The following is a 121,896-nucleotide window of genomic DNA, read 5'->3' as shown; positions in this document are numbered from 1 at the left end:
TTTTTCCTTTGGTGGTACAGCCTGAGACATGCACAAGCCTTCTGCATTATTGTTTTGCTTTTCCCTCCATTGTACCGAACTCGTACCGAACCATGATGTCTGAACCGAACCGTGACTACTGTGTACCGTTCCACCCCGAGTGTATTGTGCGGTAGTGGCAGAGGTTAGTTAACTTGTCACAACAAGCGAGGAAGGTTAACATGGAGCAGCTAAATCTCAAATTTGGGGAATAGGGAATCACCTGAAAAAAAGAGAGAAAAAAACACTGCACAGAGAGTCTGCTTGCAAAGATAACGTGACAAGCTTGACTTTTTGGAGATGGCAAGATCTGTGGTATTTTACTGAACAGATAAATTGCCATATGTAGCTTTCTAACAGAGTTTATTGTAAAACATTATCTATTGTGAAGGGTCATTTCATTAGGGGTTGTTGTAGCGCAGGAAGTACCGGGTCTATTAATGGGTAGGGGAGAGTGGGGTGAGTTGTGCCAGTTTTTACTCAAAGTGACTTTAAAGTGAGGCCATGGCAGTAATGCCTTCAACTTAAGGATGTACATATATTTCAGGATGTGGTGCATCCCTGAGAACACTAACTTTGGATCTGAAATAAATTGTTTCAGAAATATAGCTCTTGGGAAAAAAGTGGTCTCATGGCACAACTTGCCCCTGGTGCGGGGGAAGTTGTGCCTTTGGGGGAATACATTGGGGGTAAATTGTGCCAGTGATTTCTGAAGTAAAACAGAACATTTTAATGTTATGAACCGTAATGCTATATGAAAGCAAGATAAATTCAATACAAAATTACTCATTTAAGGTTTATTTAGATATTGTCACCCTGGAATACCATAGCATGCGTTTTTCCTACTATGGTCAATTGCATAGGGATTTTGTATTGAACATAACTCTGGATCACAGTGTCATAGAGACAAGGGGGCGGGCTCATTTTACTCAGACGACCAATCAGTCTCTTAGGATCATTGTGAAGCTATCAAGCTACGCCCTAGCAACCATTTAGAGCACCATAGCAACACAATATATGATATTTGTGAATCATTTCAGGCAAAAAGGCTTTGGCAATAGATGCCTGTTGACATAGCGCTGTCAATTATGTAACATATAAGAATAAAGTGACTAGGCTAATTTCTAAACATCTTATTGTGACATAGGCCACTTAAAAACGGAATAATACTTCTCTTTAATAACATAGTGCAAACTCAAAACTGAAATCAGTGTTAGCTAAATTAAACAAATAGCAGGCAGGCCTGAGTCAAACAATGATGAGGCATGCCCATCTCCTCACTTCTCAAAATTATCCCGTGCGTATGTAGGTCTAGGTGGTCTGGATCTGGCACAACTTAACCCAGGACCTTTGGCACAAATCACCCCGGACCCACAAGTTTGAAAAACTAGCATGATCCAGCAGTTAAGAGCTAACATCATGCTAACTGTATAGACTCATTTTGTAGCCTACTAAAGCACTAAAACATGTGTGAAATGTTTTCAAACTTGTCTATAATTGTTCAGACACTACAATCAAAAAACCTAAATCATAGAAATTTTACTTTGAAAGGGAAAAAACAGTTTTTTGCACTAAAATGTGCTTAACTCTCATGCCATGTGTCTCTCTTCTTTGGAGGACGAGTAAAAGTGATTGCTTTTCAAAATTATGTGGTCACATGACCAATTTCTTCTATGGTTTTCCAGAAACAAGGGTGGAACTACTTCCCCCCCCTGGCACAAATCACCCCACTCTCCCCTAAAGCTACAGCAACATCTTCAGATGCTTTTCATCTAAACTGGTTATGTCTCTTAAACCTAGTAGTGAATGTTTTATGATCAGTAGTATAATCTGTTTTTTAGTTATGAGAGAGAACCATATTCATCCGCAGTCACAAAGCCAAAGCACCACCAAAACAATGTTCTTCCGCAAAATGCATGCTGTTTAGTTTTGTTTGGGGCCAAAAGTTACATTGTATTGTTACATATTACCTAATAAATAATAGAGTAAAAAAAAGAAAAAAGGAGGGATTAATTGAGAGAAATAAAGTCATATTTGTGAGATATGAGGGTATACCTACCTAGACCTACTATTATAGAAATGAGCTTCCACAGGTTTGGAACTATTCCTTTAAAACAAATACATTAATAGGCTTGATCCGTGAAAACAAAGCTTCTATTCAAAGAGGACAAAAAACATTTATTGCGAATACATTTAATGAAATGTGTAGTCCATGTTACAAAACTATTTTAACAAAAACAGGATAAATTCAATGTTTGTTTGTTTTTTTTAAAGTATTTTTGCACACAAGCATCAAATGAACTCCTCTATAGGAAACCGTACATAAATACTTTCCCAAAACTATGTGATCTGATTACTAGGATTTGTGCTGTTTTAAACTGGCTAACCGTCTATCCCACACACTTGGCCCACTGTTAATTAGTTACCTGTATCCCTTGAAATAAAAGAAAATGCTAGCATGCTAAGCGTGTGTTTCCTCCACCCAACACCAGGCTGGGTTGAGAGATTGTGCATGAGAATGCAATGGGCACCAGAGACATTGTATAAAACCAACACGCGGTCCAAGGGTGCTTCATTTCAGCTACAATCACGTTCGTCCAGGTCCAGGAAGCCTTTGACATTGTAATAAAAAAAAGGTTTGTAAAAAATGTGTAGTCAAATGGCAATTTCTTAATAGAAAAAAAACGTTTTATGCAGTTCGGATGCCAGCCAACCCTAGATGCCAGAATGTTCAAGTGAACGTGCTTTCACCATGAAGATGACCTGGATCTCCATCACCGAATAAATAGTTCATCCTTTTTTAGCAGCTACATTTCCAGTTCAGCATAAGAAAGTTTAATAGAATGAATTGTTAAACGAAAATGATAAAAATGAACGTTGTACATAAATAACACTGAACAAAAATACCATAAGGAGGTTTGATTTTCCTAATAATGAATAAAACATTCAAATTATTAAAAAAATTGCAGTAGAAAAATAAAAACGATAAATTCCACATTCACAACAGACTAAATAGAAATAAAATCAACAACAAAAATAACACTGATATATTTTGCTTTACCTCCAAGAGCATATTTAAAACCGTGAGGAAAAAAAAAAACAGAAAAATGTCTGTTTGCAGTGAGGTATTCGCTTCCGATCTACCAAGGTTACTGAAAGAACTTGAGCCCTGCCACAAGGAAGAACTTTTCCAGGAAAATCTCAGAGTCCAGGACGGCGATGTGGGCTGCCCGGCCAATCAGGGAGTTGGCGGTGTTGGGCAGAGCATGGATGACATCGTAACGCACCAGGTTACAGTCTTTGTTCTGAAGCACAGGGAGCAGAAGGTTCTCGATCATCTCGGCATACACTGGACCTGATCACACAAGATGGAGAGTTCAAAAGTTGTTAAGGTTTTTAAAATAATTTTGAAAGAAATCCTTTAAGCTCAACAAGCCTTCATTTATTTGATAAAAAAAAAAATACAGTAAAACAGATTTTTTTTTTGTGAAATACAGTAAAAATAAATATTGTGAAATATTAATAAAAATGAAAATAACTTTTCTATTTTAATATATTTTTAAAATGTAATTTATATCTGTGAGGTCAAAGCTGAATTTTCAGCATCATTACTCCAGTCTGCAGTGTCACATGATCAGAAATCATAATAATATGCTGATTTGGAGCTCAGAAAACATTTATTATTATCTACGATGAAAACAGTTGTGCTGTGGAAACTGTGATGCATTTCAGGATTATTTGATAAAAAGAACAGCATTCTTTGAAATAGAAATCAATCATTCAATTTTAGCACAAAATGTACACGAACATTTTTCTATATGTCAAATAACATGCATGCATATTCATGCATATAATGCAAAAAAGTTACATTTTAAATAAAGGTCACTTTTGACCAATTTGATGCGTCATTGCTGAATGAAAGTATTTTTCTTAAAAAAAGAAAAGAAAAAATACATGTCTTACTGACCCTAAAATTGGTTGAATGGCAGTCAAATTAATACTGGACAATAAATTATGTAAAAATATATATTTTTTGGATATATATTTTTGGAACAGTTTCTTTAATTCTCACCGGTCTGTTTGTCCTTTAAGGCTGTTTTGCACATCTCGATTCGGGCAGAGTGATAAGGGACGTAACGGTCCTGAAGGGACCCCACCAACACCACGTTCTTAAAAAACTGAAGACCTGAAACAGAGTTTAAAAGGATTGGATATGGAGAAATCCAAACTAACATTGGCTTTGTGAAACCAGAATGACATGACACTCACCTGCTTTCTTGCTTAGCTTATAGAGAAAGGTCTGGCGTGGGTCCGAGTGGTCACGACAGGTCAGCTGCAGCAGAGAGCCAGATTTCTTCCACTTCTGCATAAACCACAACCCTGACACAGAGGAAAAATTATAGTGGTTCCTTAATACATACTTAACGTAGAGTGGCTCATAAATTACTGTCTTCAGAAATCTGCTGAGTTTATGACCGTAAGTTACCGGTATTGACGAGGGCCGAGCTGTTGTACAGCGTGCCGAGATGAGGTCCAGACAGAGACAGAAACGTGTGCAGTCTGCTAAGATAACACTTAAACCTGGGCCGCGTCAGCACAGAGCGCACGATCAGATTTCCCAGAGAGTGACCAACAAAACTGAGAAGGACAATACAGTGATTCTGTTACCCTAAGGCTGGATGCGTTTTAGTTCAGAGTTTAAAAATATGAGCTTGTCTAAGCAATCAACAAGGTCAAATTAATGTGCAAAATGGCACACTTGGATTGACCTCCATGTCTGTTAAAACCCACAAGTCATTTTATAGTGCAAAATCATGCTCAAGTGCGCCCCCTATGAGGCCAGAATGTACACATGATGCACATTGATTCAGGACAGGGCCAGGGTCAAAAACTCAGGTCTTTAAAAATTGGCCCTGAGGTGAATTTTTTAGTCTAGTGTTTTGAAATAAAAATATTTAAATGACTCGGTGTGAATACTTTAAATAAATACTTTACATGCTAAAAATGCCCTCAAAAAGGTATAAAGAAAGCCTTGTAAATCAATCAATATGGCTCCTTAATAATAATAAAAAAATGTTACACTGGACAAAGTCATTGATTTTTTTTTACGAAACTAGGGAAAGGGAAAAAAAATCTTGATGTTTAAATCATGCTTGTAGATCTTTAAAAATACTGTGATTTTCTCATATCTGAGTTTAACTTTCTTGTATATTTGCGTTTGAGGTTCTTACCTTATCTTGGAAACTGTGAGGTTGTAGATTTGTATGTACTGCACTATTTCATCCAAAAGTCTGTCTGTCATTGACTCAAAATCTGCAAATGTGTCATTCTTGAATAAAAACACAAGAAAATTAAGGTTAAAGTTTCAAAACATCAAATTTTAACACTGTTTCTAATGTTCAATTTCTTTTCCAAGCCAACTGAAGTTTTTCTTGTTTAAAAGCATGTCTAGTGATTTTACATGTACTTTATACTTTTAAAAAGTATGTATTAAAAGTAAATCTTTATGAACTTCATTAATTCTCTAAACTGCCCATCATACCCAGTGCTTGTTTATGGGACATTTTACCTGATTGCGCTCTGACATTAGGAAATCTATACGAGCACCAGGTAAACCAAGCTCCAGATAAGTCTTCACTAGACGCAGATCTGCACTGTTACCTAAAGAAAAGGTTTATAAATCAATGTGAATCTGTTAATGTGGACTTATTCAATTGAAAGAAACAGAAGAGTGTGACTGCTTACCATCCAGGCCATGTACACACACTATGAGGTGTATGCCCTCATCACAGTTTTCATCTTCATCCATGCTGAAATATGGCACAGTGGACGCCAGATCTGCCACATCACTGTACATGAACCCTGGCAACTTTAGTTGCTTCAACTCCTCTTTTGCTTGGACAAACCTAAAGATTCACACACAGGTATTAGCTCATGCATCTGCAATCCACAGTTTCTATGTATTATGCATAAAAAACATGAACTCCTTGCTTTAAATGCTTCTGCTTTTAATGTACTTCCAAAAAATATCTTGGATTTCCAGAATCCAAACTTAATGTGAAACAGCTTTTGATTTCGACAGCAGTTGATTTCTCAAATTTGCCATTACTGTTGTAATTTATATTGATTTGCATTAAATTACTGCAACATTTTATAAAGGCAGTTACAAGAGGTTAGTCAGGTTACCTAGAAGAGTAGCCTAAAACACTGTCAAAAATAGCTATATGGCTACTGGTCAACATTAATATTAATACAATACACCTAGTGTGACCTAGATTACATCTGTCAGGAAAAAAAAAAGTTTTAGAGGCGGATCAAGTCATTGAATTTTGATGAAAGATTATTAAGACAAAGATCTTTTGTAATCAAAAATTACATTAATACATTTATTCAGCAAGGATGTATTAAATTAATCAAAAGGCAGTAAAGACATTTCTAATGTTACAAAGGGTTTTCTTTTTTTAAATGCTGAGTTTTTAAAAACTTGGAAGAAAAAAAATTCACACAAAAAAAATAAAATAATTACAACCGTTTTCAACATTAATAATAAGAAATGCTTCTTGACCACCGATTCAACATATTATTATGATTTCTGAAGGACCATGTGACACTAAAGACTGGAAATTCAGTCATCACGGGAATACATCACATTATAAAATATATTAAAATAGAAAACTGAGAATAAGAGATTTATTTAAAAATCTTTTTTTTTTTTATCAGCCACAAATTTTTGAAAACTGATGAATCATGCATAAAAAAAGAGAATCATGTTTAAAGAAAGCAAACACGGCAATCCATGTTTTCTTTTGTTCCTTGTGCATGGCAAACTGCAAAAATAAAGTGGAAGGGAAAAAAGAAAACTCACGCTGTCATCTGAGCAGAAGGGGCACTCTTGTACCAGCACATGTCGTTGCTGGTTGGAGCTGGTCCAGGAGGCCGTGTCTGCAGGCCGGCTGAGGGAATGTATGTTTCCTGGAGCTGTTCCAAACCCAGGTGATCATAAAAAAGGGTTTTTCCCTCTGCTCCCCCATCTTCACACCTCCCTTCCTCCCCTGGGAGTCCATTAACATAAACCAGCCCGTCTGTCTCCTCATAGTAACCGTTCTCAATCATTTCACTTTCCTGCTCCTCCTCCTCCTCCTCTTCATCATTAGCATTGGGGCAAGTCTGAATCCCCAGCGTCACGGCTGCAGTCTCCAATGGGCTGATCTCAGATATATCAGTGCTTGAGCGAGAGCCGAAGTAGTTCTCCACAAAGCCTTTCTTCACCAGGTCCGTGCTGCTAGTGACTGATGTACTGGACTGGACGGCCGTCTGAGGCTCACTACATGTTTCTGGCCCCAGACCTACACCACTTGGAAATTCTGTCTCGGTGGATCCCGTTGGCCTGTCAGGAGCAGAAGTTTCACAGCAGGACTGGAGAGCAGAGTTCTCATCGTGAGTCACAGGCCCATCTCCATGACTGATGGAGGGTTTTTGTTGAGCCAAAACTCTAGGGCTCGATTGCTGGAGGCTGTGAGATTCTCCTGAAAAGATGAGACTCTGTTCCTGCACCAGGATGCTGGACTTCCTGCTAGTGTCCTCTGTCTCCACCTCATCATCCGAGGGGAGGGAGTTAATGGAGGTAAGGGAAGACTGGACTCCACTGATGCCGCTGGTGCTCTCTGGATTGAGGCCCTCCAACGCGGTGGTTCCTCTGGAGGCAGGGCTGAGCGGAGGTGGTCTCTGGTGGGTGCTCTGTGGAATAAGCTCTGTAGGTGTCTCGAGGCCAGAAGCAGCAAAAGGAGAAGGGGAAAACGGTGCTAGCTGTGTCACAGAGCTGGGCTCACTCTCGATTCCGGAGTCTGAGAGCCTGGAGGAGGCTTGAGGAACACAATCACTCCTCAGTGCAGCTCCACAAGCTCCGACGAACGTGGCGCCATCCCCAGATCGACTCTTGAACTCAGAGAAATCGGTCTGTGTGATCTCTGGAACATCCCTCCTGGCGGTTGGATCTGAGTGGTGCGGTAAGAGAATGGTGACCTTATCACCCTGGTAGGGGTCCTTGTCGCTTGGTTTAACATCAATATGTCTGAGCCCAGCAGGTGGATGTGTCAAATCAACTCTGGCAGCTGCACTCTGTGCGGCTTCTGCTCCAGTACCTGCCTGGGGCCTAGCCTGCATTTGCAAACTCGAAAGATTGGAAAAGCTGTCGCTCTGGACACTGACGTTACCTTGAATGTCGCTTGTGGTGCAGTCTTTAGCACAATGCGTGCTGGCGGTTTCATTTTGGAGGATGCATTTGCCTATATCATCTAGATCGTCTTTCGGATTGCACTGAGCATCAACTTCTTTGGACTTGGTGGTCGGTTCCCCACGAGGAACCTTCAAGTTCTTGTAGCCTGTGAGGACCACAGAGTCTTTCGAGGTCTGCCTGATCAGCTTTTTTGAATTTTCAGTCTTGGCATTCTTCTTCAGCTTGATGGATTTGGCTTTGGATTTGAGGGGAGGCTCATTTTGTTCAGGCCAAGCGGTGGTGAGGGCAGCTTGCTGCTTATCTGGGCATGGACCAAGGGCTCCCAATCCACTAGCAATGCAGTCTTTTGAGTTGGACCTTTCTGCTTTAGTGGACATAGAGCCACTTCTGGTGTTGTGGAGACCAAGCCATGGACCATCACGATCTTCAGGGTAATAACAATATAGTAAGTATAGTAGACTTTGGCAGATATATTAATCCAAAATGACTACAGTACATATAATACAGGGACTGTTCCACTGGTGCAATTTGAGATTAAGGACATAATGCTGATAATCCCTGAAATGCCCCATGAAGGTTCTGAAACTTTAAGCTTTTCATTACCAAATATATCTTTAACCACTATGCCACACCCAGTGTATTCTGAAGAAATCATGAACTAACATAAAATGGATTTGAAATAAAGGTCTCATCCTTTTTACCCTTCGTTTATACCCTTTAGTTCAGGGGTCTATTCCTGCTCATGGACACATGTGGTATTAATAACTTAGGTGAAGCACCTTTCTCACTTGTAGAAAGCATTTTATTGTAAAGATGTGCAAGATGAGTCATTAATAATTTCAATACATTTTCCCAGAAGACATTTTTAAATTAAAAGCCACAAAACTCCAACATTCATTTCAAAATGTGCCTTTTCCCTTTAAAAGCAAAATCATTTTTGTGCATTGTGTTTTTTTCTTACGGGCTGATGGCTAAAATGATAATTGAAGATTATCATGTAATCGATCAAGGATTAAACATGCCATTAAACATGCCATTAAACATACCTTCAGTAATGGATTCCAAATATCTGTCCTCAAAGATGATTGGTAAAGAGTTCACATCCCCATCCAGATCAGCACATTCAACAGGAAGAGGGGGTAAGGACAGGAAGTAGGAAGAGTTCTTAATAGCTGTGGTCATCTGTTGGTGACTGTGAGCACTGTTGAATAAAGAAGTTCATTTGAATTATCATGAGAACTGACATGTACTCTTCATGCTAAATAACTACATTACAGTAATGATATTTTAAGACATACTGCAGTTCCTGGTAGGCCAGCGCACTCTGTCTTGGGTGTTCAAGACAAAAGAAAGCTTCTGCAAATCTTTGCACCTAAAAATTATAAATACAAGATAAGTAAAGCCAAAAATACACTCTGCACAGACACTTCTTACAATGCAACAACAATTTCATGCATCTTCGTGTCATAAAATGTGTCAGAATATAATGCAAATGCAATGCATAAATATGCAAGTATGCAAATATAATATGCATATGGTAAAAGTAATCTCAGAGCTCACCCGTAGTGTGTGGTGCTCCTGGGCCAACAGCGCAGAGACGCGCTCATTCAGTGACACCACTTCCAGAAAATTCCCCCACAATGCCATAAGCAGAGAGCACAGCTGTGCCAAATTCATGTTCACCAGTTCAGCCAACTCATCTGGGCTCTCTGCCCTCTGCTGCAAGAATCCATACACAAATATATATATAAAAAAAGGAGTGCAGTAAACCATCATGAGGCACCAGTCAAGCCAAAGGGATGTATGATTGAACTTAATACAAGTAGGGATGCACCGATAAGAAAATTTTGGACGATACGATAATTATTTATATTTGAAAGACGCTAAATGATATATTGGCCAATAAATCTAAATCAATTTTTATATAATTTTTGAGAGCCTGATTACAAAAACAAAAGTCACACCATTAAAAGTCATGTCCCAAGCACACAATTATAATGTTCACATTATTTTATGTAGCCTATATGACTTGCACTTCACATGTACTTAACTGTATTTTCCTTTTTTGAAGGGATTCCAAACATATTTCAAGCAATTCAAAACCATCATGGTGAACAGTGCACATCTGAAGCGTCTCAGCTGAAGGAAATTATTTATTATTTATTGGATTTAATACAGTGCTATGCATAAGTTTAGACACCCATGCTAAAGTTGACTAAAAAGACTAATAAAAATATCATCTTTTGGAAATTGAACTTAATGCTTTAATTAAAAACATTAGGAAAAATCCAACCTTTAAGGACACCAATTTTCTTTGTGAATGAATAATGTATCGTAAATAAATAAATCTTCTTCCTTAAAATACAGGGTGCATAAGTCTGGACACCCTTATGTTAAATTCCCATAGAGGCAGGCAGATTTTTATTTTTAAAGGCCAGTTACTTCATGGATCCAGGATACTATGCATCCTGATAAAGTTCCCTTGGCCTTTGGAATTAAAATAGCCCCACATCATCACATAGCCTTCACCATACCTAGAGATTGGCATGGTTTTATTTCAGTTAGCCTAATAGCTGGTTTGATTTGCATTGAGAGATGATCTTATGGGAAGTACTCCATGCCAATCTCTAGGTATGGTGAAGGCTATGTGATGATGTGGGGCTATTTTAATATATATATATATATTGAAAGTCTTAACCTATGATACTGACCTCGCTTGATAATCATGACATACCTTGACTTGTTCACAAAGCTCATTAAGTCGGACCTCCACATCAAGTTTTTCTAAAATAAAAGAAAAGACAGCCGAGTGAAAATGTTGTTTCTACAGCAGCAGTATGGAGTGAATGAGAGACAAGGGTCTGTCTGAAGAGCCTGTGATTGGCAGCACATGAGAGGGAGCTAGAGGAACAACAGCACAGGAAGTAGGAGTCAGAGGACAGAGAATACCAGCAATGTTCAAGCATTTAGACTGATCCAAAGTCAGCCTGAAATCTGAGATACTGCTAAAGGAAAAACTAACTAAGCTGAGCTAAGAACTCCCTCACTGAAGGACACTCGTCATTGACAAATGTCCAAGTTAGGGGGAACAGAAGAAAGAAATAGAGCTAAAAAAAAGACACAAATGAAAGGCAAGAGGCGTGTGGAGCTGAGGTTCGGTTTTGGAGGGACATACCTATGTAGACGTGCCTTTGGTCTCGAGGATAAGGTCTTCTGAGAACTCGTTCATAAAGGACCTGCATGCTGGGCTTGGCTAGTGGTGGGATTGCACATATAGGCACGTTTAAAACTTTCACTCGCCCCTTTTGCTGTTTGAGTTTAAAATGAACCCTTAAATACATGCAAGTTCAGTCACTAGATACATTCAGTCAGGAGCAGCCGAGGGTGAGTAGTTTAGCTTTGAGTGAGTGAGTGATTGAGTGAGAGTTTACAGTGAAAGTTCTGTAATTTGTATTAAAGACAAAAACGGCAAAAATGGGAGATAAAAGGATCTGCTTGCTGATACATACATAAAGAGGGCAGAGTCACAATTGAGGGACAAAGGCTTATTAGAAACACTCTAACAATATGCTGGTAAATAAGACATTAAAAGGTAAATATCCAGAACAGCAGCTCTTCTTTAGTCTCTAAGAAGTGAGTGGATGCATTAGAATAAGTGAGTGAGTATTCAGTGATGGGCTCTGATGAGATTTAAAATAAAAATTAATATGTGAAGGAAAATAATACAATGCATATAAAACAAAAACATAAAATATATAGACAGTAGGGGTAGACAATAAGCAAAAAATATGTGTTAAAAAAACTTTAGCATATAAAAGTTTAAATATAATCACATATAATTAAACAAAATTAAACTGTAGCATATAAAAGTTGAAATATAATAAATATAATCACATATAATTAAACAAAATTTAATACAACACAATATACAAATATTATGGAGCAATGATTCCAAAACTCGTGAATTAGTCCCGGGGTCAACAAGCTTCTCTGAAGGTACTTCCAAGGGTTCCGTGGAGAAAATGATATATGACGCTAGATATTTTTTTTTTTTAACTTCATTCAAATACATGTACAAATTTACCAGACAAATTTCTTCTGGTGTTCTGTTCCAATGTTCAGGTCAGTAATATTTTTCAATGCTCACCAAGGCTGCATTTATTTGATCAAAAATAAAGTAAAAACAATAATACTGAGAAATATTATTAAAAAGTTGAAATAACTTTTCTATATTAATACATTTTTAAAAATGTAATTTATTCCTGTGATTATAGAAGCTTATTTCCACCATGGAATAAAACAATTAAAAGATAATTGCACTTTTTTCTAGCAATTGTCATTTTTTCCAAGTTTACATCTCACAATTCTGACTTCTTTTTTCAGAATTGTGAGATATAAACTTGCAATTGTGAGTTATAATGTCCAAGACTGACTTTTTTTTCTCTCAGCAATTCTGAATGTATAACTCGCAATTGCGAGTTTATATAACGCAATTCTGAAAGTCAAAATTGTGAGATAAAAAGATGCAATTAATAAGTAGCGGAAACAAGCTTCCATCCTGTGATAACCAAAGCTGAATTTTCAGCATCATTACTCCAGTCTTAAGTGTCACATGATCCTTCAGAAATCATTCTAAATATGCTGATTTGCTGCTCAAGAAAAATTACTTATTGTTATTATTGCTGAAAACAGTTCCACGTAACAGTGCTGCTTAATATTTTTGTGTAAATCATGAAAAAGTATTTAACAAAAAGTTCAAATAAAACAGTATTTATTCAAAATATAATTTTTTGTAACAATGTAAGTCTTTACTGTCACTTTTGATCAATTTAATGCATCCTAGCTGAATAAAGTGAATACATTTTTGGACGGTAGTGTATATTGCTCACGCACATACACATACTGAAGCTCAGCGGTTAAACTGGGTTTAGTAATGAAAGCTTGGTTAAAATAACACCATTCTGAAATATTTAAGCAAAACATGTCAATTAGTTACCAAAATGCCTTATACAGGGTCAATGATTGAAGTGCAGTGTAAAAATTTTGTAAAATATATCATTTCAGTCTTCCAACTCAGGTTGGAAACCAGAATTTCATTCTTTCAGTTCTGATGGGACTACATACCTAGCTCCAATCGCTGGGATGCGGGCAGATTCTTGGTCAGGGAAGTTAAATAACAGAACAGGCCCTGATACGCCTGCAGCAAGCTGGCACACATGTTCTGGTGCAGGCTGAAGGCATGCTGTAGGCACTGATCCGATACCAGGAAGGTTTTGCCCTGCAAACCATAAAAGAGAGCTTTATGCATCACTGAACGTTGTATGAAAAGAAGAAGCATTAAGAGTTTTTGCACTGTGCTCAAAGCCAGCTCCCCTTAGATTCAATCTATTACATTTGAGATGGGTTTTCTATTCAATGAAGGAATAAAGTTTTAGTGAACTCTAGAGCTCACTATGGTCTGACAGGCATAGCTTAATGTGCAGCTTAATGTGACTAGGGTCTCAAGAGATTTGTTGTAATGTAGAAATCACATCATCTCATTAACTGCACAGCAACAACTCAAGCCTTTTAGTTACATAATGATGTCTATTTATGGACAGCCTTGAAGCTCTCACTGATATCATGAGAAAATCACTGCGTCTGTTCTTTGCTTTCTAAATGCAACGTCAGCAAAGTGTTTTTGGGTGCTTTCACACCCGTCTCATTTAGTTTGGTTCGGTGTGGTGTGAAAAGGAACCAAAACTGCTGAAAAATGCTACGATAGGGGCTTTCGCACCAGAACTAACCACCAGGCTGGTTCCCCGAGAACTAATGGTTCCCATTGGAACCTTTTCCCGATGCATTCGCACCGCCAGTAGGAACTGAAGTGACGTAAGCTTTATTTTGAGAACGCCAGAGTCTGAGCAAACAAACAGTGCTTGCATTCTCCGTGTTCATTAGGTTATGATCTGACCAACAGTCAACAGTTAACTATTATATAAAAGTAGACAGTATATGAAAAGTTATAAGCGTATGTCGTGTGGTTGATATTCAGTGTTGCTAGCTGAGCAGAAATACATAATCATGTTTCGCTTGGTTGCACTGGATTTTCTCCTTAGCGTAAAGGTTAAGAGGCCCATCTATCACTGTTTTCCATGTTCGTAGAGTTAGTTTCTGTTAGTTTAGTTTTTTTAAATGGTGGGTGCTGGTGTTTCACATGCGTTTGGCCAATCCGCGAACACAAACGTTCCTATAGTGCTGGTTTAGACCCTACTCTGAAGTAGGAGCTAAATTAGTTCCTCCAAAAGAGTTTTTAGAACTAAAATCGGTCCTAGTTCCTGCGGTGCGAACACGCCAATAGTTCTAGGAACTATGAAAAGGTTCCTCCGGAGCGAAAGCCCCTAATGTATAATTTTTTGCCCTTGGCCCGGACCAAATGAACCGAACTACAGATGTGAGAGCACCCTTTGACTAATTGTATTAAAACGAAAGACACTGCACTCATTTGAAAAAAAAAAGAAAAAAAAAAGGTTGATTCAGGTGATATTTGTGTGTGTGTCTTACATCTGGTGACAGCTGCTTGACGTAGGTGGTGCCGAACACCACAGATTCCAGTGGTGGGATGAGAGAGTCTTTGCTCTGTGCCGGTGCGTTACGATTCAGCCAGGTGCTTTTAACAGGTCGTGGGAAACTGAGGGGACAATCAAATTCAGCACACACATTTCTACTGATTTTAAAATAAAGGCACAATATTCAAAACGTGCACCTTTTGAAAGTATGTTTTGTCAATGAAAAGATGTTTTGTTTAAATAAATGAAAAATACTTCTGACAAATACACTCCAGTTCAAAAGTGTGTGGTCGGTAAGATGTTTTAATGTTTTTTAAAAAGAAGTCTCTTCTGCTCATCAAGGCTGTATTTATTTGATCAAAAACACACCAAAAACAGTAATATTGTGAAATATTATTACAAATTAAAATATTTTATTCAACATTTTTTTAGTTTTCCATTTCACTATAATGTAATTTATTCCTGTGACGTAAAGCTGAATTTACAGCATCATTACTAAAGTCTTCAGTGTCTGATTTCTGAAGGATCATCTTTCTAATATGCTGATTTGGTGCTCAAAAAATATTTCTTATAATTATCGTCAAAAACAGCTGTGCTGCTTAATATTTTTGTCAAAACTGATAATTCAGGATTCTTTAACGAATAGAAAGTAATTTTTAGGGCTGTGAAAATAACACGTTAATTTCGATTAATTAATCTGAGAAAAAATAACGCGTTAAAAAAAATAACGCAGATTAATCCATTCCGTATTGACCTTTGAACCTGGAGCCGTTCTAGCCACCATTCGACTGTAAAATGAAGGAGGGAGACGAGAACGCGCTGGCGCTGCCTGGATCATTGATTGGAACATTTACTTATAAAAAAAACAGCCGGCATTTCAACGTTGATTCACCGGTGAACGTAAGGGACCAAGGTCGAATCAATGTTGGATTATGTTTCGATTGTGCAAAACGAATCAATGTTGAAATCGTGACGTTGTTTCACTGTTGATGTCGTGACGTTGTTTCATTGTTGATTTCGTGATGTTGTTTCACTGTATCTTCTTTCAATATGGGTGAATAAAGATTGTATGTCGATGTTGAACCAATGTTGAATTATGCTTCTGTTTTTCAACACATGCTCAAGATTGTAAAACAAGTTTTATTCTGAAAAAACAAAAGTCTAAAAATACTTTCTAAAACAGATGAAAAACATCTCAAACTTTAAATTGCAGCATTTTCGAAGTAATGTTAAAAACCTGTAGAAGCAAGTGTAAATAATGTTTATAATTTAATGTTTAATATTAAATGTATAATTTAATAATGTTCAATAATTTAATAATGTTCAATTGTATTGTATTGATTATTTGCTAGGCACAATTATTTCAATGCTCACCCTTTGAACATTTGAACATTATTTCAATAATATGTTCAACAATTATTAATAATAATGTTCAATTATTTGAACAGTGAAAATAATAATAAGAGTTTTTGAACTTTAATGTCACTAATGCTGATTATTCATTGATTCATTTGAATTGAAATATTTAATACTTTCACAGCAAAAATTATGTATGCGATTAATTTAGATTAATTAATCACAGAGTATAATTAATTAGATTAAAATGTGTAATTGATTGACAGCCCTAATTTATATGCAATTAAAATTCTAGTCTTTACTGTCAGTTTTAATCAATTGAATTAGTCCTTGCTGAATAAACATTTAAAAAAAAAAAATTATATTATAATTATATTATATTATATTATATATGGTAGTGTATGTTTTAAATTATATTATACTGTGATCTGTAGGTCCAGTTCTCCGTGTACTGCTGACCTGATTAGAGGTTGATGCAGGGCCACCAGTGATGCGTGGATAGTGGCAGAGATGACAGACAGGTGGAAGTAGTCAAACATGACATTGACATGCTGGTGGATGCCTCTATGGAGGCTAAAGTGCAAACGCAGCGTTCGACTGCTGATGCTCTGGAGAGAACTAGGGTCCTCGGGCCTAAACACAGACAAAAACAAACACGTTTATATGTGAAACAATTGTCCAACCCAAAATATAGGCAACAGTAAAATCTGAAAATAGTTCAGTTATTTGTCTACATACGAGTAGTCGCCATCGGTGAAAAACAGGTCCAAAGACAGCTGAAAGTCCATTTCATTTAAGGACTCTTCCACCTGCAGGGGAAAATACACCATCACCATCATCACTAGTGATGCATACAGAGGTAGATTTTATCACAGAACTCATTGTGTGACTGTTGTTTGAGTCATTAGAGTCCCTCACCTTCTTTGCATCTAGCAGCATCATCACTTTGAATACGAGGACGTCGTTGACTACAATCTCCTCATTTTTGTAAAGGATCTGAAAGGTTTTGCTGCAGCCCACATCATCTTGAACTGTTGCTGGGAAAGCCAGATCTGAACCTGAGAGAAAACGCACATTAGAAGGACTTTACAAAGCTCAGATAGATGTGCTACTCTTCGAAATTGAACCTATAAAAAAACATACCAAACAATCTGTTGACTTAACAGAAATAAGCTGGTATTTTTTACAGTTCTGTCGTCTGAAACTCTGCTTTCTGCTTTGTGTACAAGCAAATATGCCGAGACAAAGTGAACCAATACAAGTTTGACATCAATGGTGCCAACATCAAAATTCATTAACCGTTCGTTACAAGATGCGCAAACACTATCGATGTCAACCTACAGTACACATGCTTTTCAGACACAAAGCTAAAATAATTAATAAAATAAAAAATTTCCAAATCATACATACTGCCCTGATACTTCTATGAGGAGAGGATGTGGATGGAGTAAAAAATAAATAGGCCTAAATAAAATAAAAATAATAAAAAAAGATGATGCTTCATCACATTTCACCACAGGGTAAAAGACATTACACACTCCAACAGACACAGAGCATGTGCTCTGAGCTAAATGTTGATGTAATATTAAAGGGGTCATGAACTGCATTATTTTATCATATTGGGGTGCACTTATAATGTTAGTATGATTTTTACATAAAAAATGGTCATAATTTAGAAATAAATTTAGGCATTTTTCCTACCCAGATTTTAGCCTCTGATTTGAACTCTGTTTGAAAAGCCGTGTCTGCTGTGAGACTTCAGTGTAAACGCCCACTGCTGTGATTGGCTAACATCTTTGGATATGAAATAAGTATTACATGTGGAACTCTCTCAAAAACTTTAGCACGTTTTTACTATTACAGCTCTTAAGGTTAACTAATCATGAAAAGTGTTGATTATAGCATTATATTTAGATTGTGGCATGAAAGGTTGCAGTGATGAGCATTTATCTCATCATTACAACTCGATTTCTGCACGATAACGAATTGACCTATGGCTAAGCCACGCCCCCAAACGCGATGAGCCAATCACAGTGCGCATAGCTAACCCAATACACTCGGACATTCTCTGCTTCCACGTCCATTGAAATGCATTGCAGTTAGTCATTTTTCATTCGTTTTTATCTGTTTTTTCTTGTCATTTTAAGTTTAAAATGGTCAAACGGTGTGCATGGGGTACATTCAACTCCAACACTAGGTATCCTGAGAGGCTGGGCAACGGTGTGTATTTTTTACCCTTTCCCAAGCCACATCTCAACCGAGATAAGTGTCTGCTCTGGATTAATTTATGCGGTAACTTAGACCACATCACCAACTAAACGTGGATAAATTAAACAAGGATGTCTACATCTGTTCTAAGGTAAGTCAACAACGTATTTGAACGTTATCTTTAACATCTCTAAAGTAACGTTAGCCTAGCTTCTAGCTGCGTTGCAGTTTGACAAGAGTACAGTTTGACAAAAGCACAATGTTGTGTTTTACACAAATATAAGTAGGCTAAACACTTTGCAGTTTTAATGATGTCCTGTATGAACAAAATGGAGTAAGTTATGTTTTTATGTTTCCACTGTTCGATCGCGATCGCGCCCGCGCCTCTCTCTCTCTGACACACACACATATTCCAGCATTGCAATCTTGACATCGCAGCCTGTTCATTATGCTGCGTTCACACCAAACGCGAATAGAGCGTCAAATTCGCGCGTATAAAGCGAGCGTTTGAAGCGAAATAGCACCAAACTATAACGTTTACACCCTGACCTGTAACGTTAAATCTTTGGAGCTGAAGCTTTTCATCGACCTTCTCAAAATAAAATGATTAATATAACCCTCCAATGCATAGTTAAGGCCCTTTTGGTGACTTTGAGATGATATATAATCTTTCTGTCTCCAAAAATCATCAATTGCCTCCTGTGAAATGTCTCTAACTGTGACAGCTGCCATAGCGCCTGTTACCGAATGTTGACTGTTTGTCCGAGTGAGGGGGCGTGGCTTAGCCATAGGTCAATTCTTTCATCATAACTAACACACTGTAAATAAGAGATTAATTGATTATGTAACCAAAGACTAATGATAAAACGGACTTTGTTAAAATGGGAGTTTTGGCAAGAGTCCAGAACTCAGTCACTGATAAACTCGAGATGTTTGATTGACAGCTCCAGCGATTGTAAAGGAAGCGTTCTTTGATCGCTTTATATGTATAATTTAATGACAGTTTAAATAACAGATTATTTTAATCCTACTAAGAGAAACAATGTGAAGTTGACCGTTTAGTCTGGTTTGATTTACTGATACATAGACAAAGAACATCTGACTGTACATGAATCATTACCTATCAGAAATCACTGATCACGATCAGGCATTAGAATTAACACTTACATGTTGTCACATTACTGTATGACTGTCCATATCGTAAAAGTCTGTTTGCAAAGCCTGCGCCGAAATTGCGACTGATTTGCCGAAGAATTCAGAGTTTGATGTACCAAATACAATTAAAATAATGCTCAACTGAGACATTCATATTGTTGAAAATAAATAACCACATTCCTAGCATTAATATCCTTTGGAAGTTAATGTTATTTTTAGTCCAGTGATCCTGTATCGCTCTCCTCTCCTCGTCATCTATTTAACATGCCAGTAAGCAAGGGCCAAAGTTGCAATGATGAAGTAGGAGTTGATTTTCTTCTGCAGAGGCGGTCTTTTCACCTATAAGCACATTCCACAGTGAGTCGTTCTCTGGGCTCAGTTTCAATAAAAGCTGTTTTTGGACTAATAAAGGAAGCTTTCAGTTCTGAAACTTGCAGGATATTTTTATAGTATGATGACCTCTTATATGTCAAAAGCTCAGGGAAAATTTGATTTCTCAGTTCATGACCCCTTTAAGAGAGCCGAAGGCTACAGCTTTAAGAACTATAGCCGCTTTCCGACCGGAGGAACCTTTTCACAGTTCCTAGAACTATTGGCTGAAGTACCCGGATGTCATCATGTTCGCACCGCAGGAACTAGGAACGATTTTAGTTCTAGGAACTCCATTTGAAGGAACTAATTTAGGTCCTACTTCAGAGTAGGGTCTAAACCAGCACTATAGGAACTACCCGTGACGTTAGTGTACGCTGATTGACCAAACGCACGCGGAACACCAGCACCTGCCATTTTTAAAACAGCTATAATGTAAACACACAGATTATAGCCTATATATTTACTCCATAAACTAACTATACAAACATGGAAAACAGTGATAGATGGGTCTCTAAACCTTTATGCTGAAGAGAAAATCCAACGCAACTTTGAGGGGACCAAGCCAAACATGATTATGTTTATCTGCCCAGCTAGCAACACTGGACATCAACCACACGGCATAGGCTAATAACCTTTTTTTCATATACTGTCTACTTTCTATAACAGTTCTATCTAATAACATATTAAACAGTACTGTTAGACAGATCGCTAACTAATAAACACAGAGAATGCGAGCATTGTTTGCTCTGGCGTTCTCAGCGCCGCCAAAATAAAGGTCCGTCGCGCCGTCAAAATAAAAGTCACCGTGCTTGCGTCACTCCCTTACCCCTTCTACCAGTTCCTATGGCCACTTGGCCAGTGCGAACGCAAACAGCAAAACCGAGTTTGGGGGAGAGTAGTTCTTAGAACTGTTTAGAAGTGGACAGTTCCTAGAACTAAGTTCCTGTAACTACTTGGTCGGAAAGTGGCTTATGTTAGAAAGGGAAAGTTAGACGTTTAACCCTTATAAGTGAAGATAAGCTGCATTCCTATGCAAAATACTGCCTGAAGAAATCCCTGGAGGTATTGAAGCATTTCGGTAGCAAATTTTAATTTTAATTATTGATTATGTAATATGCAAAATGGCAATGCAATATGTAAAATGGCAATGTATTTTCATATTTAAATTTACATTTTCCCTCCCATGTGTGTAACATTTGGGGAAAAATTATCATTTAAATTCAATAATATAATTTTCGTTTGCTGTTTCCTACTCTAGTTTTCATATGTAATTTAAACATATTGCTTTATAAGTCGCAAGATTCAAATGAAACAAATATCTAAAATATATCTAACTGATTAGATATGTTTAACAAGTTACAAAATACAGTCTGTTCTACTGGCAAAACAGGATGAGGTCTAAGGGATCATCAATCCAGAAACATTCAATACAACTTAAACTACATTATAAAACAGCTAGCATCATAGTTTTAAGCCCAATGAAATGTTCTTTAAATAGTCATTTAAAATTTAGTGAACATTTTATGAAGGTTAAACACAGACTTCCATTTGTTAAAAAATAAAATGTGGCATCTCACTTATGATTATCTACCATCAACCATACCACCATCGACTGCACTGAATGAGTCATGTTTATTTGAGGTGTATGAGGGTTTTTTTACCTATGGGATGCAGCAGACTGGCTTCCACCCTCTGCGGGATCCGTGGCGGCACCTTCACGCCAGCTCGGATCTGATAGAACCTGTCAATCCAGAAAAAAAAAAAAACAGTTTTCATTAAGTATTCGAGAAAAGCAAATAAAATCAAATAACTGATTGAAACAACGTTATACCATATACCACAGTTTATACACAACCAGAGAAGTTCAGAAAGCTCAGGCAAAGAAAGTTTGTTTGTTTTTTAAAAGAAATTAATACTTTTATTCAGCAAGGATGCATTAAATGAATCAAAAGTGATAGTACAGACATGTATAATGTTACAACAATTTCTATTTAAAAAAATTCTGTTTTTTTTAGGGTTCATTCATACACAGTTTTTACCAATAAATTTCCATGACTTTTCCATGACTTTTGAGGCAAATATTCATGATCTACTGTTCCAAGTCTATGTATAATAAGAATTAGGGATGCACCGATTACAATTTTCTAGGCCGATTCCGATTTCCGATTTTTCATTGAGTTTGACCTGCCAATACCGATTTTAGCCGATTCCGATTTCATTTTTTCTAACCACTTTACAACACACACAAATATTTATGTGGGAAATACATACATACATATACATATACATATACATATATATATATAGCCTTGCAGTATAAAGATATTTCTATAATTTCTGGCTAGTTTACTTTATTTATTTTTACAATCATAACCATACTTGCAACCAAAACTGAATAGTGCAAACAAGTTTAAATGGATAAATCTTCTACAAATATTTTTGAGTCTACGTTTTCTTTTCTGACATACTGGAGTTCTTGTTAAAACACACTAGACATACTTATTCTGTGCATTTTGAGCACTTTTTGTGTAAAATAATTTTTAGTTTGTCCATCAAAAGTGTGCTTTCACTTTAATTGAGCGTGAACAGCGCTGCAAAAATAGACCCGCGCTTCACAGCTGCTCCTGCTTGACGCTCACGCGCTGCTCCTGCTGCCGGTGTGAATGCACTCACTGATTAACATGCACAACGGAAAAAAAACACGCTGCTCACGCGCCGCTGACATTTGCGATGTGAAACGTCTGTAATTCACGAGGTTTCCTACATGTGCGTTCCGTGTGCAGGTGTGATGCTGATGTTGCGCGATGTTAATCATGCGGCGCCCGAGTGCATTTGAACGGCATAAAATCGGCATATGTCCGACTGACCGGCCGGTCGCCGGTCATGGCCGATCACGTGAAAATCGGCCAATTCCGGTCAGCAGCCGATCGGTGCATCTCTAATAAGAATAAAAATCCATGCACAGCTGTGACTGTGCAAAGAACATAACGTCACGTGACTGAATGGCAAGTATTTGTTTCAACAAAATTATCAAACATACATTCTATTATACAGATATTTGTGAAACATGATTTTTCCTGGAAATTGCAAATTAACATTTTTTTCTAGGTTATGATAATACGAACCCTCTTTTTTTGTACTTTCTATTCATTCAAGAATCTTGAAAACAATGTATCATGGTTTCCATAAAAGTTTTCAACATTGATGATAATAAGTAAAGTTTCTAAAGCACCAAATCAGCATATTAGAGTGATTTCTGAAGGATCATGTGACACTGAAGACTGTTGAAAAATGAATTATATTTTAAAATATATTCAAATACAAAATCAGTTATTTGAAATTGTAATAACATTTCACAATAATAGGCTACATGAAAAATGCAGTTTAAAAACCATTAATACAACAAAGCCTCTTGAAAATGGATCATTTCCGTTTCTTTTTCAATTAAATCAGTCAGCTTTTTTTTAATGTGGTTCTTAAAAAAGAAGAAGCCACTGTGACCGTCAAAGAGAAGACTCATGCCCTCACAGTTCCTCATTTCTACTCAGAGCTCGACTAAATAAACCAGATCAGAAAGCTTCAGCACATGTCTGTATCCAGATCCACACAGCTGTTTATATCCTGTGCCCCATCCTCCCATGCATTTGAAATGAAAGAGGAAGCTCAGGCAACCAAAATAGAGCTGCAATTATCCTGACGAGAATATCATGACATCAAAAGCAGGAGGAGATAGGAGGTAAGAATACAAAGGGCTGGCCAGAATACAGATCTGGGAACAGGAACAAACAACTAGTCCCCTTACAGGAGCTGAAGAGTAGAATGAGGGTTGCGTTAAGCTTCCTGTCGCACAGCTGAGCAAACCTGATGGCTCTCTGTTTTTAGTTAGACCCACGGCGACAATGTCAGCAGATGTGGAATGTTAGCCTGAGGTTGCAAACTGCTGTGCTGACACCAAACAACCCTATTAGCACTGCCGATAACACAGGGTTTCTTCCTTTTCATTTGAAAAGAGTCCCTTTAGATGTTTACACTGCGACATAAAAAGAGTGCAGTTACGACAAGTGTTGGGGAAGTCACTTTTAAAAGGAATGCATTACAATATTGCGTTACTCCCTAAAAAAAGTTATTAATTGCATTACTTAATTACTTTTTATGGAAAGTAATGCATTATGTTACTTTTGCATTACTTTTTCTCATCTGGGCTGGGCATGTTTGTGCTTTAATACTTTTTTTTTCTATTTTTAGCAAATGTAAAAAGGCCCTTTCACGCAAAAAGTGAAATGAATAAGACTCAAGCTGAAGGAAATTCAACTGTAGTGTAATTTCCCTTAATATGGGGACAGTATAGGTGTCAGTTAATAAATTGGAGAACAAAGTAACTTGTGTTACTTATTTGAAAAATTTACTGAAATTTTAAATTTGAAGGTAATCCGTTACTTTACTAGTCATTTGAAAAAAGTAATCTGATTACGTAACTCGCTTTACTTGTAATGTGTTACCCGACACTGCTTACAACATCAGTTCAACAACATATTTTTAGAACAAATTTCTTTTTTTGGATTTCCAATTTTTTACATTGGATATCTAGCAAAAATAACTTTATATGCTAGTAACTGCCATACTCATCATCATACTCATACCTCGCACCCCTAGTTATATCTGACTGGTTTTGAAATGTGGGCCGCACTTGTAACTTAACCCTTACCTGTTCTAAATAAAACTATGGCTTTTCATAGAGCACAATGAGCTCTTGAGATTAGGATCTTGTGCGCTGAAATACTCACGTATTGAAATACATACTTAGGATAATACTAGGTATGGAGTGTTCAGAAAAGATCTGTACTGAATTTGGGTCATTTCAGGTTGAGTCAAGTCACCTTTATTTATATAGTACTTTCTACAATACAAATAGTTTCAAAGCAGCTTTACAGTGTTACCAGGAAAATTATGCACTTCAGCTGTTGTTCAGCTGAAGTCAGTTCAGTGTTGATTCAGTTCTGTTGTAAAGATCATCAATTATTAAAAAAGTTGATTTCATCTATGAAGCAGTTCTGCAAAAAGTAATGTCATCGTCCAGCTCTGATCAGTTCTCAGTCAGATCAATAATATTGTTGACACATAGATCGAAACTTGGGCAAACTGCAGTTAACCTCAACTGTATTCTGAGATTATCTGCCAATTAAAATTTAATTCACACATTAAATATGTAAATGCATTCAGCTTGTCTATATCCATGATCTACATTATTCATTAGTGGGGTTTGCGCATCATGTATCGGATTAATCAGCTCTTTCTTTAAGAAACCTTTTATGAAAGTCTTGAACCAAAACAAGTTTTAAAGTACTTAAAGTACTTAATTCACCCAAAAATGAAAACAAATATGAACAGATTGAATTTAGGCTTTTTATTCACATATTAACATTGATCAGCGAACATAAACAGAAGCTCTATCGAACCTGCTTGAAGCGCAGGAACAAACCTCATTGGTCCTTGCTGAAGCTCAAAAGTGCTGCTTAACACGAGAAATGAACCTCACTGGTTTTCGCACATCAAGCAAGTGTGCTTGAGCTTCCGTTTAGCACAACTGATGTGTGAGTTGATGAAAGTTTGTGAATACAAGCCTAAATTCACTCTGTTCATTATATAAAGCAATTGTGTCAAAAAGCAAAAACTTTGACTAAACTGCTTGATTCAATATGGATTAGTTTTTGGATCTCTTGAACTTTTTGAAGCGTCAAAGGGGGTAGTTGTGTGGACTGTCAATGGAGAGTACAGAAAGCTCTCAGATTTCATTAAAATATCTTAATTTGTGTTTCGAAGATGATCGAAAGTCTTATGGGTTTGGGATGACAGGAGGGTGAGTAAATGATGACAATTTTCATTTTTGGGTTGAACTAACCCTTTAAGGTGCGGTCACATTTCTGTGAAATTTTGCAGGCTAAAAAGGTCCATTGTCACTAGTGTAGCGATGCATGAAGCACTGCTCGCATAGAAGTCACTTTCAATCTTAGCGAAATCTGCCTGTTCAAGCAGAAACTCAAACTCGCATCAAGTGAAGCTCCCAATTGCATGGATTCTTATTAAATGTAATTGTTTGCAGAGCAACGGTAAATGTGACAACACATTTACACTGCAATTTAAACCGTATAATAATGCAGTTATTAATCAGGTTACCAGCCAACTGCCGAGTAACTCTGTAGTATTTACCAACTAATGGAGAACCAATCAGCAACATGAAACACAACTGTACAAGCAGACACTTGTGACGTGCCTGAACAGAAATAATTGTGAGGAGACTCCTAAATTATGAATTCTAAGAAAAGCTGGTGCACATTTAGACAGAGAAGCCGAGACTCGCGCCGGCAAGCAACGGCAGGAATAACAGAGACTGTCTAGTACTGTATGAAAGCATTGCACGTTGTTATTATCAGTAAAGATGATCTCATATGGAATGTCTAAATGCAGATAGTTGCAGGCTGCAAGTGGTAAGTTTTAGCAATGTGCTCAGCAATTACATTTTAAATTCTTTTAATTCTATTCAATGTCAAGAACAAACCAGGGTTTCCCAATTAGGCTCAAAATTGAGACCAACTCGTAGTCAAAAAAGCGCTATACACATACATTTAACTTGACAAACGGCAAGAATTTCAGAACAGGAACCTGAGAAACCCAATAGGGATGCATATTGTTCACACTTTTGATTATCATTCAGTTTTGTCTTCCGCCCAACGATCACATCTTAATATAAATACATGCTGTTGTTCCTCATCATTTGTCTATATAAACTAGACAAACTTTCTAAAGTAAAAAATCCATCTTGATGGAGAGCAGGTGCCTGATAAAGCACTATCATACCAAAGGTATCCTGTGTAATCCATTCCTATTTCTTTGTTGTTTTAGTCATGGCTGCCATCCAAGATCATCTTTGAAAATATTTTATCTGTGTGTGCTACCCAACCTGGAATGACACATTCTACAGAATAAGATCTTTAGCGGAACGTGTTCTTACCCTCTTTGGAAGAGATCCACATTATAGAACTTGTGGAGCTCCACAGAGAACTCCACCGTGGCCTGGACCTCCGTCATGCTGGATTCAGGGCTGGAGGACGGCCTGTCTCAAACGATCTGCAGCAAAACTGTGCAGATACAGAACATATAAACAAATTCATCAGTTGTGTCATCAATAGTGGGAGGACCGGAAAATAAGTTGGAACAAATTTCTACACTGAAATTTAACCAGAAAATACATTAAATATGTATTATATTATATGTGAGTGCACACACTAACAGAATAGCCTATTCAGTATCTAGCTTTGTGTGAGGAGCAGATCAAAATATACACTATTGTTAAAACATTTGGGGTTGGTAAGATTTTTAAGTTTTTTTTGTTTTGTTTTTTTTACAAGATGAATTTGATTTTAAAACTTATTTTATTCCTGTGATGGAAAAGCTGAATTTTCAGCATCATTTCTCCAGTCTTCAATGACACGATCATTCAGAAATCATTCTAATATGCTGATATGGTGCTTATTGTTCTCATTATTATTAATGTTGAAAAAAGTCGTGCCGCTTATATTTGTGGACACTGATACATTTTCAGGATTCTTTGATAAATAGAAAGAAAAAAAAAACAGGATTTATTTAAAATATAAATATTTTGTACTATTATGTCTTATCTGTCACTTCTGATCAATTTAATGCGTCCTCCTTACAAAATAAAAGTTAATTTCTTTAAAAAAAAATCTTACTAACCCCAGAGTTTTACAGTACTGCAAGTACACTGATAATCTTCCCCTTCGCTGAAAAACACAGAAATAAAAGCATACAGGTTTGAATCAACATTAGGGTGAGTAAATAATGACAGAATTTTATTTCTGATATCACTCACTTGCACTCGAAATGGAACGGAATCTAAAAGTAGTTTGAAAAACTCTAGAAGTCGACTAAAAGTCAAAAAGTTCCAAAAAGAACCCTCATGCACTTTCACATGCAAACAAAATGCCCTTCCACTTCACCAAGCAACTCTGACCCAAGTTCATGAAACGAGTTTGTCTACCTCCTGACATTTAAACTCCACAAATATAGCAGAGACATTCACGTCTGCAAGCATGCATGAATTAACATACAAGACAGTGTATTCTCAGCGCTCTTCACCTTAATATCTTTAAGCACTGGCCTGTGCTTGTTCTGAATTACCAGAGAATGCCTTCACACACCCCACAGGCTTTCAGAATGATTCACCCTTATTTGCAAGTCACAGTTACAGTACTGAGGTGTGATGCAAGATCCTGACAAGTCCAGCACACTTCAGAGGATTCGATGCAAATAACTCCGCTATTGCTGGCTAGACTCCTGGGGGGGGGGGGGGGGGGGGGGGGGGTCTCTGGAGGATTTCATGTCCTTTGTGGCATTATCAGGGACTTTAGCTTTCATTAATACAGATTAGCTACCTTAAATGAAAGGTGAACTGCAGTCGCCCGATCACATGCAAACCACAAAGTCAAATCAGATCAACCACAGCAAGATTTTCCTTCCAAACATGTGTTAAGCTGGTGATAAGAGCACAAGAGCCCTGTCCCACTGTCTCAGCGCTGCGTACGCAGATACGAACAGAAAACAGGCCATATTTGTGTAAGCACTGCCACTTTCCTTCCTTTGAGCTGTGCTTGTGAAAATTGAGTTACGATATTACTTATTGCTCTACTTCTTGGCATATGTTCATATTTTTGTGTTTTCTGCTTTCTTCCACTCTCTCTCTCTCAGACATCTATAGAGCAAAAGAGTCAAGATAAGAAGTAAAAATCCTATTCAGTTCTGTAGCTATTTAGTGATAACATATTTGAAATGTTGAGACATGCCTATCAGCTCAGTCATGTTTCTGTACGAGCCAGAAGTCTGTTATTTCAACTTAAAAATCAAATTCCCAATTAAATACTACATTACCTACAATTCTGAAGATCCACAATTCATAGGAATAATTTATGTACACACTGCCTTGTACCTTCTTCTGACTTTTAGCCTATGTGCTTCAAAACAAAATAAGACTTTTTTTCTAATCTTGATTTATTAAAAAACCTAATGGTTTATTTTAAGACTTAGAAGTCCTATAAATACTTATGGAGAAAATAATGGGGGAAATATTTTACATTGAAAATTGAGTGATTTGGGTCTATGCATGTAACGTTAACGTTACGTGTGTGTGCGTGTAAAAGATCATATAATATTATCTATGTAAATGACTCACCCGTCCTGACTCGGTTCAGTATCTTCTCTCTTCATGTTAACTGATCAACACAATCCTATATAAAAACACATATAAAACGTATTTAAACCTAACTAATAAGTTAAATGTTTCACGTTTCTAAAATACAACGTTCAAATAAGCATGTGATTGCATTTGATAATTTAACTACACATTATCAATTTAATTTGATTTTCAGTAATATGGTTAACAATTTCTCAAATACTAAAGATTTAAACATGATTTGTTGAACAGCTTTTGTTTTTAATTCCTGTAGGGCAGTTAACAGTTAACGTTAGCTCTAGCGTTAGCCTGTTTTGCTTGTCAAATGACCAGCTTTCACAAACATCACACTATTTGCGTAAGTTAACGGACACGTTGTCAAACCTACAAGCTCAAATGCAACAAACAGTAATAGTTTATAAAATATCTGGCTGCTATGTAATTGAAAACCACGTACATGTATCCGCTTCGGGAATTTGGGCCTCAATCCGCGGGCTGGATTTCAGAGCGATCCCGCCTCGACGCTCCGATCACTACGCTGCTTAATTCCTCTGCATGTCGATTAAAATTCTGTTATGTCCCGTCCTCACAGCAAAGACTTAAAAGTCCAGATCGGTCGGATTGGATGAAAAATGAATCACATCTCCGTATGGTGTGCAGTGAGAGTCGTAGATCGTAAATATTGTCTAAACTTGCTGTAAGAGTGAGTTTTAAGGGAGGCGCTCACAACAAGCCGGTACAACGCCGGTCACTATCAAAGGCGTTAATATATGATTCCTGCCCTTATTATTTGTTGAAGACGTTGCTTCCTTATTAGAAAATATGTCCAATAAAATATATTATATGATATATTATGCTATTTTGTTTGCAAAACAAAACTTCAAAACAGGCTCTTAATCCCAATGAGAAATAAAGTAATTTTATATAAAAAATAAATAAATGAAAAATGCTGGTCTTTCGTCCTTGGTGGGTCTGTTAGCTGATTTTAAAGTGGTTTTGGGCACATTTCAGCAGACCAGGCTGGAAGACATTAAACCAGTTAAGACTAGCAAACCAACTCGATTGTGGCTGGTTTAAGTTCTTTTTTTTTCCAGATGAGATATCTAAATATCAAGTTCAACTGGACCAGACTGAAGACATTAGGTGTTATAAACAATCTAATACACACACATATAGTCTATTAATCTATAATATAACTCACTAATATTTAAAGGCTCTTCAAAGGTAATATTATGTGTGTTCCTTGTTTGTGTAGTAAAGGTGGCGTTTTAATCTGTGGACGTTTAGGCTATGTCAATTATAGTGTTTGTGATTCATGTGTTCAAATAAACCTCCCTCAAACAGACATCATCCACTCATGTATCTCAGATGTATCACAGTTACATTTTAATAGCATAAATCTACTGTTATGTCATATTGGAAAGTAGATTAGTACTGTATGTGGACAAACATCATTCAAAGCAAATATAGTCTTGGGGATGAATTTTCACAGTAGTTCCTCTGGTATTCAAATGACTTAAGAGCTGGTTTATCTGGTTTTAATTTACCATTGTGCAGATATTCATTGTCACATCCCTATCCTTCTAGCAGTATAAAGATCAAATTCACATGATTAAAGATACTAGGATAATCTAAATTAGCAGTTGGTTGAAAATACCATAATTAGGAGTAAGAAATTATTTTATTTGTCTGTTGTGTCCTTACAAACTTTTCATTTACATGTAGATTTGGACATTTAGCAGATTTCACTAACTATCCTACATAAAAGAAGCAAGCCAATGAAGAATAATAACTGTCCAAAAAAAGAAAAGGCATAAGTTCTTGAAGGAGCCTGTGGGTATACGCCATACGTGTTGCCATGTGACTCTCTCTCTCTCTCTCTCTCTCTCTCTCTCTCTCTCTCTCTCTCTGGTTAATGCAATATGAACTATAAGCACATCTAAGACGGTTTACTATGTAATTCTGGAACAGCACAAATAATTGTGTTCATACTTTATAATTTTATTGTTTGTAATGACTCTTGATGAATTCTTTAATTTGACTGGAAGAATAAAGCACTAAACTTGCATTCAGTTATGCATTAAAAAAATGTCCTTTGGATGCAAGTTCAAAATTAATATTTAATTTTTTTGTAGTCATAAATTATTGAACAGATCTCCTCTTCAGTTATCAATTATGTATATATACAGTATACATACATACATACATACAGACATACACACACATGTCAGTATATATTTTCATATTTACTTTAAGTATTGCCAGTGCATCAGTGGAGTGTTTCTTACCAGATGAAGATACAACTCTAGATTAGATAAGAAGATATATATAACACAACCAGTCTTATTTGTTCCTCTGCAGGAGAATTGTAAGACTGGACCAACACAGGAAATTTTCCATCCTCATCTGAGACATCTGTGACTTTGTATTCACAGTGGATGTTACCAAGGGAACTGCTGTGTTTTAAAGCAAGTGATTGAGAAGTGTTTTCCAGACACTTGTCTCCAAGTGTTATTTTCTGACTTGCAAGTGGCACAAAAAAAGATTAAATTATTGATGAATGAGGTTCTACAAAAAATGTGCATTTGAAAAATATAAAATTTGTCATTGCATCTGTAGATTTTGGCATAATATGCCGAAATGAGCCTTAATGAAACAACAACTCTGGGAATATAAAACTAATCTGATGAGTCCCAGTCATTAGATTAATCAATGTATTATAAAAGTCCAAGAAGTGACACTTTACCTGTTTTTTGGTCATTAAAGGAACTAAAGGAGCAGCTCCCTCCTCCAGGACTAATGAGCAGCAGCATCATGTTTTTGGGTTGTCAGCTGTTCCTCACCTCACTGGTCAGCTGCAGATCATGTTCAGTTGGTTTGGTGAGATCAGGGTGGGCTTCTCAGATCAGAGGCCTCCTGCATGAGACGAACATCTGTGGGAATCAGGAAAAATGATCTGGAGGTAATGCAGATATTCTTTGTTTTTTTTCCCCTTTATTATCTCATTTTCTTTATTGGGTATTTCAACATTTTTTTTCATGTAATGTTTCATTTTATGCATACTATATACACACATTATACATACAATCTCAATTAACAAACAACTCAACTTTTATTTCTAGGGAAGTTTGTCTCTACTTGTTGTGTAATGTGATCAAACAATGCATCTCCACTGGTCTTCATGCACACGGTAAGTGCCTTTAATGATTTAGTAATATCAGTGATTTCTTGTTTTTGGATCAAATAAGAATTCAGACTTGAAAACAATAAAATGCTGGAACTCAAAGGGGAGCGCAGCTTTTCAAACACGGTGTGATTGTGTTGTTCACACAGTCAACACAGATTTCCCACAAGCAATGTGTGTTCATCAAACACAGGGAGGAGGAGTCAAGAAATAAAAGGAAAGAATGGGTGAAGCAATAAAAGATGCGGGAAAAGGGTTTTACTTGATATTTAACAATGATGTCATTTTCTTCAAAGTCATGCCATTTTCCAGCATGAGCCACCTTCAGACAGACCAAAGTGTGTGTCCTCAGACTAAAGATGGGAATGGCTTATTTCCAGGTAAACATCTCAAAAACAGCACATACATTTGGAATAAATGTGCTATTCTTTAACTTCAGTCTCTTTGATATCCCATAGGATTTTACATAATGACTCAGTTCAACATTGCTGAAATGGCCAGGAGAGGGATGGTGAGGAAGGTGCCTGGAACGACATCTCAACATGTAGCATATAAGATTGGCCCCGAGTTCAACTTCAGGATTAACACCAGGTACACACCTCTGACAGTGAGAAAACTACAGGCTATTCTACCTGAATGAAGACCAAAGATGCTTTAGTGCTCTAAATAAACTATATTGGGATCTTCAGCATATTCAATATGGCGAGAGCTATATTTGAACATGTCTGTTTTATAAGAAAGGGCAAGTAAATATTGCAAAAGGTTGGATTAATTTATGAACTTAGAACAACTTCCGGTTGTGTTATATTTTTTTTTGTTGTAGACTCCGTCTAAGTTGTACAATATTGCCGGTTACTATTTTAGCTCCACCGATGAAAAAAGTCAATCAAAATAATCAACCTAATCAACACAATGGCCTTCCTCAATTAATCAGTGTTGTTGAACGAATCAATTGAGCAAATTACTCAAGACAGGTTTTATACTGTATATGTGAATGAATGAGTTACCATACTAATCTTACTATTTCTGCCATGGTACAAGTCACATTTACACTTATTTATATAGCGCTTTATACAAAAATTCTTGAGCCTATTCTTGAGCTAAACGTTGTTAAAGCACAAACGACACCTATTTACAATCACAGTAACCTAGACAACAAGCTACAACCCAATTATCATCAAAACAAGCTTTTATAATATAGGCTAAATATGGATCTCTATGAGCAGGTGGCTGAGAGACAAGTTCAAAGGGACCGTCTGCAAAGTGCAATATAACCCCAAAACGACTACAGCATCAACTCATAGTCAAAAATAGTCATTGACTTCAATGTTACAAACTGTAGTGCCACCCAATTCAGTTTACACATCAATGGTGACCCACTGGTCATACTACACTGCTTTTGCACATTTTATATTATGAAAAATATTCAATAACTTCACTGTAACACACCAAATTTAGTTCACACATCACCGCTCTAATGTTGGTTATAGGCCTACAACACTTAGTTTGGGAAGTAATTGCACATAAAATATAAGTAGGCCTATTCTTTACACAAATTATATTGGTACTGTATGCAGCTTTTGCATTATATTTGCTTACTGAATTTGATGGCATCACTGTATAACAGTGTGAAGTTATTTATAATATATTTTCTAAAAAGGGTGAAGTTATTGATTTTATTTCATAATAAATAATTATAAAAATTATGCATTTTTTTAAAATCAAACTATGTAGTATAACCAGCAGGAGAGCAGTGATGTGTGAACTGAATTTGGTGACAGTACAGTGTGATCACAGTGAAGCTATTGAATATGTTCAATAATATAAAATGTGCAGAAGGTTTTGGGGATTTGCACTTTACAGACGGCCCCTTATTTGGACTTGTCTCTCATTCGTCTGGTTAGAGACAAATTAATATTATAAAGCTCGTTTTGATGATAATTGGGTTGTAGCTCGTTGTCTAGGTTACTGTGATTGTAAATAGGTGTCAATGTCACAACAGGCGTTTGTGCTTTAAGAACGTTTAGCTCAAGAATAGGGACGTTCGAATAGCCTATGTGAATATTGCCCGCTTCACTGAACTCCTTGAGTTAAGCACTGACCGCATCTTTATAGTTGAGTCCAAGTTCAAACACTATGAAACGCTCCATTAACGTACGGAGCTCTGAAACACTGCCAGCGGGACATTAAACAGGAAGTGTCTGTCCGAGCTCAAAACAGGTTTTGCGTGGGAACGCAAATATCTTTGCGAGGGAACGCAAAAGTTTTGCGAGGGAACGCAAAGTTTCTCGGGGGAACGCAAAAGTTTTGCGAGGGAACGCAAAAGATTTGAAAAAAAAAATTCTCCCAACCTACATTTTTTTCCACCACCACGTCCCTTTAGGGGCTCCGTAGATGTCATCATCCAACTGGGTAGTTGACAAATGGCCAAGAAAAAGTACTTTTTAGCGCAATTTTCCACCGGACAAAATTGCGCTTGTTAACTCATGATTTCTGTTCTGTGCGTCTGTGCGCACCAATCTTGCACTTCTATCTACTCCTCAACCAGACCACCTAGAGACTTCGGGTTTTCGGCATTATGTTAAGGAAGGTCTAATCTCGGGAACGCACAAAAAAAATCCAGGAAAAGATTTACTATCTCTTAGTGTTGTGATCCCATGAGGTGAGAAAATTGCGCTAAAACACTCACCGAGTTTTTATTACTTGTTTTGGAAAACATAACTTTTTAAGAAAAAATACATATATTTATGGAGTATGAAAACTGCAGTTTCAGAAAATAGTAGTGGTCACTCATTTTGTCAATGACTTCACATATTTTTTTCACGTTTTCACGCAACAGTACTGTAAATGTGTCCTATGGTGTGACATTTAAAAAGTACTAAGAAATTATATTAAATAACATAAAAAAATACTTGAGACAGAATTGTTCACATTATTAAAACATTATTTTCTTAAAGTGATATTTATTTTACATGAAAGTACTAATTAGAATCATTTTCACCATGGATAGATGAACCTGATAAACTTTTTCCTACGAATGTCAATAAAACTTTTTCGCCAACCTTACAAAACTGTTTAAAATTGTACCTATTTAAGAGGAGATATTATTGTAACTCCCCAAATGCCAAACTTGACTCTTTTTTTAAAGATATTTTAAAATAAGTATATTTTTCTGTTGTTTTATGTTTGTCACACCATAGGACAAAACGTCACACTAAAGGACAAAGATAGTCATTGCATAAAAAGAGTCAGAATATATAGTGTTTATTGTAACAATAATAAAGGAGGACATTTGTTTTTTTGTTGAAACTTTATATATTCGTTTTAAAAGCTTCTTAAGGAGGTCTTGTCCTATGGTGTGACATATGTGTCCTATGGTGTAACAGGCCAAAGTGTCACACCAAAGGACATTTCCTGGGACATTTTCTGTCACATCAAAGGACATTTGAGCTTTTGTGGCAGTTAATAACCATGCTAATACTAGCTGAACAGTTATTAGCAATTGACATGATACATTTGCATAATATTACATAGTCCTGCTGTTAAAAATACAAATTGTAATTAAAAAATTTAATTTAGGAGTGTCACACTAAAGGACAAAAAAACTTAACAATTTCAGTGGTCTGAAAACATAGTTAAATATTTGAACAATTCTGAGAGAAATACTTGCCATGTGCACTGCTCATGTGCTTCATGGGGTCTTCAGTCACATGACCTTGAATGGGGTCTTTCAACTAAATTTAGTTGTCCATGATATTGCCCAACTTAATATCGGGTTATTGCATAACACCAAAGGACATTTTTTTCTGTGACAAACTTTATTAAATTCCTACACTTTTAGAAATGTATGTATGGGAAAAGTGATGGCCACTTAGTGAAATAGACACTTGCACAATTATGCCAGGAGTGTTCATTAAGATGTTTAAACATTATTTTCTTTATTTATAAAAGTTAATATTTATGAAATAATGTTGTCTACCGTCACACCATAGGACGATTTTGAGATTTGGCTCAAAGTTGTAAAAAAATAAAAAATAACTCAGGTATTTAAACAACAAATTCATGTAAAACAAGAAAATGTTTAACCATTTATAGTATTCTAAATGATGAAAATGTGAAATAAATGATTTTTTATCTTCTGTGACGGTGAAAAAGCCACGTCACGTCAACTATCCAACTGCAGTTCAGTTCTCATCCAAATCAATAATATTGCGAGTACACACTTCAGATGCGTTCAGGCCATGTTGAAATTACCGTAGCCTAATTATTAGACATCAGCTAAGCGTCCATGTACTGGTGGTAGGCCTAGAGCTTGTAAGATGGGAGTTTTCTGAAAGCTCCTATACCACATGACCGCTGCCTATTCATTCATTTAGGCTTTGATAGTGGTCTAACCAAGGAAACTCTTGAGAATGACTTGAACTGTTGACATATGGCGACATCTTCTGGTTACGGGTGGAACTTCCTCTGTCCATGGTGCTGAATTAAAATTACATTATTAACATAAACCTAAACCATAACATAAATGTTTCATTAACATATTTATTTTTGATAAAAATTTAATAAAAAAAAATCTCTTTTGAAGATTTGGATATATATTTTTCATATAGTACTTTAGTACTTTAGAGTAAGATACACATGAATACAATACTCATTCAGTATCATGGTATGTTTCAAAATGACTGTACCTACTGTTTTGTAGATAGTAACCATGCTAATAAGTTATGTAAATATTGTAAAATATGTAACTTACTTTACTGACTACATTAGTATATAATTTCTGTTCGTAATCAGGTCTAAATGAGTTTTGCTTTGCCACCCTTGAATCAGATCTGCATTTCCCATGGGGCTGCCTGAGGAATTTGCATTTTCTGCAACATATCGGATGAGCGGCGATACACTGAATAAGAGCTGGAATATGTGGCAAATGCAAGATCTGAATGGAAAGGAACAGCTCGCCGTCAGACTCAACGGGGAGGCCCTGTCTGTGGAGTTCTCATACAGGACCCAGGAGAACAGAGGGATGATAGCTTTATTCCCTTACCAAACACTCCTCTTCAATTCTCAGTGGCATAACATTTTACTGCTTGTCAAAAAAGGCTCTGCGAGTCTCATAACAGATTGTATGGCAACAGATTCACAACAGCTGGCACCAAGAGGACAAGCAAACCTAGATGGATTCACACATATTGGAAAACTGAAGGACAATTCAGCAATAGCTGTGCCGGTGAGAATCAAATTAAACCTTTCTTTGTTATCTGTATTTACACAATTACAAGTCTTTTTATGCGTTTACATTTCTTCCACACTGGTTTGGTATCAGTTGGGGAAACCGTGATATTGTGTAAAGGCAGTTTAATGATACTTCTATATCCAAAACATCAAGTTGCATATGTTCATTTTCTTCCTGAGGTCATTGCGAGAGGTGAGTTTGAAGGCTGTTTAAAGGCTCTGTCTCTTTAAATGGAATTTGGATTCTGACAAATACATTTCAGCAGATACGTGGGAATTCTAGCAGTGAGGTTCTAGTCCAACAGCGGACCTGCATAACATATCTGATTCTCTTTTATTAGACAAAACCAAACATCTGCCTTTCTCTTACTTTTGGTCTAATCAGAGTTGTCCAGTTAAGAACTTCTCATAAACGAATCATAAAGATCTGAGACATTAATGTGTTGCTAAAAATTATTATTTACAGGTTTGTGCGGTTGATGCATTACAGCAAGTCCACAAACTTTTTTAGCAACTTTAAGGCGAGACACTACAGGCAAAGACGTTTTATGCACTTGTCAATTTTGATATTTGTGGCTATTTTACATTTCATATTGTGTTTTTTCAGATTTGCCCAAGATACACTTTTAAGTGTTTAATTCCACGTTATCTGTTTGTATCTGTAGATTTCAAATTACAATGCAGATTCAAAGTCAAAATGAGTTTTTTCTCCACTTACATAGAACTTACATACACTAAAATATTTATCCCTATCCTATCTAATATTTAAAGTTTTATCCCTATCCTATCCTATCCTATCCTATCATTTCAATTCAATTCATATTTATTTGTATAGCGCTTTTCACAATACACAACTTTTCAAAGCAGCTTTACAGAAAATGCACGAGTCCACATTACAATTTATGCATGTTGTTATGTATTTATCCTATCATATCATATGATACCATACCATATCCCTTCAGTAAAACCTTTAATATGTCTACAAAATAAAACATGAATTTTGAACCTGGTTTTATCCAGTGTTCAGATTTCTGTTCTGGAAATGTTTAATATTTAAACATAACATTTTGGAAAACCAATTCCTAATGTAGGCTAATCAATCTGGGGAAGTGTGATATCTGTTAGTTTTTTTTGTTTTTTTTACCCTATTCATATGTGGTGTCTTTCCATTTTTTTTACTGTTCAAAAGTTTGGGGTCGTTACGATTTTTAAAATGTCACTTATATGCGCAGGGCTGCATTTATTTAATTAAAAATACAGTAACAACAGCCGTTACTCCAGTCTTCAGTGTCACATTATCTTTCATAAATCATTCTAAAATGCTTATTTGGTGCTCAAGAAACATTTCTTATAATTATCAATGTTGACAACAGTTGTGCTGCTGGATACATTTTGTTTCAGGATTCTTTGATGAAGAGAGTTTAAAAGAACAGCATTTGTTTGAAATAGAAATATGAATGCTTTTACTGTAACTTTTGATCAATTTAAAGGGATAGTTCACCCAAAAATGAAAATTCTGTCATCATTTACTCACCCTCAAGTTGTTCCAAACCTGTATGAGTTTCTTTCTTCTGCTGAACACAAAGGAAGATATTTGGAAGAATGTTTGTAACCAAACAGATCTCGGTCCCCATTGACTTCCATAGTATATTTTTTTCCTACTATGGAAGTCAATGGGGACCGAGATCTGTTTGATTACAAACATTCTTCCAAATATCTTCCTTTGTGTTCAGCAGAAGAAAGAAACTCATACAGGTTTGGAACAACTTGAGGGTGAGTAAATGATGACAGAAGTTTCATTTTTGGGTGAACTATCCCTTTAATGCCTCATTGCTGAATAAAAGTAATGAATTTCTTTCAAAAACTTACTGACCCAAAACTTTTGAACAATATAGTGTATAAGGGAATGTGTGTCTTTATACTGACAGACATGAGGTTTGTGTCTCCCTCAAAGCAATGATCGGTAACATTTGTGTGTAACTTTTAAATTAAGTGTCACCACATGATATATGTACATATTATGAGCTCAATCCTCTAAACTCATTTAAATTCATTGTTCTGCCAAAAAAAAAAGTGCAGAATAAAACAGCTCGTTTTCTCGTGCCAAAAACTAATCAGTCTCTTTTTGAACAATACACATAAGCCAATGATAAACAATTCAATACACCCCACTGACTCACATTACAATGATGCTTTCTGATCGTTGTTTGTCTGTTCTTTCAGTTCGAGCTGCAGTCGATGCTGATTCACTGCGACTTAAACGTCCCGCAGAGAGACGCGTGCGGTGACCTTCCAGCAAGCAGACAGGTGAGACTCGTCTAACATCTCAATTTTCATCTAAGAAACGAAAGCAACCGGAATGTAATGTTACAGCTCTGCTATTTTCCAGCATTCCCTTTGTGTCTCCCAAAAGATCATTTAGTGTTTGTTAACAGAGGTCAAATGTCACCGTCTAGTAAAATGTCCCGCCGTCTATTCGAATGTGTGCCGGGCTCCTCCTCTCACTGTCCCGCTGTCCTCCAATCGCAGCCCCAGAACAAACCACCTCATGAATATGCATGAGCACTCTGTGGTTATGGTCTCCCTTGAGTTCAGATGGTTGAAAGAGGGATTTAGTTGGGTTTCTTGGTCAGGGGATCCGTCAGCCCAACTTATCTGAGAAAACAGGGGCTTCTGTGTCTTTGGGGAAATCATGGCTCGCGCTACAGGTGTGCGCGGGCCCTTTTTACTGATTTTGTTGGAGATAACCATCATCTGCACGGCGCAGGTAAATGCAACCCTTCTTTGTTCTTTTCCTTTCAGATAACCGAGGCAGAGTTTAAGGTGAGCGCTTGTAGTTCAGCATCAAATATGTAAAGAGAAAGAAAGAAAGTGTGTATTTGCATTGCATTTTTGCATTTGTACAGTGCATATGTTGTAAGAGACAACTGCACACCTGTTGCATGGCAGGTGTTTGAAATGCTTGCCTAAACTTAAACTGTTTTGTTTGCTTAGTCTTAATTTGCACTATATGTTTTACAGACTATTCATATTGCATAACCGCAGTGCATCTAAAAACATGTCATAGGAATATGACAGCACAGTTTACTTACTATTTTTGAACAGAGGGCTGGTGCCGGATCTCCTGGTCCTCCCGGTGTGCCCGGAATAGATGGCATTGCTGTGAGTTGATTTTTAAAAATGTTAACAGCATGATTTAAAATAACAGTATGCATAAAGAAAGAGATAAAAGTGTGTGTTTCTTGCAGGGGGAGAGAGGTGATCCCGGTGAAGAGGGTTCGACTGTAAATATAGCTTTCTGTGTCAAACATTGATATTATAATCTGCTATATTTAGGAGTTATGTTGTATCTCACACTGTTGTATGTACCCGAAGGGTCCTGATGGAGATACTGGAAAACCTGGTTCTACAGGACTTCCTGGATTACCTGGAGCCGATGTAAGGAATCACGTTAAAAATTGTATGGATTCTCTCCATAACATGTTAAAACTGACATAGTCTTATACGGGAAAACGAACCTCAGTGTCAAAGAGTTCAGTCGATGGTGGGCGGGCACTCTTAGATGGGTCAAAAATGCAGGGAATTTCTCATGCCGGACCGAAGCAAAGACCACAGGAAAGAAGTCTGCCTAAAAGACAACAGGGTTTTTGTTTAAGCATGGACACCCGAAGCCTGGACTTAATTAGAGTGGATTCCCTGTGAAAATGGAAGTAGGGGTCAAGAAAACATCCACTCGGATCTGAGACGGAAGGTTTTCGAAGGTTGTCGAATGACCGACAGGTGTCTTTGTTTAGGCATCAAATGCTGTGGTTAATTGTGTAATCATGTAAATTGTAAGTTCTACTTACAAAGTGGAAGTTGCATTTTAATGAAAAACATTCATGCAACAAACCATCCCCTAAAAACACCCTTTTCAATTAAAGCCTGTCATCGTTTACTCTTGTAAGGGGTAATAATGTAACATTTCCTCTCTGTGTTGTTTCTCAGGGATTGACTGGCCCTATAGGAGAACCAGGCCTCGATGGCCCTTCAGGACAAAAGGTGAGCGATAATGAGCTTCTCAGGTTTCTGAGCCTTGCTGGGGGAATTATAAGTATTTTCACATGACCACTAGTTCCTAATCCTGTCTGTGTGCTCAGTGATCTGTGCGGGCTAGTCAGATTCATCAGTTCCTGTTAAACTCACTGATGTTCAAACACAGCACTTCATTCGGCCTCGGAAGATTCTCTGGCTTTATGTGATTTTCAGAACAGTAATTGTGCAATCATGCAGTACATACAAAACAGTGTATATGTATGCATGGCCTATGTGTGTGTGTGTGTGTTTGTGGGGGTGGGGGTGGGGGGGGGGTACAGGTTTATATTACATTACAAACCTTTAAAGGATAGTAAAACCTGAGATCACCTACATTGTGGGGACCAGCATTGGTACAAAAGCTTATAAATCATACAGAATGAGTTTTTTTGAAAATGTAAAAATGCAGAAAGTTGTGTGTGATGGGTAGGTTTAGGGGTCGGGTTAGTGGAAGGGGAGAGAATATACAGTTTGGACAGTATAAAAACCATTACGTCTATGGAGAGTCCCCACAAAGATAGCGAACCAGACTGTGTGTGTGTGTGTGTGTGTGGCCTGGTAAACCCTACATTATGGGGACAAAATGTCCCCACAAAGATGGCAATATTCGAGATCCTTGTCCTTGTGGTGACATTTTTTTGGTCCTCATGAGCTTATAAATCATATTATACATGTTTTTTGAACATGTAAAAATGCTAAGGTTTTCTGTGATGGGTAGGTTTAGGGGTAGGATTAGTGTAAGGGGAGAGAATATACAGTTGGTATAGTATAAAAAGCATTATGTCTATGGGAAGCTCCCATAAAACATGGAAACACAAAATGTGTGTGTGTATGTGTTTTAAATTATGTTCAGCCTAAAATGAGACTGTGTAATTGTTGTTGTGGAACAGGGAGAACCTGGCAAACCTGGACCTAGAGGAGAGGCGGTAAGTCTGATCTTGTCATTTTTTTAACATATCCAAAGCCCCTGCGTACAATACAAACACCATTGAGCAGATACGTCTAGTTGTAAATATGTTTAAAGCTGATCTATACACACATATCTTGCCTAAAAGCTGATAGCTGCTGATACACATATCATATTCAGTAAATATAAATGGGTTTTGTATAAACATATGTCAGAAATGTGGGAAATACATAAATACATAATTCAGTGCAAAATGTATACCTTCTTTGTCTTTTTAGGGTATTGGACCTGATGGACCAATTGTAAGTGGCTTTTGTTTTATATGATAACCAAAAAAATCAGTGTGTGGAGTGAGGGGTTCTCTAAGGTTTAAGTGTAATACTCGTTTGTACAGGGACGACCAGGACCAGGAGGACTTCCGGGCGAGCTGGGAAAAGTTGGACCCCCTGTGAGTAATTTTTTTTTTTTTTTTATGAAGTAGTGTTTCAAAAATAAAATGGCGGATTTTGTTTTGAATACACTGATTGCTGTCTGGGTTAATATAAGCGAGCAGCCAATTTAGCTGTGGGTTTTATTTTATTTTTTATTTTTATATGCTACTTCTTTCTTCTGATTTTAAAATGAAATATTAATCACGTTCTAGACCACTTTGATGAGATTCACTCAAAGTCAACTAGAGCCATTGCAAGGAATAAATAGATTTTTTGAAAACTTTTGAAAAGTGAAATTTTTCAAAACATGTTCACATTAAAATACCCATTTATGATGTATTATTGATGTATTGCAGTTCAAATCTTACTTTGTCCATGAAAAATTAACCTCAGGGTTCATTTTAAGGGCATGGAGCTGCTGGTTCAGTAGTTCAGGATAATTCCTCTGTTAGTTTTATAGAAAACAAACAAACAAAAAAAACTTTAAAACTCTAAAACAAACATATTTATTTTATTTATTTCATGGTGAACTGTTGCTGTCATACTTTTCTTAGTTTTAGTATGTAATGTTATTCAAAAAGTGAGCTATCTTATAAATGCGTATGGTTAAAGAGTATTCATACAGCTACACTGTAAAATATTATATGATCAATACGTTTTGACAACATGTGTTTACGTTGCTTTAACTAAGTTAAGCAATTTTTCAAAATAAAAATAAAAAACGTTTATTTTTAGTTACACAATATTAAACTATTTGTTTTGAACTCAGTTTAATGTAATTTAAGTTGAAATGAATTAAACATCCAAGTTGATTGCATTTAAAAATTGAAGGCAGCAACTTTATTTTACAATGTATTGAAATGAATGTATTTCTCTCTGTATAACAGGGATCAATGGGTGTGAGAGGGCCACAGGGGCCCCGTGGACCAACCGGACCCCGTGTGAGTATTGCTGTGGTTTATCAAGACTAACACAACAGCAATGACCTTTAAACTCATAACTGTGTCAAAACAACATTAATCTTCATGAACGATCCTGACTTCAATGTTACACCAACAAAAGTCATTTCAAATTTACATTTAGCAGACACTTTTATCCAAAGTGAAAAAAGTCATGATCTTTGTAAAAATAGTTCCTGAGTATAAAAACGGTTAATTTTCCTTTTTACAGTGTACGACTAAAGACATCTGTATTCATAGACTAATTAGGAACATCATGTAGAGCAGCAATTATAATGATGAAACAACAGGGTGACACAGCTGCTTCCTTAATCAACTAATCAGCATTTATTTCTTTCAAATTGGGTGAGAACTGTAATGAGAATCCGTGGTGTTTACAGGGTGCTGCAGGGATGTTGGGCGGAACAATGGAACTGGTAAGAGGATATCTGCTCCATCAATCATACGTTTTCAACACTGAAATATGATGTGATAAGCAATATGTTTTAGTGTAAAGTTCTCCGAGTTGACTATTTGATACGGTTGGACTGAGTGACATGAATAATCGGACTATAAATGATCTTTTCCTATGTTAAGTGCCCTAACGCTTGCTCAGCTGGTACATCTGGTCATCCTGGTTTGCCTGGGATGAAGGTGAGTTTTCTTGTAGATAGTAATTCAAAAGGAATTTAATAAGATCAAGACATTCTTGAAGTTTACAATACAAATGTAAATGTATACATATTTACAATTATTAATATAAATATATAATTTAGTTTTTTTTGAAAAATAAATGTCCATGCTTTTTACTATGAAATAATAAGTATGTCCTCCTGTCCACTGTTAGGGTCATAAAGGGGGAAAAGGAGAATCCGGAGAGCCTGGTAAACAAGGACACAAGGCAAGAACTTTATCATATTTACAAAAAGTTTGATATAATTATGCTGACAAAGGAGGAACCAGAACTATCTCGGTTGCGTGTGTGTGTGTGATTGAGGTCAGCATGTGTCATGAAGTTCTCCAGAGTGAATCTGAATATAAATTAAGCAATAGGTCTGTTGTAATGAGAAAACATTTTCTCCCACTGTGACATTTTGGAGATTATTACAGAGCCTCATTTATAATTAAGGACTGACGCTCGGGCTGCATTAACGTGGAGGATGTATTTAAATGCTGTCTATTAAAGATCTGTATAAGAATTAAACTCCACTGGTGCATGAAGAATAATGAGGGATTTGAGTGATGTAAGAATAAGTTAGTGTGTGACATTTAATTCACTCGCGACATTCACACATCATTTACCTCAATGAAAACTTTGCAGTTCATTTTTAAGTATTACATTAAAAGCAAGAATGATTTTGAGCTGTTTGGAGGCCATTCTATCCATCCATCCATCCATCCATCCATCAATCATTATTTTTTTAGGATCTCAGTTTGTAAAATAGCTTTCTTTCTCTTTTTAGGGAGAGGAGGGAGATCAGGGGGCACCTGGAGAGGTCGGCGCTCAAGGCCCAACTGTACGTCCATTTCCTGTTTATTTCAGCAATCTACACTTAATTAATAAATCAATCCAGTGGCTGTATCTTGATCTAGTGTCTTAAAGCCTTGTTTCAATGACATGCTCTTAGGGGCCGCAGGGAATTCGAGGTGCCACTGGTATGATTGGCTCCAAAGGAGAAATGGTAAGATTTAAATAGAGGTAAGAAGTTGAAGCATCAAATATTTTGCCAGTTCTTTTTTAAATATCCATTTGCCTTAAGTTTGTCACAGTGTGGTAAAACCATAATGTGCTACTACTAATGCAAACTGGTACTAATGAACATTATATATTCATGGTATCAGATGGTAATACCATGAGAAAATGTGTCAGTACGGTACACTCTGAAAAAAGCTGGGTTAAAAAAAGCCATTTCTGGGTTATATGGTTTTATCAGGGGAGGAACATTCTCATTCTATAGATCATTTGATGGGGAAAAATTTGTACAGTACACCTCAGCATTCAAGATAAGAAATCAATATTTTTGTTCATCTACATGAAAGAGAAAGCTCAAGTAAAAGCCATAAAGCTCATATTTATATCTTATTGGATTACTGTTTAGAGACTATTTATCTTTTTACAATTAGAGTGGGATTAGATGGTATACTGTAGCACTGCAACCGACATAAAAAGCTGAAAATGAAGAAAGATGTAATAAAAAATAAGCACAATATATAAATAAACTAACAAATGAATAAAATGGTGTTAATTTTTTTACAGGGCCCTCGAGGTGTTGATGGTGACCCGGGCCCTCAGGGGGTTGCAGGGGCGACGGTAAGTTCTGTAACTTCCTCTACCTTATTCCACCGAAACCAATCTAATCTAAAGCTGTAAACAATCATGAAACGGAAAGTTTTACCTCACATTCACAGTTGAAAGCTTTGAAGACGGGCATGACTTGAAGTTGATGTCCTGAGCCTTGGGTTGTAAATGAACAAATCAATGTTAGCAGACATCTGAGAAGTATGTCTCTTTTTATCTAGGGGGATCGAGGCCAAAGAGGAGGAATGGGAGAAGCTGGCCCTAAAGGCGAACAGGTATGTGTACAACCATCATTATAACAGCAAACCATGCACACAGTTGAAGTTTAAGAGGTTTTTGTTTATTAAATTAGCCTTTGAGAAATTTTACATGATAAGTAGGTCATGGCCAAGGATCCTTGTTAGTCCTGGAACAACGTTCAAACAACTAAATGATGTTGGTCTAGGAACATGCCTTATTTGGCTATATTCTGTCATGTTCAGGGCAATACATAATGATTTTAATGAAATCATCTCTTTCTGCAGGGATCTCAAGGGCTAAGAGGCAACACTGGTCTTCCAGGGCCAAAGGGAGATGGTGTACGTGGTTTAACATATGCATAAACTTTCACTGATACCATCGTACAGTGATGGTATCAGATGGTAATACCATGAGAACATTTTACAGTATGGTACTTTTTTGGTACTTAGTGTGGACAAAATGATTTGCCTTAAGACTATTCTATACATCCAAACTTCCAAATTTTACATCTTTTTCCAGGGTTTGCCAGGCGTGGATGGACGTGAGGGAATTCCTGGCATGCCAGGTGCCAAGGTACAGCCTTGTCTTTCATTAGTCAACCATGGCAATGTAGAAAGTGTGATAGTGGTAATAATGGAGATGTGGTTCTTTTACAGGGCACCACCGGAAAAGCTGGAAGCCTCGGGGAAGTTGGCCTTCAAGGACTCCCTGTAAGTCTTAATGTAGAGAAAAATTAAATGCATTAAATATATGAACTGCAATAATGACTGTGAAGGTCAGTTTTTATTTTGCCAGAGGTAAGAAAATTCACATACAAATGCTACCGTTCAGCAGTTTGGGGTCAGTAAGATTTTTTTAAAAGAGATTAATAGTTTTGTTTAGCAAGGATGCATTAAATTGGTCAAAAATGACAGTTGTAAGTTAACCATTGTTGGTAAAATTTACTTTTAAAAGTAATGGATTACAATATTGCATTACTTCATAAACAAGTAACTAATCAGTTAGTTAGTAAATAGAAAGTAATGTGTTGCGTTACTTTTGCGCACCCGCACTTTGAGAACCACTGAACTAAAGTCATTTTTTCTTATTAGTATAGTTGAATTGGATCACTAAGGTCAGCAGCAAAGACATTGGTTAATAAAGTGAGATTAAATACATAAAGTATTTGTGTCATTTAACATATTTAATTATTCCAGGGTTAACGTAAGGTTTGCATTGCACTGTTTTTTTTATAATTTTGAGGAATACTGAATCTGTTTTTGTGCAAGTGAGATTAGTAAATGCAAGCTTATTTAAACAAGTACCTTTGATGTAAATTTAAAAGTAATGCGTTACTTTACTAGTAACTTACTAAAAGTAATCTGATTACTTAACTCTTACGTTACTTGTATGTATGAAAATGAAGGAATAGCAACAAAACAGTCCTTAATTCATTCAAACAGAACTCTCAGGAGATAACCACGTATCAACAATAATGGATAAATGAACTAGGGAATACTAAATTCTAGGAAAAAACAAAGGGAACTAGATGAACTCAGGTAAACATAATCTAATAATCAGTGAATAAGCATGTGACCAAGGGAACTAATATGAACATGCAAACGGGAACAAAATAAAACAAAAAAAATAAAAAAAAGGCAGCACAACTGATTATAATAAAAAATGTTTCTTGAGCAGCAAATAAGCATATTAGAATGATTTCTGAAGGATCATGTGATACTGAAGACTGGAGATATGCCTGAAAATTCAGTTTTACCAACACAGGAATCAATTACATTTTAGAATATATTCAAATAGAAAAAATATTTTAAATGGACATAATATTTCACAATATTACTGTAATTTGATCACATAAATGCAGCCTTGGTTAAAAAAAAAAGAAAATCTTACAGACACCAAACTATTGATTGGTAGTGTATCCTAGCTTTCGTTTCTATCTACAAGATGCAGCACAAGTCGTCTCTTTTATTTTACCCTTGTCAAACATGCATTGCTGAATTCTTACAACATCTTCAACCTGTCTTCTTTATAGCTATAACGCTCATAGCTCACTATAGGAGAGGATAAAAGTCAATAATTTATTTCAATTTCAAATTCGTTCATGTCGTGTCTGCCTCCATTTCATGGCAGGGCAAGATTATAAAACCCTTCTGACTTTATCCAGCATGATGTCAGCTCTTCATGACTAATTCACATCATCATTAATTTTGAGATGGTTCAAATACCCCTTGAGTTTTACTTTGATCATGCAGAACAAAGGGAAGGCATTTCAGTACTTTCTCCAGGAGATGTAGCTTTAAAGCAACTGCTTTTTGATATTTAGTGACTTTCTCTTCCATGTCTGCAGGGTTTACCAGGAAGCCCAGGGCCAAAAGGTGGAGGAGGAGAGAAGGTGAGAGATGTTCCTGAATTTATCTGTATTTAGTCATCACAGTTGTTAACACCCTGAACTGACAAAAGCTTTTATCTGGTCAATGAAGCAGAAATACAGATATGTCTCAAACCATTAGCTGCATGTTATAGGTGAAGTGTGTTATTTTTTTATGTTAAAATATTTTCTCTCATCTCAGTTTAATATGCAGAGACAAATTTAAGGCATTTTAGGTTGATTTTATGATTTGTGATTCAGATTCAGACAAATTCTGGCTGATACACATACATTGATCTTAATGTTCATGTTATGACTGATATAACGGACAAAACCACTAAAAACTAAAATCAGTAAAATAAGTGCTACAAATGAATCACAACATTTACTCACAACAGTATGCAAATTGGATATTCATTTTACGATTCACTAAAGATTAAAGGTCCCGTTCTTCGTGATCCCATGTTTCAAACTTTAGTTAGTGTGTAATGTTGCTGTTAGAGCATAAATAATATCTGTAAAATTATAAAGCTCAAAGTTCAATGCAAAGCGAGATATTTTATTTAACAGAAGTCGCCTACAGTACATCGAACGGCCCGTTTGGACTACATCCCTCCACTTCCTTCTTTAATGACGTCAGTAGAACAGTTTTTTGACTAACCTCCGCCCACAGGAATGCTCCCTCAACTCTACCGAAATTCGTTTATGTACTTGCGCACTTCTTATAACTTACTGTGTTTACTCAGCTCTTACAGTGATTTTCTGAAGTAAAACTGATGCTTCATCTTTTGTGTGATGTGCAATAAACTTTATTAAACTCATCAGTATATGTTTGATCATCATTCAGACAGCAGACTTGTAGGCTATTAATAAATAATGGATACATACAAGCAGATGACAAATACGTTATAATAACCGTAATTAAACTACTAAACTATACCTGTTCCATCTCTATACAGCACTCTGACTCTGTAGGCATTATTGTCAGACTCGAAATGAACACGTTACTGAGAGTTTCTGATATTATCATCATTCCGTGAGATGAAATTGTCCTGAGAGACTGAGCAGGAGCTCATGAAGCTCCGCCCCCTGGGTCGTCCAGCAGCAGCTTATTTGCATTTAAAGGGCACACACTAAAACAGTGCGTTTTTCTGAGCCCCAAAAAATGACAATTTAAACATGCTGTAAAAAATGATCTGTTGGGTATTTTGAGCTGAAACTTCACATACACACTCTGGGGACATCAGAGACCTATTTTACATCTTGTGAAAAGGGGCATAATACGGGACCTTTAAATTTAACTAAATGGTATTCAGTTATTAATGTTTTCAAAGATTAATTACATTTTGATGATGATAACAGTAAAATTTAAAAATTGGGAAAATTAGCTTGCACAGTTAAATATCTAATATGAGCTTATATATATATATATATATATATATATATATATATATATATATATGTATATATATATGTATATATATATATATATATATATATATATATATACCGTTATCTCCGATAACCCATATAATCACAATATGTTGAAAATCCCTAGTTGATTTTGCCTAAAGAGTGTGACAGTGTGGCTCTTTCAGCATTGCTCCGTTGATTGATTGATTGATTGATTGATTTTAGTCGCCTGACACAGAAACATTGGTGAATTGGTGAAATTACACACTTAAGCAACTTTGTCATGTGCAGTAAATGGCATAAATGATTACAGGGTAATTCTGGACAACCAGGCCTCATTGGGACCATGGGATCTGCAGGCAAACAGGTAAGTTGATAGTAAACCGTCCAATAGCTCTGCCATTAGGAATAGATGATCTGACAGTAAATGTCTCTGTTCAGGGTGAGCGTGGAGGACAAGGAGAATTTGGACCCCTCGGGCCTATTGGACAGCCTGTGAGTACCCATTGCAGCATGACTAATGGCTAATGCATAGGCTGGATGTGTCTATATTTTCTCACTAAGGTATATCTTGCAGATAATGAGAGTGTATTTGTGTTTAGGGAGACAGAGGAGAGCAGGGGCCACTTGGACCAATGGGAAAACCAGGAGCCAGAGTAAGTGTATAATCTGTATAATGACATGGTTGTGATATCAAAGCAAGCATCTGCCATACTTTACTTTCATCATACAAATTACTCAGTAAAAACCTGCAAGTAGAGAGATGGCTGTCCTGAGGTCACCTTTGTTGCTCAGATTTTGTTCTTTCATGGCTCAGCAAACATGTTCAAGTATGAACCCTGTCTCAGATGTTTCTCCTAAAAAAGAAATAAGAAAGAGACATAAATTAAAACAAATGTTGACACAGTAAAGGCCAATTCACACCAAGAACAATAACTATAAAGATGACTATAACGAAAGCTATATTAGCATCCACACCAATGCGCGATATTGTTCTGTTCGCTTTAAATGCTCGAGCTCTTTAAAGAAAGATGGATTCCGATCGTTCCTGAGCTGAAGCTTAAAGTGATTCCAACTAAACGTTTTCTTTGTGCCATTATTGATATAGTTGTGGTGTGGACTCTGCTATTCTTTTATATTTAGAATGCTTTTTAGAACTATATATTTATTGTTATAGTTATCGTTCTTAGTGTGAATGGGCCTTATGAGTATAGAGCTTTACAATTAATGTATAGCTCAGATTATTTGCTCCTGGAAAAGTTTAATGAGATATGTTCATATTGAAATCTCTGGCTTTTGATTGCAGATATATGAGATTATTTGGGATTTTTTATTTTATTTTTAAGCAGGAGACTTCAGAGGTTTCAGACGTCTTGATTTGTTCTCCATTTAAACCAATAACTGATCTTAAAGGTGCACTAACTTTTGGCGCTCTAGTGGTTAATAAAAAAACGGCATGCGTCTTGCGGGAGAACATTTTAGTCGGAGCTACTTCTCTCTGTTTAAGTATATGATGAGTATTTGCTGAGTTAGAATTCGTAAAAATGTTACTGCCAAATGGTGACCGTTTCATATACACGTACTTGCAAACTCTGATTTTTATTCTCATTTGGCGCTTGGCGAGTGTTCATTTTTGGCCAGTGTAAACACCTATCATAGGCGTAGTTATCCAGGATAAGAAAAATAAAAATTGCTTTGGAAAATTGGTTCATGATGTAGGCCTACTGAGTCATTATATGAATTTTGTAAGTTCTGAACAAAAAAAGTGACATAGTGTAGGCTACTTTAATCATTATTATTTGCCTTTTCCCCCAGTAAACACATTGTAACATCCTAAACAAGTTCATTTTGACTGCAAAGTGAAATTATTATTATTTTTTAAAATCTAACTTCCTTTTTCATAGTTTTTTTTTACACCATTGGAAAATTGTTGTTTATTTCATTTAAGCATAAAATCTACTACATTTGATTTATGTTTTGAAAAAAGAAAAAGAAAAACTTTTATTTTGCTTGTCAAGTAAATGCATCTTGTTTTAAGGTTGTTTAGAAATGTAGTTACTGGAAAATAAGACAAACATACTGATTAATAAAATGATTTTGTGCAGTGTGGAACTGCTAACATGAAAGAGATCTCATTTATTATTATTATTATTTTTTTTGTATGAGCTGCCAGCAATCCCAAAGTTCAAAACAAGTCATAGGCAGCACCACATTTAAATTATTCCATTATCCCAGTGTTCAAAGAAAAAGCAAGTCGGTTTGACATCCACTAAGCTCAACTGCTTTTACTTATTTAGACGGTTTGGTGCGCGGTGAATTCAAAAAACTTTTCACTAATAGTCTTTTAGGGGAATTCGTGACTTTATATTATGCTAATTTGAGGGTCAAACCAAGGCAAATATTCATAGTTGTGAAAAGCAGACACACTGCTGGAATGAAGGGAAACATCACGCTGTGGTCTGTAGAAGAGAAAGGAGTCAGCGGCTTCTCTTTTGAATGGGACCTCACCTCACCTCACTGTTTCCTCACTAAAGAGTAAACAGTCAAAAGAATGTCTCACAGCAGTGTCTTTCAAAGAGCTCTCTGTTCCCCTGCCATTCCCACGAGCACACACTTATCTACACACACAAACACTCAATGTTTAAACATGAATGTATTATGTGACTAAATTCCAACATTATTAGGAATATTATTATTTTATAATGTAAAAACTTTGAAATGCAGTATTACAGCCATATATTCAGGATTTACATTTATATATTCAAATTTACAATTATATATTCAGATTTATAGCTATGTATATAATTATCCTGAATACTTATATACTCTGGTTATATGTTATTTTTATTTTTTTACAGTAGTGCCCAAAAGTAATGTAAGTATCAGAGTTATGGTAAACAACTTGCACAAAGTACTCTTTAAATAGTATGTAATAATAATCCTACCGATGGGCTGTCGATTCATTAAATGACAAGCCGTTTTCCCACAAATGCGGTTTATTCAGCATATAGTGAAGCCTCTCCTCCATTGACATCCATTAAAAAAAGCCTCTGGTCTCCTTCCCTGTGTACCCAACACTATCTCACGACCAATTCGTACGAATTCGTACGAGTAAGTAAAAGGTGGCTAATTCGTACAAATTTGTACGACCTCACTCGTACGAATTTGTATGATTTGTCTAAACCCCAGTGATGGGTAGGTTTAGGGGTGGGGTCAGGTGTAGGTCATTCCTACGAATTCATACGAAATGTGCAACTCGTAAAACATGTACGATTTAGCAAAAATAACAATTGACTCCAAGCACAACTTTTAACAATATTTGAATAAAGGGTGAAGAATGTCAATTTTCCAAGGCCGGACATCATTTTATGTTGTTGCTACTAACATTATTTTGGAAATGTGATTTATTTATTGATTGTTTGATTAATTTATTACATTAAAATGTATTGAAACTCTCTTGTGGATGTATTTAGCTAAACCGACATACAGACATCCAATTCCCAAAACTGTTCAACCCAAAACAGTGAAGAAATACATTCACAGACCAAATTTATCAGCATTTGCCATTGTGTCCTGGCCTCGCATTTTCTCAGATTGCTTGAGTGCATGCATGAGTGTGTTTTTGTGGGGATGCACTACGTGATTCTGAAGTCTTTTCTCTTTGTTGTCAAAGGTTTTAAACCTTTCCCATCTGTTTGGAAACCCTGCAGCGAGAGAGGAGAGAAATATAAACACACGAGCCAGAATTTCACAGTAAATGCCAGACTCTGACTGCATGCCATCTTACATTGATTGTCGTTTCAGGGTCCGAAAGGTGACTTGGGCTTGCCTGGAATTCCCGGACCACCGGGCTTGCCAGGAATAAAAGGAGATAGAGTGAGGATCTCACATTTCTCTGAACATCCTTAACAGATTTTTTTGTAATCTCAAAATGATTTCTTTAAATTGCTTTTTCATCATGATTTTGTTCCCTGGTGAACTGATAAAAACCTGTGGAAATTGTGTTGCAGTCAGGCAGGTTTTCAAGTGATCACTACTTTCAAGTGATTTTTCTTAATGTTTTGTGTGCAAATATGCATCAGATTATCAGACAGTGAACCCGAGGCTCAAACTACACAATTCTTAGGTGATCAAACTTAATTCTTTGTTTATTAAGGAACAGCAACTTGTACTCTGAGTTTTGCTAAATCAGTCACTATTATAAAAAGTTATCCACTACTCTTTAAAAACAGCTTTATATTCACTGTTCTTGTTCAATTAGACAATGAGGGATTCACTTTTTCCAGCCTTTAAGGCATTGCGATTATTATGTGCTCCCACTGGTGTTTTAAAGTTTAAAAGCCTTTGAAAGTACAATGAGGCTTTTGAAAATCTAATTCGTACCTTTTAGACTCAATGATTTCCTTAATCATTGGGGGACGGGACGTAAGCACCTCACACAGATGTAGGATTTATTGAAAGAGTAAAATGCTGAGCCTACATTATTAAATAACCGTTTTTATAATGAACTCTTCAAACACATGATTTGAGTGAAATATTCATGGGAATGAATTTCTGAATGTGATATTTCACAGGGTGAAGCAGGTGAAGCCGGACCAAAGGGAGAACAGGTAAGAGCGTGATTCACATTATCATCACTGCAGAACTAAACCGAACACATCAGATAGCTTTAAAACCAAGAAAACTAATGGAAGAAAGGCTGCACTGAAACAATTTTGGTGTGGAAACAAGGATTAACTCTGGTTAATTTCACAAATTAGTACAAAGAAATGGCAAGTAGCAATTTTGAAGTAGAAAGACTGAAATGGTATTTTCTTGTAAAACAAATTCCAAAAATCTTTGCTTTATTTACAGCTTTATTATTATTATTTTTTTAAATATATGTATTAAACATTATTTATCCACAGAGGTAAAAAAATGATTTTTACTACGGTTAAGGAGCATTGTCAGGCACCACATCTCTTAAAACGCAGTAAAAACGGCAGCATCAAACGGTTCAATGCATCTAAAAATCATATAGCTTACATTTTAAATATTTAAAGGCAGCAATAATCATTAAATAATTCCATTTGCTAGTAATGAAAATCACAAAAACAAATCTCTCAAAGTAATTTGGTTTCTGTAGGCAGTGAATACAGCTCATCCAGTCACATTTTATAACCAAACTTATCCATTCTAGAAGTTTTACAATAACAAAACTTATTCATAGACATCTAAGAAATGTTCTCCTTCACGATGATGTGTTTTATTGCAGGGAGATCAAGGTGCCGAGGGAACGCCGGGAGACAAGGGAGATCTTGTGAGTAGCTCTGAAATACTGAGCTGAAAATAATATGAATGCAGTATGCTAATGTACACTGAGATTTTTTTAAGATGGTGAACTTTAATTATCTTGCTGTTTATGTACCTAGGGTGATCCTGGCCAACCTGGAGCTAAAGGCGAAGTGAGTTTTTGATCAGTATTCTTACTGGTAGCACTTCATTTTACAGTCATGTTCCCCGTGTACATACTACGTATTATAGTAATTACAATAAATGGGTAATAACAAGGTACTATCCCTGAACCTACCCTTAACCCATGTAGTTACCTTATATTACCCAGTACTTTCTTAGGTAAGTACACTAAGTATACATACTGTAAAATAAAGTGCAACCGTCTTATTTACGATTATTTTTGACTATTCTGTTATGACTGTCTGTTATGACTTCAGATATCCTTGAAGCGTTTTCCATGGCTTTATCTCAGCTCTATGTAGGCCTCAAGATATAACATTGAAACACTAAATCATTGTAATGATTTACTGAAAGATACATCTATTAATATGTACATACATATCTGGTGTAATTCAGGTTGGTAACCAGGGAGATCCGGGTAATAGAGGGCCGGAAGGTGCCCGTGGGCAGCCTGGCATTGAAGGGCCTCCTGGTAGTGCTGGACCACGTGGCATGCAGGGGAACAGAGGATCTCCAGGACCTCGTGGCTCCCAGGGACCAGCGGTATGTTTCCAACCTCTCAACGATTATGCTTCATAAGCCAATGCTGTATAAAAAAAAAAGATGAAAAAAAAAAGAATGGACACAAATATATTTATGCCTTTTACCTACTGTAAACGGCATTATGTCATTTTATTAATCTTGGTAGTTTTCATCCTTTTGTTGCACATGTAAAAACGGTAACACTTTATGATTAGATTTCATTTGCTGACATTGGTTAATCTATTAACTTACATGAACTAACCATGAGCAATGCTACTATATTTGTTAATATTTGATAATGTTAAATACAACTTTTGAGTTTAATAATGTATTTATAAATGTTGAAATTAACATTAACAAAGATTAATAAATGCTGTAGAAGTGCAGTTCATTATTAGTTCATGTTAACTAATGAAGTTAACTAATGAAACCTTATTGTAAAGTGTTACCGTAAAAACTAGATTTTGCCCATTATCCTGATTTCGCTTTGCATGTACACTACCATTCATGATTTTGATGTGTACAGGGTATGTACGTTCATTGAAAACCTGTAAAAATCAATTTTTTTTTAATTTTCTAGACCTATAGTGACTATAATTTGGTTGTTTTATGCTCAAGTCAAAGTATATTTAATTTGCTAAAAATCGCTCTTTGTGAGTGCAATCTTTATCAAATGAATAATTGTTCATCCTTATCCAGTAATCATAAATGACAGGAAAACTAATAATTCAAAGGCCTAAATGTGTGAAAAACCCAGTAGTTTTCAGTGTTTTGTTGTACACACTCATGTTTGAAAAGGTATTTGAGGAAAAAAACGTTAATTCCTATTCCAGTGTTTGTGTTTGTTATTTTCTGATGTAGAGCTAATTAGTGGTCTGAAATGAGATGAAATGATCAGAATACAGTAACAGGATTGTGTGATTTTCTTCCAAACAACTCCTCCTGTGTTCACAGGGTAAAGAACCAAGTGATCAACACATCAGACAAGTGTGTATGCGCGTAATGCAGGGTGAGTCTGGAAGCCGACGTTTTTTATCATTCGAAATATTTGTATTTATTTCCTTTTATGCATGCAGAGCCGCACTTTTCCCGTCAGAGCTTCGGAACTCTGCAGGCAGGAGAACAAAACTACTGACCACTAAAGGAAAGAGTGAGATGAAAAGAAAGAAAAATTTGTGTTGTGTTTCAAAGATTCTTTTTGATTCTACTCTGATGAGCAGAGAGTTATCCATCAGTTCTGGCTCTCTCCAAGTCCTCTTGAGCGCACGCCAACGATTCCCTCATGACTTTTTCATTCACATTTCACTGAAAAATTCATTTTCGTTTCAGCTGATCTGCACTTTTGCCTCATAGTGATGAGTTGCCTCCTTCGGCTTGGTTTCCTCCCTGAAAAAGCTCAGTCAAGCATCGTGCCGCATTCATTTTCAGGATGTTTTCCGACTGAAAGTTGAAATTCACTGTACCCTAGCCTCTTTTAATGGCTCAGGGCCCGGGATTGGATTCTTTACATCAGGAATAAATCGGTCTGCCCTTTTATCTCTTCACACAGTGGAAAAGAAAGTTGTAAAAACGGCAGCAATGCTCTTCCTTTGTGCTCAATTTCCCATTGCAAATTGAAAACGTAAAAGAACACCGTTCAAAGGGATGAATGAGGACAAATGAAAGGCGTGAGCTTTAACAGCTTTCTGCAACACAACTTTGAGTGTATATTGAAAGCTGGCAAATGATCTGCTTATTCACATAACAATAGCAGAGCTATAACTGAGTAAAATTAGTCTAGGGTCTATTTACTTCCAGAGGTGTGATACTCACCAAGCCATACCTCTGACACATTCAGCTTTTTATCCAAAGTGACACACAGAAGGTACACATTTTAGCCTGAATTGCTGTGCTGAAGGTGTAAATTGTGAAACAAATGCGGTGCTGGAATGTTAATGGCAGACAGCCAGGCCAAACAGCCTCAGTCATTAATTAATGTGCTTTATACTAGGGATAGATGTGTCTATTACTATTGCAAAAACCTCTATAAGACTTTGTTACGACTCACTGCTTCGAAACGCTTATCAGTTATTTTTATTGGTAAAAGTTCAATTTATTTACTGATTATACCCTGCCCGGCCAAAACAAAAGTTGCTGTTTGGATTTAAACAGGCAAATACTTAAGAGTCTATTATTGGATCATTATTGCTGTGATTATTATTTTTCTAGCATGTTATATGTTTGGGAACAGTTCTTCTAACCATAATTGATGGAGTGTGTATAGCTTTTTCACTTCTTAAAGGAATAGTTCACTTAACAAAATGAAAATTATGTCATAATTTACTCACCCTCAAGTTGTTTCAAACCTTTATGAGTTTCTTTCTTCTGTTGAACATAAAATAAGATAATTTAAAGAATGTTGGTAATCAAACCGTACTGTAGCCATTGACTACTTTGGAAGTCAATGGGTATCGTCAACTGTCTGGTTACAACATTCTTCAAAATATCTTCTTTTGTGTTCAACATTCAAAATAGTCTCCGAATAATTTATGAATCGTTCCGAGATTGTACAAAGCACATGAATATTTAACGAGGTAAGCACTGAAGCACTTTATGATTGCTTATTTGTTGTTAAACAACTGGTCATAACATTCCAGCATTTCACAGAGTTTTTTAAACCACGGTTAAAAGCGGCTTTGTTATTGTGAATCATTTCTTTAACCATGAGTTAAAAAGACAGTAACTCATGGTTAAAGTCAGAATGAAATAAAATTCATTGTCTATTTTCTAAATGCATGTCATAGATCTTATTGTGAACAATTAATTTGTGCGTATGTATTATTATATAAAAAAAATTCATAATGTCATAACTGGATCTTCTAGGCTAGGCAAGGCAAGGCAAATTATTTTTCTTTTTCTTTTTTATATAGCACATTTCATACACTATGGCAGTTCAAAGTGCTTTACACAGAAAGGAATTAAAATAATCACAAAATAAAAGCAAGGAAAATGAAAACAGTTATAAAAGGAATTAAAAGAGATATATGATACAGTTATAAAATGAATTAAAAGAGTAAAAAGATGATACATAGATAAACTTCTCATCAGGCATTAACACCGGTGTATCATATTTTTCACAACTCCCAGTTTTACTCTGATATTTTATAATGGTGATTACACTGTGTCTGTGGTGTTCTTTCGGCACGCCTAAGAAATCTATTGTACGTCTCCTATAGACCCGATTTGTCCCTAAAATCGTACAGGAGGAGCTCTAGGACTGACTCACGGGGTAACCTCGCGTTCACTGCCCCATCAGTCCGCACCCCAAAGATTTGTTCTGAAGCTCTAGGAATGGAATCGATCCAGTCCGCACCCCACAGAACCTCGAGTTTAATTACATGTCAAACTCACTACTCCACCACAGACCCAGGTCATCAGCATTGTTTCATTTCTCTTAACCAATTTTCAGTGCCATTTGAGTTCACTTTAGAATCAAAAGGAGGATGCAAAAATAAAATACAGTGTAATCATGGAACCATCTTTTTATCATACAGTTGAAGCAAAGCAAAATAAAGTGAAGATGATTAACGAACAAGGAAGAACAAAAAATGAACATGCAGTACAAAAGAGTATATACAAGCAAGAGTTCTTTGTTATTCGCCCGCAGCACACAAGCTCCAGAAATGACACTCAAAACCAATGTTACTCACGTGGTGTCCGTTTTCACGTCTCTCCAGCACTGAATAGCTTTTCTAGTATTATTGCAGTCCTAAAGCTCTTGCCTAAATCATAGCTTTTATTTTTCCAGTGATATTCCTCTGAGTTTTTCTCTTTTTGTAATGTCTCTCAGCCATCTCTCTTTCTACACTCTTTCTTCAGATCCCCCTTTTGCTCACTCTCTCTCCTCCCCCATCACGAGTGTATACGCCCCCTACTGCTGATTGGCTACAAGTATGTTGTGTTGCTCGGTCTGATACAATTTCAACAGTGTTTCTCAGAAATCGCTCACTGCACCTTTAAAGTCATGATGTGAAGTTTTTTCCATATTGTGCATATAAACTGATGATGGGGGAGGAGAGCGTGAGTAAGAGGGAGATTTGAAGAAAGAGTGTGCGGGAAGGCCTGAAACCGGAGGCCAAAGTTGCGTTGCTTCTCCTCCATACATGAGTAACACTGGTTTTGCTGTTTCACAGGACCAAGATATACTGTTGTTGTAATGTTTTGAGTGTCATTGTTTGTCTGGAGATTGTGTGCTGCTGGCTGCTAACCACAAACTCTTGCTTGTACTGTACAGTATGTCATTTGTTAATCTTCCTTTGTTCACAATCTTTGCTTTATTTTTCACAAAGCATTATTTTCCTTGGCTTCAGCTATGATAAAGAGACATCCACTCTTGCATTGCATGTTTGCTCATTTTGGTTTTGTTTGGGTTGATTTCAAATATCAACAGTGTTTCTCTGAAATTGCTTACTGCACCTTTAAGTGTAGAGTAAATGAAGGAAATATGTGAAGACAAAGAGCAGGAAGATGGCTCAACCTCAAGGAGGCGCCCTAACATTAGTTCTGAAGCACAGTAGACAAATCACAAAGCAGTTAGTGTGCATTGTTAGATAACTCTAATTAGCGAGTGCAACTGCAAAATCAATGGAGAAATGAAATAAAAATAAGCTGTGCTAATAGCAGGGGACCATTCACACTCATTAGTGCATTTGGTCTTTGGCATTTCAGGGCAGCTGGCCCAGTTAGCTGCCAGTCTGAGGAGACCAGAGTCTGGTGCGGTCGGACTGCCAGGCAAACCTGGTCCCCCCGGCCCTCCCGGACCCCCAGGTGACAGCGGCTTCCCAGGGCATGCTGGTGTAAGAGGACTCCCGGGACTCAAAGGGCCTCCGGGACTTCTGGGTGTCAAGGGGCCGAAAGGTGAGTTATAATGGGACTGTGAGTTTGGATTGCTTGTTGGTCCTGGAACAACATATAATGGCATGAACTATAGAAGGGCTTCCCGACTTGATGAAAAGCTAATAATTAAAACGAAATGTGGCTGCAAAATTAATCGAATTAAAACTAAAATGGCAAAAAAGTGTGATTTGATTAAATACATAGATAGTCTGTTGCGCTACTTGTTTTTAAAAAGTGAATCATGGCACTGTTACACAAATGCAGCTCACTGGTTTTTTTTTGTTGCATCGATTCAGAGTAAATGCTGTTTCTCAACAACTCCATCTCTCTATGTGCAGTATATCTATATAAATATTTGATCTGTTTACTTGTATGTGATGTGAACATAACCAACATCAGAGAACCATGAAAATGCGACATTGTGACATTAAATTATTGAAATTCTTAAAATCTCAGAGCTACTTCAAGTGAATATTTTATATCTAAACTAGAGTAGGCCTACTGTATGTAAAGCCATGGTCATGAGAGTATTATTGTTATAGTAGTATTGAATAGTTTTTGTGTGCGTGTTACAGGTGAGATGGGAGACAGAGGGGACAGGGGACCTACAGTTCGGGGACCCAAAGGCATGCCGGGACCTCCTGGATTACCAGGTCAGTTCCGACTGCGACTCATATCATACTTCCTCTTGTCAAAGAAAATCATGGTATTAATGCATAAATGTGAGAGGTTTTAATGAATACCGCCTGCAAACCAATTCAATCTGAAACAACTCAATTCATTTCTAAAATGAACCTGGAGATATATTTAGCTCCATCCTGGTAATATACTTTTGAAAGCAAAGTTAAATTGGTGTTAAATGAAGCTGTCAGACGTCCGATGAATTGGAGGTATATGAAGCCTTCTGTTGTTGCTGTATGTGTGTCACTGACACTTACTGTCAGTCCAATGAAGCTGTCTGTTTAAATGGGATTTCTTATGCAGTCATTACCTAGTAGTCTAATTGAAACGGACAGATCGGCTGCGGTGCCATGTGCTGATGTCAAGTTTTTAATTTTCATGCATTTCATTCAGTAGCCTACTTTAAGATATTTAAAAATGATTCTAAAGAAGTAGATCACCTAAAACATACAAATTCTACCATTTACTCACCCTTAAGTGTTCATCCATATAGCGTGAGCAGGTGAAGAATATTGCAGATGGACAGACACTGAAAAAAACAAACAAGGGTAGTTAATATGTAATGTAAAAACAGCAAAATACTGTCTATTTGACTTCGCTAATTCTCACTCAGGTTGGTGTATTCTGAATATGCGGAAATGCAAATGAGATTAACTTTATGAATCTAAATTAAGAGTTTTATTGGGAAATGTAGTGGTAAATGAAGATGACTGACCTGTTTCTGTGTTGCAGGTGAACCTGGAAAACCGGGATACGGTCAGGACGGGCGTGATGGAGAAAGGGGTCTACCTGGTTCCCCCGGTCAGTCGGGCGTTCCTGGACCTCCCGGTTCAGCCGGACCACCCGGTTACTGCGATCCTTCGGCCTGTAATCTTAGCGCAGGCGCCGCACACCAGTCTCTCAAAGACTCTAGCATGAAGGGACCGGACAGAAACTAAAAAAACCTTCAGGACATCCGGAGAGACTCCTTTACAGCTCTGCGAAGAGCACAAAACATTATCGCCCCTCGCAGATAGTTTTACTACCGCGCTACAGCTGCGATGACTAAAACACTTTACCAGCTTCCCGTGTCCAGAGACACTTTATAAGACACTTTTATTTGTTCACCTGGTGCAAATGAACTTTCACAGAACTTATTGGTCATCTAATGTTCTCCTGAAAGCCATTTACAGTAGACTTTAGACATTTTTTTTCCAGCTAATGTCAATGTGGCCTTCAGACCTGAGGCCTTTTTCATTTCTGTGTGGCAGAGATAAACCTGGCAGAAATTTTGATGGTGCTCGAAGTTCATAACAGAAACGGCTGCCGGAGACCTGCTGTCAGAAACAAAAAGAGAGATGTATTCAATGTATTCTGTACATCTATGTAAATGATTGTGGTTTTGTAAGAAATTCACTCCCCCTGCTAAAAAAAAAAAAAAAAAACCCATCAGTGTGATTAATTGTTCTAGGATTGTAGGCGGGAATGTGATGCATTTGACAAACACACGAGAAATGCAGATATGTCATTTCATGGTATTTCTATTTATTTTACATAGGTGTTTGATGACGATGAAGTTTGTACAGAGATCCAAGGGAGACACATTTGAATAAATTTGAATGTTTTTATATGAATTCAAAATAAATGTAGGTCTCAAACATTCTCATGCTTCTTCCCCACCCGATGCTTCTTAGTTGAACAGCCCCGACTGCACTCGTCACAGCTTTTACCACACTCGTTTCTCACTTAAATAACTCATTACATGCCAGTGCAAATGTTGGCACAAACACATTCAGATTGCTCTTTTAGTGTAGATGCTAATTTGGAAATGCTGGCAAACTGAACTCAGCAATTATTCAGTAACAGAATCGAACAAAGGATTTCAAAAATGTTGTTCACTTCAATTAAAACTTTAACCATGAGATACAGACTTGATAATGGTTATGCATTAAGTGAATGCATGTTTATTAAATCAATTATTTAGATGTTAATTAAAATGAGAAATTTCCTTAATATATAAAGTGGCATCAAAAAGCATTTGGACACTTAAGACTTAAAAAACACTTTTTTTTTTTTTTTTTACAAAAATTTAAAGGAATAGTTCACTTAAAAATGTAAATTCTGCCATCATTTACTCCTCACCCTCAAGTTGTTCCAAACCTGTATGAATTTCTTTCTTCTGCTGAACACAAAGGAAGATACTTTGAAGAATGTCGGTAACCAAACAGTTGATGGATCCCATTTACTTCAGTAGGAAATAGGGTCAATAGGGTCCATCAACTGTTAGTGTCTGGTTACCAACATTCTTCAAAGTATCTTCCTTTGTGTTCAGCAGAAGAAAGAAATTGATACAGGTTTGAAACAACTTGAGGGTGAGTAAATTATGACAGAATGGTGAACTATTCCTTTAAATTTGGAACAATAATAATTAAGTCTCCAAATTCTTTTTTAATTCCACTGTACATACGCATATCTCATGCACTCAACATTCCAAATGACAACAATATGAGTGGAATGCTGAAAGTCTGAGCATCCTGAAAACACCAAGCAAAGGATAAAACTGCAAACAATCCTTGTATAGCACATAACCCACAGAAAATATTAAAGGTATTGCAATATGACATTAAGTCACACAAGTATGAGAAACAACCAATAAAGTTAAATTATTATTGTTAACAAATATTATACATGACACCACAAAAAATGAACTTATAATGAACCAAACATTTTAGTACATTCGTAGTTTAATATATAACAGTCTGTAAAGGCAAGTTACCTTCTGCCTACCATTTGAAATGAACTGAACTTTATATCCCTCATACAGTATATAGTGTTTAATTAAATTTGACATTGAAAATTTTCAGAAAAAACAGTTGCATATTAAGAGATACGCAAGACACTACTGTTTCACAATGAATGTTAAATTAAGTACATTTATTAAAACAATGTACAATTATATAAATATGCAAACCAAATGCATCAACAAGACCAAGCACAAAAAATCTGACCACAATGAGCATTCATTCTATTGAGAACAGAACCATGTTGTATCTTCCAGATATTGAGTTGGTGATGCAGTGCATATCAGGTAGATGTGGTGTTTTGTCTTAAGACTGTCCTTCAAGTAAGTGCACAGTTTTAGCCCTTGAGAAAAAATATTGTATTCATGCTACATGTCATCAATTTCTTTACAGCCCATTTCTGTAAACTAAACATCTGTGGGTTGACTGAAAAACAATGCAAATATGTTTTTTTTATGATAAATAAAATTGACAAAACAACTGCACTATTAAAGGTAAATATGAACTCTGAGATGCTTACTTGGAAGGATTTCAGACAAGCAGTTCACTGATCTCTAACAAAAAGAGCCTTATGACCTGATCCATCAATATTTGAACTCTCAGCAGAGGTAATCTGGTACATTACATTTATATATAAAAAAGCATAAAATTAAAACAGTAAAACAGCAAAAACCTAATAAGGGTTTGCTTTGTCAAACGTAATCTTAGGTGCAAAGAAAGAAAGATGTAATGGAGGACTAGGAAGAGTAAGATGGAACGGGAAAAAAGCAGCACAAACACAGCAAAAGCAGAACATCACAAAACTGTCATCCACCCACATGACTCCAGTATACTTTCATCTTCTGAACAGAAGCAGATGTGCAGATGTGTGAAGTCAAAAGATTCAGTGACGGAGCATGTGAGCGGAGCGCTATGTCATTAGATTCTGCTCAGGGCCACTCACTCAACCCAGAAATCCCTTACTGACATGCTGGTTTGAGGATACGTGAAATAGGACTGAGGTTAATGAGTTCAAATATTGTTTTAATGAAGCTTATACATAAATTAACGCAGAGTAGTTAAGATAAAATTAGAAGAAATTGAAAGAGAGAGCGGAGAAACTGAGTCAGCAAAGATTCATTTTGTGATATACTAACAGCAAAGTTCTTTTTCGTTCTTTGTTTAGGGGTAAAAAAACAAAACAAATGCCTTCGAAACTGTTAGCGAACATCCCTTTTTTACGCCACGGAATAAAAAAAATGTTTTTCACCTCAACGAGAAATAACGTTAATATCGTGAGATCTCACTCCTTATGTTTATATTCATCTAAACACTGCTCACGCTTGTATGGAAGCTTGTTTCCGCCACTGAATATAAAATATAAAAGGTTTTGCTGACTTTTTTCTCGCAATGGCGAGTTTACATCTCGCAATTCTGACTTCTTTCTCAGAATTGCGAGATATAAATTTGCAGTTGCGAGTTATAACGTCAGAATTGCAAGATGTAAACTCCAATTTACTTTCTTGCAATTGTGAGTTTAAATCTTGCAATTTTGACTTCTTTTCTCAGAATTGTGAGATTTAAACTCTCTATTGTGTTGTAAACTGTAGAAAACCCCCCCGCAATTGCGAGTTACATAATCAGAATTGCAAAATTTAAACTCGTCATTGACTTTTTCTTGCTATTGCGAGTTTATATCTTTTGCAACTTTTTTTCTCCCAATTCTGACTTCTTTTCTCAGAATTGTGAGATTTAAACTCTCACTTGTGTGTCATAAAGTCAGACTCGCAATTACAAAACAAAATTGTGAGAAAAAAAAAAAAAAACTCACAATGACCTTTTTTTTATTTTATTCCGTGGCAGAAACGAGCTTCCACACAAACGTGAGCGGTATTTAGATGAATATGTAAATATTGGGGGTGTGACGAGATCTCGCGATATTAATGTGATAATATTTCTCGTCGAAGTGAAAAGCTGTCTCACGAATGCTGGAGTTGTGTTTGTGGCAAAAACTTTTACGGTGCTCGCATTACATTTTCTTTCTGTACATAATAAAACGTCATTTTGTGGCAAAAAACATGGAAATAATTTGTCGTTTTTAACCTATTGTTTACTATATTTATTTGCTCGGTCAGTGGGTTTGCTTTGTGGGTTTTGGTTCTTTTTGCTGTTGTAGTCTGTAAGTACCTTTGAAATAACTGAAAGCATTTGGCGGAGTGATATGGAACTGTAATGCGGTCAAGACTTGCCTGGAACTACTTTAGCAGTGCGTTTCCCTGAAAATAATTGCACACCCACGTTCGTCAACCAATCAGATTCAAGCATTCAACAGCTCTGTAGTAACCTTATGTAGCTCCGCCCCTTTTCAGCGTTGCTCTCGTCGTGTTCGGACTTCTTCCGGTTAGTATTTCCACAGCATGAAGGTAAGATCTTACGGATTTATGAAAGAACTGCTCGATTTAAAAACCTTCCCGGTCTAATGACATTTGTTATGACATCTGATTCAAACCTTACAATGCTCATGATAACAGTCATTAACTCTGCAATAAGTAAATCCACTTCACTAGCTAATTACTTTTCCACAGCAATGTCATAGAAATATACAGAGCTACCGTAAAAACGTTTGTCGGTGCGGGATTCGTTCCCATGTCGGGCGTTTGCTTGGGCCGGGAACGATTGAGCAGAATACTGAGCGTCGCTCACATGCTCTGTTCAATGACTCGACTCGAATGCGCCTTCAGTTATCTTACCTTACTGATTCTGGATCACCATATTAATGATATCTATCAAATAAATAAATAATTCACCCTGGACTACGATCCTTGCAAAATTATACAACTAAATTACACAGAAACACGGTCAAGACACATTGCTGCCCATGAAAAAAAAATAAAATGTACAAAGTTTGATGTTAAAAGGTTTGCCATATGTTAAACTGTGAACATGAAATTGACAAATGTCTTATAAAAATATTCAAGTAACATGGAAGGACGCTTTCCATACAAAGCAAAAGAAATGAGAGATAAATAAATTCAAATGCAAAGATAAATATATTTAAAAGCACTCCACATCTTTTCTTTGGAAAATAACAAACCAAGTACAGAACAAAATATACATACAACACCGGTAAAAGGGTGTTTAAACGGTCAAAAAAAAAAAAAAAAAAAAAAAGGAACAGCGCTTATTTCCCTGTAAACAATTAAAGCGTATCAATGTCATGAGCGGTTTTCACCTCACCAGCACTGGCCAACACAGAGAGATCACTAGTGTTATTTCTCTAATCTCTTATCTTTGCTGTGTTTGGTCAAAAAAAAAAGAAAAAAAAAAAGAACATAAAAGCCTGATGCCACATTGAAAGTCTGGGATTCAAAATCTAATTTAAACATGGAAATAAAATGAAAATAAAAAAAATAAAAGATAAAATGAACAAAAAATGATATGAGATATTCTGTCTGTGTTCATTTTCTGATTTAAATCTTTTTTTTTAATACATTTATTTATGATTATTAAATAAAATAATAAATAAATACTACAAAATAATAAACGGATATATAAAAAAATACTTATTTATATATTAAGTTATTTTATGATTTATTTACTGTTTAATGTATGTAACATCAGTGCATCTGAGGTGATAAACATGACAATAACTCCCTTCACAAGCAGGGCTGGAAAGTACACTTCTTTAAAAGTCCCCCCCCCCCCCCCCCCCAAAAAAAAAAACTAAATTAAATGTTTGAAAGACAATTAAAACGCCTGTTATTTACATAAACTTAATGTTTGTTATCATATGTTCTATATTAGATTGCATAGCGCCATCACAATTTAATTAAAACTACACTTTCACATCAGCCTGAAGAAAATAAGCGAACGCACGTAAAATTCTCATTTCACCTGCATTCGCCGCCTCAGATAAACCTGTCCATTGCAATTAGTGTAACGACGGGACTTGAATTCTCACACCATACCGACAAAACATGGGAAATGAGTAAATGCGTTGGTCACAAATATAGGAAATGAAACGGAGATAAATGATGAAATGAAATGACATCACCAGTCAATGGCTGCTCTATGGGGGTGAAGTTTGCTCGAGTCTTCTCCTCCAGCAGGGATCCTACATTTGTTTTTAATAGGATTTGAAGCTTATGTAGATGAGCTGGTTCAGTGGTTTCCAGGATCTTATAAGGTTTGATGAGGATGCGTCGGATTCTACCCATCCCGTCTGGCGTGAGGATGGAAGCAGTCACTGGGGTTACATCTTCCCTGTGGACCTTGGGGCCCCGGGGGACCTGAAGGCCCCTGGAATCCCATTCCTGGTGAACCTGTAGACAAATCAAGAACAGGTAGTTTGCTAGAAACTAGAAAATGCCTGTGTGAAATCCATCGCTATGTTGCTGGAGTGTTGTTGATTTACCATAGAGTGGTCACAACAGAATATTTCACAATATAAACACAATAAAAGTTATTTTCATGGGCTTGTTACCCTTTAACAGCGGAGGAAGGGGGGAAGAGGGAAAACACAGCACACAATGATAACGGTGTGCCGTGTAATTATAAAGAAGCCACAGTTAGAAGTCTCCTTTGTATTTTTTCACTTGAAGAACAATCAGTGAGCTCTTTGTACCTCGATAAAAGAGCCGTTCATTAAAGAATGCCATAGTCATTAGTTTAGCTTAGAGCCATTATCTGCCCGAGCTTTTAAAAAGTTAAACATTAAAGCACCAATTTAAACAATTGCTGCTATCTGGGTGTTGCAGATGTCAAGAGTGTTAAAAGTGTAAAGTACGGCCGTCAGGGAAATGTATTTTTCAAGCAACGAGGGCCTTTCTTGACCCCAGCAAAAACACAAAGCAACGTTTCTATTGTTCTACATGACAGAGTTTGATCCAGCTCGTCCATCCTCACAACTCAAAAAACACATGCTGTTACGTAAGAGATAATGTACCTCTCACTCTTAAAAGTGATAACCAAAAACAAGATCATTTGTTTTTTTTAATTATCTCTACTCATTAAGTAGCGTCACGGCTCATGCATTTAAGGAATATTCTGGGTTAAATACATTGTAAGGTCCATTTGCAGTATCTGAGGCATGCGGTCAATTACCAAAGAAAATTATTCAATTTATCCCTCATTTTGTAAAAACAAAGATTAAAGCGTGTTTAAGCTAATGCTCTTATGGAAGCCTATTGGAAAAAAAACATTCTGAAATGTCTAGAGCTGAAATACACTCTTACACTTCAAAAGTGTGGGGTCAGGAAGATTGTTTTTTATGTTTTTGAAAGGAATGTTTTTGAATGTCTCTTTTGCTCATCAAGGCTGCATTTATTGGTTCAAAAATACAGTAAAAACAGTAATATTGTGAAATATTATTCCTATTTTAAATAGCTGTTTTCTATTTAAATATATTTTAAAATGTAATTTATTCCTGTGATGCAAAGCTGAATTTTCAGCATCATTACTCTAGTCTTCAATGTCACATGATCCTTCAGTAATCATTCTAATATGCTGATTTACTGCTCAAGAAACATTTCTTATTACAGGTCATTCATATTTTTGTGGAAATTGTGATGCATGTTTTTTCTGGATTTTTTGATGAATAGAAAGCTGAAAAGAACTGTAAAAAATTTCTAACCTCCCCAACTCAATATTTTCTAGTGACTGGTCACATCTAAATTTTTCAATTGGTCCAAGTGAAATTCTGTAAATTTAATTTTATAATTTACAGAATTTCACTTGGGCCAATTGAAAAATTTAGATGTGACCAGAAAATTGTGAGTTGGGGAGGTTAGAATTTTTTTACAGTTTTGAAATAGAAATCATTATTTTTATAATATTATATATTTTTACTATCATTTTTGATCAACTTAATGTGTTCTTGCTGAACAATATTTTTTATTTCTGTAAAAAAAAAAAAGTAATTTAATTGTACCTGGTACCTTGTACCTTTAATTGTAAGTAATTTTTGTACCTGGTGGGCCAGTTGGGCCTGGAGCTCCTGGAATTCCCAAACCCATTTGACCTCGTTCTCCTTTCTGCCCTCGATACCCTGCAGGGGTAAAACACACAAAAACCCCAATGTCAGATGTAGAATACATAGATTTAGTCTTTATATATCTAAACAGGGGTGAGTAATGGTCATGTGATGATTTTATTATAATCCTTTTCACTGTATTCCATCTTTACCATCTTTGAAAAAGCATTGACGGATCTTAGTTTAGCTGAGACATAACATCCAAACAATTCTGCTCTAGATTCAGATAATCTCAGACTTTACATTTCCACAGAAGTGCATCCTTAAAAGTTAGTTGGAAACAGCCGGAAACGGTACATAAAACCCTGTCCAAATTTGTTGTATTACACAACTAGTCTCATACAGTTTTCTAAGCCCTTCAAGAGTAATGACAAATCCATCTATCAGAAACACGCTTTCAAAGTATTTAAAGAGCACCGCAAACGCTGACAGTGCTGGTTCGGCATGTCACACACAGCGGGCAGGCGAAACAAACAAACAAAAACGCATTAGCTGATGCTGATCTTTTAGTTTTGTTTTCACACACTCAGTAAGAAACCATTCATAAGATCATCTTCTAATAGCATGCAGAAAACTGCCTCCAGTCAAAACACACATGCAATAGTAATGCGTTTCCTTTAGGGCCGCCAAGCCAGAAAGAGAAACACAGTAGGTGTTAATAAAGAAAATACCCAAGAGATGCCAAATAATGCAGTAATCGTCAGTGTGACCGGTACTAATTTACACAAGCAAACACACTAACTAGCTAACTAACTAACTAAAGTGTGTCGACACCTTCAGATGCATTCATCCAATGCAATGGCATTCCAATGAAGGACATGACTCTACCTGTGGCATCACATCATGGCTTCCTCACAACAACTGCAATACAAACTCCTGCTCGAGGAGGGAGTTCATACTGCACAAATATAAGGCAGGGGTAGCTGCAATACAGTACTTGCCCTGCTAAGATCTTACATTTAAAATCATTTTTCATACTCAGAAAGAAAAAAGTCTAAACCTTGTGGAGATATACAAATGAGAACGAAAACATTATAGAAATGTCTTTACATTTAATTCAACATTAAATGGCATTGTATTTCCATGAAATTTGCTCATATAAACCACCAGTCAGTTTAAAAAAAATATGTTGCATTGAGATTATCAAAAATCCTGGTACATTATTCACATAATAACTGCTCACTCAGCATTAAGTATAATCGGGTATGTTCTTGGCATGCAGGGAAATACAGCGTAAAATATCAATTAGATACATTTTAATGAAACCAAGTTAGAGGTTTTCATCACCCTTTAAATGAAAAAAAAAAAAAAAAAAAATGTTACAAAGGGATTAAAAATTGTTATCCCAAAAAAATCTGTTATACAAAAGCATGGCTGATTACACTTGAGCTTTGTAAAACAGTTGCATAAGTAGTTTTAGAGGTTATGATGTTATATGACTCTCAAATCGCATGAACCATATATATGTGGTTCATGTGCATTTTAAGAAACAATATGCATTTTAAGAATATATTTGAAATAAATACAAATAAGTAAAAGTTAAACGGCATCCAAAAAAGGCACAAAAATGACATAAAAAAGCATAAGCATTTCAATTCAACACCAGCATTTGGAGGCGTTCTTGAGCAACACCTAAGACGTACTAATGTTGCAGATTCTCATTTAGTTTAACTAGCGAGAAAACTGCCCCTGAGTGGAATTAATGTGACTCGGACGTGTAAAGCATCCAAGATTGCAGAGATATTTGTCTTCATAGTGATATATTTGAGCATATCACATGAAAAAAAAAAAGTGGCCAAATTGAGGATTCGAAAGGAGGACAGACTCCAGCGGAGGATGACGAGGAATAATGAGGAAATATTACCCGCAAACATTGTCAAGCCACACTGAGGTGGACGTCAACAACAAAAAAAAAAAAAAAAAAAAAAGATTTACCAGGGTTTAAATCCCTGTTTTCCTTGTGCCATTCTCCAAAAGCACAATCCACAGTTAAATGTGCCACACAACACAAATACATATTAAAGTGATAGAAATTAGCATTTCAGAGCTTCCTCCGCTCATGTAAATGCATCAACACAATCTATATATAAATAATACAATCCTCACAGATGTGTATACGCACTCAGCACAGCCCAAAGTATGCATTTTCTTTGCATGTACATCAATTATTAGAAGTTCAAATGTACACCATATAGTTTAATATCTTGAAAAGCATCATGTCCTAATGGTTAAGGGTCCATAGGAACTCAGACAGGATCGGGACAGAACCAAACTGCAAGTCATTATTAATGAGAAACCCTAGAGGAGAATGACATTAGTTGCCAGTGTTTGATGAATGTTCAGAATTGCTTATTTTCCTCACTTCCCTTCGTTTTTTTTTTTGCGGAGTTTAATCCAACAAAGTGAGATATTGCGTGGCTTTTTTTCCATCCACTCACTTCTCTTTATCTTTCTTGCTCTCACAAGTCTGTCCAAGGCGATATTACATTCACCTATTCTGGGCCGGTTCTTCATCCGTCTTCATATGTCCCGCAGGGCTCTCGGCACCATAAGCCACTTTGTCATGCAGCTATCTGCCTTCTTTCTTCTCTGACGTAGCCGGAAAGATTCTTGTGAAGCCCTCATGCATAATATTCCAATCAACGGCCTTTTTTTTTTTTTGCATGGCGTGTAGGAAGGACGTCTTGCTCATTTTCTAGTCTTCTGAGCTAGATAGTGTTGGCTCAAATAATAGACGCTGACTCCTTTTTTTTTACTCCTCAGCTTTTTTTATCAAAACTTGAGGTTCAAAGCTTGACTTGGCCAAAACAGCAACATGACCTCGACCCGCTCAGTTCATCGTAACTCAATCAATCATCTGAGGAGCAGCCGACACAGTAAATCCAAATACAATACATAAACATAAACACACACTTTTACACCAAGAGAGAGATAGAGAGAGAAAAAACCTGGAATCCTTGAGAAGCAAGCAAAAAAACTTAGCTTAATACTGGGGAAACGGATGAGTCATATAAATAAAACATGGTCTTGCGCATCTGTGTTTTTGTGTGAGCCAAGATCATCGTAGGAGCAGCGTAAAGAGGTCCATAATATGTTTAGTCTTTTGGGTTTTGGCTCCTACCTTGGGAGCCTGGAGGTCCTGGCTCTCCGGGGGGTCCTGGGGAGCCATCATTACCCGGTGGCCCCGGAGGGCCTTGTCGAGCCTGTGCGGCTAATATAGCTGCTGGTGTCTTCTGCAGCGAAGAGTAACTGTCTGAAAACTTCTCTGAAAAAAGCAGAATTAAGATTCCATATTATATTATATAAAATTATATTATATTATATTATACATCATATATCTTAAAGTCATGGAAGAGAGTTGTCAGCTAACAAAATGTCAAAGTGTTTCTCAAATCAAATAAAAAATGTAATAAATATAATAAAAAGAAAAAATTAATTAAAAAATTAAATAAAAAATAATAATAAAATAAATGGAATAAACAATATGGAATAAAAAAATTATAATAATTTTTTTCAGTACTCTTAATGTCTTTTATGCTCACCAAGTCTGCATTTATTTGATCAAAAATACAGTAAAAACTATGGAAGGCATTTTCTGCCAAAATTAAATAAATCAATTTAATGATAAAAATGAAAACTAAAACCAGATTAACCATTTCATTACAGAAAACTGTACGCAAAATATGTGACAACACAAATTAAATGATTTCAGAAAATGTCTTCCATAAAAAACAGTGATATTGTGAAATATTATTACTATTAAAAACTATTAAAACTATTAAAAAAATATATTTTCAAATGCAATTTATTCCTGTGATGGCAAAGCTGAATTTTCAGCATCATTACTTCAGTCTTCGTTATCACATGATCCTTCAGAAATCATTCTAATATGCTGATTTGCTGCTCAAGAAACATTAGTTTAAGTCTAAGGTCGAAGTTCTGTAGTAGCTGACATTAAAACACAAGCTGGTAATGCATTAAAAGTCACTCCACTTTATCTTAACTGTTCTCGTTTCTGAAGCCCATCTGCTAAAAAGCTCATTTGCAGTACTGTTAATGTTGACAAGTGCCTTTTAAATGTCTTAACAAAGTTTTGTCACAAACATACATGAAAAGAACCGAAACCCTCATCTACTGGTGAAAACACCTCAGTGGTGGCAGATGATGTACCTTCAAATACACGCAATACTTCATTTCGGATGAATGTTTTAATTTCCTCCAAGGCAGCTCTATCTCCCTGAAAACAGAAATGAAAGTGGAAAAAAGAAGACACAGAGGGAAAACAAACATCAGCACAACATGATTTGCAGATTAAAAAGTGCACCTTCAAAATGGCAGTGATTCATGTTTTATTCATGCTGAGAAATGTTCTCAGAGGCGAAGGGATGGATGACACATAATGGCGTAATCACCATCTCTCCTCAAAGCATCCCACCATTCATGATCACTGCTCTACACGGGAGAAGGCCTGAATTTTGAATAAAATCTCGTAGGGAAAAAAAACTCTTCCATCTAATCAAAAACATACCTTTCCCAGTTCAAGGCCGTTCAGTCAAACGCTCAGAGGCCCCTGCGACACTCAGCGCCTCGGGCTGCGCGAGCACAAGCTGAACGCTAATGCACTTTCAGGCTGTTGAAAATCTCAGCGATCAGTCAAAAAACCCTTTACCCTTTAACATGACTTGTGTCAGGGCTTCAACATTTGATTTGATATGACTCATGTCACGGCAGCAACACGTACTACAAGTTAAATACATAAAGATAAACAAAAACATTTACACCAACCAAACACATGTTTGACACAACAGCACAGTACACAACAAATCATGATCAACTTTGATTAAACAGTTTCCATGGGCCTTATCATTCACCCGCAATGCGGCGCCAGGCGCGACGCAAGTGTTTTTTGCTAGTTTCAGCCCGACGCAATTTTCATTTTCACGTCCTGCGCCATGTTGTTTGAAAAGCAAATGCATTTGCGCCCATTTGAAAACGAGCTGGTCTGAAAGGTGTGTTCAGGCGCATTGTTGGCGCGTTGCTATTTTGAGGCAACTGAAATAGACTGCGCCTTTAAACAACTGAAACCTGGTCTAAAGTCAATGGCGCAGTATTTTTTATTCTTTATTTAAAGAGCGCATTAGTAATATGTGCCTATAGGCGGGTCCACAACACGCGTACACTGCTTATTACACACACAGGGATGCGCAGCAGCACACAAACATGCCAAATATTAAAAATAAAAGGATTACATTGTAAAAGATTATTACTGTGTAGCTACATAAAGATATGGTGGAATCCGGCTTGTCCCGTAGATGGTCCTCTGAAGCTTTCCGCTTGCAAATTCCGCCATGTAAATACTAATTCGCCATGGCGCGAACGCAACTGGCTTTTAAAGGGAATGGGAAAAGAAACTCTGATTGGTTTATTGCACGTTACGCCCATAACACATGCATTACTCATTAAGAGAATAGGGATATCCCTTTTAGACCATCCGCCGGGTGCACCGACCATTTTTCCCATCGTCAAACTAAGTGCACTTGCGCCGTGCACTTTAGACCATGCACTTAGATCGTTAAAATAGGGCCCACAATCTCTCTTTTGAGCAACATGGATAAAAGTCTATTGCTAAATGAGCCAGTTTCATGGAGGGGGTGAGATTTAGGATTCATGATGGAAGACAACTTACCAGCCTTTCTTTCCCAATTACATCCACAGAGGGCAGAGAGCACCTCAGTACTGAACAAGCTTTCCTAATCATTTTGAGGAGTCTTATTTTATCCCTCTCAGAAATCCCACTACCCCAACATACCACAGCATAGAAAAGAACAGATGCTACCAAAGTATCATAAAAAGTCCAGGCACACATAAAAGCTAGTATTTTTCTTGACTTCCACAAGAAAGTATTTGCAGACAGTGTCAAGGAAGGGCAATTTTACAAGGTTGGTAGTAATAAAGCACTAAACATAAAAAAAAAAAAAAAAGATTAGATCATTGATTTCATGCATTTGAACTTGGAAAAAAAGTATTAATGATTGCTTTGAGAGGGTTCTGGTGAATTTTCTTTTTGCAAACATTATCAAAGGTTTTATTCACGGAAAAAAAAGAAAACTTTATATCCGCACTGCTCGTCTTGGCACGCTCAAAGGATTTCAAGAGGAAGTTGTGATGTTTGATTCATGAAGAAAAAGAAAACTCTTTTCAGAAATTCAGTTTATTCAGATCACAAAACAATTCATGACTCAAAAATGTATTGTGTTCCTCACAGACATTTGGGGTTGGTAAGATTTTTCTATGTTTTTGAAATAAGTCTCTTATGCTCACTAAGCTTGCATTTATTTGATCATAACTACAGCAAAAAGAGCAATGTTGTAAATTAACTATTTTCTATCTTAATACACTAAAATGTAATTCATTCCTGTGATGGCAAAGTATCATTACTCCAGTCTTCAGTGTCACATGATCCTTCAGAAATCATTCTGATATCTAATTGTTATAAGTTTCTAAATTCTAATTTGCTGCTCAAGAAATGTTCATATGATTATCAACGTTGAAACATTTGATTCACATTCGATTCAATTCTATTAATTTCACATTTGATTAAACAGCTGTATTTTTATTAACTAACATTAACAAAGACTAATAAATACTGTAACAAATGTATTGCTCACTGTTAGGCCATGTTAGTTAATTTATTAACTAATGTTAACAAATGAGACCTTATTGTAAAGTGCTACCGAAATTTCAAAAGCACAGCATTTATTTGAAATATAAATCTTTTGTAACATTATAAATGTCTTTAGTCACTTTTTGATAAGGGTTTTTTTCTGAATAAAAGTATTAATTTCTTTAAAAATATATATCTTACTGACCATAAACTTTTTAATAATAGCGTACAAGTTCAGCACTCTTTCTTTTGCCAGTTTTATTGCTTTTGTGTCTTTTTTTAAGCTTTACAGCTCTTGTTCTCATTCATTTTCATTATATAAAAAAGCAAGATTTGGAACAACATGAGGATTGGATAAATAATAATAACAGAACTTTTCCTTTAAAACCCTCACAACCTTGCCATAACAACAGCTCTCCTTCAACGAACATTAATGTTTGTTGCTCTGTGTGTGTGTGGTTTACAGAGATAGAGTTGAGAAGAGCTCCTATTGCTACTACAGTATATCCTTCCACCCCCGCCACACACACACTATACACTCCTAAAGATTCCCTCCCGTGAGTTTGTTTGATTGGGTCTGAGTGTTGGATATAGGCATCGCAGCGGGTGGCTATTTGCTGCATCCTGCGCTTTTCAGAGGCTAATGGGTTCGTGAACGTGTGTGGGTAATTATTGTTATGCAGAGCTACTAATTATTTATTCTGGAGTGTTCACGCGTGTGTTACGCACAACAAAGCAATCAATGACGGTTGCCCTCTGAACAGCGTGGGGTGACCCCGCGGTTATGGATTCGGGATGGGGGCCAAGAGGCTGGTGCAGATTGGGAGAAAAGCCAGCAACCGGATCTTCACTGAGGTCAAAGATGTGCTCCACCTCTAGAAGAGTGTGCAGTCACTGACAGGGTTTATTGCTGGAGGTTATGGAGTAGCAGCACAGTTGATTGTAGTGGGTGTTCGTGCTGCTGAAGGCCCTAAAGTTTATTTGACCACAGCTTCTGAAAATATGATTTCAAATGGGATGTACTTGTCTTGAGTCAAATTGTATTCTCATGTAGAGTACCACTGATGTGACTTCAGATTGCTTCAATGTCAAGTCGCATCACAAACCAATGATTAGCTGTTGCTTTATTGCTGTAAATCTCTGCTGATGTGAATTCCTTAACCTTGCAAAAGCCTGACACACGAATATATGAAATAATAGGAACAAATTTAAATTATTATTTCTTTTTAACCACCCTATTGAAACCTTCAACAAAATATGTTCTAAAAATAAATAAAATTAATACAAATATATACTTTTTTTTTATAATTTAAATTTTAATGTAAAAATGTAAATGATTATTAAAAAAATATATACTTCAAATACCTGCTCTATCATATTTGATACACACATTTTCATCATGATTTTTTATAATGTGTGAAACTGTTAATATTAAGAAAGCATAACTTGCCAGTAAATATTCATTTTAAAATACCAATGTAAATAATAACAAAATCAACAAATATTTCCAAAACTTTTTGAAATTAAATTAAAATATACTATATATGCAGTTAAAATGTTACATTTGCTGGCAAATATACAATACATTGCCAATTTTGAATGGTTGTGTCCGAAATCTCCCCCATACTCCCTCATTCACTATTCCCTACATTACTCCACTAATAGAGTTCACTTGAGGGAGTGAATGAAAGCAAGTGAGTGAATTCGGACAGTGAGTGCGCCGGAAGGGCACTCTGTACGTCCACTATGGTTTCAGACACCACTTCAAATGGCTTTCCCTCAAATAGTGCCTTATTTAAGGGTATATGGTTCCATTCAACCGTAAGCGCGGTGTGAAGTGTACTTAAAAGGGTATTTAACCATCTTACGATTCCAATCCAAAGCAGGTGTGTCTTTATGCGGCTGTTCACAGGTGTAAAGTGCGTGAGATGCGAGATTTACAAATCAACTATCATAATTATGGGTAAAATAAGATAAAAATACATATTTAATATAACCAAATTTACAACCAGTTTATTTTCCCACTAAAAAAATAAATAAAATCTTACTGACCCCAAACCTTTGAATAGTAGTGTAAATATCTCAGCATTAGCAGAGTTCACTTTCCATAAGTGTAGTGAAGTCTTTCAAAATGGAAAGTGTTTTAAAACTTTGATTTCACAAATACTACATTCTGTCCCTATGGCTTGTAACAGTGGGATATTGTGCATACCAACAGATTGACGGTCCCCGGTGTTGTTGAGGATCCAGGTGAGCCTGGTTCTCCTTTCTCACCAGGCGGCCCCTGAGGACCAATGGGCCCTCTGTCTCCAGGTTTCCCTCTTTCTCCCTGGACTCCTCTCTCTCCTGAAATCCCCTGATCTCCCTGCAAAACCACAGCCAGAATATAAATAACATCACAACACAAAGAACACAAGCTGGCTATTGGGAGCTTCCTTCACCTTAACTGATAATAGACTTTGGCTGTATTACATTCAATGCATGATGAAAATAAGGGGATCTACATGCAGCTTAGAGATTTTTAGTCATTAATAGAGGTATACATTTTAAATGTGTTTACTTTGATAAGTGATATGTTTTCTTTTTTGTGATATTTTATGTTTTATGGTTTTCTTGTCACATTGGATATGGATTCCTAGTTACACTACAGTGATTTTGACTTGGGTAACAAAAAGTTTTAAAAAACATAATATATATTCAGAAGTTGAAAACATCATTGAACAGGTGTATTCTGACACATAAAAATGGATTCTGGCACACAAATGATCACACTGATAAACTTTTATATTGTATGTGATCCATCAAAACAAAATATGAAAATCGTACCCGTTCTCCTTTAGTGCCTCTGTCTCCAGGTCTGCCTGTGGCTCCCTGTGAAAATGTAAAGTGAGAAAAATTCAGGGGGAAAAGGTGTCACAGGACATAAAAATAATCTGATGGTTAATTTTGCATTTTACATACAGTGCATACATACACACCAACACACACACGCATTATACATACACAAAATTAGCTTCTCAATTTTGTTTTCCATCTGAGAAAGTCTCCAAAGGTGATTCTGTCAGATTTAATAAACGTCTAGGCACTTTTTTTTGGTCCCCAAAGTAAACCCTCATACATATAGACAGCTAAACCGCACTATTTTTCATAGACTGCTCCCAAACTGCATTAGCGGAATGAAATTATTTGGCTGCTTTAATGGCCCAACTTTTCCAGCTATTCAGTCGAAAGTAGAGTGAAAGAGCTCGGTGGATTTACAAATGACCATTTTCTCTCCAAACTGTGAACCTCTGGATCTCTCATTCTCTTATTCCTCTCTCTCTCTCTCTCTCTCTCTCTCTCTCTCCATCTCTTCTGAGAGGGCTATGTTGAGAAATACCTCTCATTGTACTCCAAAACCACTCTCCCCTTGCTTACCCATCTATCTCTGCTCCTCTCTCGCATCACGGCTCCCACTGGCTCCTCAGGGAACATCTCTGTATCAAATTCTCCTGCTGGATTACAGCAGCCGAGCAAAAAAGAAATGCAATCTAGCCTGCGTTTCTAAAGCGGGCGGCACTTTGTGAAAGCATCCACAACCATCTGCTTTCATCCACACCCCCATCAATGTCTAACACTCTCTCTCCTCCTCTCTATTCCCAGGCTCCTGATGAGGAGAGCTTAAAGCCATCACCGTGCCCACTGAATTGTGTTTCCCTCAGCCCCTGCCATAAAAGAGATGGAAAAGTATGAAACGGAGAGGACTGAGAAACTTCCTTTCCTACTAGATGGCACTGTTGCACCACCGAAAGAGACAGACAGCCATCCATGAACGAAGCAGGGAGGGGGGGCGGGGGAAAGAATAGAGAAAATTCTCAATGAGGGGTCCAACACCCTCCAAACACACAGTCGTGCCATTTGAGAAGACAGTGATGTGAATGAAAGTGAAAATAAGGCCAGTGAACTTCCTCCCGATGATCTGCACCCGTTTGAACCTTTGACTCATCCAGAGATGGTATAAAGGGGGGAAAGGTGGGCCAGTTGTCGAAAATCTTGGTTTAAATTCTACCATATTTGGTCATGGGAGCTCAGTTTTGCTCCCAAGCAGTTTTGAGTCAGTTCGAGTTTGCCACTAAATCCACGTGAAATGCAGGAAATGATGTCACGAATGACGACCAGTGTTGTTATTGTTAAAGGGGACCTATTACTGTATGCCCTTTGTCAAATTCCGAAAAGCTCAATGCGCTCTGATTGGTCGGCAGGACCAGTGTGCTGTGATTGGTCAACAGCTTTAAGCATATTTCTGAAAAAAAAAATGTTTTTAGTTGTTTTGCTGCATATGCCTTGGGCAGAAATTATTTAAAAGAGGAATATTGTAAAGGGTATTTTCACAGAAGAAAATTCAAGACTACAATCGAGGGAGTTCAGAAACAGTGCTTACTGATATAGAGAATAACTCCCTTTGGAGTGACTTAGTTCTTTGTAACTTTGCAGACCTTTTTCATGCTCCAACAGCAACATTACACACTAAAGACAGTTACAAATGTTAAAAGGCATAAAAGGTCCTCTTTAACTAAAACTATTAAAAATAATGTTGGTTAATTGGAATATAAAGCTAAAATAAAATATTTAAAAAATTGTCAATAAAACTTAAACTTAAAAAAATTAGAAATGCTGCCTTGGCACCTAACTGAAACAAAATAGTACTAAAGTACTAAAACTAAAACTGGAAAATAAAGCTTGGTTACACTTTATTTTAAGGTGCCATTGATACAGTGTAATTATATATTTAAGTACTGAGTAATATTAATTAACTACATGTACGTACTACTTACTATAGGTTTAGGGTAGGATTAGGGTTTCGTTGAGGGTTAATTGCATGTAATTATGCATAATTTACTGTTATTACTATGGTAAGTACATGTAACATATGTAACAAGGACACTGTAAAATAAAGTGTTACCTAAAGCTAAATAGAAATATAAAAAGCAAAAACAAAAACTAATAAAACTGACAAAAGCACATAAAATTACTAAAACGTAAACTAAAAATTTAAATAAATATTATTACTGCAAGATGTTGTAGTTACGGAATCAACCAGCAGGGGCTAACTTGAACATGCTAACCAGCTAGACCTGCATCCAAAATCGAATACAGAATTTAATTCTTCCTTACTATACAGCATGCGAAAAACAGTATGCGAACAGAGTAGTAGGCCTATGTCAGAATTCATAGTATTCGACAAAAAAGTAGGCGAAAAGTCCCCGGATGACCTTCTACTGAAGTGTGCTTTCGATGTACAGTACACGTTACTATACCATGAGGCCACAGGAGAGGATTTATAAATGAGTGTGAAGCGACGTAACTAATGCTGGTAGGTCATGTGATAATGACAGCATAGCGGATGTAGTACGTCCGCATTACATTCATAATACACACATTCATACTATATAGAACATACTTTTTTAATGATCGCAAAGTAAGTTCAAATTCAAATGCAGTACCTACTCAGACGGAGGGTGATTTCAGATGCACCGCTAGACCCTTACAGCCTATAGAGTGCAACAGTCGGGTTCCAGAAGTAAATTCTCATTTTCTCCATAGGGAAATAGATTTTTAACGATAACTTATAAACATTTAAAGACAGCCTTACTGTGAGCTACAAGGTTGTTAATTGATAGTATTCGGGGCTTGACATTAACTTTTTTGCTCACTAGCCTATGTGGCTACTAGCCACACAGCATTTTTACTAGCCACATTTTTGTTGTTGTGAAATTACCTGATAAAAGTTGACTATGGCGTGCTAAAATTTACTTGAACTAGATTTACAACCCTTTTAAATGTAAAACCACTGTACACACCCAAATCAAGACTACATAAATGTATAACAATACAGGTCATTATCATTAGCTCTGATAAGGTTGTGTGTAAAGCTCCTTTTTTTAAATAAAACCGACCATTTACTCTTAAGCTTCAGGCATCTTGCCTCAGGCTTTTACTAAAGCGAAGTTAAGCACGCACGGCGTTTTGAAGGGGGTTCCCATAGCGTAAGCTACTTACGCAATAGGAGAGACCTCTCGAAAGGGAACGTCTCAGTTACTAACGTAACCTCGGTTCCCTGAGATGAGGGAACAAGTATTGCGTAACTAGCCGTGCTTGTGCTTTGGTCAAGGATCGCTTCAGTCGATTTAACCTAAAGAAACTTGACATACGATGGGCTCAATTTATAGCCTCTGGCCACGCCCATCTCTGACGTGTCAGGGCGCGAGTTGCCCTGATTGGACTACGCGTCTGAGCTGCCCCGTCATAGGTTCATGCAGTGGCCGCAGCACAGCCAATGACCGTGCTCGCCGCTCATCTGTGTGTGCTGTGCAGCTGCACTGCGTTTAAAAAAAATGGCTTCAATATTCTCGAGAAAATGAGTTTTCCTTAATACTGAATTGTATTAAGACTACAATTATTCAACCCGCCAAAGTGGCTAGTTGGAGTGACTGTGCTACCCGCCACGAGCAAAATCCACCCGCATTTGGCGGGTTGGCGGGTGTTAATGTCAAGCCCTGATAGTATTTGCTCCTGTTAAAGCCGTCAGCCAACATTATTTCAAATTAGTTTTAAAATAATTGTTTAACATCGGAATTCATGATGAAAAACTACATTACCCATGATGCTGTACAGAAAATTACACCAATCAGAGAACTGAAACAAACTAAATGAGCAAAAAGATCTCTTTAGCCTCACCCATCCCATGAAGCACTGCGAACTACATAATCAAGTCTCCATACACTCTCAAAATATTTCAATATTTTAATATATAAGCATATTTTGCAATAAACTTTAAATATTTATGTTGATATATATATATATATATATATATATATATATATATATATAACCAACATTTGTAAATGAGTAGTTTTATATTTCTACATCGTTTTTAATTTGATTTAGCTGTTTGCAATGCTTCATGGGATTGTAGTTCTTTCCCTCACTAAAGCCGTTAAGTACACAGTCTTGTCGATTTTCAAATATTTTTTGCTTCAAATTAAAGTTTGTAAGGTTATGATTCACCTCGTAGCTGATTGGCTTGGTTCATGGCTTATAACGCTTTAACAGATTTTTTTTAAATCCCTATGGGAGAAATGAATGAAAAAAAAAAACTTCCAACACCACTGAAAAAGTGGGCGGTCACTGTTGCACTCTATAGAAAATAGCTGCCCATGAATGTTAGCAAGATGGCCGCTGAGCAAACTGACTCCTGACTCATCCTCAACTCTTTCTCGCTCACCTCATTAAGATCTGCAGATGTATGCTGTATTTACCGCATTTGTCAGTCTTTGATGGAGACGTCTATATATGTGCGTTTGTGTGTTGGCGGCTCTCTGATGTGTCTGCTTGCTGCTGTAAAGTGCAGAAGTGCGATTTGTCACACAGTTCTGCCTTAGACATGCGTTCTGTTGTGACAAGGCATCAGAGAACACAACTTTTTTTTATTTTGACGTGACAAGGCTTTTGAAACTACAAACCCTGTTTGTAGGGGACATTTAATTAGTGATCGCATGCATTATTCATGATTTAATGGCTCATGGGCAGGATTTTATCCACACTGGAGTGCATTAGCAGTGAGTAAGCGGTCTTATTATTGAAAACTTTACAAGACTAATGACTGGTGTTGGGCTTTTATTTGCTTGGGAAAGAAAGAAATCGAATGAGACAGAGATAAACATAGACCAGCACAGAACCGAGCCTTTGTCAGCCACTATTCTAACTCGCTGGCAAAATATTAAGGCACAAGTTATTAGATGCTGCACGCATTAAAGTAAAAGCATTAATTTTCTACTAACATTATACAGCTGAAGCCAAAGCTCTCTCAAAAGCATATACTGTACACTTACATACCTCATAGCCTGGAATTCCATCTTTTCCCGGCCTTCCCTGCGGAGGACACAGAACATTCCCATCAATCTTTGCAGTCCAAGGTTATTGTAGTTAACTGAATCTAAAACTAAAACCATGAAAACAATTTATTTTGGTGTTGCTTGAAATAAAATAAATGTTAACTGAAATAAAATAAAATAATGTTTTTTTATTATTATTTTATTTCAGCTAGTTGCAAAGCCAACACTTCTCATTTTCATTTAGTTGAACTTGGTATACTAAAATAAAGTAAAAATGAAATAAAAATTTATAAAAACCTTAGATATATACTGTACAAAACACATTCAAAATATGAATAAAAACTATAATAGTATCTCAATGATACTAAAATAAAACTGTTGCAATAAAAGCAACTTTGCATTGTTTATCATTTCCATAGGTAATTAGATGTTACAATAAGCACAAATGTTTTAGGATGATATTAGAAAGCACTTTCATGATTTTCACGGAAGGGATTTAAAAAAAAAAGAAAAAAGAAAAGTTACTATAATTGTATGATTTTAAAATAGTCACATAGAAGTTGACTGAAAAAATAGAAATTCTGAAAAAGTTGAAATTCTAAAAACAGTTGCAAATTTAAAAAATAAAGTTGCAATTCTGAGGTATTCAGTTACAAATGAGAAATTTAATAGAAAGAGTTGAAAAATAGACGCAATTATGATAACGCTGCAATTGTGAGAAAGTCACAATTAACTTTACTCACTCATTTATACTATGTGATGATAAACACATTAAGAGCTAAAATTTATTCAGGAAAAGTAATTCTATAGAAATCAGATGTCAATATGAAATCAAAATTCCTGGTCATATTGTGATTGATTCATTAGTGGAGGTGGAAAAAAAGGGTGAAAAAAAGTTTTGTCCTGTTTCATTTAGAAAAAAATAAAAGTCACTTGCTTTGATATTTTGTATCATCTAATGCAATGTCATTCATGCATTATTTTTTAATTGCATCTAAAGTATCCAAATACTTCTTGGATCCAACATGTCAACTTTGATGTAGTCTAGATTGTATCTGTAGTTAGCTTAGCAAACACCGTTCCACTAAGGTTAAGTGCGAACAATTAGGAACTGAGCTGGATAAACTAGGAATAAATCGTTAAACGTCCCGTGGAAGAAACAGGAATTCCTCAGGGGAATTCTGTGTATACAGCGGAGGTGCTGAAGGCATTATGGCTGTGCGAATAACAAAGCAATTATATGAGACCGATGTCTCTTCACTGAGATAGCCAATCAAATGTTTACGCCAGTGACTGCACTCATTACCACAGCACAAATCAGCCTGGTTTAACACCACAGAGCTGAGAAGTATATGAAGAGATTACTCTGTGCTATGAAGTGAGATATTACAGCTGAAAAGAGTTGCTGTGGTTTATAGAGAAGAACCTAACACGGAGCTCTGGTGCATGCCGCTCTATCACACTATATTAGAAATCATAGTAATTCAGCCAATCAAAACCTGCATATATCCAGTTGCATATTAATATCTCTGATGCTTGTTTACAATGTTTAGTCTCAGCATTCTGGGATCTTTAATTAAAAACAGCCTAGACTCTGCATTAAACCACAGGCCGGTGAGCGGAAATCAAGGACTGAGGAAAAATAAACCCCAACAGAATGTTTGTGTCTGAACTGTGAATCCACAGCGAGTCAAACTGTGAATCAATCAGCACACTAATCAGTTAATTAAATCTGGTCTGCAATTCAAGGCTGGATCAAATGATGGATCAGTCTGTTATAAGATCACAGAGCTGAGAACAGAGGACAGAAACTAATGAGAACTCAATGTTATAGACAGTAGATCACAGCCAGGTTCAGCATAAACGGTAGATTGCAGGTAGATCCAGGGAACCCGGGGGGCCACAAAAAGGGTTTGATAAAACATTGCATATAGTTGTATTCTATTCATTTCTCTTCAGGTTATTTAAATAGTTATGTGTGACTTTCTCACAATTGTAACTTTTCATAATTACATATATTTCTCAATCATTAAGATTTTATTTCTCATATCTATTTGAAAATCTCACAATTGCAACAATTTATTTTTCAGAACTGCAGCTACTTTTAAAATTGCAAACTTATATCATTACGTAACCTTATATACATTACGTGACGCAGTGTCCTTATAAATACATATATATTATAAAATTAAATAAATCTGAAAATATACAGATGCCTTTATATTTTAGGATGCGGGTCCCTAATAAGGGGATTATGATATTTGGGCGCCCTATCATAAAGATGTTTGAAAACCTCAGCTGTACAGGCAGGTGTGCATTAGTACACATCACAGATTACATGTGTAGTGAATGTTAAGATTGATTACAGGGGCTCCAGGAGGCCCTTCGGGTCCAGGGAAGCCAGTCTCTCCAAGAGGCCCTCGTTCTCCCTGTGTGGAAAGACAAAGAGGGAAAATGGGACATCATCAGTCTCGCATCATCCTGCTGCCAAAACCTGCCATACGATTGACAGCAGCTAACAAGCAACAAAGCAAATCTCACCGGCTCTCCAGGGATCCCTGTCTCACCACGCGGACCTGGCTTTCCCTTCACGGGAACAAGGAGAGAAAGAGTTAGACCTCAAACCTGGTGTCCGTTTAAACCACCTGCAGGCTGGGGACACAGCTGCCACCCGCACTGATTTTATCAAAAAATTCACACGCGATATGAACATACATGTGACGGACCACTAAACGTTATAGCTTCAATGTAAGATACATTACAACTGAAAATCTGCGACTCTTGTCAGTGAGTATATCTTCTAGCATAAAGTATAGGGTTGCACCAATACTCATAAGTTGATAATAACTTTCATGTTATGGCTGATAAAAGATATATACTATTGTGTTTTAATAAATAATAATAATAATAAATACCAAAAAAAAAAAATGTACTTAAATTCTTCAAGTAAAGTTAGGGTTAGTAAATGTACAGAATGGAAATGTAATATTTATAATGAGATTTGCTAATGGTTACATGTATTTTTAAGAATCAAACAAAGGTAAAAGCAATGTAAAGGTTATATAAATGTAAAAATATGGAAAACATGCACGGTATTCATCATTGGCCAATATATTTATATTTTACTTAATACATTTTATTTAAATATTTACTATTTTTAGCTTTTATTAAAGTTAGCTTGATAATGTATGTTGATCTCAAGCTATTTGTGTGTGTGTGTGTGTGTGTGTGTGTGTGTGTGTGTGTGTGTGTGTGTGTGTATTGAATTAGAATATGCATTAAACAGCACTTAATAAATCTGTAAAATAAATAGGGTTTTCATGAAAATTTGTGCCACTGATATTGTGAAAATTGTGACTATATTTATTTATTTACTACCTTTATTGCCTAAACAATATACAGTTTAATGTGTATTAGTGACATCTGAAAGCAGAAACATGACAACAGAAAGACTTACAGCAGGACCAGTAGGACCAGTAGGACCAGGAAGCCCAGGATCACCCTTACAACACACAGAATACTCATGTAAGTTGAATCTTCAATGCAAAAACGCCTTAGAACATGTCGCAGAACACAATGATTGCTTTCCATTCTGTTCTCAATACCAACTGTGCTTGACAAGTATCTTTCCTCCATATGCGCACTGCTGACTTTAGGAATTAATGAGCTGCTTTTAAGTTTTGGGGCACAGCATGCAAATAAACAGCTTGAGATCAGGCAGCCTCGTGGCAGTTGTGGAGTCGGCGAGCACGCAAAATGCTGTGACTACATCTTGACAAGTCCTTTTCTGGGAAGAGTGGGCGAGTTTGATGCCGCTTAAAGGAGGAAGCTGTCTCGAAAAAGAGTCTCCATGCACCAGCGCTCTGATACGTGCAGGAGGAAACCGTCGGTTGGACAGTTCTGTGGGCTCCATTTAATGAAGCCTATTATTTCAACCCTCTCTAGTATTCTCGTATTCATGGTCTTTCTCCTGAATTCCCGAGTGCTTTGACTAAGCACTGCGGTGAAATTAGAATACTAACAGTGTTTGAATCAATTATGTCTAGCCGCTTTCCTCATCTCTCTGTCAGTCAAACACACACACACACACACACACACACACACACACACACACACACACACACACACACACACACACACAGAAACTGCAATGTCATGTCAAATTGTGAGGGTACAGAGTGGAACGTCTGGTTGAGCTGTTGGAAGCTCTGTGTAATCTGGGATGCTCGGAAAGTGTGAGAGAGCGTCCAGTGACACGGTTCATTCAAACGGGCTTACCTTAGCACCTGGCAGCCCCTCTAGTCCAGGTAATCCCATCAGTCCCGGCTCACCCTGGAATAAAAGAAACACATTCCAGCTCACCTTCATGCGTGAAAGTCTGTGTGTGTGTGTCAGAGTTGGGGAGTGAATAAGTAAAAGCGCCAATGCAACTAACTCCACTACAATTTTTATGAAAACTAACAAGCTAGTTATGAGTAGCAGAAAAATGCTATCATTTTGGGTCAGAAGTCAGAATGAGTTTGCAGAGAAATGCACAAATAGTGATTTTGAATCATGTTAGTTTAAAAAAAAATTGTGCTAACTTTTACTGGACTACTTTTGGCCCGATGTACTTTTAATACAGTAAAGAAAATGTTCACCACTGTGTCACTTCTCAAATTCTGTATTGCGTTTAATAGCATTATAGCTTGGAATAAAATGGCAGGCTCTTTTGTTTTTACTAAAGCTAATTTAAAAGCTACACTTTTGGGATAATTGGATAATTTTGGATAATTTGACCAAATTACAGCTGGATTGGGGTGAACATTTTGGGACAATTTTGAACAAAATTAATAATTACTTGGTAACACTTATAATAAGGTTAATTAGTTAACATTAGTTAACTACCTTAGTTAACATGAACTAAGAATTAACAATACTTCTACAGCATTTATTAATCTTAGTTCATATTAATTTCAACATTTACTAATACATTATTGAAATCAAAGGTTGTATGTACTGTGAACTAACATGAACAAACAATGAACAGCTGTATTTTTATTAATTAACATTAACAAAGATGAACTAAAATAGTAAAATAATGAACCTTATTATAAAGTGTTACCAATTACTTTTAGGTAATGAAATGTTTTGTATTATTTAATGTAATTACACACATTTACACAGTGTGTGTTTGTTTGTGTGTGTGTATAGGAATGGTTTTACTCTTAACATTATAATGGTTTCAGAATGTAAAAATATGATGGATGGTCTAGAGATATTGGATATTCTGGCTCAGAGACAAGGTAAAACAACCAAATCTGCACATAAATGTCATTTGGAAAGTGATGAAAGCATAGTGCAAAGTTTCCAAGTCAATTTTAATGTTACCTTCATAAATATAATGTAAAAGAATTAAACATATACATAATAAAAATCAACCCCTGGGACATAAAAGTGCCTGAAAAGTTGAAGAAATAATCTTAAATGGTTGTATCACAGCAACGTTTTGGAGTCAAATAAAACTCAAAATGTATTTCTAGTGTATTTCGACTGATGGAACAGATCACAACGGTTTAGCTACCAAACTGGTTGGGGGACATGTGCGTCATTTATTTTAGCGACCCAACAAACACCAAACGCCATTTTTCCAGCATGTCACTGATTATTTCAATTAAAAACCACATATTTATCTTCGTCCTGACAAGAGCGTTGCGTTAACTCTAATTCTGTCGCATTACCATCCTGACAAAGCATTTACTTTCCCCCTTCCATTTTCATTTAGCCTGCCACGTTAATAAATCACACGTAGTTCGCCGTGAACAGAGCAGCTCGTAATTCAACCCCAAGTGATTGGCTGCTACCCCACACCGAACCCCTTCACGGAGCGCTGAAGAATCTGCGCTCTAGTGTCGTACATTATGTTCGTCTCATGCCTCAGCCGTTGACGGGCAGCAGCGGGCGCCATGTTAACGGATTGCGACAGTAATTGTCGCGCGTGTAGATTGCCATGTATAACAGAGCTACATGGAACCAAAAAAGAGGATCGACTGGAGACAGATGGGTGTAATTCTAGCACAGTGCTGGAGACTGCTGGGAGCATTTATTCAAATGTCAAATTAGCATGGCGCTGAAAAATCGTTTCGTAAAAAAAAAAAGACAAAAAAAAAAAAAAATTGCACCCGTGAGAACAGGAAGTGCCAGCTTTTTGCCTGTCGGAGCTGAATTGCTGCTATTGTAGGGGTCCGTCGCTTATGTGCATGTGCTTTTGTTGGGGGGGTGTGTGCGCATGTACAGCGGTTACAAAATCCCCCAAAGGCAGAGGAATATGCGGCGACAATTTGATTTAGGCGGCATTCCTGATCACTCCTATTGTTGTTGAGAATGCTGTGTGACTAAACTGTTGTGCTCGGCTGCTCTCGGGCTACTTCTGAGCCAGAAACTGTGATTAATGGAGACCAGCCAGAAAACGAGCGCTGGCCAGGCCTGTTTCTCTCAATCCACTGGCATAGAAGGACCACAAGGACGAGGACCATTTAATACAAATCACAGTGAAGCAACACTCACCATCCTTCCTTCATCTCCTTTGGGCCCCTGGAAGAGAAAAGGCACAGAATTAGCCCATGAAACTGACCTTATTTCTCTGTGTGCTATCAATTAATCCAATCTGTGTAATTAGCTGGATGACATCTGCTTAGATATGCTGTCATACAGTAACACACTCAGACAAAAGACCCACGAGGGAATTATGTTGACAGAACTCTGTTCCAAAACCTAGCGAGCTGCCTATAACAAGACTGAGCATGATCCCGAATTTAAGAATCGAAGCTTTTGGATTTCATGACTGTGAACTTGAACTGTACTAGCAACGTATCATAGGAATGTTTCACTGGCATGACAGGAAGTAGAATTTAGTAGATTGTAATTTAAATGAAATAGTCACACAAGAAAGGAATGTTATGAAGTTTGTGACTAAACAAATTTTTTTTTTTTTTAACCAGATATGACCATTTCTATGTAGAATACATTTTTACCCAACAGATTGGAAATATTTCTAAGTTAAACAGCCAAAATAGCCACCGCACCACAAAATGGCCACTACAATGTTATCAGATGAATATTTTACATGATTTGAATCTATTAATAATAATGATGTTAAAGTCCCACTGTAGTCAATAATTTTATCCTTTAAACCTTATCTTTGATCACCAAAATGACATATTTAAACGTTTTTTCCTTGAAAAAATACTTCATGCCTTAAAATAGCTTGAATGTAACTCTACACCCTTGCCTCATTTAGTATACGCGGTTCTATGAATATGCAAATTAGCCCACGGCTCCACTCACTCGTTGACGATCACACGTTGACGTGATAGGTTACAAGGTAGTTTGCGATGTCAGAAACACCAGCGATTTCAAACCGTGTTTTTGAGACTGTCTTCGTTTCACAGCAGTTTTAAGGAGAAAATACTCCTTTTAAGGAGTTTTTAAGGAGAAAATACAATTGTGTTGACTTATGAATTTATACATGGTTTGTCTTAAAGCATATAAAAAAGACATATAAACAACATCAAAAGCTTGATTTTCACCACATGGGGACTTTAAGGCATTCTGGGAAATGTCATGGGAAGTGTTCTTTCATCTCAGTTTGTAAAATGAAAGTGCATTTAATTGCACCTGGTATTTTAAAAGCGCCTGTCTCTTTTGTCCACTTTCGACCACTTCTGTCCTGATTTCTTCGAGGGGATGGGTCTACGGGTGGGTAAATGCATGGGCTTGTTTGCTGGGATTTTCAAATCTTTTGATCTAACGGATGAAATAAGCTCACGCGGTTTACATATGAATGTGACCGGAGACGACAGAAAAACACAGGGAGAGCAGCAGCTTTCGATTCAGGTCTGAAAGCCGCAAGATCACGCCGAACGCTAGATCCCAGTTAGAAACCAGGAATGGTGAGAGAACATTGTGCTTGGTGCGTTTTTGTCTTCATACCAAACTTTAAATCAAAGTTTAAATCCCGTCTGGCTAGCGCACTTCCCATGTTTACGGGTTAGGCCGGTGACACATTGGCTGCGTGGCGTGAGCGTGGCGTTTCTGTTGCGTGTCAGCTGCGAGGCGTTTTCCATGTCTTTGCACACCAGAAGCGTGTCTGACGCGGCGCTGCTGCTGCTAGGTGACATATGATAAGCCTCATTGGTGATATATTCGACATATGGGGAGAGAGTTGTGGAAGGCCTATACTTCATGTTAAACATAAATATATAGCAGCAAAGACAACGTCGGCAGTGTTGACGTCAAAATAGGCTATAGAATATTTCGTTCTGTATTGACAGACAGTATTTGAAAATCGATAATATTTTTTTAAATTACATTTATATTTGCATTTATGTCAAACCCTAGACACTTTCAAACATCATAATGACATGTATTTATAGGTATTCGTGTCAAAATGACAGAAACATCTTTTCCTATTCAATTTTGCATGGAAACGCTTCCAAGACGCTTGCGTGTCGGGTGAAAAATAGGCGTCGGTTCTATTTCTAGCATGCACGCGTTTTCCGCGCGGCTCGAGCCGCGCCTGAGACGCGCATGTCACGCAGGCAGTGTGCAAACTCTAACCTGTTAACATGGGAGCCGAAATAAAAACGGACACGCCACGCAGCTGAGACGCTTACGCCACGCATCCAGTGTGTCACCGGCCTTAAGGGGCGGTCGGTCACACTACACTTTTCGTTCCATTGTCTTCCATTCATATGCATGCGAATGCGTCAGACCGGAAACACAAGGTTGAAGTTTGGTGAACTCTGACCTGACCAGGTCAAACTCTGACCAGTCAAAGATCGATACGTCATGACGTGACCTCTTGACTGAATTAAAAGAACGATATTGTGGCGAGCAGGACGAGGCCGAGGGCCGTGAGAGGGCGGCACGAGGCCGGTGGCGTGATTACTGAAGAGCGACACCTGCGCGACGCACCGGTCTCGTATCTCTCACGGCCCTCGGCCTCGTCCTGCTCGCCACAGATATATTTGCAGTAAAGTCGAGTAGATTGTATATTTTTTTTACATATTGAGTGTATTACTATTTGTTATATGTTGAATTCATGTTTACAAAAAAGACGCTGCAGAGCATGACGTCATATCACGACTGTTACAGTGTTACATTCTCAAAGTGTAGTGTGACTGCGGCTTTAAGTCAATATGCGGAGAGAAGGCGGTATTTTGTGGCTGTTCGAACACATTAGATCACATGAGCGTCTACACCACGAAAGCAATCCAGTCTAATGCGTTTTCAGCTGCCTCTGGAAGTAGTCGAAAGTGGACAATCTCAAAACGTTTTAGATCCTGTTTACACTTGTATTTAGCGTCCACTTGTGATCCGTTCGACCAAAACGCATCTTAATACCAGAGAGAGGTAGGTAGGGGATGGAGGATGGATAGATAGATAGATAGATAGATTTTACCCTTTAGCACCCCAGTGAGCGAATAAATCATGACTCTGCATGCTGTCATATCTGCATCATTCTTTTCCCCAACCACAAGCTTCTTGATTGTTCAAATGAAGTTCAAATGAAGTTTAAGTGATCTTTGTCTCAGTGCGCTGCGGCACGTCAACAAGAGGAGCCACGTCCCACTTGGAACAGGTTCAGCTGAGGATAAACCTGAAACAAAGCACTCCGGGGGACTTGTAAGCAGCTCCTCGTGTATCTCTCAGAGAGGAGGGAGATTGGAGAGTGTCCTCTTTCAGACCTGCTGATAAGGGTTTCGCATTTTTCAGAGTTCTGGGCGGTCTGGTAAAGATGGCCCAGGAGGGAATACACTCTTGTTCTTCATGGAAAGGAAGGACACATTACATACAGAGTAGATAAGTGTGCGTGTCGCTGTGTTGATAAGCTAATCGGATGATTCCACTACGGCAGAAAAGCTCTTTTATATATATATATATAGCTTATATATTTAATTTTTCCCCCCTGTTAAAGTGCTGCATTTCAATTACCCCTCCTTTACAAGCAGCTACATTGTTGACTATGTGTGACGGGTTTGTTTTGTCCTTCTCCCTTTGGGCTACTGTCATTGTCTGAGTTTCAGATTTGTGTCTGTGTGGCCGTGATCCGTCCTTCAAAGAATGCTGCGTAAAACTCTTGAAAACAGCAGCTAAACTGAATACAGATTCCCAAATCAATGTAGCTTCTTTGTGTATTGACATTTAAACTTCATTAAAAGTGCAACAACTGATTCCCTGCGGTAGGTTAACTTCAAAACAGCTATTTGCTTTATGTGGGATATAATTTAGAAAATAAATAAATAAAACATACAGAGGGCCCGGGTGGTCCGGGTTGGCCTGTATTAGCCGCTCCATTCTGTAAAAAAAACAAAACAAACTATAGTTTATCAAAATGAACAATATGACAAATTACATATTAAAATACCGTGACTATGTTTTAGTATCAGGTAAAAGTTTTACCTGAAGTTTATAGAGACTGCTCATTCCATTGCCCTCTGCAATTGGAACACCCTGAAAAGAAGTAAAAAAAAAAAACACACCAGTCAATATGATATTCTTGTCTCCAGATGTATTTGAGTCTCTCCTTCAAATATAAGTCAATGAGATTTTTCTCCAGTTTTATCATTCACCAGGCGATAAAATCAGTAAGGAAAGTAACACTTTAGTTTAGGGTCCAATTCTCACTATTAACTAGTTGCTTATTAGCTTGCATCTTACTAGGATATTAGCTGTTTATTAGTTACATACATCAGGCTTTTATGGACAATATTGTATGATATAGTGAGAATATGGAGTTCACACTTGAGGAGTGGGAAAAAACACCTCAATTTTATTCCGAGGACTGAATTAAAATAAATAAGTAAATAAAATCATAATAATAATAATGCATTTTGGTGCAGATGTTATTTAAAGGACCAAAAAAAGGTTGAAATTGTATGTAAAATCAAGTAAACATAAGTTGCTTCTGTCCAGTAAGTGTTCATCTTGAAATATTACTAACAATATAAAAGTTATACATACGTTTATTTTATAAAAATCATTAAAGATTTCACTGCAAAAAGACATACCCAAACCTGAAGAGAGACATTTTTAGAATTATAATAAAATGCCTTTTACTTTTACTAAAAAGGCATGTAGATGATTGTGTACAACAGATTTTTACGGCACAGATTTTATCATGTTGATAATTTAGAGGCCTATGTACTGTATGAAATATGATAGAGTAAGCTTTATAGGGTTAATCACTAAACTTTGTCGGGAAAGCATATAAATCGCTATTAACTGTGAATCTTTCATATCTTTGTAAGAAATTACAAATACAAATTTACAAATAAAGTTTCCCTGGGAAATCTCATAATATAATTTATAGCTAAACTGTGCATTTTTTCCCCTCTGTTTTCTATCTCTTTCAGAGACAACTATGAGTAAACCATTTGTAGGCCAATTACACAAATCGAGCACTTGAGTAAAAGTACAGATACCCTAATAAAATATCTATATGGTTGTGACCAATGACAAACAAGTGGAAGTGTTATGGAAAACTGTTGGAAAGCATTCATCAATTCTGTTTTCAATTCCTAGCGATGGTGAAAATGCACACTTTAAACTTCCACGCCTTTAAATTTTAAGCTGAGTCAGCCTAAACACTTGCAATCAGCACCAGAACTTACAGGAGGTCCAGGAGGTCCGGGTCTGCCTTGCGGCCCTTCGCTGCCCTGGAATAAAAAGACATTTCTTTTATTTACATGCGTAGCACAAACTCTGGCTCTCCAAACACAGTGTGTGATTGCATTGAGAGTCAGGGCCAACACCATACGGCAGTGTTAGCAAATGGTGTGAATAATAACAGGATTCAGATAGAGCCTTTGGAAGTTGTGGATAGACTTGGTGCCCCTTAGCTCTTATTGGATTGGCTCTCAGTGGAGCCGACCAGCTGATGAAAACGGTGAAAAATGCCTCTATTCCTTTTCTAGTACATATCTGCACACTGCAGGGCACCGTACAAGCTCGTCGAACACATCGAGCGGCATATTTACTATCTCCCGCTAACCGTTTGTGAGAGCATTACTCCAGCTGTTTATCAGACAGTGTGTGTGACTCAGATGCTGATGGGTCAAAGAATTATAATGTTGGGGAAAGTGAAAAACAGAAGATGTTTATCAACTTTTGTCTTTACCCCACTCTGAAATTCAATATAATTGCAGAATATTTAAATAAGTTTTATTAAATAAATTATATGCATAATGGATGACATAATAACATACATAATTTTATTTTGTTTGGCCTTTGAGTAAGTAATGACAGCATTTAAATTTTTGGATAATTATTTCTTCAATTCTCATGTTGTGCTAAATCTGTACACAAAATTAGCAATTTTAAAGCTTAATAACATGATAAAAGGTCACCATAAAAGTGGTCCATTTGCACTATTTGTCAGGTTTTCTGAGGCCACATGATAATTTTGTCAAAACAAATTTTAATTTGTTATTAACTTTTCCATCAACCTCAGCCCTCAAATAAGATGGTTTGGAATAAAATCATAAAAAAGGTCCTTAATATTACATTCAAATCTTAAAGAAGAAATGATAACTAGATTATGCTTACCCGTTCTCCCTTTGGTCCTGCGGGGCCAACAGTTCCTGGTCTGCCAAGAAGTCCCTGGATGCAGAGGAACATGCGTAAGGATCATTTTGATTAGACACAACGTTGGGAAGAAAAAGATTGCCCAGAAAATAAACTAAGCCCCATATCGAAACCATGAAGCCATAATAACATTTCTTTTTATTGGGAGATCCTCACCGGTGCACCCATACGGCCTGTGGATCCAGGCAATCCTGGCACACCCGGGGTCCCCTGGAACAGAAAATGTCAGATCACAGCTCAAAACTCAACTTAAAACTCAAATCTCAAAAAAAAAAAGAAAAAAAGTACTGATAATAAATTTAATTCTGTAACCCCGGACCAGCCAACCAGTCAGACTTCAAAAACATTAAAATGAAAATAACTGAGCTGAAAATAAATTCCTATTTTAATTTGAATTGGTCCAACTGTCTTAGACTAGCAAAATACAGTTCCATATAATGTTGGTATTGCTACAAATGCAACTGGATAAAATAGGTGAGGATGGATGTATGTATATATATATATATATATATATATACTTTTTTTCTTTTTTTTTTTGAATTTAAAGTTTCTTAAATTAAAGTTTCTTAAATTTGTATTTGTTCGTTGTCTTTCAATATTATTTGAAAACCTACAAAGTAAAAGTACAAAGTATTTCACTACCTAAAAGTAAAACCTAAAATTTATATTTTACAATTATGCAATTATACAAGTTTTCCTGTTTTTTTTTCTATATAAACCCTGACATGTTTGATTATACAATATAACATATGCTTGGTTCTCAAAAAAAATTAATTAAGAAAGATGACAGACAGACAGACAGACAGATAGACAGACACACAGAAAATAAAGTGACTGGTGAAGCTGTATACTAGTCAACCATGACGCATTGGACAGCTCCACTAACTAACAGGATCCATTTAGTTATGTCGCATTGCACCAAGCCGCACACATACAGTGTAAACACAGTGTTATTCTGATAACTCACCTCATCACCCTTGTCCCCCATCGGACCAGGAAAGCCTCTCTCACCCTTCACTCCCTATATGATGATGAGACAGATAAACAATAGTTGAGACAGGTACACACTTTTGACTAAGTTTCTCTCTAAAGAATGTTCTCATACATTCTTAATGCTTTTCCTTTGGCCTCAGTTCTTGCCTGTCAATGAATGTCTCACATTCAGGCACTGTACTGTACTGTACAGTACATAAACTTTTTTTGCTTTAAAAGTTGCACCATTTATAAAATATTTACCTCACAAAACCTTGTTGTAATGAAGGAAATGCATGTGATTGTACTTCCAAAAAGAATTACAGCTAAAGGGAAGTCTGTGAATATATATACAAAGTTCTGGCATGAAACTCTAGATGGCGCAAGCTGATAGGTCCTAACTCAGTTTGCTAGCGATCACATCGTTATCTACATAGTGAAGCTGATTGGTTGCTGTTGCATCAGCAGCCAATGGGCTGCGGCTCAACATTCAAATACTGGTAGTGTTGCTGTTAGCAGTGCAGTGCGCTTTCAGAAACCCTCCACCTTCCCCAGCTCCACATGTATAGATCTTCTATGGGGGTTTATTCATGTATGATACATGTGCAGCAGCAGCATGTCTTACATGCTCACAGCGATGTCTGTGAATGTATTGGCAAGTCTCTGTACTTGCTCTGCAGCAGTAGCATAGCAGATCTATTCCACCAAGACCAAATACATTAACATTGCCATAATCATTACCATGCCAATCTCTCCAAGAATTGTCATGACAGAACTGGGGCTCATGTCTACTGATCACATGATTCTTTTCTCTAATCTGTGATTTAGGGTGGCTTACCTTCGGACCCTCTTTTCCGGGATTACCAGCTGGGCCCCGCAGACCCTGATCCCCCTGTTGAAGCCAACATAGAACGTAAGAAGCCAGATCCACAGGACAGACACAAGAATAAGCAGTGGCCAAGACTATTATTTGAACACTTAAGGCTGGAATACACTACACAACTTTATGATGTCCAGAGAAAAACTGGCCGTCATACAGTCAAAAACTGAGGACCATACAGTACCAGACTTTCTAATCATTCCGAAAACAACAAACTCACGCATAACCGATTAAACAAACTGGATTTGGATCTACAGATTACATTGAGTTAGAGATGAGTGGCGTCGTCAGTTGTTTTGTTTAAGCTGAAGAGTCAAATATTGTGTTCTGTTAATGTACTGTTCTGTTCATTGTATTGTTATTGTATTTGTACTGTATGTTATTGCAACACTAGTAGATGGAGGGCCGCTTCAGTTTTAGTAGCGAAGCGTCATACACTACGATATGTTCTAAAATTGCCTCAAGATATCAAACATGTTTTGACATCCTCCAACTGGATGGAATCATATTCTGTAGCCAAAAAAAGAGTCTGTGCCCATCACACACTACACAATTGTCTATGAAATCTGTCAACTCCGACTGCCCAAAAGACTTTTGGCAACTATTGTCGACTCGTCCAGACTGCAATTTGGGGAAAAAATCTGAGCAAAAGTCATGTAGTGTATTGCAGTCTTTAGGCCACATTTAACGTATGAATGTCATCACGTCAGAGAACTAAAAAAAAAAAAACAGGATTCATTTTAAAGAAAGACAAAACAAGCTCATATTGCAAGTTATTGTAATTGTGGTGCAAAAAAGGGAAATTAGTTTGCAGATTTGGTATCTAATACAATAACATGCGTATATTTTTAAGAATGACTTTTGATACTGCTTGGGGCTGTTCTAGAGCAAAACATTTTATCTTTCTATTATATACACATGTATATAATAAAAAAACTGGACTGCAGAAATGTCTGGTGTATTTGTGTCTGCAAAACAAATCATTCATTGCATCAGCCAGAAAAGATGTCAGCACAGTGCTAGAGAATCTCTTGGGGAGGGACAGAATATTAATTAGTGAGGAGATGAAACTGAAGCCATTTTTACCTTTTCTCCATCCATTCCTGGGATACCTAGAGCTCCAGAGGAACCTTTTTCTCCTTTCTGCCCTGGTAGTCCTGGTATTCTGGTCTGACACACACTGCAGGCGTTCTGTCAACATCACATACACACACACACACAGTAAGGTGCAATCCAACTTTCTCTCCTTTAATCTCTTTCTCCTTCTGTTCAGATGAGCTCCAAATGCAACACATTTTAAAATGAAGCTTTCTCTTATATGTCCACAAACAAAAGAAAGGATCCGCCATTTAGAAATGCATGTGATTAAATGCAGATGAGAAACTTAATTTTTTTGTCTGTGCTTTTTTTTTGCATAAAGAAATTTGAACAAATTTGCATTTCAAATGCAAATCTTATCGAGGTTTAAAATACATACCATAGATCTTAGTAAATTGCCAATGCATAAAACAGTGTAAATTATTGGTCTTCTGATTAGCCAATTTATCAAAATGAAGAATTTTCTCAAAATAGTAGTACAGAAAAATAAATTATCATTCATCTTCATATTTTACTTCAACGTGGTTTGAAATTTCACTAATGATTCAACTTTTCCTTTGACATGGAATGCAGTTTTCTCATTGGAACCTTTTTATTTCAAGAAGTGATATTTCTATGACTCTGTGTCATAAAGCTTTCTTCCAATTTCATTGGAGGATTAATTTTACCTCAATCTCATTTCCACTAAAGGACAACTGAAGTAAAAAATGACACCGTTTACCACACTCTTCCTGTGGAAATACACTAAACAGACTTCAGTGTCCTTATTTGTGTTTATGAGCTCTACACACATTTATCTGTTTCTGTATATTGACCTTAATTGCATATCTGTATAGAATTAATGTATGCTTTTACCAGCTTTCAGACACATTATGGCAGAGCAATCTAGCTTTGCAAATTGCTAAAAAGCTAAAGGTCAAACCCAGAGATACAAACAACTTGATAAAAGGTATGCATTAGGGAAGTACTTTTTTTTCTCAAAGCCCTTTTCCTCCAGATTTTAACCTTGTCAGCCTTGATGCTTTCAACTCAATACATTCGCCCAATGATACAGAGAGAAACAGGAAAAGCAAAAGAGAAGGTGCTTTCAAAAGCAGTTTTAAACTCGGGGGCTAAGTAAGCAACCTTTTTCTCTTCTGCTCTTTAAAGAATGTAACTGTATACCCGGGAAGCGGAATCAAAGGTTTACCGTAATGGGTCGCGGGGATAGCACTGACATTTCACACTGTATGCACTTTTCGCGCATGGCACGAGTGTATCTGAAGGTAGCAATTTACTAGTGCATTAGTCCAACCTGCTCAAAAAGTGTAGGATGATTCAGGAAGTGCATTTATATTTGTGTTCTTTGTGCAAGACTAGCAATTAGCAAAATAGCATGTGACCTGATATAGCAGCTGAAGTTTAGCAAAACATTATTCGAAACATTTTGAAAAGGGAGAAAATGTAACAAAAACCTGCTTTGACATGTTTAGATTTGGCTATAAAAATAGGAATTCATATAAAGGAATAGTTTAGCCAACAAAATGTTGTTAGATGTTAGCAAGTACATCAGAGCTGCTCAATTCCATACAAAGTGAATGATGAATTATACAGCTAACTGCACAAAATTATTTCTAAAATCATAAAATGTATGTACTTTTATAGCATTTTTATGTTGCTTTTTTGTCCTTTATTTTGTTGTTTTTGAAATTAACAGTATATAAATCATCCACATTTGTAGTGTAAAAAAAGAGCATCTTGAACATTTCACAGAAGACAAGTCATAATACGAGGAATGATATGAGTGTGATGACTTTCTGATTTTTTTAGCCTTGGTTGAATTATTCATTTAAAGCTAGAGCAGGCAGTGATTTTCATAAATATCATGAAACTCCCGTCAGATCCTGAAAGCAATCAATAAGCGGTCTAAATATTTGTAAAAAAAAACAAACAAAAAAACATATATCTTCTGAGGAAGTCTAAGGACCAAAAAATGTCGGTCCGAATCGATTGATTGGATGTCCTACCTACCTGTCAACCTGTATTTATACACTTCCGTGCACCCTGCTCCCATCAAGCTATCCATCCATCCATCCATCCATCCATCCATCTCTACATCTTTGACTCCAGCTCCAATTCAAACTCTGTAGAAAGCAGCTCAGCGCTTGCTTGTTCTTTTGACATTCAAGTATGTTTTGATGCATTTCCTTTTCTTTGTGCATATGTTACCGGCAAAGTGTGAAATCCCGGTATTGTATAGAATGCCTAGGCAATGTATAGAATTCCTGATGTTTTTTTGCAAAAAATACATCACCTAATTCTATACATTACCTAGGCATTCTATAGAATGCCGGATTACACACTTTGCTGGTAACATATACAGTAGCTCAATGTGTTGTTGTGGTTGACGGTTCACTCAGAATTTCAGCAAACGGGCATTTATCTTGTCAGAAGTTTCTTGTCGCAAAGAGATGAATGAATGATGCCCAAACATAAAGAAACATAAAGAGCAGTGGAGGAGGAAGACAGATCAGAATGTACTTATATGCACGAATTAAAGGGAGTGTGAAGAGTGAACGTTGAAAGAGTGTTTCTTTTTCTAAGCGCTGAATATACAAAGGTTTCAAAACAGCAATAGACAGCAATTAAATAATTTATAAAACACGTTTAAAAGTTACTCAGGTAAAATTGGGCTTTATATACCCTCTGACTATAGTCATTTGTGTTTTGTTACTCAGGTAGTATGTTTAATAGGAAAGGCAATGCTTCTAAAATCTTTCATTTTTATAGAGGGAAAAATAAGATTCCTCTAGGTAACACAGGGTAAGATCTGTCTTAAGATCCACACACAATCTCACTGAAGGGAACACAGTTTTATATATCTGTTTAAATATCTTCGGTTTGAGATGTCAGGTTTCAAATTCTGCAAAAGTCTTTCTGATATGCATCTAAAAGGAAACTTTTTGGAGTGCATGAGGTCTAACTGTAAATTCAGCATCTTTTATTTATTTATCTTAGCACTGTTCACTAAAAATCATACTTCTAATGTTCAGTGTCCAATAGACTGCAGTAGAAATAAGTGCACAGGAGGACAGACAGTACCTTCATTAATGTCCCCATGTCTCCCACAATGGGTAGTGCTGTCTGAAAGGGAAACATTATTTAGAGCAGCATTAGATACAAGATTAAAAATGAGATGCAACACAAATATTTATTATATTATATTTATTGTAAGTGCAATGTCAACTATTTTCATTAGCGGAGCAAAAACAAACAAAATGTCTGTACAACTCGATATTAACTTCATGTTTATAAGACTGTTACGAAATAAAATGTTACGAACCGGTTCTCCGGGAGGTCCAGGGGGTCCTGGTCTGCCTTGTGGGCCTGGAGGTCCCTTTCAGATTAAGAAACACATTCATGTATGAATATAAGAATATTCAAGGTATTTAAGAATTCTTCAAATAATATAATTCATACATATAAGGATATACATAGTGGGATATGTCCACCTTTTGACATGATATGCTTGCAAAGATTTAAAAGCACTTCTCACCATATTTCCTGGCAATCCAACAGTTCCTGCAGGTCCACGAGGACCCTGTGAAAATAACACCATCATGTTAATTCCCGTCCTCGGCTTCGTCACATTCAACACAATCTAGATTCAATCTCTGTGTTAACTTGTTTAACTTCTAGAGCAGGGTTCACCAATCTCAGTCCTGGAGGGCCGCTGTCCTGCAGAGTTTAGCTCCAACCAGCTCCAACACACCTGTTTGAAAGTGTCTAGAATGCCTAGTGAGACCTTGATTAGCTGGTTCAGGTGTGTTTAATTGGGGTTGGAGCTAAACTCTGCAGGACAGCGGCCCTCCAGGACCGAGATTGGTGAACCCTGTTCTAGAGTTTAACTTCTAGAAAAATATATAATATTGAGGTATAAGTATATTATGCGCAGTGCCAAAATTTGCATGCTTTGTTTACATTTTTGGATGCAAATTAATCCTTTACCTGAAATCCTGTTTCCCCTTTAGGTCCCATCAGACCCTATAGAAAGAAAACGTAAAAAAAATAAATAAAGCTATTTCCTATTAATCACTACACTTATCTTATAATACTATTGTTTTCGGTGTGACATGCATTTACTAAAATGCTAAACTCTAAAGCTACTTGGAATGCTTTTATATAGTTGGGTGCACTATCACTTTAAATGAAGACTATTTGAGTGTTTGTGAAGGACAATGAAGTTAAAATTCAAATCAAACAGGTTCATACAGGGGGTCCGGTGATTCCAATCCCAGGTTCTCCTTTCTCTCCAGGATCTCCAGGTACTCCAGGTACACCTCGCTCACCCTGGCAGAGAGAACCACCGGAAAAAGTTCATACAGCTAAACTAAATAAACTCGGGTTGAGCGAGTGCAAAATTCAGTACTCGTGTCAAAATTCAGTCAAAAGTAATGACAGTTTATGCAATAAGGCTTGGCTGAATAATTATTGTGGTTTAAAAGGAATTTGTTTCCACAGCAACATCATAAACATCTTCAGCCATTATCTAGTAATATATTTAAAATGAAACATTTACAAACAGATGCTTACACAGCAGTAAAAAAAAAAGAGATTTAATGAAGTGTTTAGCATAAGCAAATAATTGATGACAGCATGAAAATGGTTTAAAGGAATGTTCTGGGTTCAATACAAGTTAAGCTCACTACAGACAATTTCAACTTGTAACTTGATTGAACCTGCAAACACAATATTTCATTGTTACAGAAAATGATATTCTCTGGTAATCAACAATGCCACTGATGAACCCAGAACTTTCCTTTAAATTATTCACATCACAATGCTGATATTTACGGAAGCGTATTGCATTCACTTAAGGAAAAATAATCTACTCTGTTTTTCTGAATTAACAAGTTAATTATCTCAGAATTACGAGATAATTTTTCATGAAAAATAAGTTTTTGCTCTGTTTTTCTGAATTAATGACTTAATTATCTCAGAATTACAAGATAATTAAGTCATTAATTCAGAAAAACAGAGCAAATATTTTGTATGAAAAATTATCTCATAATTTTGAGATAATTAAGTCATTAATTCAGAAAAACAGAGCAAAAACTTTTTATTCATGAAAAATTATCTCGTAATTCTGAGATAATTAAGTCATTAATTCAGAAAAAGAGCAAAAACTTTTTATTCATGAAAAATTATCTCGTAATTCTGAGATAATTAAGTCATTAATTCAGAAAAACAGAGCAAAAACGTATTATTCATGAAAAATTATCTCGTAATTCTGAGATAATTAACTTGTTAATTCAGAAAAACAGAGTAGATTATTTTTCCTCAAGTGAATGCAATACGCTTCCGTAGATATTTCTTATCACACTAATAAAAAAAGAAAAAGAAAAAGTGGACTTAAAGACATAGCGAAGCACAGCACAGGGTAATATGACTGATATGAACTCTGGGGCTGTTACTTTGCAGATAAACTTCACAAGCGCAAAATGGAATACTAAAATAAAATAAAAAAGTTCACAGTAACCAACCTTAGGACCCCGTGACCCCCGTGGACCAGACACGGCCTCCTCCTAGAACAAAACAAGAGATGAAATACAAACTCAAATGAATACCATGTTCTTAGAACTTACGTAAGATTCTATTTCAGACAGATAAATAGACACAAGTGATGAACTGAGAAACTTTTTTTGAAATGGTTGTCTGTAAAATCTCTGAAAATCAGTGTTTCAAAAAAATCAATACTAAAAGTAGTGATGCTACTAGAGCCATAAAATAACGAAACAGAGAAAGAATAATATATATATATATATATATATATATATATACAGTATCTGAAAACAAACGAGTTACTGTCAGGCTGCTAAGCAAACTACTTTATCTAAACCACTTCAAATTAGTAGCTTATAGCTTGACAAGATATATTTTTACTTTTTCCTCAACATCGCTAAATATTGCATGGCCTTGTTTTGACAGCAAATTTGAAATTTTTTCTCTGTGTGATTTGCAAGTGATACTGTAGGCACCGACAGTGCAAAAGAGTTACAGTAAGCATTATTTGCTATACACCACTGATGGAAAATTGATTTTTGTGGTCAGCAAGAATTAGATTAGCAAGTAGTTTTCGCATTGCAGACTTTTTGCATCCCGTGAAGTCGTAATACAGGATACTGTTTTTCAGGATATAGTGAACTGATTAAATAAATACAGCAAGGCCTTTTTAAGAAGTTGGATTAAATGGAAAAGTGTGTTAAAAGTAGTAATAATAATATAAACATCCACTTTCACAATCCAAATGGATCAAGTTTAAAGTTTTTTTTTTATTTTTATTTAAATTATGAAATAATATCATTATTATTAGTAATAATAATAATACTAGTGCAGAATGAGACCAGGAATGTGCATTAAACTGTGAATAGTGTCAGTTTTGATTTAATTCGTTCACTCATGAATTTCCCTCTTTTTCTCTTTTCCACTAAAACAGAAATGATGAAGGTGGCTGATGACTTCATTCTATATTGATTTCAGACCAACAAACCATCATTCATCAGACTAACAAGTGCTCTGTCTGCCCACCACCCATCTGTCTATATGCTTCATGCTGGATGTCTTGCCAACATTACAGTTAATATGCAGTTTATCTCCTTCTCTCGCAAACAAACGTAATTTCTTAGGTCAGAGTCCAGCTGGCATCTAACTAGCATGAAAACAGTGAAATCAAATCTGTCGGTTGACCCCTTTCACATTTCCGGGTTTCTCAGAAGCGGAAGTCGTCATAGTTGGGTCGTCAAACTTCTATAGCGGTGAATGAGAGACTACATTAAATACATTTTTTGTTTCCATCTGCTCAAATAGCAAAATAAATAATCCACAATAGTGTTTTCAAAACTTTCAAAAGAGGAAAAAAATAGAGAGATTGATAACGGCAGTCAAAAGAGCGACCAATAGCAAACTACGACCAATAGCAAACTACAACCATCAAATACCCAATCAAGTCATATATATATTTTTTTTTTTCATTCGAGAAGCAGTTTCACTTGGATATAGGTCACAATAGGGAAGGAAAGTTGATCGTAACTTCTGTTTCATGGCAACTTTAAATAGTGATGATCTTACTGCATCACAAACTAGAAATGTGACTATAACATCCCAGAATCTATTAGCTCTTTCTGACATGTTGTCTCCCAAAAAATGAGACAAGTTTAAATTGAGATTTCTGAGAGATTGAAGATCTGAGCACAGTCTGAGGCATAGTCGTGTTTCCATTACCCTTCAAATTGTGCACGTTATTGCGAATTGAAAATATGCCAATTTCGCAAAAAAGTTTTTACACTCGCATGAGGGTTTTTCAGGCAATTCGAAAAAAGGAATATCCGCAAAACTGCAATAGAAACAGTTTTTCCTATATACAGGTCACCTGGAGTACGTAAACGTCGATCATTCTTTAAAGATGGCGCGGTATGTTTGGACAGAAGACGAGACAAGGTTCTTTACAAAAGAGTTACAGGAATACTGGATTCTAAACAACAAAGAAATGCCACAATTTATCAAGACCTTGAAACAAATAGGAAGAAGAAACACCCAGAACACCTCATACGTGGCTGGTCCCAAGTATAAGGGTCTTTCCTTGCCATTAATCATTGGATAACACACCTATGTCTCCATCGATTAAAAAAAAGGGCTAGTGCGATGGCTGCGATATACGTAAACCTACCAACATACGTTCGGAATGACTTATCGCAAGTTGAAAAATTTTTGTTGTTGTTTTTGTCGCATCACATTGGTTAATGGAAACTATGGAAGCTTGTTTCCGCCACAGATTGAAAAATAAAAAAGGTAATTGCGACTTTTTAATCTCACAATTCTGACTTTTTATCTCCGAATTACGTGATATAAAGTCGCAATTGCAGGTTATAAAGTCAGAATTGCGTGATATAAAGTTGCAATTGCGAGACATATACTTGAAATTCTGACTTTTTTTCCCCTTCAGAATTGCATGTTTATATCTCGCAATTCTGACTTTATAATACGCAATTGGGAGATATAAAGTCAGAATTGCGTGATATAAAGTTGCAATTGCGAGAAATATACTTGAAATTCTGACTTTTTTTTTTCTTCAGAATTGCATGTTTATATCTCGCAATTCTGACTTTATAATACGCAATTGGGAGATATAAAGTCAGAATTGCATGATATAAAGTCGCAATTATGTGTTATAAAGTCAGAATTGCATGATATAAAGTCGCAATTGCGAGAAAAAAAGTCAGAATTCTGACTTTATAAGACGCAATTGTGACTATTTCACGCAATTCTGACTTTATATCTTGCAATTCTGACTTTATATCTCGCAATTGCGACTTTATTTCACGCAATTGCGACTTTATTTCACGCAATTCTGACTTTATATCTCGCAATTCTGACTTTATATCTCGCAATTCTGACTTTATAAGACGCAATCGCGATTTATTTCACGCAATTCTGACTTTATATCTCGCAATTGTGACTTTATATCTCGCAATTCTGACTTTATATCTCGCAATTGCGACTTTATTTCACACAATTGCAACTTTATTTCACGCAATTCTGACTTTATATCTCGCAATTCTGACTTTATATCTCGCAATTGCGACTTTATATCTCGCAATTGCGACTTTATTTCACGCAATTGCGACTATTTCACGCAATTCTGACTTTATATCTCGCAATTCTGACTTTATATCTCGCAATTCTGACTTTATAACACGCAATTGCGACTTTATTTCACGCAATTCTGACTTTCTATCACGCAATTCTGAGAAATAAAGTCAAAATTGCAAGATGTAAACTCGCAATTGTGAGATAAAAAGTCGCAATTATCTTTTAAAATGTTTTATTCTGTGGCGGAAACAAACTTCCATAGGAAACACTATAAATAGTTAAAATAAAAATATTGCGAAAGTTTTGCGCAAATCTATAATGGAAACGCGGCTAGTGTTGAGATTTCTTTTGAAACTCCAGATAAAACTTTGAGATCCGTAGCTTCTTTTTTTTTTTTTTTTTTTTATCTGCGAAAACCAAGATGCCGGACACTGAAGCAAAAACCTTGATTTGCTGTCATTTAATCTCACAGGTGTCTAAGAGAAACAACCGAGCTATTTAACAGATCCGATTGGTGTTTTCTCTCTCTCATGGCATGAACAGGTGACAGGTGTTCCATTAGGATAGTTTTACCAAAGCGGTGTTTTAGCATGAACAGTTTTTCATTGTCACAGCTGAAAACAAGGAGCTGTCATCAATAACCCCGGCTGCTGGCGGACCAAGAATGTCTCGCATTAGCTGTCACATATATATACAGGCATATTTACGTCATTGTCAGTGTGCCTGAGCTGTCACCAACGCGGTGGGATGTTGGATAAGTGTCGAGTGATATTCTGTTTGTGTCTATAAGAGGTGCTGAAAGAGAAGATATTGAGTGGGGAACATGCAGGTGACATGAAAGAGAAGCACAGGAATAGTGTTGTGTACCTACCCCAGTGCAAAGTCTGACAGAGCAGGGCTCTCCAGGTTCACCCTTGAGGCCCTGGGGGCCTATCGGTCCCGGTGCTCCGCCTGCATCACCCTGCAAACACACACCGACAGCTGGCATTTAGAGACGCTGTCACCTCCGGTTTGTCACTTGACAGGTTGAGGAGCACCGCACAAATGCACACACATGCCCGCCTTCACACGCACATACAAAAACAAGAGCTGGACGTAAATATCACAGACATCCGGGGCAAATGCCACCAACCTGGAATCACCTCTTGCAGCTTTAGAGGCTACAAAAGCTCACTAAACATCCGCTACGCTGAACTCACTCACGTCATTGAAAACGCTGTAATGATTGTGAGATATTGAAAGCATTTTTGCCAGTCGACTTTCTAACAATAACTTAAATTTTTGCGGTCGGAGCCTAAATGAATGAATCAAACATACTAGTATTATTAATGGAGGAACATTAAATGCACTTAAGGCCCCTTCCTGCCATAATGCAATATCTTAGTCTACTAAGACATGAGATCAAAATATATACAGTATACAGTAATAATAAAATAAAATGCACTAAAAGTAACTAAATAATATACATTACATACTTTTTTCAGCAATTGAAATATAATAAAATATAAATGTAAACAACTTAAATCCAAAAATAGCAATTAAGTGAAATAAATAAGTGTAAGTTGAAGTACTAAAATAACTAACTAAAACTGAAATAAAACCAGCTTAACAAAAAATAAAAAGACAAAAACAACAAAAGCACATCAAATCATTAAACCTTAAAAATAGACCATTCAGAAGATTAATACATATAACAGTATATAAATAATACTATAATAGTCTATAAATAATACAAAAATAAATAACACTGATACACGATAGTTTTAGTGGAAGACTGACCTACTGAAAAATACATTTTGCATATCTTCTTTTAATTATAATCATTATTATTAAGTCCTCAGGTTCTGTCACTAAAAGTAATCATAAATAAATAAGTTTGCTAAGTGTGAACCCATTCTTTAGTTCTTTAAATCATCTGAGGTTCAATTTTGCTATAGGCCTTCAGATCAGTGGTAGTAGTGTACTTTAGACTGGATATCTTATCCAGTTTCATTATGCTTTCCCATATCTCTACACACATTGCATTTTGACTTCCAAGAACCCCAATAAATCACAAACATAAAGCAATATTTGTAGTAGAAGGAAATCCAAGGCACTCTTCTTTAGAAAATTATAAAAAGCCTTTATTGCCCAATAAAGGCTTTTTATAATTTTCTAAAGAAGAGTGCCTTGGATTTCCTTCTACTACATTTTACTGAATTCCCGACCCCAAAGAGCACCTTCGAAAACCCTTTTTTTGAACTCCTTGAGCACCCTGGACATTTTTTCTCTTTCCAATGAAGCAATAATTCTTTGAGATATCTCAAGTAACTGAAACTATTCCAGCATACAGCTTTTTATCCGCTTACAGCTGGTGCAAACCGTCGAAACGTACAAGCAAAGCACAGCTCAGTGAAGCCTAATGTGAACATGACCTTCTGCACACGCAGAAACATGAAAAATATCACGCTAGAAACATGTGGCCCCAGTCACGGCGTACTTCCAAACGCACAATGCTCTTGCGTACCTTTTCTCCTTTCATTCCGTCTTTTCCAGACAGTCCTGGCTGACCGGGAGAGCCCTGAAAAAAACAAAAAAAACAGGAGCGATAAGACACATGCCTATCAGCTTTAGCAGTTCCTTCTTTTTCTTTTGGGATTTGATCCCAAACATCCCCCATCCCCGTGTCCCCATCTTTTTTTGGGATAAAGGCAGATGCTTGTTAGCAGAAGCAGGTGCCGAGAACAGATTGTGATGCTGATGCTGTTTCCTCCCACATGTAGAGAACTCAGATGTACCCGTCCCTGCAAATTAATTTTCAGATTACTGATTGATTACTGATTGTCTGCGCAACAATTTACAGCTCTGCATCCTCGTTTTTCTCGCCTGTTATTTATACGCGCATTGTCTTTTTCCTGTGTGCGAGCGAGAGTGGGAAAAACTAAAAGGCTGTTGAGAGCGTGATGAAAATGAAACTAGATTTTTACGTTGTCATGGAGTGTTTGCCCATGCAAAATTCCCTGTTATTACGCTAAGACGTTGTGGATGATTGCGAGAGCCTTGCAATGCGGGTTGCTTAGCTATTCTGAGGGGTGTTAGTGCGCTGCTATGTGATTGCTAGGGTTTTCTATGTAGTCAAAAGAGTTCATTCCCAAGTCTCTACACTCTTAAAAAGCCTCTTTATTGACATATGATTCAATGAAGAACCTTCAAAGCAGGGGTCTCCAAACTCGGTCCTGGAGAAAACCTGAGAAACCTGAGAAAAATCCTGTAAGTTTTCCTCATAACCTTCATTTCTTTTCGACTGAAGAAAGAAAGACATGAATATTTTGGATGACGTGGGGGTGAGTAAATTAATTCTGAAGTGAACTACTCCAAAAACAGCCAAATGATTAGGGCCGATTATATCCTGTCAATCAAATGGGGACGGAAAAACATGTCAGACTGCAAATCATACTCTGTGTGAAGCCTTTTGTGTTGAATTGAGGGCTGTCAAAGTAAATGCAACAACAATAAAAATAGCGGTGATAAAGTAGGCTCTATTTGACCCTATGAATCACCCGTAGATCAAGCCAGGGTTGCCAGGTCCGTGTTTTTTCCTACACCAAACATTATTTGTAACACGCCTCCCATCCAATAATCGCAGAGCTTTGTTCTGTTACTTCTGATCAGAAACAAAGTCTCTGTCCACTGTATCACAAAATTCAAACAATAAATGCAGTTTTGATGCTCTTAAATGTGGCCCTTAAAAAGTATTTTCTTCCACTTTAATACAAGTTAGCACAAAAAAAAACATGCATGAACATTAAAAGATATGTTGAAAGACATCAAAATGTATCATGTATCCGCTCAATCTGTGTTTCAACCATGTAAAGACGTCATAAAACAACTTGTGAACAAAGTGTCCCTTAAAGGAACACTATGTAGCTTTTCATCCTTCATAATATATTTCCAAGACACTTGTGATGGTACATCGACTTACAATAGGTTGAATGACGCGTCTGCCATAGCCTGACGGGGTCTGTATCACTACGTAACTTCGGGGTTCGGGTAGTAACCCGAGCACAAAAAGAACTACAAAATTCGACTGCTTTACGGCATACGTCACTTCCCCCACCACTTCCTCAAATTTGGACGTGAGCGTTTATACTGTCTATGGACGTGAGAGGCCAACCAGGGTTTGTTTTCGGCTTTCGTGCGTATGTTTTTGTCATGGGGGCTGTTTACACCTGGCCACTTCATGCGTTTTCTCAGATCGGATAGCTATCCGATCATGAAAAGACCAGGTGTAAATGTCCTCCGAAACGCATTCAAGACGGATTTGAATCCGACCGCTCAAACCACTTCAGGGGGAGGTCTGTGCCGCATTCCAGACGAAACTGGACAAGTGTAAATGCATCTGGTTGTTGAAACCACATATGTAAATTGTACTCCTCCCAAAATGTTAAAAAAATAAATAAAAAAACGTGTGAGAGCGTGTTATAGTCTATGGGCCCTATCTTGCACCCAGCGCAATTGACTTTGTACACTGACTTTGTACTGGAATGTATCATTCATCTTTCCTGATCATCTTTCCTGACTTTGTACAGGAATGTATCATTCCTATTTTGCACCCGCGCAAAGCGCGCTTTTCCCTCCACAAAAGCACGTCGCTAAACTAGGGAATGAACTTGCGCTCCCTGGGCGGTTCAGCGCAAAAAAGGAGGTGTGTTCCGGCGCAATCGTTCCTTCATGCTATTTTGCAGGTTTAGAAAACAATTGCGCCACTAACCAGGAAAAAATAGTTTAAAGTCAGTGGCGGGTTGCGCATGTTATTCATATGCTATTTTAAGGGCGCATGCTTGGCCATAATCAATGTAGCGTGTGCACAACGCGCATACACTTTGATTCTCTCATCTACACAGAAGCAGCAGTTTTCATTTTTGCAAATCATATATTATTACGATAGATAGATAGATAGATAGATAGATAGATAGATAGATAGATAGATAGATAGATAGATAGACAATTTATTATAAAAGCATACATCTAGCTTACACATTTACCCAAATTATCATACGCCTTTTTAACCGAAGTTAATTTGGGTGGGTTTCTCCATCCCCAACGTCCCTGACGAGAGCGTTGCTCTCCTTGGCTGTGAACCGCTCCTGGCGCGCGCCTGGCAAATCCGCCGTTATAATAGGAATCCGCTTTAGAACAAAGCACGCCTGCTCTTAAAGGGAATGTGAGATGTCGCTCTGATTGGTTTATTTCACGATACGCCCAAACCACACCTATGAATAATGAAGCTACTTCAGACCAACCCATTTTAGATTTGCGCCGGGCGCAAGAGTCATTTATCCCGCTGGGAAAATAGCAACAGCGCCAAGACCCGCCCACAAAGTTACTTGCGCTTTGCGCTTTGACACTTGCGTTTCAGATCGTTAAAATAGGGCCCTATATGTTATTGCCAGATATGACAACGCTACTGGAACACGCATTACCGCAGATGAGCAGCTGAGCATCGATTCATCAAGCCAACGTGCAAACTATCACAAATCAAAGTGAAAGTAAGTCGCAGACGCTTATCACACAATCATCATCATTAAAAGTAAAGAAACGAAATGATCTTACCAGGGCTGTTACTGCTCTCTCTTATTGCGGTCTTTGATTTTGAAATTTTAGCGACAAATTTTATTTACGACAGTGCAAATATTCCACAGGAATACTCTAGGAGTCGCTGTTTGACAAAAACACAATTTCTCCACAGTGTGCCTTTAACATTGCATTTACCTCAGGAAAGTTTTCCAGTCTTCACAGTTTGTTAGTGAGCTATAAAAAAACACTAGAAAGTTAACACTATTTACAGGTAATTATTGAATACATTTGTCATGAAGACAAGCGTTTATGAAAACTACCTTATGTGCAAATTGAGTGAAAACTTGAGTGTAATTATTATATCTGAAAATAAATAGCAGTTGACTATAATAGTTTGGGTAAAGTGTAATATAATATTATAGTAATGTACCAAATGAGAGGGTTCCCAGTATAGTTTATTTGTTGTTGTTTTCCCCTAAAGAAAATCAAACTATCGGTATCGGCGCAGAAATGTATTAATTTGGTGCATGTAAAAAATGCTGCAAACCTTTATTTTTAAGATTGTATGATATTCTGGTCCCAAAATATGTCTCAGGTTGCCCCATTCAAGGTATTTTAATATGCATTTTACAAAGCGGTGTGGGAAAAGTTGAGAAGCTAGTTGTTTCCTGCTTACCGGGTCTCCTGGAAGACCACGGAGGCCAATGGGACCAGGCTGACCCTCCTTTCCCTGTAAGAACACAAACAAACATGTTAAGATCTTTTCATATGAGCAGTATGACCTTATTTCTGATCAAATGAAATGAAATGATTTTGATTTTGTACTAGCTGTGAAAATTGTAGCATTTTGACTGCTTGCTATTGTGAGAGGTCCCTATCTGTGCCCTAAACTAAAATGAAGGTCACAATCAGTTGCTTTTTGTGACTGAACCCATTTAACCCAGCAAGAACTGGTTGCAATAAGCCACCCGTTAGAAAGCTTTTGTCACTGGTCAGTAAATCAGCGAGAAAATGGCAGAGCTGCTCTCTTGCTGGTCAACCATGTTGAAAAGGTCAACAATAATTCCATCATACTAAACGTAGAACGACTTTAATGTTCTTTCTGTCTTGGTCAAATCACAAGATGTCACAATGGAGGGTTTACGGAGACAGGAGGTTCATACCTCAAGTCCTGGTGTCCCTGACAGTCCAGGCAATCCACGAATGCCCTTTATGAGAGTAAAAAAAAAAAAAAAAAAAAATACAGAGAGAAAAGGAGAGTGAGAAAGAGTGACATCAAAATTTCTCAGAAAATTGTGCCATTTACAAGAACATTTCGGAATAGATATTATAATGAAAGCAAAGGGAAAGATTCTGCATTACAGAAATAGAAATAACAGACATTTTAATTTCTATAAAAATACATTTGGATAGACGATTTTTTACTTTATTTTGCATTACACACTAATAAAGTTTAATTTCTCACAAACATGCTGACTGCTTTACAGTCTGTTCCCCTGATGTGCATTATGACAAACATTGCACAACATTTGGTCACAATTTATTTTAAGGTGTCGGTGTTACAGTTTAATTAAGTACTGAGTATTAATAATTAACTACATGTACTTACTATAAAGGTTAGGATTAGGGTTAGTTGCATGTAATTATGCATAATTTATAGTTATTACTACAGTAACTACATGTAATGTGTAACAAGGACACTGTAAAATAAAGTGTTACCCAACATTTTTTCACAGGCTTTATTTACCTGTATCCCCTGTGAGCCTTCCGAACCTTTTTCACCCTAGTGAAAAAAGAGAAAATTCTGAACGCAATGCATGAAATCACACGATTTTTCAAGAGGACATGAGACTTCCAGGGTCGAAAAAAAAATTGTGTGTCCATGCTTTTAAAATACCTTCTTATAAAACATCTACTAACATCTGACGGATCAAAGAGAAAGCCGGACTGAGCGTTTTGATTGGCTGTCCATTGTATTGATTAAAATACAGCTTTTATATTTTCCTTTTTTTGGAGACAAGACTTTTAAACACCGTCCGGCAGTAGTTAAACCTTTTAATGATCTTAAAAAACTGTTGTGGATGCTTGACAAATGATGGAAATGTGTGGCTACTAACCTGGTCTCCTTTCTCTCCTTTCTGGCCTTTATCACCTCCTTCCCCCTCATAGATTATAGAGAGCGGAAACAAAATAATGCATAGAGGTTATTAATGGAAGAAATGCTTAATTATATGTCTAAAGTACACAGTGCACATGTATTTATGCCACCCCTGAGCAGCATTAAACATTCAGTGTAAATGCCATTTCAGAAGAGCTTCAGTGCCAACTTTGCCGTGTACATTTGGCATCAGACGCCGCTGTATTTCAAAATATTTCAATGTTGTAAATAGCCTAACATCTAAACTTACAGGTCCAGAAGGAAGTCTCAGTCCATGTGCTGTCATAACCTGAATAAAGAAAAAAGATGATCTTTAATATTGATGTCAACTTATGCTGTTGCAGAAAACCATCATGAGAGGCAATTGACTGTGCTAGAATGATCCCATCAGTTATGATTTAATGTTTTCTCACGCTCTGCTCTTAGATCTCAGTTCATTGAAAACCTCAACATCTCCACACAAGAATAAAACAGAAGCTTCCTCTCTCTGTCTGGATGGCCTCTATGTGAGAGATTAACATTAATCCAGGGCTTATGACATTTAAAATGCCAAGAGCCTTTTACTGCAACAAGAACCTCGAGAAATACAGACCCTCTTCAAGGCACATGGAGGTGAATTCTGAATCTGCTTTATGGCTTTCCATTTACCCATTAACTACCAGTGCTCAGCAGGGTTTAGTAGCCTGTCAATCATTCAGACGGCTTTCAGTCAACGGTGAAAGACAGATCGTTTCGTTGGATGTATCTGCGGATTCATCTACTGTCTTTCATGCGGTGTAAAACAACCATGAATAAAGATGAAACAACAGGAGGCCGGATGTAACTTCAAGACAAAGTTGGTCTAGAGAACAAAATGTCGATTTTTTTCTTGTTCATTGTGATGAATAAAAGCATGCAACATATATGAGCTCTGCTCCCAAACCTATAGTGAGATTCATAATCCCTGCATAGGAAGTTGCCTTCTAAGACATCCTAAGTGAAATGGAAACACTGGACTCACAAATGATTCCAACACAGTTCAGTGTTAGAATGTTAATGACACAATACTGTAAACGTAAAAATATATTGCACACAAATATTTGGCAATCATTTTTAATGTCATGTTTTTTTAAACAAAAAATTAAACGTACTGAATAGTTTCATAAAATACGGAAAATAACTTTGTGATTCTCTTGTCGTCCGATTACAATGGCAGACAGCAGCAGACCTGTGTATTAGGCTGCTGTCACTTTAAGACCGAATGCACAAACCCAGTATATTGACTGACGAGCATCTGATTTTCTCCCTATTGTTTACGTTCACCAAACGAAAGGCCAAAATTACCGGATCTTAGAAGATTTAGATCTCTTGCAATTTTAATAACTTCTCAAGCACATTTTACCTTTTATTTTCTCATTCACCCACGTTTCTTTAATGCTCAAACGTGTCAGTTACTTTAAGCAGTCATGTCACAAGCCATTGACATGATTTTAAGATTTCAGAAAGCAACAAGTGAAAATAAAATGTTGGTGACTGTTCGGTTGCATTTTAAGATCTTTGAAACGTGGATTTAAGACTTTTAAACGCCAATTAAGGCCTTATTTTACATTTATTAGGATCCGCGGAGACCTTGTATTTTAATATACTTAAAAATGTAATTTATTCCTGTTATAACAAAGCTGAATTTTCAGCATCATTATTCCAGTCTTCAGTGTTCAGTTTTATTATTATTAGTGTTGAAAGGTCACCTTGATTTTACCAAGTAAGGCATGTTCCTGGATCAACATATTTTGTTGATCCTGGAATAACATTCCTGTCCCAAAATTTAGTCCTTAGCCTATCCCTAAACCTAACCCTACCCATAACTTTTCTCTAATATCATGACAGGGTCATGACAGGTGAATAACACTGAACATTGAAGCACCTCACCCTGGTTCTAAGCCTAAACTTGACATTAATTGTAAACCTGTCCCTCAAATCTGATTGGTTGATTGGAAAGTTGTTCCAGGATCAACAAAGATGTTGATCCAGGAACATGTGGTACTTGGAGAAATCACGTTCACCGTGTTGAAAACAGTTGTACTGCTTAATATTTTTTTGGAAAAACTTGATACTTTTAATCATCCCTGCTGAGTATTTCATTTTTCAAATCTTTCAATTTTACTGACCCCAAGCTTTTTGAACAGTAGTGCAAGTACAATTTCTTGCCACATGGTATGGCATAATTACTACTAGTGTATATTTATACATTTAGATTTTGTTCGCCTCTGTCAGTCAGTCATCTTAGATAACTTTCTTTAAGGATAAAAGTGATACTGCCTTGAATTATGCCAAAATTACAGCATCTTAGAAGGCAGCTTACTTCTGCCATTTTTTGGACCTGCGTCAGCAGTGAAACTAATTATGTATAGGTAGGCAGCTCACAAGGTTTTAAAAAAAGAGCTTTGTTGTGCAATACATCATCATAAAACAAGTAAAAAAAAAAAAAAAAAAGAAACAATTCATTGAAGTCAGTTGAGCACAACCATACATTGACTTGCTCTAGTCTGAGCTCAGAAAAACAGCTAATTACCATTTAACAAGAATGCAATTAAAATCTTGAAATGGGATTTAGGTTACAGTTGTTCAAAGATTTTTTTTTCCCTTGGACAGAAAAAAACCCCATTAATTACACATCCTTAATTAAAAGAGAACTAGCTCTAAACAACATGCTCCATTCAGAGCCAGTTACAATCAAATTACAAACTAAAGAGGAAACCATGAGAGAATAATCAAACTCTTAAAAGCCAGTTCATATTTGAGTCACCCATCATCGTAATTAGCCATTTCAGAACAGGAGAAACAACAAAAAAAGATTCTTTAGTCTTTCTCAATCTTTGTAAATTGGTTTAAAAGGGCCACAGTCATCTCGCTTTTCCCATTTAGCTAGAGATTCACACAGCAGGCAGCATCAATTGATTTTGTGCCCTGCTGTCAAATCGCACCTCTCTCCCCCCCTCCTTTGATTTAATTGACACCAGCGATGCTGTTCCAAACCTGCAAATTTCTTGCTAAGTGCGACCAGAAAGCTTCCCGGCTTTCAAAGGTTTTCTTATTAGTGGCCAGTCAGCAGAGATGAAGCTGATGAACAGTGCTGAATTAATGCAGTACACTCTCCACTGTCCGTACTAGGAAATATGTTGGTGCTGGTAGTTCATTTCAACTTGGATGAATATAAAAATACAGAATGAACAAGAAATAAAGAAATCCTAGATTGCGTTTTCATGTGGACGCGTCTTCCCGGATGTATGAAAGTGAGCGAATTGTTCTCATCGATCATGTGTCTTTTCAAATAAGCATCGAAGTTCAAATTAAATTGAATTTAGTATGAAAATTAAGCATTGAACGCTACAGGGTTCCTTTTAGAGAAAGTCATTTAGGTGATCTTTTAATGAAACATGGGTAAGAAAATGTGAAATTATTAAGCAGAATATACAAGAAATTGATAATCGAGTTACTCAAATATCTGCATTTTAACATACGCTACTGTTTGGGGTCAGATTATTTTTTTTTTTTAAGGAATTCTTATTTTCATTCAGCAAGGATACACTAAATTGATCAAAAGTGAGAGTAACAACTTTGTTACAAAAAATAGATATATTTCATATAAATACTGTTCTTTTAAACTTTCTATTAATCAAAGAATCTTGATCTTGAATCTTGAAACTTTGCGTTCCCCTGAGAAACTTTGCGTTCCCTCACAAAATGTTTGCGTTTTGCGTTCCCTCACAAAATGTTTGCGTTCCCCCGAGAAACTTTGCGTTCTCTCACAAAATGTTTGCGTTCCCCCGAGAAACTTTGCGTTCTCTCACAAAATGTTTGCGTTCCCCCGAGAAACTTTGCATTCTCTCACAAAATGTTTGCATTCCCCCGTGAAACTTTGCATTCCTTCACAAAATGTTTGCGTTCCCGAGAAACTTTCGATCCCTCACAAAATGTTTGCGTTCCCCCGAGAAACTTTGCGTTCTCTCACAAAATGTTTGCGTTCCCCCGAGAAACTTTGCATTCTCTCACAAAATGTTTGCATTCCCCCGTGAAACTTTGCATTCCTTCACAAAATGTTTGCGTTCCCGAGAAACTTTCGATCCCTCACAAAATGTTTGCGTTCCCGAGAAACTTTGCGTTCTCTCACAAAATGTTTGCGTTCCCCCGAGAAACTTTCGATCCCTCACAAAATGTTTGCGTTCCCCAGAGAAACTTTGCGTTCCCTCACAAAATGTTTGCGTTCCCCCGAGAAACTGCGTTCCCTCACAAAATGTTTGCGTTCCCCCGAGAAACTTTGCGTTCCCTCACAAAATGTTTGTGTTCCCCCGAGAAACTTTGCGTTCTCTCACAAAATGTTTGCGTTCCCCCGAGAAACTTTGCATTCTCTCACAAAATGTTTGCATTCCCCCGTGAAACTTTGCATTCCTTCACAAAATGTTTGCGTTCCCGAGAAACTTTCGATCCCTCACAAAATGTTTGCGTTCCCCCGAGAAACTTTGCGTTCCCTCACAAAATGTTTGCGTTCCCCCGAGAAACTGCGTTCCCTCACAAAATGTTTGCGTTCCCCCGAGAAACTTTGCGTTCCCTCACAAAATGTTTGTGTTCCCCCGAGAAACTTTGCGTTCCCTCACAAAATGTTTGCGTTCCCCCGAGAAACTTTGCGTTCCCTCACAAAATGTTTGCGTTCCCCCGAGAAACTTTGCGTTCCCTCACAAAATGTTTGTGTTCCCCCGAGAAACTTTGCGTTCCCTCACAAAATGTTTGCGTTCCCCCGAGAAACTTTTGATCCCTCACAAAATGTTTGCGTTCCCCCGAGAAACTTTGCGTTCCCTCACAAAATGTTTGCGTTCCCCCGAGAAACTTTTGATCCCTCACAAAATGTTTGCGTTCC

The 121,896-nt window shown here is 36.8% G+C and overlaps 3 protein-coding genes across 6 annotated transcripts in view; 1 reads left to right on the top strand and 2 right to left on the bottom strand.

The window, feature by feature from the left end:
• Positions 1 to 2,195: 2,195 nt before the first annotated feature.
• On the bottom strand, positions 2,196 to 29,899 carry fam135a (family with sequence similarity 135 member A). Of its 2 annotated transcripts, XM_084092477.1 has the most exons (23): positions 29,595 to 29,899; positions 29,138 to 29,192; positions 27,646 to 27,692; positions 26,903 to 27,029; positions 21,555 to 21,634; positions 17,077 to 17,216; positions 16,897 to 16,967; positions 16,618 to 16,791; positions 14,798 to 14,924; positions 13,379 to 13,532; positions 11,430 to 11,507; positions 10,989 to 11,038; positions 9,815 to 9,973; positions 9,553 to 9,626; positions 9,301 to 9,455; positions 6,884 to 8,678; positions 5,764 to 5,924; positions 5,588 to 5,679; positions 5,250 to 5,347; positions 4,505 to 4,656; positions 4,288 to 4,398; positions 4,091 to 4,204; positions 2,196 to 3,373 (listed from the first exon to the last, which is right to left on the bottom strand). In XM_084092477.1, the coding sequence occupies exons 4-23, from the start codon at positions 26,977 to 26,979 to the stop codon at positions 3,168 to 3,170; spliced, it is 4,068 nt and encodes a 1,355-aa protein (XP_083948603.1). In that variant the 5' UTR covers positions 26,980 to 27,029; positions 27,646 to 27,692; positions 29,138 to 29,192; positions 29,595 to 29,899; the 3' UTR covers positions 2,196 to 3,167. The 2 variants fall into 2 exon arrangements, with proteins under 2 accessions (XP_083948603.1, XP_083948602.1); XM_084092476.1 differs by lacking the exon at positions 27,646 to 27,692 and having other exon boundaries at positions 29,595 to 29,893.
• Positions 29,900 to 37,425: 7,526 nt separating this feature from the next.
• On the top strand, positions 37,426 to 63,396 carry col9a1b (collagen, type IX, alpha 1b). 2 transcript variants are annotated; one of them, XM_084092251.1, is made up of 34 exons: positions 37,426 to 37,548; positions 39,777 to 39,860; positions 40,356 to 40,376; positions 40,659 to 40,715; positions 40,802 to 40,837; positions 40,929 to 40,991; positions 41,541 to 41,594; positions 42,518 to 42,553; positions 42,813 to 42,836; positions 42,929 to 42,982; positions 43,853 to 43,906; positions 44,305 to 44,340; positions 44,501 to 44,557; positions 44,751 to 44,804; positions 45,367 to 45,420; positions 45,532 to 45,585; positions 46,161 to 46,214; positions 46,424 to 46,477; positions 46,727 to 46,780; positions 46,962 to 47,015; positions 47,099 to 47,152; positions 48,790 to 48,834; positions 50,537 to 50,590; positions 50,665 to 50,718; positions 50,826 to 50,879; positions 54,028 to 54,099; positions 54,798 to 54,833; positions 55,478 to 55,522; positions 55,635 to 55,667; positions 56,074 to 56,220; positions 57,154 to 57,208; positions 60,907 to 61,095; positions 61,650 to 61,727; positions 62,488 to 63,396. In XM_084092251.1, the coding sequence occupies exons 1-34, from the start codon at positions 37,447 to 37,449 to the stop codon at positions 62,691 to 62,693; spliced, it is 2,178 nt and encodes a 725-aa protein (XP_083948377.1). In that variant the 5' UTR covers positions 37,426 to 37,446; the 3' UTR covers positions 62,694 to 63,396. The 2 variants fall into 2 exon arrangements, with proteins under 2 accessions (XP_083948377.1, XP_083948378.1); XM_084092252.1 differs by lacking the exons at positions 37,426 to 37,548; positions 39,777 to 39,860; positions 40,356 to 40,376 and adding an exon at positions 40,155 to 40,320.
• Positions 63,397 to 68,582: 5,186 nt separating this feature from the next.
• Positions 68,583 to 121,896, bottom strand: part of LOC311069234 (uncharacterized protein) — a 161,753-nt gene continuing 108,439 nt past the window's right edge. For both annotated transcript variants that reach the window (XM_084092249.1, XM_084092250.1), the window contains 33 exons: positions 117,253 to 117,291; positions 116,962 to 117,006; positions 116,592 to 116,627; positions 116,008 to 116,052; positions 115,521 to 115,574; positions 111,795 to 111,848; positions 110,160 to 110,249; positions 106,183 to 106,224; positions 104,912 to 104,989; positions 104,648 to 104,683; positions 104,196 to 104,240; positions 103,983 to 104,036; positions 103,742 to 103,783; positions 100,649 to 100,753; positions 99,521 to 99,574; positions 98,678 to 98,731; positions 97,867 to 97,920; positions 97,672 to 97,725; positions 96,738 to 96,782; positions 95,527 to 95,577; positions 95,378 to 95,422; positions 91,630 to 91,656; positions 89,362 to 89,415; positions 88,541 to 88,585; positions 87,625 to 87,669; positions 87,450 to 87,512; positions 85,085 to 85,120; positions 80,036 to 80,080; positions 79,422 to 79,574; positions 74,716 to 74,782; positions 73,667 to 73,810; positions 70,483 to 70,560; positions 68,583 to 68,836 (listed from right to left, as the gene is read on the bottom strand). In XM_084092249.1, coding sequence (XP_083948375.1) covers positions 68,724 to 68,836; positions 70,483 to 70,560; positions 73,667 to 73,810; positions 74,716 to 74,782; positions 79,422 to 79,574; positions 80,036 to 80,080; positions 85,085 to 85,120; positions 87,450 to 87,512; positions 87,625 to 87,669; positions 88,541 to 88,585; positions 89,362 to 89,415; positions 91,630 to 91,656; positions 95,378 to 95,422; positions 95,527 to 95,577; positions 96,738 to 96,782; positions 97,672 to 97,725; positions 97,867 to 97,920; positions 98,678 to 98,731; positions 99,521 to 99,574; positions 100,649 to 100,753; positions 103,742 to 103,783; positions 103,983 to 104,036; positions 104,196 to 104,240; positions 104,648 to 104,683; positions 104,912 to 104,989; positions 106,183 to 106,224; positions 110,160 to 110,249; positions 111,795 to 111,848; positions 115,521 to 115,574; positions 116,008 to 116,052; positions 116,592 to 116,627; positions 116,962 to 117,006; positions 117,253 to 117,291 — 1,992 coding nt within the window. In that variant the 3' untranslated portion in view covers positions 68,583 to 68,723. The remainder of the gene's footprint in view (positions 68,837 to 70,482; positions 70,561 to 73,666; positions 73,811 to 74,715; positions 74,783 to 79,421; positions 79,575 to 80,035; positions 80,081 to 85,084; positions 85,121 to 87,449; positions 87,513 to 87,624; positions 87,670 to 88,540; positions 88,586 to 89,361; positions 89,416 to 91,629; positions 91,657 to 95,377; positions 95,423 to 95,526; positions 95,578 to 96,737; positions 96,783 to 97,671; positions 97,726 to 97,866; positions 97,921 to 98,677; positions 98,732 to 99,520; positions 99,575 to 100,648; positions 100,754 to 103,741; positions 103,784 to 103,982; positions 104,037 to 104,195; positions 104,241 to 104,647; positions 104,684 to 104,911; positions 104,990 to 106,182; positions 106,225 to 110,159; positions 110,250 to 111,794; positions 111,849 to 115,520; positions 115,575 to 116,007; positions 116,053 to 116,591; positions 116,628 to 116,961; positions 117,007 to 117,252; positions 117,292 to 121,896) is intronic.

This window comes from Abramis brama (genome assembly GCF_963993115.1).
Source record: "Abramis brama genome assembly, chromosome: 19".
NCBI classification, from domain to species: Eukaryota; Metazoa; Chordata; class Actinopteri; order Cypriniformes; family Leuciscidae; genus Abramis; species Abramis brama.
This window is presented reverse-complemented; position numbering and strand designations above follow the sequence as displayed.

Excerpts from the sequence above, each read along its gene's own strand:
- fam135a (XM_084092477.1), bottom strand. The coding sequence starts at position 26,979 with ATGACGGAGGTCCAGGCCACGGTGGAGTTCTCTGTGGAGCTCCACAAG. Across the intron at positions 17,217-21,554 it reads CAGTCTGCTGCATCCCATAG|GTTCAGATCTGGCTTTCCCA; the intron begins GTAAAAAAACCC and ends GTTTTCTCTCAG. Across the intron at positions 5,680-5,763 it reads GTGTGTACATGGCCTGGATG|GTAACAGTGCAGATCTGCGT; the intron begins GTAAGCAGTCAC and ends CCTTTTCTTTAG.
- col9a1b (XM_084092251.1), top strand. The coding sequence starts at position 37,447 with ATGGCAACAGATTCACAACAGCTGGCACCAAGAGGACAAGCAAACCTA. Across the intron at positions 43,907-44,304 it reads GTGGACCAACCGGACCCCGT|GGTGCTGCAGGGATGTTGGG; the intron begins GTGAGTATTGCT and ends TGGTGTTTACAG. Across the intron at positions 46,215-46,423 it reads AGGGGGTTGCAGGGGCGACG|GGGGATCGAGGCCAAAGAGG; the intron begins GTAAGTTCTGTA and ends CTTTTTATCTAG.